General features: G+C 43.0%; 4 protein-coding genes across 7 annotated transcripts in view; 1 reads left to right on the forward strand and 3 right to left on the reverse strand.

Annotated features, from left to right (window-relative positions):
• The window catches only part of adamtsl5 (ADAMTS like 5), a 30545-nt gene extending 21527 nt beyond the window's left edge, over positions 1 to 9018 (reverse strand). The window contains exon 1 of the mRNA XM_037094546.1: positions 8383 to 9018. Coding sequence (XP_036950441.1) covers positions 8383 to 8435 — 53 coding nt within the window. The 5' untranslated portion in view covers positions 8436 to 9018. The remainder of the gene's footprint in view (positions 1 to 8382) is intronic.
• A 15331-nt stretch (positions 9019 to 24349) lies between these two features.
• On the reverse strand, positions 24350 to 63357 carry crtc3 (CREB regulated transcription coactivator 3). 3 transcript variants are annotated; one of them, XM_037095005.1, is made up of 16 exons: positions 62041 to 63357; positions 57468 to 57578; positions 55257 to 55385; positions 50817 to 50878; positions 43254 to 43316; positions 40330 to 40433; positions 36249 to 36287; positions 36076 to 36161; positions 34742 to 34791; positions 33661 to 33881; positions 31701 to 31936; positions 30857 to 30916; positions 30177 to 30383; positions 29519 to 29602; positions 28483 to 28699; positions 24350 to 27547 (listed from the first exon to the last, which is right to left on the reverse strand). In XM_037095005.1, the coding sequence occupies exons 1-16, from the start codon at positions 62170 to 62172 to the stop codon at positions 27342 to 27344; spliced, it is 2007 nt and encodes a 668-aa protein (XP_036950900.1). In that variant the 5' UTR covers positions 62173 to 63357; the 3' UTR covers positions 24350 to 27341. The 3 variants fall into 3 exon arrangements, with proteins under 3 accessions (XP_036950900.1, XP_036950902.1, XP_036950901.1); XM_037095007.1 differs by lacking the exon at positions 43254 to 43316 and having other exon boundaries at positions 62041 to 63356; XM_037095006.1 differs by lacking the exon at positions 30857 to 30916 and having other exon boundaries at positions 62041 to 63356.
• Positions 63358 to 66023: 2666 nt separating this feature from the next.
• On the reverse strand, positions 66024 to 107451 carry iqgap1 (IQ motif containing GTPase activating protein 1). The gene is made up of 38 exons (XM_037095021.1): positions 107403 to 107451; positions 107188 to 107310; positions 105888 to 105990; positions 89715 to 89871; positions 89170 to 89247; positions 88199 to 88275; positions 86942 to 87009; positions 86409 to 86522; positions 85438 to 85616; positions 84873 to 84960; positions 84632 to 84789; positions 84458 to 84542; positions 83684 to 83847; positions 82332 to 82492; positions 82120 to 82244; positions 81834 to 81997; positions 78041 to 78131; positions 77756 to 77923; positions 76717 to 76859; positions 76453 to 76623; positions 76269 to 76352; positions 75929 to 76000; positions 75563 to 75632; positions 75115 to 75479; positions 74840 to 75003; positions 74518 to 74742; positions 73381 to 73521; positions 73207 to 73291; positions 72388 to 72620; positions 72116 to 72248; positions 71887 to 71989; positions 71623 to 71758; positions 71442 to 71529; positions 70244 to 70453; positions 69961 to 70127; positions 68631 to 68753; positions 68350 to 68458; positions 66024 to 68263 (listed from the first exon to the last, which is right to left on the reverse strand). The coding sequence occupies exons 2-38, from the start codon at positions 107231 to 107233 to the stop codon at positions 68150 to 68152; spliced, it is 4962 nt and encodes a 1653-aa protein (XP_036950916.1). The 5' UTR covers positions 107234 to 107310; positions 107403 to 107451; the 3' UTR covers positions 66024 to 68149.
• On the forward strand, positions 106013 to 113176 carry cartl (cocaine- and amphetamine-regulated transcript-like). 2 transcript variants are annotated; one of them, XM_037095023.1, is made up of 5 exons: positions 106013 to 107161; positions 110220 to 110307; positions 110418 to 110794; positions 111972 to 112049; positions 112838 to 113176. In XM_037095023.1, the coding sequence occupies exons 3-5, from the start codon at positions 110657 to 110659 to the stop codon at positions 112943 to 112945; spliced, it is 324 nt and encodes a 107-aa protein (XP_036950918.1). In that variant the 5' UTR covers positions 106013 to 107161; positions 110220 to 110307; positions 110418 to 110656; the 3' UTR covers positions 112946 to 113176. The 2 variants fall into 2 exon arrangements, with proteins under 2 accessions (XP_036950918.1, XP_036950917.1); XM_037095022.1 differs by lacking the exon at positions 106013 to 107161 and adding an exon at positions 107865 to 108906.
• The last annotated feature ends 16462 nt before the right edge of the window (positions 113177 to 129638 follow it).

Raw genomic sequence — 129638 nt, forward strand, 5'->3', positions numbered from 1 at the left:
ACAAAAGTAAAGTTGTTTTTCCAAATCTAAACATGTACTTGTCTTCCCTGCAGCTGAACTCTGAGCAGGACGCACATTTCACCTGTTTTTACATCACAGATGACAAAGAAAGGCATGAAAACACGATTCTGAGGCTGCAGGTGAAACATACTGATTAAGGAACTGAACTGAAAAGACAAAAAGACAAAGACTCGACCAGCCAAACCTGTTTCTGCTGACTAAATCCTGAGTCGGGTACAGCCCCGTCACATCGTCCCGATACACTTCACACATGATTTATTTCTACGGTTTCAATGCGACACGTCACGAGACGACACAGAATCACTCACAGCTGGTTATAAAGTTCATTCACCAATATCAAGTTAGTAGCTTGTAACTGAGATGTGCACACAGTGAGACAACACGGACACACAGATGCTTTAAAACAGCGACGAGTTGATTTTTCGTCATTCTTGATGACGAGTTTCCTTTTATTATTAGTTCAAGATGGATTTGTGGTTCACTGATTCCAACCCATGTTTATAACATTCACATCTGAGTCTGACATCAGCAGTGTAAGATTAGAAAGACGAGGCTACACTGATATTATTAGTTATTATATTATATTATTATATTATTTGGCTGTGTAGGATTCTTTCCAACATGTGCGATTCAAACACTTCCTGTAGCTTCAGAGCCAAAAGTCAAGATTCATTAGAAAAAGATTGATGTAATAATTTCCACAATGATCATGATTTTACCTGATGAAATACTGCTTCACATTGTCACTGTGGTCAAACTGTTGTAGCGAGAATAGAACCCACTTTTATTAACGAGGTGGTACCGATCCGCCTCGTGAAGCGATCCAGCAGCACCATAAATAACGTTTAAACAACCACAACAACAAAACGTCACATTCTGTCACAATCTGCTGACAGAAACTCAAAGTTTCATTAAACCTCGACTGAAGTTTTACATATTACTGTAGAAACTGACATTCTGTGCAGTCTAACTTACGTAACCTACAGAGACGAAGTCGTTTCTCTCAGTTTCACTTCTCGACGTCTGGCTTCAGGTTCTGAACATGAAAAGACAGCAGCTCCGGTCGCTGACTGCCGGGCCCCCCCCTCCCTACAGGGGCCCTTACAGAGGTGAGCAGGGGTCAGTCCGCCTCCTCCTGCTCTCATTAAGACTATAGCAGCACATCAGTGAATAGCTCCGGGGCAGGGAGAGGGAAATGGCTTTAATCAATACGAGACTAGTTGTTTATTTTGACTGACATTAGTCGCTCTTGTGACCGAGGGGGGAGAGAGAACACGCCGACCCGCCCGACAGGAAACACAACGCCGAGCTGCTCTTATCATCAAACACGTGATGAGACGATCAGACGAACTTTCATCTCAGCAGAAACATCGGGAGGTTTATATGTCGTGTTTCACTTCCTGTCGAGGTGAAACGATCAACTGTTGCATGTTAGTTTCAGCCGAGTATCTTGTAAAAGAGTTTACAGATTTTGGTTAAAATTAAGCGAAACTTTAACACCCAGATAAAAAAGTAATCGTTCATCGCGCTAATTGTGAAGATTATTTTATAACATGTTGATTGTTTTCTTGATTAAAGTAAAAGTTGGTCCAAAATACGTCGATCCGCCTTTCCGAAAGCCGAAGATCCTCGTCGTCCTCAAAAGTCTTGTTTTGTCCTTAAACCCAATTAAATTCAGTTTTCTGTCACAGAGGAGGAAAGAAACCAGAAAATATTCATATTTAAGAAGCTGGAATCAGAGAATTTTGACCTAGAGAATTACTCAAACGTATTTATCAATAATCAAATATTACACAATTAATTTTGTATCGATTAATCGTTGCTAAAAATCCATTTGTATTAGCTTCTCAAATGTGAACAACTTCTGGTTTTCTTAGTTGTCTATCAAAGTAAACTGACTCTGTGGATTTTGGATTGAGAAAACAAGATTTCTGGAGACATCAGCTTTCTTTATTTACTATATCTTTATATTTTCATGGACTGAAAATTGGATTTAGTTACTTTTAATAGGGTGATTTTTAGGATGTCGTGGAGAAACACTGGAGCTGTAGTGATAAATCTATAAGTTACTAAGAGTTAAATTAATCTCCAAGTATTGTGATAGTTGATTCAGCTTCTTAAATGTGAATATCTTCTGTCAATTCTTTGAATTGTGGACACAACAAGACATTTCAGGACGACATCTTGGACTTTGGGAAACCTTGACGCTAATCTTCTAGTCGCAGCTGTGATAAACACTTTCTCATGCTTGAGAAACCCTCTTGATGAGAGTCCAAGATGGAGATCACCACCAAAATCCCACCTGACACGTGAACAAAGTGCCTTCTGCCCACATGAAAAGAGTCATCTGGGAAACAAACGTCCATCCAGCAGAGCTCAGAGAGGCTGAACGCTCCCCGCCCCGCGCTGATAATTCCTCTCTAACGACTGAACTCGCAAACCTTTGCTTGAACACACCCTGACAGACAGGTAGCTCTCTCAGTCCCACCCTGCACAAATAAACAGCAGCTCCATGCTGTTATCATTCAATTACACTGAGGTTGGAGGGTGCTGCAGGTGAGAATGTGTTCTTTGACCTCCGGGAAGGTGTGAGTCATGTCAACACAGGAGACACCTGACTGAAGATCTCTGCTCCTTCAGCTTCTTAGCGTTGGGCTGAGTGTTTCTCTACGGTGACCCACAGGCGTCCTTTACTTTTTTTTTTTTTTTTTATCATTGTCTGCACACCCACCACGTTTGGAAAAGCAATACGTCTTCCGACCAGGGGCCGGTCTTAACCTTTGACCCCGCCAGAGATTTAGCTGAGACCCACCCAGCGTTGGGGAGAGCCTGGTGGAGGGTCTGATGGTTATATGGAGCACGCTGCTGAATGAATCGACACAACCTTTAACAGATGTTCAGTGTGAGGGCTCTGCGGTCAGCTCTGACCCCTGGATCTGTGTTGACTATGAATGAGGCAGCAACAATCGAGCGCTCAGAGGCGAAGGTCAGCATGCATTAACCAAAAGAGCCTCTTTGAGCACAAGCCGACGGTCTTTGTGCCTCAGCAGCTGCTTCTCTTGAAGACGTAGTAAAACATTTCGAAAAAAAAAAGAAAGAAAGAAATGCAACACTATTGTACGTTTGGACAAAACACCCAGAGAGGACTGCGGTAAATAACTGACTGAAAGACAGACGTCAGTATCGTGATGTTGGTTTTGTTGTTGCCTAGATGTCTAGACTCTGCCTCTTGCTCAACCGTGGTCCCTTCCCTTCCCTTCCCTTCCCTTCGCTTCGCTTCAATGCACTTAACTCGCTCCTTCCACGACAGGGAGAACAAACTTCATACACCGTCATACCTCAGGGATTATGAGATTATCTTTTCACAGCCACTCTGACTGAAGCAGAGCCTCTCAGGTCATCTACAGTCGTCGTCTAACAACATGAGAAACGGGGCAGAGATGATACGTGATAAACAGCGAGTGAAAAACAAAACTTTGTGAGAAACGACTGAGCTGAATCACTTCTTCTGCCAGGCGTCAATGAACCACAGCGAACATTTTTTTCAGTATTCAGATCTTTAACTTAAAGCTGCCACAAGGAACTTCGATCCTTTGTTGATTTTGGAGCCCTCTGTGGACAAACGTGGTCGTGTTTCCAGCGTCAAAACCACAAAATAAACAGTCAAGAATAAAATCGTCTCAAGAACAATCTCCCCCTGCTTCTTTCTAACTTCATAAACCTGGTGATGACATTACCCACAAACAGTGGAGGCAAGTTATCAGATTAGATTCGCAAGACCTGAAAAACACACCTGAATGTGTAAAATTGGTGGCGTTACCCTTTAAGTAAATGTACTTAGTTACACTCCAGCCCTGCTTCACACCGAGCTGTGGACTGGGAGTGGCTGATGTTTTTTCTTTCTTTTTTTTTTTTGCTTTGTCTCCATCAGCTTCTTAATTACGTTTTAAAACACATTAATGGTTCCAGAGGCAGAAAATCCCACATCTGGATCGCCACCAAAAAAACAAATCAATTGTTCCTTGGCGCGAAGCCGAAACATTCATCAAATCTCATGGAAATTCTTTCACGAGGTTTTTAAAAAACGTCCTGCTGACAGACGCAGGAAGACAGTAACTGTGTACAAACCGCAGCCTTAATCCTTTCAAACAGTAAAGACGAGGCTTCTCGACGGGTTCGTGCAGAGACACACAAACACGCAGCAGTAAACTCTTATCTGGCTGAACCTTGTCCGTCAGTACGATCACTGTCTGACTTCATCGTTTTTATGTTCAGTACCTGGTTCGACTCCAGAAACAACGTTCAGGTGATCAGGATGTTGTAGAGGAACATGACATGTCTTCACACACAGCGATGGTTTCCAGCTTTCGCCGTGTGTTAACCTTCTGTTTGGATCTGCAGGTTTTGTATTAAAAGAGTTTATGTGGTTAATAAATCTTTGAGTGGATTACTGGCTGGAATCTGTCCAGGATGCAGACGCTCAGACAAAAAGGTAGAGCAAGAAGTGAACCTGTTCGGTACAAAAGGTTGTCGCCGGGGCAGAACATTACGGTCCGTTTCTCGCTTGTCAAAAGTTTGAACCCTCCCTAAAGAACAATTACAGCCCACAGCCGCAGCAACAGTCGGCCTTTAAACTGCAGACATTTTGATTCGTCGTCGTTGGAAAAGTACAGGTGTAATTAATTACGATAACCACGGGTCTGAGCGAGCCAGCATGAAGAACACCGGGAACCTGGAACCGAAGCAGCTGAATGGAATTCAGACATAATTCATTTAATTTTAACCTGTAGCCTCCTCCGACTGTGACATGTCCAAATCCCATTGAGAAAAAGTCAGTGTGCTACTGACTTCAGTCCCTGTTGCTCTTTGCTCCCATTCCTGGGTTTTGTGTTCTTCGGTATGAATAAATTCAGCAGCTGTGGCCTCGGTTTCAACATCTGGACCTCGGTAGGTTTCGTGTTCTGGGGTTAAGGAGAAATCTGTGGTGGGTTTACACACTGGAGGTAAGTTTAAACACCTGAAGGCTTGAACGGACATGAACTTCATCCAGCTGAATCACCAGAAAACTAGAGGCGCCAACAGCTCAATCAGGCCTGATCCAATATCAAAAATCATCAACATGTATCAGTCTAAACTTTAAAACACAGATAACTGCTGAACCATAAGCGACGCTCACCAGATGTGGAGTCTGAAGCACATTTTACTCACCAGGCACGTAAATATCTCTCCATTATTCCCTGAGAAATGAACAAAAGTGTACACAAACTGATTGAAATCTTGGTTTTAACATCAGCTCCTCTGTAGGTTTTCTATCAGGGAGGTTTGTGTGATGTTACTGAGAAATCTGTGACGGGATTACTCACTGGAAGTGAGCAGCTCAAGGCCTGAATAGACATGAAACTGTTCCAGTTGATTCATCAGCAGAAAAGATGAGTAACTGTGTCGGGAAATATCTGTCTGAATTTTATTCAGTGCTTTTCATTCGGTTGCTTTCGGACATTTCAGATGATTCATCAGAGATCGAGGGAGAAAATCAGCAAATGTGACAAAACTTAAAGTGAATAAAACGAGAAAAAAAACACAATCTCATCCATGAATGTTCAAGTAATGTTAATAGGTTTTTCATCAGCAGTTTAACGATAACGAAAACAACTTAAAAACCTCACAAACCATTCAGCGGTTTAAACACACGATATGTAATCCCTGCAGCTAAGAGATCTCTGCCAAAAAGAAATTAAAAACTTTTGGGTATCTTCATTCCTGTTTATCAACCAGACTGCAGCAGTGATCCGGAGAGGTGACGTCCACTGTCGGGTGTTTATGTTCGATAATGTGGAGGGAAAATGTATTTTACTTCATGAACGTGACGTAACGTGAGAGTTGACCTGAATCAAACACACAGACGCTAGCTTACGACTAAACCTACAGTGATGTTATCAGGCTGAAAAAACACCAGTGAACAACCAACATCGCTTAATATCAGACTTGAATCATGTTCGCGAGGTCATATTTTAGTTTAGTTAACATCTTAATGTTCATGTTCGCCAGTTTCTGCCCTCACTCTCCGATTCTCTCCCGGATGTTGAAATGCATCGTTACCTCGAGTAAACTTGTGGATTTGAGATTTGAAATAATGTAAATACATAAGTTTTTTGTCATTTTTAGACATTTTGATGCAGAATTCTTCCATATTAGATATTTAAATCAGTTCACTTTCAAATTCTGTGTCAGTTTGGAGGCATTCGGCGACTGTGGTTCATTTTATCTTCCAGAGATGAGACAATGACGCTGAAGCTCAGGGGTACCAAGAAACATCTGCAACTTTCTGTGGCTGAATGTTTTTTTCCTTTTACCTCGAACCACTTTTAATTAATCTGCTACCCAAGGTCTTTTTCATTAACTGAACCTTTTAGTTTTCTACTCTTGACGTGACTTTACTGTGGATCATGAGCTGTGTGCACATCTGGGGCCCATCACAGAAAGTGCATTTGATCGTACATCTGTAAAAAATGTACTAACTCAGTTTTTCTGACAATTAACCCAGTCTTTCTTGAAGTAATGATGTCCCTTCCTCGTGTGCTCAGAGTCCACAGAGGGGAAGAAAAGGACTGTAAATTCCTCCCCGCAGGAGAGAGTGACATCACTGCATGTAACGCCTAATTAGAGTCCTCGTTTTGAAGCTATATGCTCAGTGTACCATGGTAAGTAGATTAAATCTGTTCATGGGGCGGATGGCTCCTTCCCAAACAAACATTCCTCCAAAGAGTTATCAGAGAGACAGAAAATTCGCCCCAAGCCAAATGAGTCCGGGCCGACGGCGGTCCGCCTGACAGACGGCCGACACATTTCTCCCGACACGTCACATCGCATGCAGCCGGTGAAACGCTTAAAGTTTCTGATTCAGAAGGATAATTTCACCTAAAAATCAAGATTCAGTCGTCATCTACTGTCGAGCTCTTCAATTAGAAGATTCTGGTTTTGTGATAAGATTAATCGATCTGTCAGGGAGCGAAGCTTGATGTGTTGATGTTCTGACGGTTCTGTCACTTTGGGTCCGACTGATCATGTTTGGATGAAACCTTTAGTCTCGCCATGATGAGATGCTCTTTCCTCAGAAGAGGAGTTCTGATATGTGCAGTTACTTTCAGAAGTAGCTGGTGACTTGACACAAAATGGCTCCATACATGTTTATCTGATGTAGTCAGACTTGAGATCCCAAGTTGGTTATTTACATCTTCAACGTGCGGCTGAGGTCGTGCACCCACTTCCAAAAAGTTGTGCGCTATTGCTTTTAGTTTAGCAGCTACAGCTTTTTAAAAAAAGAGTGTAAAACTTATATTTTCAAATCATTTCAGGATCTCAGGGCTTCTGGAAACTTTGGTTACATCTGATGAGCTGTTTAGACTTTTTCTTTTTACATTTCAAATCAAGTCTCCTGCTACTTCAGTTGTTTAGATGAATCCTGCAAGTCTGTTTTGGTCCAGAAATGTTTTGTGGACTTTCTGTCTGCATGGCAGCGAGCAGGTAACGACTGAATCCACATTTCTGGGGTTGAACTTGTCCTTCAAGACAGACATTCAGAAGAATCGAGTCTTCATGTTTGTGCAGTTTAAGCAAAAAGATTCAGACGTTCCGCCGCCTGTGTTCGTGTTCTCTGCTGCAGGGACGGGGATTAGATAAAATATGAGCTGGGTATTTATAGCCGGTGACATTTAGGAGATAAAGGTAGTGCAGCAGGATGAGTGGAATGCAGAGCCAGGAGTTGCAATATATCCCAGATACTGTGTGGCAGGAGGATTACCTCACCCCGCGGGCAGGAAGTGGCCTACAGCAGGCTGGATGTGACTTCTGCCCTCAGAGCAAACATCCACAACTGCACTGCAGATTATTGAGAACTGAACTCAAGTCGAGTTTGTTTGATTAAAATGACAAATAACGGACGACACTCAGGCTCCAGGCTGCAAACATGCACCCAGAATAACTCCTGAACCATCACTTTTCTCCCCCTTCTGTGCTTGTGATGAAGTGACCCGCAGAACAAACAGCTTCCAGCCGGGTGAGAATAACTCAACTGTCCCTGGAATTTATCACCTCCCATCCTTCACTGCACTGCAACAAAATGTTCAAAGCTTCTTTTTTTGCAGCTCCCTTGCAAGCAAAATGACTCAAGGTAAATATTTAAAGCCACCACATATTTCCTCCTCACTGAAATGAAACTCTAGAGTACAAACAGTCTCCACTCTTCAAGAAGAGAAACCCCCTCAACCTGTCTGTGGAGCTGATCTCATCCCGTCCAGCCTCATAAATCACCTTAATTCAGTTCTCATGCTCCCTCCTGCAGCCGGAGACACGGTGTCTTACCTCGTCAGTACTGATGACATGGTAGATCCTTGTGGATGTGTGTTCAGGTACATCGGTCGTCAGGTGCGGTTCTGCACCCGGATCATGGTGAGAAACGTCTCGGCTCAGATGCGCAGTGCATCCCAGCCACACGGCTGTCTGACCGAACACCATCCATATCCTGCGGATCCTCCTTCCTGTTCTTCTTGGGGTTTTTTTAAAAAGGGGAAAACTTTGCATGAACTTTTTTCTTTTGTTGTTGTTGCCACTTTCAGCTGCAGAGCTCGTCCATCCGACCCGACCTCCCACTCAGAACAAATCACAGGGCGCGCAACGAAAGACGCATCTTGTGCCGGACATCAGCGGGAGAAAAGCTCCAAATACAGCTGAGAGTCAAACTCCTGCTGCACATTAATCCACACAGAGAGCAAGATAACTGTGTCCTTCCATGCAGGTGACTTCCCTCGTGTCCACACACTCGCCTCCTGTATCAGCAGGTAGCTCCGCTGCTGGTTTCCTCTGGGTTTTTTTGACCTTCCAGTCCCGACCGATGTGCGCACAGAGCCCCGGGCGCAGCGCTCCAGCCAGACTCGCCGTGTTCGGCCGTGTGAGTGCGGTGCTGCTGTGTCGGGTGTCTCCCTCTCTCTCTCTCTCTCTCTCTCTCTCTCTCTCTCTCTCTCTCTCTCTCTCTCTCTCTCCACCTGAGCGCCGCATTCCTGCCCGGAACACACGCCTCTCTCCTCCAATCACAGCCCGGCAGCACCTCCGAAGTCCGGGAGGCGACACGACGTTTCCCTGCAGACAAACCGTGAAGGTGCAGAGGAAATTAAAGTTATCAGTCCATGGAAGTAAACATACAGCTCATGAGTTAAAGGGGCATTATGTAGATTTTAGAGAAGGGAATATTTACAGTTATAATGCGGTGAAAAATACAAACGCAATTCAAAAAGCAAATGAAGAAGGTGTTCTCAGAGGGAAATAAGAAAAAACAGAGTGAAACTGTGTTGTTTGTTTGTTTATTCAGTTTATTAGAGATATGTGTTTTTTCCAAAACTAGTCGTAGTCGCCAGGTACTGTGAGTAAAATGTCCCCGAGGATCAAGAATGACTGAAAAGCGGTCGAAAAACTTTAAACTTGGCGCACAAAATCAAAAATGTTGAATTTTCCATTTTATATTTGGTTTCTTATTGTATTTTCAGACGAACAGACTGGGGATCTTTATCTGGTTTGTCGGGTTTTTATTCCCAGATGGATCAGAGCACTTTAGTCAGGATATGAAGCACCTGCACATGAATCTTCTCTTATACTTCATTTCCTCTGGATTTTATTTTTGTGAGCCCAACGCCTTCAAGTCCAAAATGCACGTCAACCATAACCCTTAAACCAAGTCTTCACCCTGAGATTAAATCATTTCCTTTATGGGGACGTTTGGGCCCCATGAGGAGGGCGAGTCCCCACGATGCGAGTCATACAAGTCAACACACACACACGGTCCTTCTTCCTCTCTCACATCCCGTCACCTTCTCCTCATCCTCACCTTCCTCCTTTCACCAGTCAGATCTTTATCTACGTGTCGGGACACCTTCCCGTGTTAATCACTCCACACCAGCTTCTCCTTTTATCTAAAATCTCCTCGTTCTCTCTGACTGTGTGTAACCGTATCCCTCCTTTGTTTCTGGCCGAGATTTACACTTGAAGCACCTCGTCCCCTTTTAGCAGGTTTTGTCTTACAGTCGGAGGACGCTTTGTGATGCGTGAGGCGCTAACATGCAGGTCGTCTCTGGTTTCCAGCAGGAGGAATGAGACGCGTTAGTGACGGGGCGACCACGCGGCCTTCGTGTGAACTCAGAGCGCCGTCTCCGCCTCGACGACTCATCTGAGCCGTGCTGCGGTTTCAACAAGCGACCTTGAACTTTCATCTGGAGCCGTAACAGACATAACAGAGGAAACAGGACGACATTAGTTTCTGCCCACAGAGCTGCAGGAGTGTCGGCGTCTGTCTCGGAGCTTTAACTGTGAGATCGACTGTCAGTAGGTAGCGGCTTGTTTTTGACGACGTGGGGTCATGTTGCTAGTGTAAATATTATGCTGAGTCGGAGCACTTAGCGGTACACAGGACGTGATGTTGCAGTCATACGAAGCCCTTCACAGATTTACAAATGTTGACTTGCAGACAAAGTGAGGCAGCAGAGTCATAAATCTACAGGCAGAGAGCAGGTCTGACACACGTGTGTGGTTTAAAGATATAATACATAAGAACTCTGTGTTAAAAGGTTAAAAAAAAACCTCAAATTTTCATTCGTTCATCTTTCATGAGAACCTCTGGGAGAAAGTCAGAGAGCGAGGGAGGAAGTCGACTCAACGTAACGTGATAAAACTGAATCATTACCTCGTCTACGAACATCTGTGCCCGAGACGCTTCAAGTAGATTTTCCTCAGCAGAGGTGACTGTTGGATCATTATGTCTGTTCAGTTCATCCCAAACAGCCAGATCATTTAATTCTGCATCAGCCGTAAACTAATCGGCATGTGTTTGAATTTCAACCTCTGACTGAACTCAGCAGAGGCTCCTCTCTCCTCTCCGTAACGTTACGTTCATGATGTAAAGTACATTTCCCCTCCAGCTCCAGTCAGCAGTTCACATTACAAAACAGAAAAAACTGCTGCAGTCAGGTTGATAAACAGGAGTGAAGACAAATCCACTTTTAAACACCGAAAGTTAAACAGTAACTCAGACCTCAGAGCAGAATCTGGGTGTTTATTCCTCCTAAAGGTCTGGCTCTGCACCTGACTCTCCAGGTAGTGACAGAAATTGTCCATCCAATCTATCCATCAAAGGTCCTATTTGAAAGAAAAATTTATTTGTGAGTCTCATATTTAAATACTGACACTTTTGGATTGTAGGTCGGCGTCAGTCGTTTTCCCAAAGTGTCAGAAACTCAGAGTCCAAAATCAACTTTAACTTGAGACCATAAGTTAACATTATAAAAGCACCTGTGAGGCGTTTAAGTGTCCTGATCTCAATATTTTCTGTGACACTTTCATGTAATCTCCTTCGTTGTTATTTGATTATTATGTAGGTCATGTGATTGCCTCCTATTTACTGTCAAGCTGCACATGTGAGGCCACATCCTGTTGTTAGCTGTCTGAAGCCCTGATGAAGAACTAACAGTCGAAATGTTGACTTTTTTTTCACGATTAGCCACTAAAATAAAGACTTTTTAACACTTCCTCCCTCGTTGGCTTGATTTTCTCATCTAACTTTTTCTTATTTCCAGTAGTGTTGTGCTGAGATTCATCACCACACGATCAGAACAGTTCTGTTTAAAGTTGACGATGAGCTCATCAGTCCTATGGGAGTGTTTGCGTCAGCAGCGAGTGGCTGCTCTCTCTGCCTGTGTATATAATGATTAGTCGAGTGCTCGGCGGCCTCCGAGCTTGTCGAGGCCTGCGGAGACATTTTCCTCCGGCCTCCCTATAGATCCTCCGTCTTTACCGAGCACACTCCACTGTTTAGAGCTCCGTGTGTGTTTACTGAGAGACGGATCGCCGAGTGTTTACAGTAATCATCACATTCATACACGTACGCTCTCTCTTTCTGTGTGTGTGTTAGTGTGTGTGTGTGTGTGTGTGTGTGCACTTGGCAGCCGACTGTGTGCTGCTCTGTAATAAGAGGCTTCTGAGCTGAGGAGGCACTTTACCACTCCACAAAGACATTAGTGGGGCGGTGTTGGAGTGGGGAGTTGGAGTGTTCGCCATCCCCTCCTCCCTCTCCTCCTCCTCCTCCTCCTCCTCCTCCTCCTCCTCCTCCTCCCCCCCCTCAACCTCCACCTCGCTTTCAGGTTTGTACTGAGCTTGGCAGCCTGCCAGCATGAATGGAGAAACCTGATGGGTGGACCAGGTTTCACACACCAGCACTGATGAAAGACTGCCGGTGGTGGTGTGAAAAGTCCTGCACATTTCAGGCAGTTTCAACGCAGCTGCAAAGTGTGTTGCTGAGGTTTAAATGTGACTATATAAAGTGTCTCCTGGTGAGGCAGAATTATATATTTTTACAGAACTTCTTGCACGACATAAACAGAACTAAACTTAGTGACGCCACACGTGGTTAACGTTGAAATCTCATCCGCAGGCTCCATCGGTCTCGCTTCAAAGTTTCCACCGTGGTTTTTTGTTGCCGTGCAGAGTCTGTTCCCGACCTTCACATTCACATACACTGCCCCCTCTGTTCATGTCTGTAGCTGCAGCTCGGAGACATGAAGTGTGAGTTTTTTTTAGGATGCAAACCCTCCAGAGGCGAGCATCATCCAAGGTGTAGCCCTCGCAAACACAGCATGCAACAAAGAAAAGTGTTAAAGGAAAGTAAATCGCCAGCCTGTGGAGCTTTTAAACAACCAATCTGCAGTAGAAGTTGACGTTTAAAATTGTGGCTCTTCTAAACTTTCCAAATTTTAGTCAAACAAGTCATTTGACACTCATAAAAATGTATCCACCACTTTACTGCATCAAGAGGTGCAAATTAGGTCAGCAGCTTCTACAGACATCATGACAGAGGTGACAAGACCGAAGAGGACGTTGACAGAAGGAGGTAGGAGGAGAAAAGTGACAGTGAGCGAGCGAGAGGCAGGAGAGTAAATATCAGCTTCACTAGGTTAAAGCCGTCAACAGAGGCAGAGCCGACCTGTTGCTGGTGAAGAGTTAGTAATATTGCTAATGTTAAGTTGTTTATTTTGCACTTTTGCACTTGCTTGATGTTTGTTTTTGTTGTGATGTAGCTGAAACTTGCATTGCCTCATAATGTTGCTTTGAGACACTGCTGATAATGACATTTCTTTTGTCATTTTCATTTAAAGATCACCAATAGTTCAGTTGTCTGTGTGTCTCACACTGAGCAACAGATAATGAAAGAGTTACACAAGATCAGTTCCAGCTGTTCAGAACAAAATGATGCAACAAGTGACTGTGGAACAAAACACAAACGTCACATTATGTTTTCAACAGTCTCTTCTTGTTGACATGTAGTTTCAATGTGATGTTTTCTGCTTGAAACTGGTCATAATGTTCTGTTACAACAGAGCCGAGAAACAACTACAACTTACGTCTGTGTCTACAGTGAGTCTGTGTCTTCTGAGCGTTTGTGAACTACGTCAATATTTCAATATTTACAATCGTTTTCAGTGATAATCTGTGATTATGTAACTGTGTTTTTGTTGCAAATCCAGAAGCAGAAGCTGACAATAACACAAAAAACTCTTAAGTGCCATTTTAGTCTTTGCATGTTTGCCCAGCAGGCTGAAACTGCGTCTGTAACAAGACAACATGCAGGTCTGGGCAGCACAGACAGGTGATTAAAACCTGGATTAGTTTCATCAAGCAGTGGAAAAAATTAAATAAAAAATACTAAATCGTCTGGAGTGGTGTGTTTCTGGATTTTGTTGTGGGAAAACTGAAATGAAATATTCTGGACATGTGGCTCAGCAGGAAAAAGATAAAAGAGGAGAAAAGAAGAAAAAGGTGTAAAAGAGGGAGAATTGTCTACATGTGCAACAAAATGGCAGCATCCCAGCATGCACCATGGGTGGTATTTGAAGTGGAGGTATATGTGCCCGCTGGATGACATGACGGGCTTTTATCCTTCAGAGGAACCTGCAGGCGCTTCCCGCTTTCATCTGGAGCTGTCGTCCGTCACCGGGGCAACACATCAGCGTGATGTTGTGACATGTTCTGGATGTGGCGCGGCTTTAATGGCTGCAGCAGAATTATGTAGTGGGCAGGCGCTCGCAGAGTCCTTGAAGGTTTGATGTATGGGGTTCATAAAGTTCGTGAAATAATGGAGGCGGAACAAAGAGAACAACAACTGTGATTTACTGCCGGCAGGAAGGTCTGAGAGAATTACACAGTCCGTAACACTCAGGTTGGAAAGCCACGAAAACAAAGCTGCCGCGACCCGAGAGTACAGTCACGCTCGACCGTCAGTCGTGAAGTCATGTGTTCTCCAAACTCATCACGATGAGAGCTATTCATTACACACAAACCACCGCGGTAATTTCACCAACTGCTTTCTCCCCATTGGAGAAAATAACACACGCGAAAAAAGCCACTTCAAACCTCCAGTAAATACCACCGGCTACATTTACTGCTGTGTTTGGATACTGTAAAACAGGCTGAACATCTGCAGAGTTTATGTACAGAAACCAAACAGTCACACGATGCTCACAGCTCGCTGGGTGAAGACACGGAGCTGGAAGAGTTACCAACACGTCTTCAGTTAAAGAAAACCTGGTAAATATTACTTTGATAAGAGTGAAAGTGAGTAAAAGACCTGGAGGGGCTCTTTGTCGTTTGGAGAAGAAATTCAAACTCAGAATCTGAGCGAATAAACGAGCTGCTCTCAGAGGAAAACAAGGTCCCAGAGCTGCGTTTGAAGCTAGAGAGGTGGCAGGGTCCGCCACATATAAACAAAGTCAAACAGGATAAACTAACGTCCGTTTGTTGATTCAGTTGTTGTCACTGAGACAGTTTCAATATTTAGTTTGTTTCAGAATAAAACTACATCGTGCTCCTTCAGGTTTCTGACATTAAATACATTTAAGAATATTTAATTGTTAACTTGAGGGTCAAAAGTACAAGTAGATTATAAATACATTCACATGTAGGTATAAAGTGTAAAGTGAGCGATCGATCAGCCTGACTGATTACTGGATCTGATATTCAGCATCAGTGTTTGTTTAAATCTGATCGACAGTAAATTAAATCATTATAAAAATGCTCTGCAGTGCAGTGAGTAATCTGCATAATAACTCGTGACTAAAGTTACGTGATGATGAGATGATGAGATGAACGTTCAGGATCAATAATTTTGCACTAAATTAAAGAAATGACACTTAGTTTAGTATAAATCACGTCGACAGTCTCGAGCCGCTGTTGTTGTTTCGTCCCTCGGGGTAATTTTCGAGGTTTTTGACACAGCAAACAGTTTTTATGATGCAAAACGTTTCTCTCTCAGAAACCTCAGAGTGGTTTGTGTTGGTGACCAGCATCAGATGTGAAACTATCCACAACAACAGAAACCAGCAGAGGTCTGTGGTGAGAGGATGTTCTGGTCTGCAGGACACGAGGACTGACAGCCTGAACTGTGAAGGAAGAAGAGGCTGAAATATTCCATGTTGTGTACGATGGAGGTGACACTGACGATAATTACTCTTGTCTGCTGGATTGTTATGTTTGAAACCAGATGAAACTACAGACCGGATAACAAAACTGTACCAGACACGTTCACATACGGTGCTGAAAGATCGCTGAAGAAGAAGGTGGAGAGGAAGAAGAAGAAGAAGAAGTAAACAAAGAAGAAGAAGAAGAAAAGAAGAAGAAAGTGAAGGAGAAAACAAGAAAACAAACAACAACAAGAAGACAAAGAAGGAAAGAAAAAACAAAAGAAGACAAAGAAGAAGAAAAGAAGAAAGTGAAGAAGAAAACCACCATCAACATTCTCAATAATTGTTATCCAACAACAATACAACTCAAAGTTCATGAGTACAGTAAATTAAATGAACCCAGACACGTTCAGCACCGGTCCTGGCTCTGCTCGCTGACTTTAGAGTGACTGTCTTCGGACCTGAATGTCCTTCAGCCACGTTTTCACTCAGACTTTAAAATGTTTGTTGCTGCAGACTGAAGCTCAGAGTCTGTCTTCACTGAGGAGCAGCTCCGTCTGAATGTTGTTGATCTGAATGCGACATGGCAGCCGCCTCCAGCAGAGGCTCTTGTTGGTCCTGGGCCCGCTCCACATGTCGGTCCAAACTGTTTCAGCAGTTACTGTCAGCAAAAATTGTTGGGGACCCAAACGCAAGACGCTCAGACAGGCGAGCAGGACGAGGAACAAAAAAGTGAGTTTCAACAACGGGACGAAATCCAGAAAATACAAACATCCAAAAAAACATGAAGTGCAAATTCTAAAAGTAATAACTCAAAATTACTCTTATTGTGTCTTACACAACCTTTTAGCTTAGATTATACAGATTTCAGCGATATGAAGCGTCTGAAGATACGCCAAGTCAGTGGACCGCTCAAAGGGTAAGAAAACAGCAGCAGCACAACATCAAGAGAAATTATTATCTCGTAGGTCAGAGCAGCATCATACTTCACTAAGTTCAACAGCATGTTGTGTTCAAAAGCCGCACATTCATTAAAAAAAAAGAAAAAATACACTTCATGAGCCAAAATTGTCCTGATTCAGTTGCTCAGTGTTTTGTGACAGTGAAACATTTATATTTGAAGACACACCGAGCTCCTAAACAGTGCGGCATGTCCCTTTAAATCCACACTGACCCGCACGCCGTCAGCGTCGGTCTAAACAAGAAGTCTGGATGAGAAACATCTGCTGCTTCTGTCCAGCCTGACGTTATCTCAGGTCCTCCTGCAGAGCGCTCAGCGTCGCAGCGTGTGCTATAAATTACAACGTACACGAGGAGATAAACACAATTTGTCTTGGACTGAAGCTGCAGACAGGTTGTGTTTATATCACTGGCACGGTAGTCTGAGTTAACACAACTCATCATCTCAGCACAAACATGCGTAAGCCACCGAAAAACACAGCTGCAGGAGAGAACCAACGTGTGTGTGTGTGTGTGTGTGTGTGTGTGTGTGTGTGTGTGTGTGTGTGTGTGTGTAAAAATAACTTGACGTTCACCAAATTAAAACTCAAACAGCGTCTTCTTGCTGTGGACAGATGTTTCCACTGAGCAGGAATGTGGTTCAACCTCACTGGCTGAGAATAACACAAGCATGTAAACAAAAGGCCAAAACCGGCGCCGACCGTGTCCAAGCCTCCGTTCACAGGACGGAACCGCAGATCAAGATGCCGCCGCTCCTCCTCCTGTTTCTGGGAACCAGGTTTTATTCGAGCCCGTTCGGCTCTGATCCCGCTCCTGTTGTGTGGGATTAAACTATTTTAGTCACAACACACAACAGCGGAGATGTGACCGAGCTGCCACATGAGCACCGGCACGCTAAAAATACAGATCACAAGCATGTATACAGCGATAAGTGAGGGGTTTGTGATCAGACGTTCCCAGTGAACTCATCAGGTGAAGGTTTTCTGGAGGAAGTCAGTCCACACTAGCTGGTTCTCAGTTCAGGGTCTGCGTCCTCTGAAGGACCTGGTCTTTGTGGTCTTTGTGGTCTTTGAAGGCGAGTCCTTCAGAGACCTTGTTAACCTCGTCAGCTGTTGTTAAATGTGACAGTTTAGCCTCTGGAGCATTTCCTGGTTGCGTCACCAGATGTTTAACCCTTACGTCACGACTTCTGCCGCCCAGGCCCGCGAGAGTGACGATCCACGCCACGCGATGTCACCATTTTCTCTCTTTCTTTTTCCTTTTTTGGGCACGCAAAGAATCTTGGGATATGTGAGGCCACGAAGGATCGTAGCGGTGCGTCCTCCAGAAACAGGGAGAAGAAGGAGCACGAGAGACAAATAACTTATTGATCCTGTTTGTCAGTTTAAAAGATCATTTTTCAATAAAGTTTAAACCTCATGTAGTTTTGTATTAAACACCAACATCAACACCAACATGGAGCCAACTGGGCTCAGAAAAGGTCATAAAAAAAGATGAAAGTCACAATAAATCTGCAGTTCTGAGGAAGCAGAGCTGGTTCTGGTTCTGGTTCTGTTCTGTGAGCTGCTGATAAACAGAAGCAGCTCTACGATGTTGAAGTCAGGAGACGACGTCACTGACGACACTGTGTCGTCTTTATAATGACGTAGTCTCACAGTCTGATGTTTCATCAGTTTGATGAGAAACATCAATTCTTTCTCTGCAGCTGAGGCGGCAGAGCGGGCCGTCCAATAGGATCGTTGGTAGCATCATGTAAAAACACAAATCTATCTGTGGCGGACACGAACACGGGAGACGGCAGTGGAGGAAATAATTATTTGTGATCACAGAAACACAAGGAACAAGAAAAAACAACAGGTGACTCGACAAAGACGGAAGTAAAAACCGGAATTCAATAAAACTAAACGAACGAGCGGACGAGGCGCAGGTGGAGAAAACATCGGGCTAACCAATGAGATGCAGGACAGCAAAGGACGCCACAAAAACCTAGAAAACATGATATGATATGAGGACAGCAAACAGACAGGAAGTGCTGCTGACTGATGGATTCTGTCTTTAACTGATATTCACACGTGTTTCTCCAGGTTTTCAAAAACATGGTGAATTACATGTTGGGATTAATGTGCCTGTTTGTGCAGCATTTAGGTCTCAAAACTGAATCACACGTGGACTTCCTGTCTTCTCCGTCTCCCACACACACACACACACACACACACACACACACACAGATAAAATTAATGCCAGAGGAGAAGCAGAGCGAGAGCGTGAAATGACTTCATCACATGTTAAAAAAAAAAAGAGTCCAGCAGTTCTGTTGTCCTGCACTGAATGAGCACTCGGTCCATCACAAAGCGCCGGCCGCTCCGTGACTTTCATTCCACGCCAGAACTTCTTTGAAATCAACCCAACGTCTAAATAAAAAAACGGGACCAAATGTTTCGAAAACACATTTTCTATCTCCTCTTTTATCGATATCACAACCACCTGAAGAAACCCGATCTGGAGACAGTTTTTCGGCTGCAGCTCACAGTTTTCTCCTCTGTGTGGTCTGGGTGGAATTAGACAGAACCGACCCGCTCAGCCACATAAACATCAGCAGAACATGTGGTGGAAACACGCAGTGAAAGTCAAGAGTGCTTCTCACTGCAGACAGTAAAAGAACAAGGACACGAGAGCAGTTAACTGCAAGCAAATGAGAAAACAAGAAAGTTATGAAAAAAAACAACAAAAAAACAACAACACAGAAATGGACTGTAGAGACGAGAGGAACTTTGTCTGGGTCAGCTGTGGTTCTGAATATGTCTGTAAATGTAAACTCACAGAACGCAGAATACACATTTACTTACATTTACTTACAGACATTAACTTGAATAATGAAAGCATGACTGTGAAAGCAGCTTACGACGACGTGTATTGATTTTTCTTGTTAGGCAGCGACCTCTAGTGGCCGGAGTAATTATTACGGCTGCAAAGGAGGAAGTCAGGTGATGTAATACAATATGAAGAGCGAGAAAAAACAGTCACCAGAATAAGTGTTAGCTAACTACGCTGCACTGATTTGTCACCACAAAGTCAGTTGAGATGGTCCCACTTCCTGTGAAAAAGGGCTGGTTTAGGTCGCTAAAAACAGCTGGAAATAATTTAATAATCAAACACACTGTGGCTTTAAATATTACTGTCAAAGTTTCCATCAAAGTTTGGGAGAAATTTTAACAGAATTTCCAGAAAACCAGCAAAAACAAAATGCTAATTAATGTTCTTCTCCAGAGCCCCGCCAAAATAAAATGAAGGCAGCGCTGCATCGGTTCTGCAAACCTCAGAAATGTTGTATTTGTTCAACACTTCAACACTACGAGTCATATCACGATCACGTTACATGTCAGGAGGAGGTGAGAACGATGCAGGTGTGACAACAACATCAGGACATTTCCCAGCAGCCTTTGTGTCATGACAACACATATAATAATACAAAACATGATCTTTTTCTTATCCTCACCACATAGCACGGCGTTGTCACTGTTTGAAGACATTTGCAGTTTGGAGAAATGTACAATGCAGGACTTATTTTGGGGGATGAACACTTGGTGGTCCTCGGTCTCACGTCAGTTTCCATTAAGACTTGGAGACGATGTAATAAAATGAAAATATGAAATGGAAACATGGATTTCGTGCTGTTTCCGATGCACTTTTTCACATTTTGCTTCTGTCGATACACCCGATTTCTCCTCCTCCACCAAGAGTATAAACGTTTTGGAGACATTGTGACTCCTTTTATTTGAAAATTGACAAGAAGAGGGTGGAAAACCATCGTGATGATCCACACATGCACTGATTTGCTAAAGCCAATAACGATTGTTCATAGTAAAATGCTGTACGAGTGAACATGATACATCTTGGAGTCGTGCTGAACGCAACTGGATCTATACGGGAAAATAACAAGAGGTTTTTACAGTGAGGAGAAAATCCTGAGATGATGAGTTAACAAGCTGCAGCAGCGAGGATGGAACAGATAGAGAGACAGAGAGCTGATGTGAGCTGCACAGGGACCAGGTTTATGTCTGAAGACCCTCAGGACTCTGTGGAGGTCAGGGTCCATGTGCAGCTGTCCCCCCTGATTCATGAGACAGAGTCATGGAGACGCTAACATGCTGCTAACACACACACACACACACACACACACACACACACACACACACACACACACACACACACACGTCATGACAGCATTTGTTCTGATGACAGAAGCAGAAGAAGAGTCTGAAAAAACAAGAGTGGAAGTGTGGAAGTGTTTTTTATGTTTGGGTTTAGAGGAAGATTATAAATGTCTGAGTTAATCTTTTGAAAGCGCCTCACAATCATCAATTTGAGACACATGAATTCATGAAGGTATCTATGAAGTTTGACTTTAAAGCTGCATTTATTCACCTGAAAACTTAGAACTCATACAGCCCTTAAAACCTGCAAATAAATATGTATTTTCTGGTTCCTTCATCTCAAAGTCAACGCCTTCAAAAAGATCTGTTGTTTAAACATGATTAAGAGATTTCTCTGCATCTGTATATACCGTACTTTGCATGTTTACGTGTGTAAAAAACAGTTAGCTGTTGCTAACAAGTGTCTGAATGAGACTACAGAAGCTGTCAGTGACATTAAATGTTCTCACAGCGAACAGAGACTCATCGACTCACTCGTCTGTCTTTACAGACTCTATTTTCTTTATTTTTTTTATTTCTGGTGTTCAACAGTAAAATAGAATTAAAGCTGCTAAGTTTATAGATAATTTACTTTCCATCTGTATATTACATCCTAAAATCCCAAACTGTGTGAACGGGTCATCGAGTCAGAATTTGTTCATCATGATCTCACATCAGAGTTAAAAACAATAAAAACCTGTTTGCTGCGACGCAGTCTCCATTAATTACTCTGAGCCAGCAGCTTCGTTCAGAGCTCCTTCAGGTTCCCACCAGCTGGACGGCACACACACACACACACACACACACACACACACACACACACACACACACACACACACACACACACACACACACACACACACACAATCCAACATCACCCTCAGTGGAATTTCAGGCTGGCATCCTGACCTGCACAGACTCACTATGTGGACCAACTCCAGCTCTCTGACTGATGACTGTGATTATCTGTGTGTGTGTGTGTGTGTGTGTGTGTGTGTGTGTGTGTGTTGTTTTGGGAACTCGCTCCCAGATTGCATTCTACATACGAAGTCTGGCTGATTTCCAGGAGCCCACACCGTCCATCTGTCAGACTATACCGTCCACACACACTCCTTCCTATACACTGTGTGTGTGTGTGTGTGTGTGTGTGTGTGTGTGTGTGTGTGTGTGTGTGTGTGTGTGTGCCTGTGTGTGTGTGTGTGTGAACGCATGGGCTGCATCTCCCTCCCGCCGGGCACCAAATGTTAGATTTATAAATCCAAAGTGATCCTGTCTCTAATGGAAGTGACCCGGGACCAAAGATCTACAAATCACGCGGTCCAATCACGTGGTACCATGAAGTGACGGTGCGTTTATGGGTTTCTCTTCTTGTTCCTCCACTGCAGCTCGTTAAGAATCACAGTTTGGAGGAAAGACAGTGAAAGAAGACATTTCTGCCCCTCATCTTTCAGTCCCACAGTCGGGTCGTCTCTGCAGGCTGGTTTACAAACCAGCGTCAAATTGTTACCATCTGACTCCAATTTGGATCTTGGCGAACAAACACAGAAAGTGTTGCTGCCGTCAATTTCAACCTGAGAGGATTTTTCTGGGGGCCTCTGATGAGCTGGAACACCAAGAAACAGCAAAACTGATACCTGGACCGGGTCTGGGACAGAACTGAAGAAAGTCCACATTTTCTTATACTACAAAACTGTAGAATATGGTCAGAAGGAGGCAGCAGATCACCAGACTGACCGACAGCTGCTGCTCTTTGCAAGCTATCCTTGGCTGTAACTAGCTACTGTTAGCTAATTAGCCCATGGTTCAGTTAGCCGTGGAGCCAGCGGACCTACAGTTTGTCTGGACCGAGGACTTTGGATCACAGGGGAGTCACCACAGGCAACTGGGCTCAGCTCAACTGGGTTTTATCAGCCTCCGACACCGACAGAGGTCAGTTTGAAGCGAGGAGACTCAGTACAGGTACAGAGGTGATTTACGGCAGCACAGACTGGAATATTTTCACATCTTGTTCTGGGAGTTGTGGATTTATTTTGACCAAATCAGAACTGTTTTGGTGAATTTTACTTCAGCTTATGTCCAGTTTGAATGAAGCGTGTTTCACTGTGAGTTGATGAGGCGATCGGGCTCGTCTTGATTTAGTAGAAGAGAGAAGCTTTAAGTCAGATGTTGCTTTTTGTTTGGTATTGAACTAGAAGCAGGATTTATTATTTATTTCTTATTATTTTCTTGACAGGTTGGTAAAAAAAAAGGTATAAAGTGACGGGACGGGCTGGAGCTCACTGGTTAGCATTCTCTGGCTAACTTCAGTGGACGCCTCTGTAAACAAAATACAGATACTTTGACAAAATGTCAACACTTTTCTTTTCTTCACGTCCATTTTTGAATGTTTCAAACTAAACTTCAGGCCATATTTTACAAATTGTTTACGTCGAGTGTGACTGAAGTGAGTTTCACGACGAGTTAAAGAGGCAATTAAGCTCGTCTTAGTTTCATAATAAACAAAAGTCTTTTCTGAACTTTTAAATCAAGGAAATGGCAAAGTAAAGATTGATGATGTGGTTCAGTCAGTGTTGGCTGAGGACGAACAACAAATTATAGAAGACATGAGGAAAAAATTATTTCATTGGAACTTAATTAGACTCTAAACTGAGTCCTGGCTCGGTTCTCTTCTTCACTGATGGTTTATAAACACGTCTTTTCTTTTTTGACTAAATTCAATTTGAACAAATAGAGAAGAAAGAATGTAAAAACACTCTCTAAATAACATTTTTCAAAACCAAACAGAGATGTTTCCTGTCATGAGGTGAGTACATCTGAACTTCATCGCTCTGCTGCCATCTACTGGCCACAACAACAACTTCATCCTGTGACGCCTCCACACAGCAGAGCCTCCAGACTTAATACACAGTATAGAGTTTTATTGTTTATATTAAATCAGAGAGATAAGCACTATAACATACGTTACAAACCTAGAACATTTTATATCTTGGGGGGCGGGGGAGAAAAAAAACAAATGACATTACAAAAAAAAAAAAGTAGTAACACTAGTGGACAAAACCATTCTTTAAATAACAGAACTGTACATTTTAAAATGCAACTAAAAAAAAAAAAGAACTGTGACGGAACAGAACAACGAGCAGTTAGTACCAAACAGAGCCAAAGCTGAAAGGGAAAGTGATTACGAGCTGATACAGGTTACTGCTGGAATATGAAAAGTTAAAACGAAGTAAGGCAGCAGAAGGCAGCAGCGAACAGGCCGGGACAGACGAACGGGACGACAACATCGTGAACACAAAGGAAAGTGGCTCCATCGCTCCCCCACAGAGCTGACCAGAGAGCAGCTACAAGTGTTTAACAGCTGTAACTGAATATACACTCTTATAAAACAACCTCACGATAAGCCCGACACCCCTCTTCATTTCATATTCCACAAATAAATCACACTGAATCTCTTTCATACGGTCCACACAGTGCAGGGCAGCCGGGGCGGCAACTTCAGACTGACAAGTAAAAAAAAAACAACAAAAAAACAAAAAAAAAAACCACAAACAAACAGTCCAACACAACTTCAGTGAAGCATTCACTATAAATGCTCTTGTTCTCTGATCAGTTAAGTTTCTGCTAACTGACACACACACACACACACACACACACACACACACACACACACACACACACACACACACACACACACACACACACACACACACACACACACTGTGGACACTGGACACATGTAATATTGTGATTTTATAGCAAATTTGATCCCCACGTTGTGAACACGGCAAAATAAACCTGCACGCCGTGTTGCACTGCATAATGTACAAGATGCACCTGTTCAACAGGTCGTTGCATAGCTGAGGGAGACATCTGCTCCACATCCTCCCAGACGCAGTATTAAAAATAACTCTTTGACGTTATTAAAACACTAGGGGGCACTCAATGCCCTGAATGGCCGAGTTATTAGATGAGTGCAAATATGATCTCTTTATAAAAACACTACTGCAGGACCACACGGTCACCTGGTTCCTCACATCATATCAAAATCAAACACCTGTTGCTGGTGCACTGAGTGAATGTGCAGTTTAGTCACAAAGTCTCACTTTTCGGGTCATTTTGATGCCGACTCACACAGAATTCAGGACTTTTCTCAGTTCATGTGATGGATTTTCTAAAATTAATGTATGAAAACACTTCTATTAAATTCACAGGACCTGAACAAACCCTACAGCTGAACTCCAAATACTTTTATAAGCTCTGATTCTATTTTTGAATTTGGCCTATCAGAGCTGAGTTAAGTCATTCTTGACAAAGTGCTTATTTTTCACTGGACTGGGTTGAAATGTGTCCTGAACATGTAAGAGACTCTAATGTGCAACATGTGCTGGTTCAAACAGAACCAGCTGCAGACAGAAACATTTATCACTCTAACCTGAACAAATTATCTTTTATTTTCCAAAACTCATATTTAACTAGTTTTCACTTTGTTGTAATGTTGATTCTGTGTAGCATTAATGTAGATCTGTCACATCTACATGTTATATATTCTTGTTTAAGATATTAAGTGCCAGAGATCCTTACAAAAAAAAAAAGGTTTTGAATTTCCCTCAAAACTATTTCATGTGTTAAAGAGAAGAGGATCACGCGCAGATGGACAGAGCTGCTACGTAATCCAAAGTTTCGTCCACTAAAATCCCTCATGTTTGTCACCAACAGGTCGAGGTTGTTGCTCAAAGTGTTTGACAACATTGTGAGAGAACGTTCTGTTACAGAGTAAAATCCTTATTGTCACCGGAAACATGCGAGTTATAGTTGAGGAGAGGAGTTTGGAGTTTTTACGTAGAGAAACTGCCGCAAGAATTAATCTCCAAAGTCTTGGATGAACATTTAACGGATTCTGATAATCTAGATGAAGCAACAAGTGTAACAACTCACTTCTCGCAAGGTCTCAAAGCCAAACTTCTCCCTAAACCAGACTCGTGTTTCTGGTTACAAACAGACCTCGTCATCACTAAAATCATGTTTTTTAAATAGCAATTTTTTACTACCTGTCACAAGCTGTAAAATTATATTCAGTGGTTTGATTGTGGCAGATATCTGTACTGTGGTTCTTTCTGGGATTTTGCAAGTTACAGCTTGTCAAGTACAATTTTAAACCTAAACCTGTAAAAACTTTTGGTGAGACTGAGAGACTCGATATACCAAAAAAGGTACAAGATCTTGGTTTATGAAAAAGTCCCATGAATTTATTCTAAAGGCGACCCAGGACATGAACCGGAACGACTTTGTGAGTCACGGAATGCCCCTTTTTCTTTGTATTGGCTTCGTTTAACTTCTTTGGGTTATCAGTTTTAAAAAAAACAAAAACAAAAACAAGTCTACACACTGTGAACCAATTAGTGCAAAAGAGATTAAGTGCAATGTTACATGATGTCCGATGTCCACATGATTACAATCTGCTCTCTGAATGAGTCTCGTTCAGGAGGGGGAGGTTTGTCACTGCACAGCTGGAACACGAGGACAGAAAGCCGGATGCAAAGAGAACATATTGAGGACTTAATCGATCCACAGTAGCACAGCGCATGCCCTTATTCACAACGAGAGTTTAAGTACAGTACAAGCGCCATTACAAGTCAGTACAAAAAGTGAAATAAAACATATGCAATGAATGTACATAGAAGTATTTTCAAAAAAATGTAAAGTTCCTTTTCTTCTTCTTTTTTTTTTAATGATTTTTTGACCCCGTCCCAGTGCCGCCAGAGGAAACCACCGGCGACTCGTCTGCGAGCGAGGAGCCGGGGGAGAATCCGAGGAAAATAAAGCATTTATTCAGTTCATCCGAGAATTTATTTCTTAGTTAGAAATTCAAAAATCTATACTCTTAAGTAATATTTACTTATTAAAATCTCATCTTTGTAAACAGTTTGCCCTTTTTGTGTCTAGTTGGAAAATACATTCTAATCAGACAAATTGAACTGTGTATATATCTATATTTATATTCTTATAGATCTGTGGCAAACATCTCAAAAATAATCTGATAGCATGTGTAGAGAAATACATTTAAAACAAAAACTCTTCATTTCTACCACGACAGTTCAAGAGCCTGAAGTGGCCGCGGCGTCTCTCTCCACCTGCCAGATGTTTCACCGCCGACACGTCTGACTGCTCCAGCTGTGATCAGTAACGTTCCCTCATTTACTGGAGAAAAGTAAATCGTGTTTTGGCATTTCTGCTGCTCCTCAGCATGGCGATGGGGTTGCTATGGTGTGTAACCATGGCGACGAGGTTGCCATGGCTTCGGGGAGGCTGTGAGCGGGAGGACTTCGGCTCCTCGCTGGATCGCCTCACGTGTCCGTCCGAGGTGCAGACGCTGATTTCAAACTGCATCGACTCACATTGAATAAAATAATAAAGTCTGAGAAACACGAGCTTGTGCGTGTGTCAGAGTAACTTTGCATGAAGCAGGTGTAAACTGTGTTTGTTCACGAGTCTCCTCCTTTAAAAGTGTTTGTGCACGACCGTGCACATGTTCTCGTCTTTCACATTGAATGAATCTTAGTGGCAGTGGATGCATGCACAGTGGCCATATAGAGATCGTTTGCATGCATATTCAGATTTGTACACTCTATACACTGCAGCTCCATGTGTGTTGAACCCGTGACGCTCTTCATGTTCAGAGTCTGTCGCTGCGGAACGTATCCTCCACAGATGGGTCCGGCAGCACCATGTCGGGATCACTGAGCATGCTCAGGCCGTCCAGGCTGAGGGGCTCGATGCGCAGCTCGTCCTCCAATGGGAAGCCTCCCTCCGAGTCAAAACATTCGGGCACCGTACACAGTGCGCTGCTGATGTCCTTTGACAGACTGGGGTTGGAGTCATCTGAGAGAGAGAAACAGACGATGGTGGGTGAACGTTTTCTCCTGCTCAGAAAACACTTCTTCTCGATATAACTCACAGTGTCGCTGCACTCATCGTTCGTCCTGACAGCTCTTTTTTAGATAAATCTGACGCTGACAGAAAAAGACACCATCAGCTGCTGCAGTCAAAAACCAAAGCTGGAGCCTGAGGCGGCTAAGTTCAAGGATGCATGTTCATCGTCTTTCTGGGAGAAATGTCAAACTGCTGCGATTGATTCCTGAGAAACACGCCGCTCTGCAGACGCTCGTCTTTGATTTGAGCCTCAGGAAAAAATCACTAACCTGACGACACACTCCTGGCTAAGATCTGCTCTCCGTGACAGTGTGAATACTGAACAATTAAGGAAATATTCTTCTCTCTTTAGAGCTGCAACGATTATATGATGAATCACTTAGTAGCTCAAAAGACAATTAAAGGTGCACGCTGTAGTTTTGGGGGAGACATTTTAATGAGATCAGGAGGATCTTTACTGACTTTTTAATGCATAAAGTAAGTATAAAACACACACTCTGTTTTCATGACTAAATAAACAAACTACATTGAAGAACAACACAATGCTTTTATGTGGCGGACCCTGCCACTTCTCTAGCTTCAAACAGTATTCTTGGATCTTATTTTCCTCTGAGAGAAGTTTGTTTATTCACTTATGGAAAAAAAAACAACTTATATCTGTGTTTGTATTAGTATCAATATTATTAATCTAAAATTAAGGGTTTGAATTTCTCTCTTTTGTTTGTTATATGATGATAGAAATCTAAGACAACACATACATGCACATAATGTCTAATCATTCTGAATTTGTTTTCTGTTGACAAACACTGACTTCCTCTCTTGCCAGGCTGCAGCTACGATGGCCCGTGACGGACACCAACACAACGGCAGACAGTTGGACTTACCTGTGAGTATGATGTTGGGCAGTCCTCCGCTGCAGTTGGAGTACAGCATGTTGGACCTCATCTGGTCCTGCAGATTGCCATGGCTGCCACCCAGGCCTGCGAGGGAAGCCTGGGAGTAGTAGAGCAAGGAGGAGGACGAGGAGGAGGAGGAAGGGTCGAAGCAAGAACCCCCCGCCGTGGAGCTCATCGCGTTTTCCAACAGATTAAACTGGTCCAACTAGCCGGCAGATGGTGGAGAGAAAATGGCAAACGACAGAAAAAATGCAAAGAATCAGTGAGAGGAGTTGTCGACGTGTTCGACCCCGGCAGCTCGATGTCTTCACATGTTTTCTCATAACATCTACAGTGCATAGAAAACCTTATTAACACCACAACTGATGGCACATTCTGTCCAGCTCTGCTGTCTGACGAGAAACTGAATTACTGGTTATCTTGTCGGCCAGAATTCACGAGAATCCATTCATAAGATTTTAATTTATCCTGCTCACAAACTCCCGGAGAGAACATGATGTCATTTTCAGTGTACTGATGTCACACAGATGTTTCTACTTCTGTGTAACAGCGGGGCGGCTGTAGCTCAGAGGGGAGGTTGCTGGTTTGAATCCCGGCTCGTTTCCGCCATTAGCGTATCAATGTGTGTGTGAATGGGGGAATCTGACAAGTGCTGTCAAGTGTTTTGAGCCGTCAGTAGACTGGAAACACACTACATGTGAGTGTCGATCACTGACGGTTTGGTTGGTTCACTGCAGAATTACTACAGACGATATTGAACTTTCTTTCTAGTATATATGTTCCAGGCACCAGGGCTGGTAGAGGCAACAGATAATTCATCCCGAAAACATGAGACGTGACGGTTCACAGAATCCTGCCGGAGAATTCTGTAACACTATGTCGTCAATGGAGTCACATACACCGATACGGCACGATTAGAAAGCAGCGTTTGTTTCTGCATCACTGTTTCCAAGAATCTCAGTGTGTGTGTGTGTGTGTGTGTGTGTGTGTGTGTGTGTGTGTGTGTGTGTGTGTGTGTGTGTACCTGATAAGGAAGTGTCTTGCTCTGGCGATTGGAGAACTGTGGCTCCATGAAGGGGTCGTTGAAGAGTGCCGCCATGTTGTTGTTCTGTCAGGGAAGAAAAGAGTCGTGCAGCAATACTTTGTCGTCGAGTTTGGGAAAATCATGTTCCAACAGTTCTGATAACCTATTGACTGAATATCTTTAGGTTCGGTCTGTTTATTGGAAACATCATTTTTGATAATGTGATGGACATTTGTCACAGTTTATAGACTAGCAAATGTTGACATGATGTCCACCATGAATGTAATCTACCGGTCCCATCGCGATATGAATGTCTTGATTTTTGGAGGTAACACAGAGCTTGATATTCATCGCGCAGCAAAACATCTACAGAGTATTTTTAAACTGTTGTGGAACAAGAAAAACAAGTTCCACAGTGAATGTGATTACCCAACTTGTGTTGAGTTAATACAATTTTAGTGTTGCATCTAATCTTCCGCACTAATTTCTGCCCTGCAGGGAGATTAAAACAAGTTGTGATAATCAACGGAGCACCACAAACACTGGTGCTTAAAGTATGATGCGTGTGTGCTCTCTACAAACACACACACACACACACACACACACACACACACACACACACACACACACACACAAAGTCGCCGTTCACGGCACTCACTTGGCTCGCGTTGAAGTCCATCTGGATGTTCTGAAGGGGGGAAACAGGCTGTTGCTGCTGCTGCTGCTGCTGCTGCTGTTGCTGTTGTTGCGGCTGCTGCTGCTGTTGGCGCTGTCGGCTCGGGTCCACTGCATGCTGGGACTGCTGGTAGAGCGGATAGGGTGGGGGCGGCTCTCTTGGCATGTTGCTGGTATCCAAAGCAACTCCCTACACAGGACAAAGGAGCCAGCAGGAGTCACTACAGACTGACTACAACTTGAAAACAGACTTGGGACTTGAAATGAATTCACTCTGATTGTTGTGTCATTACTCAACAACATTCTCCCCATCAAAGCTCGGCCAGAAACAACCGCACCAGTGTTTTGGGATTTTTTTTTTGCAATAGGAGGAATTTTTTCTTGGCGGTTGGACCTAGTTTTACATCACTGTACACTTCCGATTGTTGAAGATGTTTTTTTTTAGATTTAGCTCCAGTTTCAGTCATTTTGACAGCAGTGGTTCTTACTTCACGGGCTGCAGAGAAACTGCAGATGTCAGAGGCTCCAAACAACAACAGTTCAACCAGGGTGTCCACACACAATTCAATTTTAATGTTAAATAAAAAGGAACATATCACCAAAGTCGGGTGCAGTTTCGTAGTCCACAAAACATTTATTGAGCTTCACAGAAAAAACATTCACCATTAAATGGCTCCATCCAGTTTGTCTGGCGTAGTTCAAGTCTCCGGAAGCCCCAAGATCCTGAATTGATTTGAACAAACATTATTTGTACTCTTTTTAAAGCTTCACTGTGGCTGATGAGATAAAGAAGCGTTAGCACACACACCCTGTTCTGATGCACAAGTTCGTCTGTGCTTTAAGGGTGAAGATAAAATATTCTCTGATCAACATATGATCTCGAGGCATCCAAAGGTTTGGATTGCGCCAGATAAAAGGCAGCTGAATGGAGGAAGTTCTTTCAGTTGCCTCTTATTTTTTACAATTTTAAACGAGTCTCCTGCTACTTCAGTTGTTTCTGCAACACTGTTTGTCTGTGGAGCTCCAGAAATGTTTTGTGGACCACAAAACTTCCTTTTTTGAGATGTAAATTTAAGACCGACTTTTGGACAAATTGTGTTTTTCTTATTGAAGCATTGAGGCTAAGTGTGAAGGTAGGTTGTATTTATGTGAAAGGGCGAGTTGTATGTATGATTATGGTAGTTAGACTGAGGTGGGCTCATCTACATTTTGCCAACAGGTGAAGTCAGACAGTTTTATGTTCAGTGGTAGGTTTCAGGATTTATGACATCAGAAATGTGACTTTCATGCAGCAGAGCTTTGATCATTTGACAAAAATACAATTAAATAAATTAAAAGATGGATAAATAAAATTACATGATGTGTTAAAGACCTAGCATATTCAACAATAATGACTTTTAAGGCCTAATATAGCAAATATGTGTTGGTGTGCTCCACTAGTTTATTGTTAATCCACTGCATTACAACAGAGACAATCCCTTCAAGCTGTGGTGTGAGGTGTGTGTACCTGTGTGATGGGGGACAGTGAGGGAGACATGGTCGGAGACAGCTGTTTGGCCAGACCCCGGCGCTGCTCGGTGCCAGGAGACAGGGTGAGGGGGCTGATGGGAGCGGGCCGCCGCCGGGGGGAGTTGTTGGACATGCGCAGGGACGAGTTGATGGAGGGATTGCTGAGCGACGACTGCAGCTGGCAGTTGTTGAGGGACGCCTGGATTGAGGGGTTGCTCAGAGAGGAGGAGAGACCTGCAGGTACAGAATCAGAGTGTAAATGTACATTAGAATGAAGGTAATGAGGAAGCAGATATGGGCCATTAGAAACCAAGAAGATCATGCAGAAGTTATGATGTCACATGTACTCAATTTTCCAGCATGCTCTCCAGCCCCCCGACCCAAAACACTGGACTTTTTGTGTGACTGGGGAGGGACGGAGGGCAGAGACGGGGGAAAGAAAAGAGCTGATTGTAGCGAGCCAGAACAGGGTCAGAGTTCCTCTGTCACTTTGGTGCTCGGCCAAGCTGAGCTGTGTTCAACATGAGAGCCCAACCACGCATACACTCACAAAACAGTGAAAGGAAAGACTGAGTGGGAGCAGCGGTGGGTGTGATCAGATCAGGCAGCAGAGTTCAGGGTGAGGAAGAGGGAGACAGAGACATCATTCAAAGAGTTTTCCTTAAAGTGCAGTTGGCTGGCAGAGAAAGAGACGTGGAACCTGCTCAAAACACCAGAGCAGTGGTTCCTAACTTTGAGTCGGAAGTCGTCACACTAGTATTATTATTATTACACCTACAGACGACAATTAGATTCCCAGCAGGTGACGAATCACTTCAGCTTACGCACACAGATTTTTTTATTCTTGACAGTCACGAGGGCCACGTGTTGAATGACTAAATAAATTCAGATAATGCACTGAATGACAGGTAGACTGTGATTAGGGACGTGTTGCTAGGCGACATATTTTTAAATCCACCAAAATCCTCCAGGACTTGATTTAAACCTGGGTCAGGTTTGGTCACGTTAATTAACGGGGTGCAGTTTCTTTTAGTGGAAATATAAATCAAAAACAAGTAAATATGGTAAGAAAAACAACAAGTGTTCGGTGATAATATGTGACGGACGTGTCTGTGTTGGGTCTGTATGTTGTGTTAAGTGCTGGGGTTTGTTATTTACATGACAAAGCTTTAAATGTGTTTCTTCGCAGGTGGCAAACATTCATGTGGGACTGTGAGGGAAACACTCGGTGCTTCAGCTTACATTAACTGTGTCAAGTCGGGTTCAGACGTAAAAAGCAAAAGGGCCCCGAGTTCAAAATAAAGTGTGTTAACCAACAACACTTTTACAAAGTGTTCCTGAGCCCACGTAGTAATGTCCTTGATGAGGTGAAACACTAAATATGTTGTGTTTGCATTGTTGTTACTGGATGAACAAATAATCACATTCTGTTGATTTTTATCTTTTACGCCGTGTCACAACTGTTTTGAATACATCGTGTGAATCTGGTGACAACTCTGTAGGCGTTTAATACAAGATATTAAGTGCAGTTTTTGCCAAAATGGAACAGAGGCGTGAAAGCTTCATCACAATTACTTGAAGCTCAATGAGCTTGTGGAGGACGACTGCTGGATGTCTCTGAACATGTAAGTTCACTGAAAGAAAACATGCTCTGCTGATAAATGTGATTCTGACTAAATACAAAGAAGCTACAAATTGCAAAACGTGGATGCTTCACACACATTCAGCTCCACACACAGAGGACTGACTCAGTCACCAGTTTCAAGACGGACACTAAAGATCAGTGTCAGCAAATTGTGCAACCACATATGAAATATGGTCAAAATTTCCCCTTTTGGGGTTATGGTGTCAAGTAATGGCAGGATGAGAAACTAACAATCCAGGTGTCAAAAACTTGGGAACAACGCAGACATACAGGCAGAGACCGGACACACACACCAACACAAAGCTCCACCCACCCTGCGAGTTGCCAATGCCGAGGTGCATCATGGCTGCCGGCAGGTTTCCGGTGCTGCTGCCCCCGCTGAGGTTGGGGTAACCTCCATTGTCCTCAGGGTCCAGCGGGGTTGAGAGCGGTGAGGGGAAGTGCAGGTTGCTGAGGTCTGGCAGGGAGCCGCCGGTATTTAACAAGCCCTGGTAGTGGGACAGACCAGGGTTCTGCTCCGGAGACGGAAATATACTGCAGGAGAGGTGCAAACAAAACATTTGACCCAGCAGGAATCACACTGGTGCTCAGAGTGCATTTGGATGAATATAAATATTGTTCATAATTCAAGGTAGAATTATTAAATGTGCATTTCAATTTGATGAGACATTTGTTTGACTCCCATCCACTTGTTCTACCCTCTTCTTCTTTCCGCCCACTCTCCATTTCCTCTATTATTTCTCTAATTTCCATTTCTGCTGATACGCTGCCTCAACAACAGCGACAGTGACTCATTGTTGTCTGTTCCCACACAAATACACACAAACTGGGACAACAACACAAAACAATGAACAAAACGCTTGCCTCCACAAAAACAGACAAACAGTGTGTCGGTTTCGTGATGCTGGCTGCACGGGTCAAAATATTTTGTCTGTCTGCTCATCGATCATTTATTTATACACTAGACAGGAGAACAGCTTTCTAAGAATCTCTCTGAAGGCTTTCTGTACGATACTCTGCAGCCTGGTCTGTATCATCTACTGACAACAACTGCTTGTAAAAATGAAGACATCCGTTTGCTTCTAAATCATGAAATGACACCGGAGGTCGTTTGCAGTGAGAAGACAATAGTCTTTACAAACTGTTGTTTAACAATGTCAGTGGAGTCTGATTGTACCGACTGCGTTCCTCTTATTTCAAAAGAGTTTGACGTGTAAAGAGGAACACAGACATCCTGTTTGACGTGGTGGGAATGTGTGGTATTTCATTTCCAGGACTCCATTGTTTCTGTTCACCAGCTGAAACCACTACAAACATCACATTAATGAAAAAGAAAAAGGAAAAGTGTATTTTACAGAGCAAAATCTGGACCCTGTGTCACTGTCTTCACTTACTTGATTCCAGGCACTTCACATGATTTGGGCCTTGATGCCAGAGACTGGACCTGCAACAGTAGCACAAACACCACCGTCACTTATCTCAACCAGATAATAACAGTCCAACACTGAAAGCTGAGTGTGAGATCCGAGTTTCTCATCATTGACAAAGAAACCTTTTTCTAAATGTGTACCGTCATGTCATGTCATGTTCGAGCTCCAATCTGCTAGTATTGGCACTGACACTGGTGTCAGATTGGTGAGTCACTCAATGTAATGAGCTGAAAATCCCCTGAAATCTGCTGCAAAGTGGAAAGTTTCAAATAAGCTAAAATATGTCTCCTTTCAGGATTAGCTGAACGGAAAATGGACGGAAATATCCTGATCCAGAAGGAACAAAAATGAGCATCTGGTCTGAAAAATTCTGTAGCGTTTCCAACTAATCAAAAAATCAAGCAGATTTTAAGCAATATTTTGGAATGATGCAAGACAGAAAATAAGTGAATTAGGAACGCTTTCATTAACTGATGTGAAAGTGAATCCACTCGGCTAAGCAAAGCGTAGAAGTGGCAGTGAGGGCTACGTTTGGCTGGCCTGTAATAACATCGCAACAGAGTGGAGAAAGCAGAGACGAATCCAGCTGTTTGCCACTGCCAAGAAATGTAAAAAAAAAAAAAAAAAGAAACGAAGAAACAAAAGCAGTCGCCTCGACAATCTACGAGAAAGACAGTTGAAAGGTTTCTTTTTAAAATTGGTTAAGCTGCGATTATTCTTACATGTCAATTAATTTTGGTATTAATATGTGGGAAGACTTCCTTTCTTGAAGTGGAAACAGCTGATCAGTCATGTGAGTTAAGTGGAGAATTGCTTCCATTAACCTTTTCTAATGTGATACTTTAAAAATGTGCATGTAACATAGTCACAGAAGACGACTGCAACAGAGAGACTGAGACATTTCAGAGTGTTTTTTGTGTTTTCTCATCTAGTTTGACGTCCTCTAGGATTACTGCCTTGATGCTTTGGATGCTGCTGTTCTTGTTTATATTCTGGATCACAGAAATGTGTCTCACGCTCACCTGCCTGATCACCCATTCACAGTCACACAGGAAGGACTGGTTTGACGTGTAGACTGGCATGTCAGAAATGTAAGGTGTCACGATCACCTAATCTGACATTATGACTCTTCTCAAAGTCATAATCCTGTCTTTACAGTCATTACTTTGGGGTCTTCGTCATCACAGAGCAGTGAGCACGATAATCTGCCTCCATATTGAGTTACCATCTGTCAAACATCCCAGAAAGTTTCAACCAGGCATTAACGTAAGAAGTAATAAAGTGAGCAACACTCTCACCTTCTTTGCCTCCCACAGCTGCTTGGGAAGAGGCTTCCCGACACCTATTAGACTCTCATCAGTGGGCAGGGGGGGGAAGGAGAAGACTGCAGGGAAGAAAAGTGCACTTTTAATGAAACATGTTCTGCAGTAATGCAAGTTATCTTCTCATAAAAAAGGAAAGTAGAACTCACTGTTTCCGGAGCCGTCCACCTCTGCCTCATTTACACTAGCTGCATGCCAGCCTCCACGAGAAACAAACAAACAATAAAAGGACGAGGGGAGGGATGATGGAGAAATAAAGAAAGACATAAAAGCAAAAGCAGAGGAACATTAGAGGATATTCAATATTACCCAGCTGTTTGAATTATCCCGCGTGTCTGGCACAATAATCAGTCCCTCTGACAGGAACAGGCCCTTTGGAATACAGACTGCAATTACTGCGCACTTTCATAAACACAACAGCCTGGCATCTGGCATCATGTTATTAGTCACACAGATGAAGAGAGGAGGAAGAAGCTGGGTGGGGGGGGCACACAGACTGGAATAAAGAGAGTGGCATTGTTTTTCTCCAACCACAAAGGGTCTCTTTCTCTTCCTCCTCACTGGAGACCCGATGCCAGATCCACATGCCTTTGTCTTTCCCTCCTTTTAACTTTTGTCTATTCCGTGTCAAACACTTGTGTTTTGCGACAACACTTCCAGATCACTCTGTAACTTATTAGGAAAGTATGTTTTGTTTCTCTTGATGTCTCCATCAAGTCTCCATCGCTCAAGCTCAAAGCGATCTCCTCTTACGTTGGCCTTTGATCCGTAGCCCACCCATTCCTTCTCCTTCCATGCTCTCAGTGTCTCTGAGGCCCATTCATTTGGAGAGGCAGCCTTTCGGCTGCTGGAACAGATGGGACAATGAGGCGATACAACAGTCTGGCATCATTACATTTCCCCTTCTGAGGTGTCTAGTCGCTGTTGCTCGCAGAGGCGCAACTGGGACGGAAACAGGACAACTGGGATGGAAAATGGCTGGCTTGTGTCCCGGGCTGGATCACTTACATTCAATATGGGTGTTGGAAATGCTCAGGATTCAGAAGAAAAATCACCGCCTGCTTCTACAGCACAGCAGTAATCAGAGGCTTTTCAGCTGCAGGGTTAACATTAGATTTCTTATGACTGGTGTTGCTCCTTTTCCATTGACAACAATTGGCAGAGATCACAACAAATAGACTGTAGCTCAGCTCCCCTTGCTCCAAGTGTTTCCACCTCAGCGGTGTGACTCATAGCTGTAATTCTTAGTTAGAGGCTTCTTTAATCAGCCGGGCCTTAACACCACTCAAAACCCGCTGAAACCTTTAGCAGTGTCAACGAGGCCCCGAGGCTTCACAGCTCTCTGCGCTCCTGCGATGGCAGCAGTGAGGCGATGAGGCTGAAGGAAGGACATAGAGCCTGTGCAGTTATGTGCAGTATGTGCTGCTGGACTATATACGGCAGACTATGCAGGAAGGCTTTACTGTGTGTATACTATGTGATCCTCCAAAGGCAGCTCACTTCACCTTTGGGGACATAAATCCATCTCTTTACAAACCAGTTAAAATACTTTGTTGGTTCTGCTGCTGGTTGAAACGAATTGTTTATTTATCAATTTCTCAGTCGACAGAAAACTATTAAGATCAAGCCTGGTAACTTTATTTATTTGTCAAGTCATTACTAAATGAATATTCTCTGATTCAAACTTCTGGAACTGTAATATTAAATGGTTTTCTCACAGCTGCAGGGTGCCACTGCTTTGGCTGCACATGGTAAAACATATTTCAAGCGTGACATCAGCACTTTGTACTGTAATGTTTATGTTTAACGTAATTGACATTTATCTGCTGTTAACAATCATCGACATGTGTTAAGACATTAAATTGGATTGTGTTATTGGCTGCACCTAAACGAAGCCCTGTTCTTTACTCTCCTGTGACAGTGGACAGAACACATCTGGGTTGTCAACTGCTGATCAGTTAAAACGACATTTTAAACTCTGGGGCTCTGGGAACTTGTGACTAGAAACTAATCTTTAACTGCTCCATTAAATTCATCACAGACTGATTTGATAATCGATCAACTGGTCTGAGTTATTTCAGAAGGAAAAAAGGTTGACATTTTCTGATTCCAGCCTCCTAAATATGAATATTTTCAGTTTCTTTCCTCCTCTGTGACAGCGAACTGAATATCTTTGGGTTGTGGGCAAAACAAGACATCTGAGGACACCATCTTGGGCTGTAGGAAACACTGATAAACATTTTTTTCACCCTTTTCTTACATTTTCTAGACTAAACAACAAATCTAATGTTTGAGAAAATAATCAGCTGATAAACAGACAATGATAATAACAGTTAGCTGCAGAGGACATGGGTATAACAAACAGGGGGGCATCATAAACATGAAATGCCTGATATCAGCTATTTTTGTAAGCAACACACACACAGACGCACGCACACGCGCCAACATTTCCAACTGGGTCGAAGGTGAGCCATTTAAAGCACGACACACAGCAATTCATACATCTACACTGGTTTGATTCTGTTTGTATGTGAAACTCGAACTTGGCCAAGATCTTAAGGCAATATCCTGTTTAACTTGTTGGCTAAACACTGAGAGTAGTAATGCCGTGCAGGAGCACTTCTCTCATCCACGCCACACTTCATCAGCGCTGAGATCAGACAAACACCATCAGAAACACACTGGCCGCTCAGATGGAAACAGCTCAGGAGAGACGCGAGGGAAGGGATGGAGGGTGTGACAGAAGAGGGAGGAACATGAATTCTCTGGATCGCTTCCAAATCAGCACCAAAAACTTATAAACAGATCGTTTCAAACCGACGATGGCCTGACGGTGATTTGTGTCACTGAGCTCAGCGCAGCTTATGAGGCTGAAGAGCAGCTGGCTGGTTGGACTGTGTTCTGTTAATAAATGACCAGAGGAACAGAAACACAAACATCATAAACTAGCATGATTACTACGACATGGGCCCAGTTCAGGAGCGGCCTGCACACTGCATGTCACTGACACAGTATCTAGTTTAAAAACAACTCACGAAGCTGCACCTCTGCAGCACAGTGTAACGCGCTGGATGGGAGTTACAGCTGATGTCTCAGTACACAAGTGGATCTTAATTAGTCTCGGTGGGCCGTTTCTTGCCCTTGTTGGTGGTGCACAAATATTCCACCTGCTTTTCCTCTGCTAACATACTGAACCCTGTCAGCAACACACAAGATCTGGTTAGTTGTAGTTTGGCTGAACACATCTGGAGACGTTGTGTTGGACGGCAACTACGGATCATTTTCATTGTCAGTTAATCTGTCTATCGTTTGCCTGTTTAATCAATCAGTTGTAAGTAAAATGGTGAAAAATGTCGACGATCAGCATTTTCTTTTTATACACAACCCAAAGATATTAGGTTAACTTTTTATTATGTTATGAGACTACAGACTATATATCTTGTTAGATTTTGGAAACTGTTATACGGTGATATGACAAAAGTGTTGTCTTTTCCTGGTTTTAAAAGCGGTATTACAGTGAAGTGACGTCCTCTTCTGAAGTCATTATATCCTATTGTTGCAATATTGATATTGTAATAGGGTAAAAAACATTATATTTGATTTTGTCACCCAGTCCTAACATTCATAGCGCTTTTGTGAATATTTCAAAATATCCAGGTATATATTGCGATATGGCCAAAAGATTATTTTAAGGCCATACTGCCAGGCACATAAGACAAGCTGAACTCAGATGTCAGATGTCAGATGTCAAAACGCTGTAAAGACGCTCTCACACTGAGCTGAAATTATACTAGTGAGGAAATATTAGTTAAATTACATAAAAATATTGTATTTCTCTCTTTCAGTTTGGTCTGGTTGTCCAGTTTCTGGGGTGAATGTGTTTAAATTTGACCAACTCTGAATCGGTCACAGCTGATCGTGATAAAACGGGCAGGTTCCAGGTAACTGGAGGATCCATCGGTGCAAATAAATCTAAACACAGATGAAGTTTAAAAAGACAAAACGGGTCAAATGATGGCGCTGAGGCACAAACTTCCAGAAGTTGGCACGTTGTTAAATACAATGAGGGGAGAGAAAAAGATTTTAAGCATATACACAAATAAAGATCAGTGTCTCTGACGGCATCTCGTGTTCTCAGTGTGTGTGTGTGTGTGTGTGTGTGTGTGTGTGTGTGTGTGTGTGTGTGTGTGTGTGTGTGTGTGTGTGTGTGTGTGTGTGCGTTACTCTCACCGTTACGCTGGGGGGGACCTCGACCCATCTGCATGTTCATGCCAAAGGGGTCCTGAGGGTTCGGGTTCATAGCGCTCGTATGCAGAGCTGAGTCTGAGTTGGTTCTGTGTAGGAGGAAGAGGAGGAGGAGGAAGAGGAAAATTATGCTAAGTGTTCCAGCACCTTGGACAGAGGCAGAGGATTTCTCAGGGCCGTGAGGTCAGTGAGTCACTCTGCTTCCTGCTCTGCCTCCACACAAGCTGCATTCATCTGAAATCTCACACTGACCTTACTCATACACATCCCCACAGCACCGCACTCAATACTTCTGATTAAACACAGTTTGACTGAGCGATCAAATAAAGATCACCTTAAAGCGCTTTACAGAAATACTGATCACTATATCTAATTATGCTGATAGAGGGAAATGCAGAGAAACTGACTACTCTGTGAAATCTGTAAGATCAACTGTCTTTCAGGCTTTCTGAAAACATTTACATGTGAGAGATGAATCTGAAATCAGATCATTCTTATGTCCTTTCACTTGTGCCAGTCTCTCAAACACACACACACACACACACACAAAAAGACACACACGGGCCAACCCACACAACCCCCGAGTCCTGTATCACTCCAGCTGCGAGCCTTCTCTAGTGCTTTCCATTAAGCCTCAATGGCTTCTTTCATGCGTCATTGCTGCTTCCCATCTAGTGGATTGTAGCAAAGTGTAGTAATAACACTTAAAGTTGATTCATCTGAATTTATATCTTTCTTCAAGCTGCCAGGTTTTTTCTGTCAATTCATTTCAACAAGAATTGGTCTGGAATAAAAAAACACACTCATATGTTACGTCAAGATTAGATAGCAAAGCTTTTTAAAGTGAAACTCTCGCCAAAAAGCAACCGAGGCTTTATTTGTGATTGAATACGAGTCAAACGTTTGTGTAAAAGCATAATTATAACGCAAGAGGCACTTTTAAGATTTACCGTAGTTTCGTTTTCGGGCAAGCTAATTTTCAATGGAGCGCTGGGGCACTTTTACAATAGCATCAAAATCTCTATTTTTAAAACACTAAGAAGGCTCTTAAAGTTTGCTCTTTGCTCGTAGTATCACCAGGGTCTCTACACATGATCATCAGCATTGAGAATATTGTTTGGGTACACAGAGTTTACTAAAAACAAGGTTTTTGAACTACTGACGTTAGCAGCTGTATCTTCATGGAAGACAGAGAGTGTCGATTCCTGAGTGCGACCTAACAGGAAGGAGAGTAATGCTGGACGGCTCCTCAAGCCTTCCTGTCAGGTTGCGCTGAAGATACAGCTGCTAACGTGAGTAGTTCAAAAACTTTCTTTTTAGTAAACTCTGTGTACACAAACAATATTCTCAATGCTGGTGATCATGTGTAGAAACCCTGGTGATACTTTTAGTGCAAGATGTTATGGTGACTGACACAACAGTGTCACATAAATAAGAAATGTGCTGGTCATCACGATTCTCAGCAGCCAGATTTGGGGCCCGTGTCCACACAGCAAAGGAGCGCTGGTTGAAGCGGCGAGTTAAAAAACACTGCACGTCAATTTTGACTGACATCTGCTCACGTTATGATAACAGACGGTTGACCACACAGTTCATAACAGATTACAGCACGCAGGGTGATAAAAGCACAACATGCAGCATCAACATTCAGAGTATGGACAGTCTGCCCATACAAATGGATTTTGCCGTCTGTATAATGCAAGTTTACCTATGATGAAGCTCAGGATAGACAGACAAGTCCCGGCTGATTTAATATTTGATAACTTGCATGAAAAAGTGCAGATTTTTATTTTTTGCCAACTCAAAGCACACGGAGCGGCCGCACAGAAAAGGCAGAGCACTCTTTGAAAAAGACTCTGGGCGCAGCACATTTTCTCTAGGTGGCTAAATGTGCTGGACAAAAATGAAAAAAGATTCTGGCTGAAATATGTTGTGTGGACACGGGCCCTCACACCAATGACTTTCAACCTTTGGTAACCCCTGGAAATGATCTTCCTCGGCCTCAGGTTGAGAACCAGTGACCGAAACAGCTTCCATAATTATTTAAAGCTGTATCTTAAATTCTAAACCACAGCAGGCAGCACAGTGTCGTAGCAACTATTCAAGTTCAAGTTCCTTTTTTAGTACCCAGAGGTAGATTTTGTTGGTGGTAGCGGAGTCCTCATGCACACATATGGGAAAACATAAAGACATAATCACACATCATCCAGCTCAGGACAGTGGAACTATTCGATAAGCTATTCTGAATAAATCTGCAAGGTTTTAAATCAACATGTACTTTTCTTCAATATACACATTAACAACACAATAAGTTTTAAAGAGGGTTCAATGAAATAAATGTCATTTCGACCTATAAAAAGAACGTTTTCATGCATCATATAATCTCAGTGTCATAGTCATAGTGTATGCTTTATGTTATATCGTCTAGTATTTAAATGACAAAATGCGTTTTGTGGAAAAAGTTTTAAAAAATTGTGTTGTATTTTAAAAAGGCTGAAAGAAAGAAATTGTGCATAAGAAAGCCTTGTGTTAGACTGTGAAGGAACCATGAGTCCTAGAGCTGGGTTAGTAAGAGAGAAAGTATTAATTAATGTTTCAGAAAGTCCAAACTGGAGAGATGAGTGGAAAACTACAAGAAAAAAAGATTAATAGATCAACAATAACAAGCTTCAGCTGAGATTTTGTGGCTCTCTATCTCAGTGCTTCAAAGGAAGAAAGGAGGGGATTACTGAGATGTTACAAATCAGGCGGAGATTTACAAAGGATAGAAACCAGGACGAGAGATTGCAAAAAGACAAAGAGCAGAATTGTTGGCCTCTATGTGAGCGAGGGATAAAGCGGTAAAGACAGACTGAGTGAAAGAGGCTGAGAGAGAGAGAGAGAGAGAGAGAAGGGGGGTCAAGGGTCACCTGTTGAGTTGTGATATTAATCTAAACCCAGGCCGTTTTTCCTCTGTCCATGGCTGCTGTTCCCTTCAAAGAGAGACAGAGGGGAAAAGAATGATAGACACATTTACTGGGTGAGAGCAGAGACCCCTGGTACTGCCTCAAAAGTTGGGAAGGAGAGAAGACACCTTGGTAAAAAAAAAAAAAAATATGATGAGTCAGTGTGTTCAAGGAAGAAAGACCCTGGAAAAAACTCAGATACAGCACAATACTTTGGAGGAAAATGAAACGACAGAAACAAATCAAAAGCAGAGGATGGAAAAACTGGACACAAACAAAGACTGGAGTGCTAACGAGAAAAATGACTCGAAGGCAGATTTATAAACCTGCAGCTGAGAGCAGTTACAGTACAAGCTGTTCCCTCATATCCAACTGGGAGAGAAAAATGGTGCAACACCACCGGCTCTCTGGAGAATGGCCGGCCAGAGAGGGAAACGACATAAACAACTTGATGTGAAGGGTCATTGTCGAGGCCTGAAACGGTGGAGTGGGAACAGTGACTGAGTGGATTTTTCTGAAGCGTTCAGCAAAAAGGAGGTCTTGACTCTTCCTCGAGAGTATGTAGAAGGAATCACTTCTTCTAACTAATCTACTTCTAGTCTTCTGAAAATACAAAATGGTACACAAAAGAACCCAAATGTCCTGTTGGATTGGACCATCTTTCTTTTCAGCCATGTGGGTGGTCATGTTCTCTGTATGCTTGCTGACAACAATATATCACCAATAAATATGTTTTTCAATTTCAGTTTGTTACAATCTTGAGTCTTATTTCATAGTTTTGGTTTCTAAACCACCATAAGGAGGTAAAAATGAGAGTGAGTGCATGTTTTTCTTGTACCGTATATTTCATTTCTCAGATCTCAGCAATCAACCTTCTGAGCACAAGGTAAAATTAGTCCTCCCACTCTCTGTGCCTTTGAGTACGTATCATGTTGCCTTTAATTACCCAACAGGTACATGCAGTTGTCTCTCATTTCCTTTTGCCCTTGTGGCCCAGGAACAGTAATTGTATCTTGCCTTGTAACCTGATGCACCAATGGTTTGTCACACAGAACCATCTGTGAGGGGAGCTGCTAAAACTGTTTGGAAAAAAGGACAAATAATGGCAGATGATTGGTTAAACCATCTGTCTATCACCGTCTATCACTGGTTAAATTCACCCAAAGCAGCTAAGCTAACCTCTTCAGGAGCTGTTGTTTGCAAACATACAACTTACTGGTTGTGAAATCTAAAAACACATGTAGCTGCCAGAAGTTCCTTAAAAGACGCTCATTGGTCAGAACATCTGAGGTTCAGACACAAGCACAAACTTGAAGAATGTCAAGATGAATTTGCGAGATCATGTGATCACCCCAAACCAAATGTATTGCAAGGTAACTTTCCTCGCACCCCAGAAAACTAATCAGTAGTCCTATGTTACCTGAGCCCAGGTCAGACTTGTCAGTTAGTCTGTGGATCATTATAAATATGCTTAGACAGTAACGACCCAGGTAAGTATAACATCAGCTGCTGTAACTAGCTGGACACTAGTCATACAGCAGGTGAGCATCTCTGACATGCCAGCGTCCCTTCATGCACTGCCACTAGCAGAGGAGTGTAAAAACAAAAGCTACAAACCACAACACCTGGTTTAGCCAGCATGCTCATCACTGGGTGTAATAGTTTATATAAAATTTATCTTTAGAGATATGATGTAGGCTGTGGAATGCAGATGAGCTCCGGCGCTCCACCAAGCCAACAACAAATATCGAGACTGACAAAGTAACATCTTCATTTTGTTTGTTACTGCCTGTTACTGAGTTTTCCTGCTGGATTCTCTCATGTTGAGAAACAAGGCTCTGCTACTTTAATCATTCCACAGCAGTGCAGCATTAAGGATGAATCACAGACAGGCTGATGGTCAACTGGGGTAAACCAGCCGAATATTATGCAAGGATGGTCGTTTATGTGCAGCTTAGTACATCTAATGCTGACCGATGCTTTTGATCAGTATGAAACAGCCAGACGCAATTTTAGAGTGAGGGAAAAAAAGAAAATCGATGTTGACAAGCAGAAACACTGGCCTCTTTTAAAAGGGGTGCAGCAATTAGACCACCTAGATGGAGTACACACCCCCTGAGAATCATCACCCCACATCTGCCAAAGTGGACATTTTAAGATCTCTCCTCTCTGTCTTCAACAGAAAAATCTCCAGGGAGCTTGGACTGGGATTTCATCCCGAGAGAGGCTGGTACAGGAATAGCAGGCCAAAGATGGGTGAATGCAAGAGGAGGAGGGCGTGGGACTGGATCTGACCCTGAAACAGATGGTCTCCGAAGGGACGCATCCAGGGCTGTACTCAGGTCTGATGCCTCAGGACCCAGGAAACCCTCGACCAAGAAATCCTCTTCTCGGACACCAGCGTACAGTAATATTCTTTGGCACATTTCTGGACAGCCACTATACTTTGAATAAACTTAACAGAACAGATGGTGAATAAAAAAAAGGAAATAAAATCTTGACCCCAACTCACTACAGATGGTCAACGTTGAGAAATCACTACTTGGAAAAAAAAAAAAAATGGCCTCACGAAATCCAAAGAGATGATAAAATCTGCTGGACAGACTGCTGGTCATAGATCAGATGGAGGCTGTGTGAACGGCTCTGTTCCCCAGCATTTCTGTCATGCCGGACAATCCCTTAGCACTGGCCACTGCTTCCAAGTCTCGATCTAAAAGAGGCTGGGAAGCTTGGCATGAATCATCTTAATATAAACATGCTGCAGTAAAAGTATAATGTCTTCCAAAATATGCATGCAGCACATCTCTCTCTCCCCTTACATTAAGTGGTATAGGGAAAAAAATAAATACAATTAACTTGAGTATCATAATTCTTCTCTTTACGAATCCCTAAATTGATTTGTTGACCACTGAACTGATTTTAGAGAACAAGTTCTTAAGCTTGGTGCTAATGCATAATAGGCATTAACATCAACATGCTAACAGAAATTAGCATCACACTGATGATATCGAATCGGGAGAAAAGCAGCGCTTGTTCTGAGTCGTCGGTGCTCGAGAGGCTGGGTGTACAGCAGATAGCTGCTCACTGCTGTGGTAGTTAAAGCACTGAAACAGTTAAAGAGCTCTGCGGCTCATCTCCCTCGCTGACTGGCGGTAATGCAGTGCAGATGTGGTTGGCGTTATAAACACTTACCGCCCCACTCTCCCCTGAGACGGACAAGCAGAGGATCTGCCTCTCACAACAACAAAACAAGAGCCTAAGACCATTAACATGGATGGATATTAAGATGAGGCGCTGATTTGTTCTCAAACAAGATGAAAACGGTTTCAGTGTTTCTTTAATCGCAGTGTATTTTGGACAGTCTCTTGTAAAGAGTGTGACAAAAGAAAATTTCCTCCAAAGGGATTTCCCAACTGGATGAAGAGCCTGGCTAGACTTCAGTTCAGGCTTTGATTTCACATTTCCCTTCCAACAGTGTGTTATGTCTCTACTTAAAATTGATTGTGTAAAAGCAACCTTATGCGCTGTTAACTCATTTAGCCACATATGAAACTGGAGCACTGGAAACATCTGTCTTGAATATGACCCTGACAAGTGGTGCAGTTTTGTTCCTGGGTCCAAGATGCCAGTAAAATGTTAGATGGCAACTTAACAATTACAATTAGCACAAACAAGACAGTTGAATTGAGGGATTCTGCAGATTACTCCAGCGGTCCACTCAGGGATTGGGAATTATGCAGCTATCATACTTTAAATTTTAACAGACAAAATACATCATTAACTTTTCAGAGCTGCAACAATTAGCTGATCACTCTAAAGCAAATGAGTTGCCACCCAATTTTTTTTTTCTTCCAAGAAATAATGTCACATGTCTGCTGGTTCAAGCTGTTTAAATGTAAAGATCTGCTGCACTTTTTTGTCTTTTATGACGGTAATTGAAGAGTCTTTGGGTTTTGGACTGTTGGTTGGACAAAAGATGCTATCTGAAGACGTCAGTTTGGTTTCCAACAAATTTAAAACAGCTTCTCATTTCAATTGTGAAAATAAACAGCAGATGAATCGTTTGTACGAGAATATGCACCAACATCCTGTTTTGAAAGTAGAGAGCTGGTGTGCTATCACAGAGTATGATGGTGAGTCACTGTCCAGTTCTTTAGTGGAATCCTGGATTGTTTTTCTACGTGACCTTCCTCTTTAAATGATGACTAGTTGCTACTAGTAGTCTTGTTTTGTCTGTAAGAGCTCTCCAGTCTGATTTTCAGCGGATGAGGAGAGTATCTGCTGCAGGTTTATATAGTTACACCTCAATGAAGGCATTTTCTAACCTATTTCTTCTATGTAATATTCATCTCCATCCTCTTTTGTCATTCTACACCTTCACATGGTCTGTGAAAACCAGAGTCTGTAAATCAACCAGGAACCATAAAAGTCTAATTCACTCGTGACATCCTGCCAGATCTCGATAGGCAAAGTTTCCGGAGGGTTTACTTGCCAGATTTTTTATAGCAGGAGTACAGAGAGCTACTAGAAATAAGAGCGAGTAGCCAGGAGCACCATTGTTTGTCTTGGCATGAAAGATCGAAATCAAATCAGAACATTGTTTTAAAAGTGAGCTGGGCACACCCCAAACTAAACTATGGCCAATACAGCAACACTAAAAAGCAACTTAAAAGACATAAATGTAAAACTTGTGTTAGGGTTCAGTGGATGTGTGTATTTAAAGCAGATGGATTTTGGTGTTCTGCTGGTTTTTGGACACGGTCAGTTAAGGCCAGTAAATTAAGGGGAAACTTCTAGATCTCAGCAGTGGATTTTGGCCCATTTCAGCGATACAGGCAGAGGGGGAAGTTTATCCCTGTTACACACTGTGACAACAATCTGCTGCAGGTTGGAGCAGGAGGCTCGGCTTGGCCTGCAGAGACTTGACAAACCTGATGCCAGTCGCAGACAGGATTTAAAACAGCAGAGCAGGGAGAGATGAGCATGAAGTGGAGATGAATAGAGTATCACAAGGTGGCATGAAAATAGTTTAGTTCAACTGAAGAGGGAGATCGTGCAACAATCAAAAACAGACTGATGGCAATCAATGAAAATGTAGTCACAAAAGAGTTCTGGTCCACAAACAAACAGGTTTACGCCATTTTTCTATGATACTGTGCCTGTTTACCAATCTTACAGCTCTGGCTAGATGATGACAAACCATCTGTTTCAAGTTGGCCTGATAATGTTTGGCAACTTCTCCCACTGGAAAGGCTCACACATGTTCCCAGAAGAGACCTGTATGGGTTTTTTCTCTGTCTGGCGTCCTGTTAGAGATTTAATTGGAGATGACTTTGCTGAAAAAATGTTAAGAGGTTTTGCAACTTTGAGATTGAAGTGATCCCCGAAGCAGAAAGTCCATATGTTCATTAACATCTCATTGTTATCATAGTTATAATATATGATGTTGATTTATATTTCTGTTCTGTTGCCTTGTTTTGTTTTGGTCATCTGATTGATTGTTGGCTGTTTCTGGGTCTTTTATTTTGTAATATGCCTTCCTTTTTGAAGGCAACTTAATGTTCAAAAAAGTAATTATATTAATAAATAAAAATGGCTGTCACACTTTCTGGTCAGTGTGGATCCTAGCTGTAGGTCTGCAAAACTCAAGTTTTGTGCACATTGTTTCTTTTAACGTTTTCATGAAGTGAACAACACTAGTTTGGTTTAGGGACAAAAGCACTTGGATAATTTTAGGAAATGATGATGCTTTTGGGTTAATATGATCACATTTGCTCGATCCTTTGTGGATCTGAGATTACCATCTAGATAAGACCCATTTTTTTCATACTTCAGCTTAATTTCAGACGATGTTCAGCCGTCCATTTACTTCATTTACATGGACCCTAACATAAATCTATAAGATCAGATCAAGTCGGGTGGTATAAACCTTTGTTAATCTGTTTAATAGAAAAATACTAGCACCAAGTAAACATGTTAACGTTTAATCAGTTGGATTGGAACTGATATATTAATTGGTACATGTTCACCTCATGTGGGCCTAAAATTAGGTGACATTGCTTCTTTGATTCTTCGAGGGACAGAAACGTTTTGTTAAAATAACAGAACTGGTTTTTGTCTGATAAGTTTTTAAGATACCCAACACAAAAAGAGGTTGTAAGGATTGTTGGACATATTGAGGGTTGGAAAAGCCCAGAATGACTTGTTTAAAGGAGTGTTTGATGAGATGAATGAAGCCGGAAACCACAGAACCAGAAATACAAATACTGCTTCCAGGACATGACGCAAGTCCATTTCGTACATTGTATAAACACACGGCTCAGATGAATGAATGAATGAATGAATGAATGAATGAATGAATGAATGAATGAATGACATTTTTCTCAATCAACCTGGGAAAAACTTGTTCTGTCAAAAACTGGCAGATTAGAGGCTTTACAGCAGGCAGTTCTATCTAAAGTTCTATCGTGATTAAATGCTTTGCGGCATTTAAACCAACATCTTAACACATGACCATATTTAATCTTATCAGAACGATTGGATTAAAGAAATGTTGTCCTTGTAACCACAGATACTGAGAAACAAAGTAGCACTGCGTAAATCAAACGTGTGTGTCTGCATTCAGCGGTTTGTGCCACATGGCTCTCCCACAAACACACCCACTGTGAGAACACTGATGTCTGGTTGCTCCGTGAAGACGTTTGTCAGCCAACCTGTTTTGTGCTGTCAACAATGACAAGAGGGCGTGGGCCTTATTCACTTCTACAGTACAAGCTGTTATAGTAGGCTCAACACGGAGCCTGGCCAATGTCTGTGCCGGCGCTGTACACGAAGACGAGGCAGGGTGGTTGGCGGTGGGCCAAGCTAGCATACAAAACACAAGTATGGAGACAGAGCAAGAGTGAAAGAGAGTGAGTGGGGAGGAGCTTGGCTGAGCTTTTTATCACAAGGCCATAATTCACTCCCTTGTAAACACTGAGGAAAAGCTGCTGGCCGATACACTTACTGTTCTACGTGGGCACAACCAGAGCTGGAAAAAAGGGATCTTGTAGCTCACATCAAGGCCAGCTGGTGTAGCAACGTTTTCCAGCAGGTACTGCTATTGACTTTCTGCTAAGTTGGAGATTCTGCGCCACAGGGCAGAGGTGCTGTGACAACATAAAATCTTTAAACAGTAGGACAAGTGCTGTCGGGCATGACCTTTAAAGCAAAAGGCTATCTGTCAAACACCTTTAGGGAGACGCAGCCTTCCCAGGGCTAACACAGCAACAGCATCCTGAAACTTGAAGCATTCGTGCAGGTCTACAACTCAACCCCTCACCCACAGATTATATACATTTCTGATTTGCGTTTGATAGAGATGGCTGGAGGCTAGATACAGAAAGGCAATACGAGTTGGCACAGAGAGGCCTGATACAGGAAACAGCCTGGCAAGAGGAAACAGTTCCTGTTGTAAAATAATCTAGTTAGAGGAAGAAGAGAAGACAATAACTATTCTGTCAGCAGCTCAACAGATGTGCTACTCACCTTCTCCAGTTGTTGTCCAGAGGTGGGGACAGGTACACAGCTCCATACGGAGAGCTCTCTATGTAGGATTTTAGTTAAGGAAATTATTGTTGTAAACACAGAAACATCACTGACAGCAAGTTCATTTTAAAGATTACATGTGTACATTCCCATGTTCTTAGATTGAACCACTCATGAAGGACGATAAATAGAACACAATGAATTTCCAATTGGACTTAAACTCCAAAGTATGAAGGAGCCTTCTTCAGCCTGACATTATACATGAAAATGGCAGAAGAGTGAAAGAGTTATAACTACGGCTGTACAGTATCTCATTTCCACACTGACATCGCAATGAGAGCATGTGCAATAGTCACATCACATGCAGTGTCATCTAAGGCAAATGAACGTGTCATCTTGCACATTTTTTTTATGCTTGATACAAATGGGAAACTCCGTTCCCATTTTCCATGACTAATCTACGAGAGAGGTCTTTCTGATATTACATAATTGAATCCTACTCAAGAGTTATTGGACACAGAGGAAGTTTGTTGCCTGTGAGTGACATACATGCCACCAATCACACTTATTCTTAATCAACTTATCAAACAAAGCAGGGCTTATCATTTGATAAGATGCACTCCTCCATAAATTCACTCCAGTCATTCTAGAATGATTAATTCTTTCCAAATTGAACCACTTAAGTTATCTGGTAAAAATTCCAGTATTCATAATGCAGAAAACCAAAATATCGCAATTTCAGTTTTTTTTCCAATACCATGCAGCCTTAGGTATGACTGGATGACACATGAACATGCTCAAGGAGAAAAGAAAGTATTCACATTGCGGGCACATTCTCATCGAGTCTAACTGCGGTTGAAGACAAGTGTGAACAACAGAGCTGCCTCTTTCAAACACTTAATGAAACAAAGACAGCATTATTTCATTTACAACTGGGAGCTAAGGCAGAGTTTCTGGCATTGTCTCTAACGGGGGGCAGGACTTCAGGAGGGTGGCGTTTTATCTTTTAGTGTTTTAAAGTCAAGCTCTTGTGCTCGACTCTCCTGTCTGACAGACTGTTAAATATGTTGACCAATCACCAAAATAAAGCCCAGATCTGGTGCCCCACAAGGCCAACCACTGCTCTACACTGCATTCAGGCCTTGGACGAATTATTATCAGGAGTGAGACAGATTTACAGAGACTGGAGTCCTGCTAGCACTCATTACCCCTGACACACAACATGGGATAAACCCATTTTCATATATACACACACAATACAACTAAGTGGAAAAGACACTATTTCGGCTTCTTTGGATACAGAGGAAGGAAGCAAACAAACAAACTTGCCAACCTGGTTACTTGACTGGTTCATGCACTCGTACATACACACTGTAATGGTGGGCTCAACTCAAAACAGAAGCGTGCTTCAGTCGAGTGTCTAGAAGCGGTGCCACAATTCTCCACATAGAAAATTTTAGTAGATACTCATGTTAAACGTTTTTTTTCTCTAAGCAACGACATCTAAAGATAGGACTATTTTACTACTATGGCTTTGCTTCAGCCTGGTGGCTTTTTACAGGTTAAGTTAAAACAATGACTGTGACATTGGGTCACATGTCCAAAATCGGCCTCAACATCTTTAACCAATTAGAGCCACAAACCACTTTTCCATTTCAACCATGAGTGGATAAGCCACAGACATCACCTCTCATCCAAGAGGCTTCCTCAATTCATGAACGGAAGAAGCGGGAGATGAAATGCAACATTTACTGGCTGAATGTTATCAATAACACCTATGAACATTCACCAAACAACACGTAATTATTTCAATCCAAACTTTTCAAATTTGAACTTATTCCGTGTGGGGTATATCTGCCAAACCAGGATTTTTAGTTGTTCAAGTAATTACTCAGTTTATAGCATGGAACCAGTGCATCTGGCAATAGAAAAAGTTGAAGACCACATGATATCCCACATGACCTAGAATTTAGACCTCGTCAGGTCTTGTTTAGGACCTTGTTTTTTCTGTGTCAGATTTTGCTACGATGACTTCTGACCTCTTTCTTTAACACAAAGCCTGCTCAGACAAATGCAGTTTTCTCAAAGAACAAAAAGATGTCAGCAGAATAAACGTCTGTCTTCACTGCTCATCGTTCCCTCTGCTGGGGTTTTATAACAGCCAAGAACACTTGGAGATGGATAGTTTAGTCTATTTTGGCCAAAACAACACCAACGATCTCTTTCACCAGTGACCTTTATATCATTTTGACCAAACAATCTCTATGTATACAGGGCACATATATGCACAGTATGTATAAGTGTGGAACCAACACCACCCACCTCACACAAAAGGTCCAGCTGCTTCTTTTTTTTATACTAACAAGCAGACTTTTACAGTGCCTCCACCCTGCCTGTATGTATACATTACCCAACCCCTCTCAAAGTATATTTAGAGTTCTGCTATACTGGTTGAAGTTTTTTCAATTCAAACAACCCACGAAATGTATGTCTCAACCATCTGTTGTCCCCACCAGACTGTACACAAACTGTAGAAACAACCAAGTTCATCAAAGATGTCACAGTTTACTGACAATGAAAGGAAAAAAATACACGTGGGTTTGTGGAATGTTTTCCGCAACATACATCACACATACTGAGCCTAACCGTTAACATTATGCATCTGTTCCGATAGTTATCCGTGGAAATATACACTGGTATGACATCACACGCTGGGACACAGGACAAATTCCCTTCCAGCTATCACACACCACAGTGACAGGTCACTGAATCATCTCCATCCCGAGGTAGGAAATAAACATATCCGCTTACTAAAATGCTATGAGGTGGGGGCGTACTGATGGATCAGACGGCTAAGTGGTGTTTCATGTAAATGAAACATATTTGGTGTGAAGACAGATAAGGAAATGTAATCCCTGTCCTCCTTACTACAAAGGAGCTCACCAACTAGATATCATTTACAAAAATCATTTTAAAACAAAAGACCAACTGGTTAGAATGGAGAAGAGGCACTGCACTGTAGTAAGAAGACAGTCAATTGAACTATAAATAATAATAATAATAAAATGAAATCTTAATAATTGTAACTGATATATCTGTGAATACTGGCCGATGATATTGATATCAGTGCTCTAATTTAATTTCAAACAATAAAGATTAGGGTTGAGATGTAAAATATCCCGATATATCATCAAATGATAAATCAACACTGGAATTTTTTTTTTTTTTACTCCTCCATGTCGTTATCAGCTTCACCCCCAAAACTCCAGCATGGCTCAGGCTCTAATAGGGACCGGGGGCTGCAGTGATTATTAATACAATGATATGAAATTTGGCAACTGCTTATCTGCTGTATACATTTTTTCTGTAGAAGTTTATAACAAACTTCAGGTCTTCCACGACATAATCCTTTTTAAATCATAATAACAGCGTTTGTTCAACCTAAAAACCCTGCGATGCCGTAACATTGCCTGAGATGGTTACAGCACCATGAAAATCTCATATCACTGCAGCCCTAACAGGGACTAAACACAGTGGTCTTATTCAAGTTTTGTAGAGCTGGTCTTTCTGCTCTCCACATCAAACACGTAATGATTCCCAAGGGGCTGAAGTGCTGTAATTATGGTTCATTTTCAGAACAGCATTTCAAGATTACACACAACGATCCAGCTGTTAATAATTCTGGTCTAAATTCAACCACTGTTGTCTCTCTTCAGAACCACATAAGATACCAACACAGCAGTAATGAATTCCGACACACACTTGCACATGTGATAGCTGACTGGTAATAACATTCATGGTGATTGGCTGCGCAGTGTAAATGGGGACAGTTTATATAACACACACACACGGCTTATGAAATTGAACGAATAAATTATGTGACCATGGAATTTGTAACCAAAACAGCAGCAGAATCAAGCAGAAATATAAATTTGATTTTTCTGCTTGTTCTCGCTCCATCACTGAGGAAACTGTGGGGACAAAAGACTTTGAAGAATGCAGCTAAAAGTTGAAGTGCAAACACCGACTCCTCTGTTCCTCAGCCTGTGGACTGCCACCATTAAAAGAATTAAGACTCTTCTGCAGCTTCGCCATGAAAATCACACCTTCTGCTGTGGACACACGGATGCCTGTGTGTGTGCATTCAGAGTATGCCGAGAATCTCCTACTGTCAATGTCCATTGGGCGTAAGTAAAGCGCAGTGTCTCTGCGTCACATTTCAAATTAGCATAATGACTAATTCTGTTCCTGAGGCTACAAAACAGCTGCCTACACTGGTAAGTGTCGTCACGCTTCAAACCACACCATAAACACAAACTGCCATAAAAAAAACAACAACGACAACAAAGAAGACCGACCACCTGGAAGCCATAACGTTTCCACGTCACTGATTACCCTTTCAGATCTCCTACTGTCAGTGATTTAGGCTTGGAAGGATATCTGCCGTCCGTGCTTGTCGATGGGTCGGCGATGGGGGGAGTTGATGCGGTTTCGATCCCTGTGGACCCTCTCGACCAGCCCGTGGTGGCGGGTTCCTCTGACAGAGTCCAAACCTGATGGAAAGCCGCCCTGAGAAAGAGACATCAGACACATGATTTCAGTGTTTCTTCTTCAAATTATCAAAACAGTTTCTGTGAGTTTCAGTGAGGTTTGGTAAGCTCAGAGCTTGCTGGATCTCCATATTCATTCAATTTAATTAGGGTTAAAAAACAGGTTATCATTTGGTGGAATCTAGACGCGATTTAGTTTGTTGAGTTTTGTTCCCTGGAGAGAAGGTGAATGGATCCTCTCCGTGTGGGGATTGATTTCTGGACCTGGCCACAGTGTTGAAATCGCAATTACTGCTCCACCTCAAAGGGCCATTCTTCCAAATAACAAGGGTACTTTCACCTGGACCCTCTGTGTCCCAGCACTGCCCGGTCCTTGGAGAGCTGACACAGATACCGGCCCGGTGCCGCAGAGAAGCACTCCTAGATAAAATACTGCATTGCTTGAAGGAGTACCGAGAACTACGGCACTGATCTTTTATTCCTTTATTTTTTTTTTCAGTCAGCAGCTGAATTATTTAACACACCCGGCAGAAGCTTGTTTGCACTTCAGAACGTCCACTTCAGTGTTTTGATCATTTTGCAGTCATACTACCAGTAGTTCACAAACTGGAGGAAAGCTGCATCGACCATTTGAATGGTTTTCAACGAGTAAATTAACTGGCAACTATTTTGATCAATTAATAGATTTGGGGTCATTTTTTAGAAGGGAAAAAAAAGACCAAATTCCTCGATTTTAACTTCTTTATTCTGACATTTTCTGGCTTCTTTCCTCCTTTACGACAAGAAACTGAACTTGAGGATGACATTTTAGACTTTAGGAAACACTGATCGACTTTTTTTTTTTTTTTTTTAACATTGTCTGACATTGTCTGATCGAAAAATCATTATTGTTAATTTTCCTACATTTTGGAAAATCTTTGACCACGTTTATCATAATCCGTGACATTTGTATAATGTTTTCCATACAATTTTTTAAGCTTAGCAAATAAGACGGATAAATTAATATATAATATAATATATGTACATATAAGCATGTTGTATTGGGGCCTGGGAGGGTCTAGCCATAACAAAACATCTCCTTAGAGAAGGTGTTGTGGTCTAAAATATTGTGGAAGCCACTGAAGTAGACAACATTAGACCTGCGGGTTACTGTGGTCAGGCCTTGAAAACCTCAGAATGAGAACAGGACCTTGAGTTTTGTAGATACTAGTCCCAGGGGGCAGGGTTCGGAAGAAAACATTCATGTTTAGTTTGACATGGACCGTTCATTCGCTTAAGGGGAGCATTTGAGTCCAGTCACACAAAATAAACTGCACTGATTTCCAGCACCAGTACGTCTGCAAGGCTGAGATCAGACCCACACTAGCAGCACTGTGTGGAAGAAATGCTGGCAAAAGTAGCTCATCCTGGCTTTACTTTTACTGCATGCCTCGATAAAGTCAAGACAACCGGACGCCCCTTAGATACTGTTGCTAGGTCGCACAATCTTGACACTGAAAAACATGGCGACGCTGGTCCAGTTTAGCCAGCTGCAGCAGTGTTTAATAGACAGTTTCTGGGACCGAGGCAATACAGCTTCAATAGAGTCGACAGCGAGTACTACAGTACATGATGGAAGGATACGCTCATGTTAAGCTTTATGAACATGACAAAACGATGAGGCCAAGTCAAGGAAAACAAGAGAATCCACACATGCTTGGTACCACACTCTCTTGTCGTAGAGGCCATGCATGACAAGATTTTCAGTCAACATCACTCATTATGGTCTGGATACTGTGTGTCCCCTTCATCTCTTCTTGGGACTAATAAAGTAATCTATATATTTATTCCTGATAACCAACGTGGTGCAGTGAACTCACTGCGTCTATGTCAGATGAAAATATGCAGATGCAAAATATTTTTACACCTTCTGTCCGACACATCAAAAGAAACCATTGACACTGAGTGGACGAGTGACATGACAAACAGTATTCAATGTACAGTACTGTTCATTGCAAAAACCCTGGAATAAGCAATCCTGATTAACCTTAAAAGCTGGGGGGTTTTTTTCCAGACAAAGATCACAGCAAATTCTGAATTTAATGGAAAAGTTGAATCCCACCTGAAATTCAGTGCTGGTGTTGCCGATCTGATTGACGTTAGGCAGAGAGCCTCCGTAGTACGGCGCCCGTGTCTGAGACAAACGAAGCTGCTGGATCTTCTGAAACTGCACCTGTCAGTTGAAAGAGGGGACAAAAACAAATACACAACTGTCAGAAATAATAAATTCTGCACATGTGGAGGAAATGTAGCCTCAAGATGACAATTACAATCTTCTTTCCCGCTGCTGTCATTAGAAATAAATGCAGAGATCAGAGACACAGATTTACTGTTTCATCATACTGTTTGTTTTTCCACTTTCAGTGCTCTTAAAGATCCAATTTGAATTTTTAATCCCATGCCTTTTTTTCAAAAGCATGTGCTGCAAACCATGGATGTCGATTTCACATGTTGTAAAGTCGTTTCGTTGCACAAGCAGCTACTCCAGTGTCGAAACAGCAACCGTCACACATTACCACTACTGACAGAATACATTTTTAGGCCTGTGTGCCAAACAACCCAATGAATCAAATACTCTTATCATCTAATGGAGCACAGGATGCAGGATAAAAATGCAGCAGACCTAGATACAACTTAAGGAGACACATTCTAGGAAATAGGCAGCCTGGCATCCAAAAGAGGCACCCTACCAGACGAGATGCCACAACGATTAGTTCGCAGAAAACAGAAGGCAGCTTGTTCTGCCAAGGTGAGGAAAACAGATCCAATCGTCAACTGTGATCAGGAATAGGCAAATCAATGGGGCAATTCTTCCTTAGACTGCCGAAAGGGCAAAATTTGAATCTCAAAGACTGACCTTGTTAGATTTTATCAGTGGATTTACAGAGAACGGAGAGATTGTGACTGTGACAAGAAATCAGGACTGGGCTGGAAATTGTAAATCGAAATGATCAAATCCTCTGGTGCAATATTTGTCAGATGTATGTAGCAGATATGATGCTATCAACCAGCAACAAATGTTTGTATAAGGTGTTTCAGGATGTCATCTTTCCATTTTATAGTCCAAGAAACTCATCAAGTTGTTGAGAAATGAATCGAGGGATTAATGGACAATAAAATGAAACATTAGTTGCAGCCCGAGTAATAAAAATTTGAAGTCTGCACCCAAACTGCTTTGAAAGGAGAAACACATTACAGTTTCATATCCAGCACCCAAAATGTCAGTTTAATTCTGTGTGAACTGCGGCCAGCGAACGTCAGATTACAACTGTGCCAGCTGTCCGAAGCAGAGGGACATAATGACAAACATATTACTGACATTACTGTGATTAACTCGGACGTCCCACCAGGAACATTTCATTTTCCATCCAGGACGAATAAAAAAAAACAAAAAAACATTTAAATATCCAGAAAATAAATCCTCATTTAAACCTCTTACTCCAGTGTTGGCGTTAGGTGTTACATAACGTCCAGCAGACTGTACACATATATGATTCATTCAGCTGAGAGACGGCTGCAGTCTGTCTGTGCACTGTGGCACCATGTACACTTGCTCAGAGCCCCTCGGGGGGGTTTGTATTAAGTCCTTTGGTCAAAATCTAGAAGCAGCTACTTCTAATTCCAGCTGTTCCTGCATCCAGCCGGTGTCGGGCCGGCTGACTGGGCTTTTCTGTCTCACAGGAGGTCAGCAACAGTTCATACCTTATGGCAAACTTTATTCAGTGTCGCCTCAAACCACATCCTCTTTGACCAGCCATTCAGGACTCTCCCGCTCATAGAAAGAGCACATTGTAAACCAATGGTATGAGAATAATGTGAAAAGAGCCTTTATATCCTCTAAAGGGTCACTATATTTATCACTCACAATGTGGATTATGTGGATTGTACCATATATCCCTAACATTTTCAAGACATGGATGAAAAAATATGTAATAAAAATGGCATCGCTTATTCCATTACATTCATTTGATAACTTTGGTTACTGGTTACTTTGCAGAATACCTGCTGCATTCAAGCTATTTCTACTTTTAAGAGCACATTTGAATATAATTTATTAATAAATTAGATAATCAGCCGACCCATATTATACAGCTTATATATACATACAGTACATGTAAACATGTCTCTAAATACTAGTACTTGTGACATTTAAGTACATTTAATATGAGATTATGAAAGACTATAACAATATTTTTTACACGATACCTTTACTTTCACTCACTATGTGTTATTGGTACAGTTTTAAAACTCTGGTCACAACATACTGTAACAAAAGGTTTAACTGTGGTGCAGCAGAGACGCCTCAACCTACCAATCATATTTCCCAGACATAGAGAACATGTTGTTTTGTTCGGATAGCAGCCAAAAAAAATAAAAAAAATAAAAATCACATCACAACCACTTTTAGATTATTTTTTCCAGGTGAAAATGAAAAGCACAAATTACCATACCCACTAAAATCATGACTCATCTGTGAGAATATTTATATGATTTAAAAAAAAAAAAAAAAAAAAGGACATTCTGCACATCGTTCAGCTGATTGTCTATTGTGAAACTATCAACCTACCTACAGCATTAACTGACACCTGAGGAGGCATCTGGAATTAGAGATGCTCAAATGTTTTTAAGAAATAAACTGGTTACACTGGACATTGTAAATACAAGTCTGACCTAGGATCAGCCCAGTGAGGAGTTATTAATAACAAACTAGATATTTGGTACTAATATTTAGAGCCCTGTTGATACACTGAATGGCTGAACTGTAAGCTGATATTGGCTGATCACAGATATATTGATACTGGTGGACGTCTCGCATGATATGAAATGTTATGAAAACTCTTATTTTTGAAATACAGAAAATAGAAAATGAGGGTAATTGGGGTAATTCATAATTATTAAATTCACAGAGAAGTTTACTGTTCCAGTTTAACATCCTGCCTCTGTTCTCTGCGTCACAAGTATTTGATGGCTGAACCCTCAGCTGATATTAATGCGCTCTATTTTTTTTATTATTATCAATTAATCTGATCTGACCATCACATGATCACATTGCTCATGAGCAGCAAACACCACAGAATTCATTTTTAGCCCCTATGGCCTGGAAAAAAACAAAAAACAAAAACACCATCAAAATAACAGCAGGTTATTTTTCCATAAAAGAAAACAAAAAACAAAAAAAAAAGAAAAGCAGTACGACTTGTCCTTTTTCTGTTAGCATGTAAAGTTCAACTAACAAAATGACTGTTAATGGAGGAGTTAACACAACATTAATCACCAGCTGTTTGGTTAAATGATTATTCATTTGAGTCATTTATCAAGAAGAATAATTCAAACGTTTTCTGGTCGCAGCCTCTTCAATGGGAGGATTTGGTAACGCTGGACAATACATCGATGTTGCATCATTATCGTATTATTAGACTACATATTGAAAAAAGTCAGCATTACAGTGGAGTGATGTCATTATCTGGACTTCCCAGACTGCTCTACTTGGTCTAAACTATTCCTTTACGCATTCAGCCATCATGTCCATGTAACTGATGATTATTTTTAACAAATAATCTCACTGTCATCCCCACAATTTTTCTACAGTATCAGTCGAGGTATTTGGTCAATAATATGCCGATATCTGATTTTGTTTTGCTGTTAAAATGCCAAAATATAGAAGACATATATTGTGTATTACAATATAAATGTAAATATTGTGACATTTTGCTTGTTTGTACGGCCTTACAGCACAGCTTTGGTACTCGGTCCTATAAGTAGAACGATAAAATCTTGTCATGTTGGAATCTGATGGCCAGATTTCACTGTTTTCTTATATTCTAAAGTCTAAACAAGTCATCGGTTCATCAGAAAAACATCCCCAGATTGATTCATACTGATTAGAAGATTGTCAGCTGTTTTTGTTTAGTTTCTAGCTGACAAACTGAAATAATAACTGGGGCAGAACTCTTTCACGCCTAAACACAGATTCATTCAGGTGTATGTTATGATCCACCTGAAACAGAAACATAAAGCACGTGTGGATTCATTTTGCTCTGGGGGGACGTCTGAGCATCAGTTCTGCGAATGATTATGAGCACTGACCCGGCACAATAATGAGAGTAGATGCTTGTAGTGTCCTGGGTGCACCTCAGGTGTGAACCCATGGGAACTGATCCAACATGAGAGGAAGACGAGGATGTAAACAGCAGGTCTGCAGACATGCATGCTGCAACACTGCCCCAGTCTGAGCAGCGCCAGGGAGCTTTCTTTCTTTCTTTCTTTCTTTTTTTGGCGGGTGGCTGAACTGCAGAGGAGCCACTTTCCCATTTCCTGTTGCACTGCTGATTGAAACGAAAACAGACGACAGGTCTCTGGAGTGTGTGTGTGTGTGTGTGTGTGTCATTGCAACCCCACCAAACTGTTTTCGTTTCGTCTTCACGCTGACAGACGTGGGCTGGCCACTGTTCAGTGAATGCAACAAGAGGAGAAACAAGAAGTTCTGGTTGAATACCAGAAATCTCAGTCAGCAGATGAAGCAGCTCAGACACCCAGCAGGCAGCTCGCTACAGAGGCGCTTTGTCACGTAATAACCACTGATAATTATGTACATAAAAAGAAGAAGATTAGCTTACGAAATGTTGTGTATTTACCCTTGAGACAGTCAGGTCTGTCATCAGCTGTTCGAAGGCCCGCGTCTCCTCTGCTTGCTTCTGGTTGTGCAGCGCGATCTTCTCGCTGAACTTCCTGGGGTTTGAGCCACCTGTGCCCGGGGAGCCGGACATCGTGCGGGCCGCAGTATTCACAACTTCAGCGACTTGGAAAAAGTAGAAGACGGTGCTGGAGGAGGAGGAGGAGGAGGGGGGCTCTACTTTTCAAAGTCTCCCAGTGAGCGTTGCCGTGAACCCGTCAGCGTTTCAAAAACCACAGCACACATTATTGGGTTAGCCGAAGTCAGTTCAAGAGAAGTACAACTCCGTGCTTAGCTAGCAGCTAACGTGAGCTAAGCTAACGTTTTAAAGCTGCCCGTGAATAAAAGTTGACTTCTTGTGCCTGGAGAGCAGATTAATCACAGCGTGTGTGTGTACTTTATCTGTCTGTAAGTCAACTCAGATGACTTTCAAAAAGTATGCTGTGTTGATTACAAGGAGTTAATGCCAAAATATAACTTCATATTGACACATTTCCAGCGAACCACTTGTTTGAATCTAACGTTAACATAACGTTAGCTGTCATTGCTAACGAGGTGAACGGAGAGCCGAGCAACAGCTGCAGCTAGCCGAGTTAGCTAAGCTGCTGTCAGTGCCATCCCGACGATTCTGACAAACGCACTTTGCCAACCTGTGGACACTCGAACAACAACTTAACACACACACGTTTTAAAGCAACCCCGAGCCCAAAATACTGAGCGCCGGTGCTAAGAGAAAGTTGTTAGCCTCGTTAGCTCAGTCTCGCTAGGAACGTTAGCAAAGCTCCCGAGCAGTTGGGCAAAGGTTTGCTCGGTAAATTGTATTTCAACAAGTGTCCGCTGGGTCTTGTCCGGACTTCAATGAATTTCGACTTTATGTTGTCCCCTCTTCCTCCTCCTCCAAAAGAAAAAAAAAGGGGGCAACAAGCAAGCCTCAATATTCACAAAGTGATGCAGGGAGCGTAAAATCCACAAATTTATCACTTAAAATGATCTGACAGCGCTCCGGAGTCGAGTCTTGTGTTAATCCACGGACAGCTGAGAGATTTCAGACAAACTCCAACCCGACGGCTCCATGAAGATAAACAAAAACCGCGGCGACAGAAAAGCTTCCTTCCCTCGCCTCCGCTCAGCCACGATTCTTCTCACTGACTGCCTGCTTTGCAAATGTTTTTCAGCTCATTAGCCGTCGGCTGACAGGGCTTGTAACCGCAACTCAGATCCGCTGGCTTGTTATCCTCACACTGCTGCGAGAAAAACATTACCTCGTTAAACAGCGTCAGTACCGCCGGCGTCCACAGGGCGGCGACAGCCTGCACACAGCAGCCTGCCGAGTGATGATTTAATATAATATAATATAATATAATATAATATAATATAATATAATATAATATAATATAATATAATATAATATAATATAATATGTATGCATTTGGTTTCATTTTCACAGAAGCAGTTGTCAGGAAATGACATCAGGATGGATAGAAGACAGAAGAAGAAGAAGATAAGGAACACATATGTCCAAATTTGACTTAAATGTATTAAACTTATTTCTTTGCTAAAAAAAAATAACTTATTCATATGGGTATAACTTTATAATGACCATCAATAATAAATGGAAAAATGTTATGATGTGCGCATGCGTTCCAGTCGCTCCTACTTACTTTAACTTTGTTTTCAGCTTTTTCCACTGTTTTCATTCATTTTATTGTCTACTTTACTTTTTTTATTTATATCCTTATCTTTATCTCTTGTTTCCATTCATGCTGTATTTCTATTTCTACTTTGCACGGAGCATCTGGAACAAAAACAATTTTACCCCATGGATTAATAAAGTATTCTGATTCGATTCTGATTAGTTGTGTAATTTCACTGTTAAAGAGGTCAGATTGGGTTTCGGGGGGTTTTGCCTTTCCGTTATTTTGTTATAAAGCATTTCTTTGTGCATGTAAAATAAGTCCATGCTAAAGGGAGCCACTCTCTCCCACAGAAAACACCTGGTTTGGACCTGAACCTTACTTCCGTCACTTACGTGCATCACTATGTAACAGACGTTATATAAATATATATTTTCATGTATTTGTTATAGAATATATAAACTCCAGTCAGTCAGCAGACATACAGTTGCTCCTCCTGGTGTTATTTTAGATCACACTACTTTGCTCAGTGTGACCTGCTCTACTCTGCCTCTGATTGGCTACATCCTGTCTGTTCAGTAAAGGCACATCTGCAACTCTCATCCAAGACTGAACAGAGGTGAGATGTCTCACTCTGTAGCTAAAATGGAGAATTCAAAACACAGCGTGTAAAGAGAAGCTGCAGCGATGCACCATATGAGAAAAACAATGTGTTTTTATGAAAAATAAAGTATGTAGATATATTGTACTAGAACCCCTAAATACAAGCATGAACCTGACACCTTTAATAAACAGTGAGAGGTTGAGAGAAAAATGAAGCAGTTGTAAAGGTTAAAAGCACCAGTTGTAACTCTCTAATGGCATCAAAATAATGTTTTTAAATGAACTAGCCACTATTAATTAACCACTTACAAAGTATTATAAACATTAACAGCAACTTTCCAATAAACAGTTGCTAAAAAATGGTTTGTAGAAACGTGTCATTGGTTGTTCACAGTGAAATAACACTTACTAAGTTAAATGACCTATAAAATAGAATGTTTTATGGTATATAATAGTTTATTTTAGGACATACTTCAGTGTCCTGTATTGTAGCTCCAGCTTTTGGAGCACTGTGTAGTTCTGGGGAAGGAATTTTAATCAGAAGAGGAAGAATTTACTGACACATTTATTATGTCTGAACAAAGTAGATAACTGTTCGCTCAATATGCCGACGGGCAGGTTCAGGATCTGTCATCAGCAGTGGCGTAAATATTTTCATGACTGTGCAATTGTGTAGTTGTAGCAGTTTTAATAGCCTATTCCTACTGTTTATATTGTTCTGACTGCTTTTCCTACTTATTATTTTATGTTCTCTACTTATTTATTATTGAAGTATTTAACTGATTGACTCTATTTTTGCTCTCTGCTCGACTCCTGCAATAATGCAAATGTTCCCATCGTGGGACCAATAAAAGAATCACGTTATCTCATCTTATCTTACAGACAAACTCTCTTTGTGTCCACGACTGAACAAACAAACAGATCTTAAATGAAGATACAATTTCAAAGAGGGCTGAAGCCACGCCCCTTCCAGTTTCCATCATGGGACCTTACTGGGGGAAAAAACCCTTTGTATGGAAGTGAATGAAGAGTGAACGTCCACCAAAGACCCCAAACTGAGACCCTGCAGAGCCCATCCTGGATATCAGCAGCTCACAGAACTGAACCAGAACCAGCTCTCATGTCACAGAACGATGTAGTTCACTGAGCGCTTTAACACAAAACTACATGATGTTTTACTTTAATCACAACAAACTGAGACTTAATTGACTTAGAAAATGATCTTTTAAATTGAGAAACATCATAAACTACTCAACATTATTAGGGATATTTTTGTGTCTCATTTTATTGTTTATTCTCTAACATATCTGAATTTTTATCTTGTGTTTTGTGAATATTTGTGCATTGTATTGCTATTATACTAAAAAACACAAGTATTACCCAACAAAGACATTTTAAAAGTATTAATCATGCAGCAGTATACCTCTTGTGACCACTGTATTTTTTACTTATATGCTTAAGAAACTTACTTCTGTTCAGTAGTTGAATCAATAACCATGCTTAGTATTTGTGAAAGTGACATGTGCTAAAAATGATGTATATTCTTCACTATCTGGGGCAAAAGTGCATTAAATACACTTTTTTCATGACATATATTGTCACACACGTTACAAGTTTCAAAGCTGGCTAAATGTCACTTATCTATAGCTCTTAAATAAATGTAGTGGAGTGAAATTGTACAAGTTTGTAAGAAGTACTTGAGTCAGTGTGCACGTTGCCTCTGTAGAGCTTTATTCTAAAACAGGTCAAATACATTTGATGGACTGTGAGAAGGAAAGTACTGTACAGAGAGCTCGGCCTCCTCCACGGCAACTTTAACACGAGGCAGGAAATCAACATCTGGTTCAATAACGGTCTGCATTCAATCTCAATTAAAGGCTTCTTATAATAAGTCAAATCTCTGATACAATAAACACGTAACTAAAGATTGGATGGTGTAGAGTGACATCTACTGGACTCACACGTATAGTTACTGTAATACTGCACAACCTCAGGCTCGCTCACATGATCCGTCACTACAGCACAACGGCGACTGACAACAGAAAATATAAATAAGGGAAACTATGTTTTTTTTCAACAAGACATTAAAAAAAAAAAAAGAAATCTCTGTGTTCCATATCCAGCCAACACTTTCGGATCCCATCCTATGTTTTACAGATTAAAACAAACACGTTTAACTAAACTGATTTCATAAGGTGACAAAAATCTGTGTTTCAGCATTTAGATAAACTTCCCTTGAGAGATAAAAAGAAATGTAATTTCCAGTAAGTCGTCTGAGAAAGCCAACGAATGAGCACATCTGCACAGCTGTGTGAGCCGCCGGTGCAGGAGTGCAAAGTGTCTCAGAGCCAAGAAGCAGAAAAGCACAGCAGGTCAGTTCAGGGCTGCAGTCATGACCCGCCCGGTCCGGTTCGGTCCAGTCCGAGACAAACCCACACCCTGACCGGTCGACACTGGATCTGATGTGATTTGTCATGATCATGCAACAAATTCTAAATGATTATTTTAAATTAAAAACCTCAAGTTTTGAGTTCAACAGCTCAATATGAGCATGACAAGTTTTTTTTTTGTTCCAAATACTGTTAAATACCAGGTGTGAAAGATATTTGCATAGATATAAGAATATTTGTGTGAGTTTAGGATGAGGCGAGGTGGGTCAGATCCAAAGAGCTCATTCACATCCAACCAACTGAGAACTATTCTAAAGGAACATTTCACACAAAAATGAAAATTCAGTCATCATCTCTTCCCTCCTCATGCTGATATAAAGTCATGTGAGGTGTCGTAGTCGACAAAACATTTCTGGAGCTTAACAGTAAAACAGAGATGCAGCGTTCTGCTAAACAACTGAAGCAGCTGGAGACACAACAACCTAAAATATAAAATGGTCTGTGGTTATAGTCTCTAGCTGCTCTGAGATGTCTCTGAAAAAGACATTTATTACAGCCAAACTCATCATGCATTGTAGAGCCGTTAAGTTAAAGCATTAGCACGCACCCTGTCTGAAGTGGGTGCACAAGCTTGACCACGCTTAAAATGTGTAACTAACATCTTAAAAACAATTTGGGATCTCGAGGCTTGGCTAACTCCGGACAAGGTGTATGGAACCATTATGTTATTTAGCAGCTGCAGCTCTGTTTTGCTGAGAAGCTCCAGAAATGTTTTGTTGACAAAAAAAACTTCACCCGACTTCACTCGATCAGCACAGAGGGGAGGGGACACAATGACTTAATCTTACTTTTTTTTTTTTTTTAGTCATCCTTTAACTACAGTGTTTTCAAAATAAAACATGGTGAGGAAGGAGAGCGGAGTGTACTTTAAGTTTTTCTTTCCAAATCATCCGAAGCGTCGTCTCATGTACTACAGCCCTGCTGAGAAGTTACGCTAGCACTTTGGCCTTAATCAGTCAGGTGAGCAACTAAACTTACAGCTAAGAAAAGACACATAACATGATCTCTTTACATAAAACATAATTTTTTTTTTTTATAATAAATCAAAGCCCATGCACGAGATATTCATAATATTTAAAGCAAAAACGTACAAATCTTAAACCTCTGACCTAGCTTCGGTTACAGACAGTAAGAAAGAGACTCCGGCGAGCTTCTGTGGTGTGCTGGCTCCAGTCGCACGATGGAGCGATCCATTAAGAGTAAAGCACATACGGTGATCCACATAATAAAAAATAATGCACATAAATTTGCATAAGGCACGTAAGAGAAGTGCAGTAAGGAATGTAAGACAGGCTGGTTCAGGTCAGGGCCTTCTGCCACCCTCAGAGAGGGTTTTGTGGTTTAAATCAGTGTCTTTAGCCCTTTTATCCTTTTCTCTTTTTTTCTATTTTCCGTAAAATTTCTTGTTGAGCAGGAAAATGAGCAGGTTGACGTTGATGGTGGCCCTGTCGAACAGCTTCATCACCGCCACGCCTTCATACTGCAGCTGGAGGAGATCCTGAGAGACGATCAGACACGAGGAGTTAATCCCAGCGTACAGTCTTTTCAAAATGTGCCAAACAAGATATAAAAAGGAAACAATACCTGGTATTCTAACTGTAATGTCTCCAAGTGCACGCCCATTAACTTGGCCTTCACGTCGAAAACTCCAACGGCCTCTGACGGAGAAATCTCAAAAATAACATTCTTGAACCTGTGAGGAGTGAAAACGAGGGAAGACTCAGATTAATGTGGACATTTAGTAAAAGACAACATTCCTACTAAGGATGATTATTGCAATAATATCAACACACATTATGCGACACACATCTCAGTATTTTTGACCTTCCTGTTGTGGTTCTGAGCGACATAAAGCAGAAACTCACTGGTTTGGCTGCAGGTCCTCTATGGCGATCAGCACGCCCTTCTCGTGGAGGCGGGAGGCGGTGTACTTCTGTGAAACCTGTTTACTCTTCTTGGTCTTGTTGTCGCCTGGTTTCTTTGACAGCCTGAGTGGAGAGACAATGACACGTGTACAGTACAAGACGACAGTCTCACTATTTCACACCTGAGCTGCATCACTCACCCTTTCATATCATTCTTAGAAATACTTTGTGGTGAGATTTTCAGACGTACTCTTGGAGAAGAAGCTTCGTTCTGATTCATTAACACGTTTGGGAAACGATCATCAGAGGACAGTCGGAGGCTTTTCAAGACAGATTTGACCCTAATTGCATTTGTACGGCTCCTTCTCGCTGCCATTAGAAGAGTTTGTCTTTCTGTTTTTTCCTGGTCTGTCACGTTCGATATCATTGAAGCGCCAGGAAACAGGAAACAGGAAGCAGCGTGGAGGCCACTCACAATGTTACGCTGGTCACTCTTTTTCTTTTTTTGATCTTTTACTTGAGTTTGTCTTTCAAACTCAACGCAGATGGAGCAACGTCCAAGTGCTGCTTTGAACGGAGACGGACGGACAAAACATCCTGGCGAGCGTGTCCACGGTGTCGTGTTTCCATCACAGCCGTAACAATCGGAATCTTTGACCTGGAAATGAAGTCTGATTGTTCCCATTACCGGTGAGGACAAAAGACAGATGTTCGTGGGGTTTAGTGTGAAATCAACAATCATTTCACCTCTGACCGACAAACGCCTCACAACTAAAGGGGAGGTGGACTTCTGCTGTGTTGTGGTTTTGGATCCTGGTTCTAATTTTTTTATCTAAGCAGGCAGCAGCTGTGCTTAATTGCATTCTGCACTCCAGGAGTAAAACAGGCTCTAATTAAAGTCCAAATTCAAAACCAGCAGGAGTTTGAGGATCAACATGGTGACCCAGTCCTGTGGCACAATCTAGAAACGTGCTCCAAACAGATTATTTAAGACCAGTTTTCAGTTCTTTGCCTCTTTCTGGTGTCTTCACAGGGAGGGATCCTTCAGGTTCCTACCGCGGTCCAGACATTTACACCTGGGATGTAAACACTCTGCAGACCCTCCAGTGTATGTAAGGCTTCTGTCTGCAGTCTAATCATATATACATGTGGGCTGTTTCGCCTGTAAACAGGAATCCTACACGACTCTCCTCTAAAAGTCGACATAAACCTGCTGACAAAAACTGAATGAAGTCTGATATAAGTTGAGCTACACAACAGAACATGTGTTGGTGGTGACTGTTATGAGAGAAAAGATCAAATATAAAGTGATAAATTAAGAGTCACTCACTTGCCCTTGCTGGCCAGGTTGTCCATGCACGTCTTGATATACTGATTGTAAGAATCAATCTGAACGTTATAAAAATTGGTCTTTGAATTCAGCGCAGTGTTCGTCTGCTGAAGTCGGACCAGCTCAGCTTTCCGGCGCTGACGATACCGCCGCTGATTTCTGATGTCCTGTAACACACACACACACACACACACACACACATATCATGTTAGAACAAATCACTGAGGAGGCTGCTGTTTCATCTGTCCACATCCAGAAATCATCTGTTTGTTTGTTTCTCTACCTTGGCGATGTCGTTGATCAGGTCCTGGTAGCGGTTCTGCGGGTCAACCTTCCCCAGCTCCGCCAGCCTCTGCAGGTTGCTCTTGATCTTGTCCTTCTTGCCCTGCAGCGTCAGGCTGTCGTCCACCACCGGTTTGACCTGCTTCATCTTCTCTGGAGTTTTGGCGTCTCTGATGGCTCTCCTCTGCATGGCGCGCTGGTATTCTGCTTCCTGTCATCCAGGGAAACAAGGCTCAGTCTAACCACATTTCTATATAAAGAGCTTGATGATCGGAGTTTATCTGATCGACGCATCATCATCACCACCATCCTGTTGCTGCTGTTGACCACAGAATCATTTCCTGGGTGTATTCATGCTCATGTTTCAGTGTTTAATCTCTGCATATTCTGTTTGTGTTGTGTTAAAACAAATTAATCACCTTGAACCCTGAATATTTCTGTCACATGTTTGATAACTGCACCTGATGGATCATTACAAAAAAATCCAGAAGTATATCAGCGGATATATCGATATCATCAGTATCAGTATCTGCTCAAAAAAAATGTAATCTGGGGGTTTGGCTCTCGTACTTAAAGTTTCAGTGAGTAAAAATTGGCATCCTACTGAATTCATACCCAAAACAAACCGGGGGCAATGGTAGCAAATAGTAGCTATCAATAGCTAGTTAGCTCAGTTAGCCGTGCAGCTAGCTGCCAGGACTACACGCTCGGATTACAGGGAGTGTGTCTGTGTTTACGCCACGAGCACAGAAGCTGGACTGGTACGGGCTGTGGCTATCATGTTAGCATGCTAACTCCAGTAGATATCTCTGCAAATAATACAAAGAGTCATAGTTTGGCTATTTCTTTATACTGCCTGACATTTGTGCAACATGTGCTGATGTTCCCCATGTCACAGCTGCTTCTGTTGGAAAGAGGATGTTGTCATAGAGGAGGCGGGTGCATGTTGTCATCTTTTTAAAATTCAGTTAGCACTTAACTGATTAATCTGACAGGAAGTGGAACACCTTCTTCCTGTTTTGTGCCTTGAAGCTGATAAAAAACAGCGAGTCCCTGGCTGACGGTCGTGTGGTGACGATCTGGCTTGTTTACCGTACTTAAGGCGTTAAATTATAAATGTTAAGGTGCATAAACGTAACAGCAGCACCTGTGAGCAGTGTGCTGACGTAGTTTTGTTGACCCTTCGTCTTATTTCTGACCTGTTCGGTGCTCGCAGTGGAGTCCAGGATCTCAGTGAGAGTCTCCCCAGGCTGGAACCGGATCACATCCACGATGAGCCTCTTGGTGCTGGAAAGACAAAAAAAAACAAACAAACCTGTGAATCTTCTGAAAACAAATCATATCTTTTTAATCAGCCTGAAATCTATAGTGTGAACTCACTTGAGCAGGAGAGTCCTGGCGTCCATCTCTGCATTGGCCTCACCGGGGACGTCAAATTTGTTGGCGAGTGTGAGAGAAACTTCGGTTTTGCCCATCAGCTCCTTGTTGGGGTCGTCGGGAGGAAGAGGATTTTCACCTGAATGAGACCAAGAGCCAATCAGATGAAGGAACAGACATGGATAATATGCTGTGCGGTTTCTGTTAATATTCTTGTATTGACATTTCTTGCGACCACAGTGATAGAAGATCTTCCACTCCGCTCACCAATGAGAGACTCGACGGTGGGAACCTCGCCCAGGTCCTCCAGCAGCTCGTGGATCGGGTCGTTGTGCTCCGGTGCGATGGCGTCCTGATGGTCCAGCAGCAGCTAAAAGGACAAAAGTAATGTTTGTTAGTCATGTGAGACGAAAACCTCCAGATAACATAACAACTCCAGCGTGCAGCCGAAACGATTTAAGATGGAAGCAGCAAGCATAACGCGGTCCGGACTCACTGTGTGAGTGTTGATTATCTCTCCGATGGAGATGTATATGACGGGTTTGGTGACGGTGACCAGGTCGGAGTACTGATCCACGTTGAACTTATCTTCAAGTGAGGGAACGTCACACGCTGCCAGGAAGAATCGCCTGTGATGGAGGAAGATGAAGTTAAACAACGAACACAAACGAGAGGAAAAAGGAAAGAAACATCATCCTCCAGTAACTGAGTGCTGCTTAATGTCTTAATGTCTGACACTCCTTTTAAAAATCTAAGCTAAAATCTCACCTGAACTTCTGATAGGAGGCACTGAGATATTCATTGATGGGATTGAGGTGGGCGTTGTCTCCCAGAAACATCTTATTGGAGGCGGCGTGCTGCAGCATCTTGGCGACGGAGCCCAGGTTTCGCCGCTGTTCGGTGGTCAGCTGGCCGCCCGCCGACACCTCGATGATGTCAAAGGCGTCGGGGGCCACGATGGCCGGGTTCATGTAGCGGTAATACAAGAGGTTCCCCACAATCTGAAACAAAGACAACCTCAGTTACAGTTATCACGATCAGACATAATTTTATTCTGGAAGTCTCACTTTGGTTGTATTCAAAGGTGCTGAAATCCTGATATATGCAGGACTACAGACATTAATGTAAGATTATTTTAATTTAACTGAAACGATCTACGACTACTTTTGTTATACAAAAAACTACATCTTCAGTTTAGGTTTAAGGGTGTCATGGGTGCTACATCAGAATGAAGGAAAGCTGTTGAACGTGTTAGCACACACAGCTCGAGCAGGAAAAAAAGGAGGAGAGCCAGAAGTGATGCACGACTCGCCTTAATGTCAGCAGACAGAGAGGGAGGACACCTCCACCCCGACAGAGAGGCTGCAGCTGGATGTCAAGGTGGAAAGAGCAGAAAAAAAAGTGGAAAGATTCATGTGAGAAACAGTGACAGGAGAGTCAGGAGGAAGACGAGAGGAAAGAAAATGCTTTCATTGAAGTGGCCAGTGAAGAGGAGCTATGGGCGTCTAAAGGATCAGTTCACACAGTTTCAACCGTTTTCCAGTTTTCTATCACAAAAATTGTGGAGCAAATATTAAAGATACAAACCTTGAGCAACTCATCCTCGGTAGCGTCTGGGAACTTCTCGTGCAGGGTGTCCTTCAGCACCTTGGAGATGAAACGCATCCCGTATCTGACAGACAGAGAGAGACGGACGAGTTTAGACAGAGGAAATAAACGACTCGTCCACGCAGACAGCGACTCTGTGAGCGAGCGACGTACGGGATTTTGTCCACTGAGACGATGATGGCCGACAGGAACTTGTCGGTGATGGTCTTCATGTTCTTGATGGAGGCTTCCAGTCTCGTCCTCACCTCCTCGTGGGCCATAGCCTGCTCCGGAGTCACGTCATACGGCAGCTTACTGTTCAGGACGCGACAGAAAGAGAAGAAGAACATGAGGCACACCGACGCTGATCACAACCTCAGAACGCCAGTCAGGTGCTCTCAGAGAAGGAGCGTCAGTCGCTTCAATGGATTTAGACTTCATGTAAGCACAAACATGTTGTATTCATTAGAGTCCTTTAAACTATTAAAACCTGGGCGCCCATTAATAATGATCGCTAAAACCTGAGGCATCATTTGAAAACACCTCCTACAACCTTTATTTCTCAGCAGATAGATGCATGAAATAAAAGATATTTGGGAGCTTCAAACTTTAAGACTTTAATAATAAAGTTTGTTGCCTAACTCTGTGTGCTTCCGTTCACTTCAGAGCTTTTTACTGAAGTCACTCCAACAACAATCTGCAAAGGCGGAAGGCAATAATATCTTGATAAGATATGAGCGTTAGTCAAACAGTTTCATGTCCAAAAAAGATTTGAAAATATGAAAAACAAACTCCAGGAATTCAATATAAGATAATACGCTAGAGTTTTTAAGTGAACATTTTGTCTGAGGCCAATTCAACAAAAAAAACAAAAACTTCCAGATTTACTCTCTCTTTTGAGTATTTATACAACTGTAGTAAATATCTATATTAAGAGTTGAAAACACGCTAATAATAGTTTTTACTTTTTATATATCGGTATCTAGTACAGTTGAAAGCACTGATGCAGGTTGGAGGTGGTTTTGTGCATGTAAATACTCGACAGTAAAGAGAGTCTGAATCTGAAGATTGTTCCAGTGAAATAATTCGCCCAGCTGGTCTGTTTCATGACCTACAACCTGGATTCCCAAAAAGTTTGGACACCGTGTAAAATTACATCACACGATAATTTGCTGATCCTTTCTACTCAACTGAAAATAGTGAAATAAGACTAATACACGATGACTTCTGTAAAAGTATATCTTGTTAATCTTTTGTCTTCTGTCATGATCAGGTGTGAAAGGTGCCTCCTGTACGATCACATCAGCTCACCTGGCCTCTCCGGTCTGCGTCTCCATCTGGTTGACCCAGCTCTTGTAGATGTCCACCGGGTCCGTCTTGATGTTTAGCGATTTGTCATCCATGATCTCCTTGACGACCGGAGCCAGGATCTGCCGCAGTGCGTTCTGCCCTCGCGCACCTCGGTGGAAGCTCACCACCATCTTGATGACTGTCGGGTTCCCGGTGACGATCTCCTTCATCTGGTCCACCTTCGACCTGCAGACGATTGTTAAAGGCAACATGTTACTGTGAGTTCACGAACCGGGCCTCATTTAAACGATTATTAAATGAGTTTTAGCGTCTTGTTTCTCACTTGATTTCCTCCTGCAGGGCAGTTTTGAAGAGCTTGGCCAGCAGGTACTCCTCTCTCTGGTTGGAGGCGTAGTTGTACAGGGTGAAGATCACAGAGTCCATGAACTTGGTGGATTTATTCTGGGGCATCTGGAAGATCAGCTTGGCGAGATACGTGGGGTTGGTCTGAAAGGAACAACACCGGCATCTTCAATTATAAGACTGAACATTTGTCGCTGTTCAAGATGTTGAGCTGTGTGTGAATGTTAGCTGTGAACAGGCTCACAGATCTGTTACCTGTAGCAGGTAAAAGAGATACTGGTAGGCCTCCAGTTTGACCCTCTTCTCCTTGCTGAGGGCCTTCAGGCCTCCCCTCTGTTTGTTCATCATCATCATGTCGGACAGCTGGCCCTTGTTCTTCTTGGTCAGCTTCTTGCTGTGGGACACCACCTCCTGCAGCGTGATCTTGTTCTTCACCAGCAGGCCGATCTTGATGTCCATCAGGTTCAGGTCGTTCTCCAGCTGCTGGTTGGAGCGGATGTTGGTGATCACCTCCTCGCGGAGCCGCATCAGCTCCAGCTCCTCCTGGAAGTCCTGGTCGCTGTGGTCCAGCAGGTGGACGAACTTCCTCACAACCGCCATCGGAGGATCGTCAGCGTTGACTACGTGAAGAAGGACGTTTTTAGAGTTACGCCAACACCAAAAACTGGAGATGAATTCAGAGCAGAGCTGGGATTGTACTCACTGAGCGTCTTGTAGTCGTCTCTGGCCTTGTTGGCTCTGATGAAAGCTTGAATCTTCACCACTTCATTGATCTGCAATATAAAAACAGCAATCACTTGGGTGATCAATAGTCTTCATTAGACCGCAGGAATCCACTGTGAGTCAGAGTGGAGATGACTACACACATGTCAGAGTGTTAAATGAGCCATCTGCCTCGCTCAAACCCCGCAGGACGAGGAGGAAATGTCAGCGGATGCGTCAGGGGAAATTTATGCAGAGTGATTTAAAGCCTCATTAGATGACAGTGTGATCTGTTTACTCTTAAATCCTAATGACTCTGACGGAACATTTACAATGACTCATGTTGGTTCGTTGAGTGAACACTCACGTGGTCTTGGAAGTACTTCAGACGATCCTTGTACTTCTTACGAGCTTGGTGCATCCGAACCATCGACTGGATCTGAGAAGGACAGAAAACAAATCTGATGAGAACAAAATACAGACAAGTTCTCATGAGGTCTCTGTTCCTCTTATTTCAGTATATAATAAAAAATATTCACACATCTCTTATCTTTTCAATATCTGGATTTTGTGCAGTGTTATATGTCTGCAAGTAAAATAAAATCACAGAACAAGTCTCTGATACGTCGACCTTTTTTCAAAATAAATCAGTGCAGAGGTAAAAAAAAAAAAAAAAAAAAAAAGGAATCAGCATGAACTAGTTTTACCTTGACAGCCTCGTCACTGTGGTCCTTCAGATACTGTTTACGGTCTTTGAACTTCCTCCTCTGTTTGTAACCTTTCCAGTGAGCCTGAGAACAAAATTGATTAAGAATCAATAAAATACTAAAAGTTCTGCTGCAGACTGAAGTTTCTACATTCAAACTCAGGCGGTGTTTGTCCGTCTCTCACCTGTATGCAGGTCACAGCCGGGTCTTGGGATGTCAGGAAGTCCATCCTCTCCTTCTGGCCTTTTCTCACCAGGTAGCCACGGCAACGAGCCTGCAGCTTGGCGATTAGCGTCTCATTGGCCAGCCACAGCTGCTCTCGGTTGTAGGCCGTGGTTACCCCGGAGACCACCGACTGATGGGAGGAATAAAACGAGTTAAACATGGTGTTTTTTTTAAAAAAAAAAAAGCTCTGTTCACGCGGCGCTGCACGGGGACGGAGGCCTACCTGGATGTCCTCCTTGTTGAGCTGGGTGTTGTTCTGGACGAAGCCCTCGGGCTCCACCCAGGTGCCCTCCTTGGTATTCAGGTTGAAGTAGTAGTTGTGTCCTCCCTTCACCCAGTGTTTCACCCACTCACTGCCATTATCACCTGGACAGACAGCGTTAGAGAGAGCAAGTGAGCAAGATGGAGGCTCAACTCGGGCCAGTAACTAGAGAGAAGCATCAGGTGGAGCCCTTCATCGCTCGGAATATGATTTTTAATTGTCGGACGATTTTATGTTTTTTATTCCTGAGAAAGCTGATCATTGTTGTTTGAAAAGCTGCAGGAACTAAATGTGGATAGCAGCGTGACTACAGCTGCACAGCATGCTAAAACAACAGACTGAAGATCTGAAGACCAGAGTGACTCAGCAGCACTACAGTATTCATCTTGATGCCATTTTTACTGTGATTTAAATATTGTCATATTTCAATCATACTTCAATTAACTGTGCAGCCCTGAGAGTAACCTTAAGATCCTACATGAAGCTCATTTTGAGGTGCATACTTATTGAGTGTCTATTATGCTGTAATGTTCAAAAAACATGCACATTTTCTCACTGTTCACTGCTGCAGCACCTTTATTCACCTTCTGTCTGAATGCCTTAGTGCCTGTCTCTTTAAGGCCCTCTCCCCCAAAAAGCCCAGGTCTGCTCTGATTGGTCAGCTCACACAAGCCTGAGTAGGCACTGCAAACATCAGCACTGTGCGTATGTTTGCAGCCACGGCCCTGCTGGGCGCTGATGGCACAGTTTCTGAACACAGACTGTGTGCGTTTCTCATCAGATCGAGTGTTTTGATAGTTTCACTGTATTTATGTCGCAACTAAACCCGATTAATAATGAAAGATATCATGAAAATCTCACTATGGGACATTTTAAACGCACTTAAAATCACTGAAAGAGGCATCAGTCCTCCACGTTTCATCAGACATGCACATTATTGACAGTAACTGTGATAAAAAGATTAACCCTTCCTTTTATTCATCCCTATTTTTGTCCTCACCTTCTGCCTTCTTCTCCGCTTGGGTCTTGCTCAGGTCGTCCTGGTAGGTCTGAGCACACTCGGAGGTGACACCGTACAGTCCAGCTCCGGGGCTACGCAGAGCTGCCAGGGTCTGAGCCGGATCTCCCTGGTCCACAGCCTCATTGATGGCCTGGATGGACTGTGAGACTGTGGACACAAACACAAATCAGCCTTCGCTCCAACATCACAGCTGGAAGGGCTGGTAGACAACATTCTGCAGTCTTTAGATTAAATATGTGAAGTGAAATGAGTGTGTGGTCTTACACTGCAGGGCCTCCTTCGTGTCCTGGTTAGCCCTCAGAATGGCATCCTGGATCTCATCCAGCCACAGCACAGCAGACGGGTCCTGGGTCTCCTGGAAGAGCACAAGAAAACATGTTCAGAAACTATCAGTCCACAGCATCTGTGTTTCCTCTTCACGTCGAAGCTGCACTGTTTGTATGTAACTTCCACTGAGCGACATCACTGGAGGCAGTTCATCAGGTTACATGCACATGCAGTCGTCCTGCCCAAGACCTTTAAACACAGTTCACTGTGTCAAATTAGCAGCGTTGCTTTTTAATTCCCATGAAAAGCTGCAGTCAAACAGACATGTTGTCACACCAGCTCCTCCTGCTCCACTGGAACAGGAAAATACCACAAAAAGACCTAAAGACGTCAGAAACGTCACCAACAGATGTGTTTCTAGCAGTGTGGATTCCACCGGTTCACCACTCAGACCTCAATACTGCATCCAACCCTGTAATATCACAGACTGTAGTTACACCCAACTACATCCAGATGGCGCACTCTGCCTCTGTAGCAAACGTGCTGCAGCTGCTTTGAAGAGCCCGGTAAAACAGGCGGCTGTTTGGTTTCACCTCCTCCTCCTCCTCCTCCTCCTCCTCCTCCTCGCTGTGCTCCGCCCCTTCTCGTCGTGCGAGGAGGTGTGTGTGTGTGTGTGTGTGTGTGTGTGAAAGAGGTGGGCGGGTTACACTGATACCTGATCTTGCAGATTGCTTATGCATGGGGAGGGGAGGTGTCTGTCAGCGAACATCTGCAGCAGCAGCAGCATGCAGCAGCAGCAGCGGTCGAACGAGCTCCATCTTTATAGTAAACAGAGCCGTACCTGTGCGAGCGCTGATTACTGTTTGTACGTTTGCACATGGCGCTCTAATTGCTATTTGTGGGCGGTGAGTCACGGCAGCTGGCAGGAGGCGCTAGACAGGGTGTGGTGCCAGAGTGGGCACAGGACTGGAGGAGGGTGTAGCTCCGAGTCGTTGACGCTACAGGCACATCATGGAAACAGAGGAAGTGGAAGCTGAGGGGGTTGGGCAATAATTCTCCTATACTTCTCTTCTGCATAACACCCGTATTATTTTTTTTTTAAACCAAAGACACTATGAGCTCATTCACATCTTCAGCCACAAAAGTGTGTGAACATTTTAAAAAAACATGCAGAACAAAGTAGAGCTGCAATGATCAGTCAACTACTGACCACCTACAACACAGAGTTTAACTTGTTATGGGTCTCAGTTTGATACTGATGCCTCTGGACCTTAACAAGACCATCAGTGAGAAAAATCAGCTATTTCTGTGCAATTAAAATGATTATTTGCAGGGTCAGATGATGACGTGTCGAGGTCAGACAAGTGTTTAAATTTAAACAGGAGCTGAGGATGAATTGAGGAAAGATAACGGCAAAAAAACAAAGCGTACTTGTTGAAGTTAAGCTTGTTAAAAGGTGTGTGTTATATAAATATGGACAACAGGCAGCAAAAACAAACTCATTATGGAGAAGTTTGTAGAGAAGGCAGAGGAGGACATGAAGTCCGGCTCCAGATGGTAGATTTGATATCATAGTAAAATCAGGACGTCTTGTCCTGCTTTGGGAAACACACAGCTGCGTTTTCTGACATTGTTCAGAACCGAACAATTAATCACCTAATCAACAATGTCGTTATTTGCCGCCCACACGAATAGACCAAGACTTTCGCAGTCCCTGTCGTGATTGTCCGGGTTACAAAGTGAAGCGATAACCATCTGAAGACGCAAACTGTAGAGGACTATATTGAGCTTGTTAGTCAGTAGAGTCTGGGCAGGACTTCCTGCTGTTTATCTAGCCACAGCCCTCAGCCCACAGCCAAAGCCAACTTCTGCCTGACTGTCTCTCTGACTAACTGCTCTAATACTGCAGAGTTAATGAGGCGGCACCAAGAAGCCAAGTCTTGCAAATTGGGCCGCGGGCGAAAAAACCCAGGCTTTGTTGTCCCCTCTCTTCTGCGAACTCCCCTGACCTGAGATCACCTGGAAACACCCCTGTGACGGTCGGACGGCATCTCAGCCCTGCTGCTCTGTCTACACCTCATCAGCACCGACCCCTCTGAAAACCCAACAGGAAGCTCACACTGCTCTCATCATCATCATCATCATCATCATCATCATCATCATCATCATCATCATCACGGCCACCAATCAACAAGCAGAGACCCGTGTGTGTGTGTGCGTGTGTGTGTGTGTGTGCCCATCGGTCTGCCTCATTTAATACAGTGGTCAGCTTTCTGCCCTTTTATGGAAGCGAGCGGCTCGGGCCCGGCTTGTTATTTCCCTTGCTGTGAAATCGACAGGAAAATAGTTTAGCTTTTTTTTTTTTTTTTCCCTCTCCTCTCCTTTTTTATTTTTTTCTGGGTCCTGCTGTGAAAGTGCGACAGGTTCCCACATGATGTATTCAAGGGGTTTACATGTAACTGATGCCTGTTGACATTTGAAACAGTGTGGGCAGCGGCCAGGCATTGTCCGGCCGTGATAAGAGACTTCCTTTATCTGTATTTACACAGAATAAAAACAGGCTCAGGACTGAAATGGATACGCTGAGGGGCCGCTCTATTTACAGACGTTGTTCTAATGAAATCAGCAGCGAACGCTTGACTAAATACGTTTATTAGGAGATTTCACCTCCTCTTCACCTTCGTGCTCTGACCTAAAAACACAACCAGCTCCTGCAGTCTGAACCTCACCACCTCCTCCTCCTCCTCCTCCTCCTCCTCCTCCTCCTCCTCCTCCTCCTCCTCCTCCTCCTCCTCCTCCTCCGTCGGCCTTCGCTTCTCCCACAACTGGAAAACCGCCCAAACATGGTCGTCTTCCTTTCACATCACATGCAAACTGTGCTGCACTGACACACACACGTACAAGAGCTGCATTCATCAGCCCGCCTCACTCAAGCATCGATAACAAAAGGCAAATGAGTCAGAGAGTTTTGATGAACGGCTTTCAAGAAAGACGGCGCTTCTGTTCAAGGTGCGTCCCACCGCTGGATGCATGTGTGAAAACAGAGAAATGTAAAAACTGAGGAGCCAGAGAGAGTCAGGAGGGGCAGACAGGTCACAGATACAACAGGAAGTGAGTGGGGGGATATGATCACACATGACATCAGCAGTCTGGTGCTGTCATGTGGTGCTCAGAGGTCTGAGTCACATGGAGCCATCTGCAACCACACAGTAATACATCTACTGAACATTTCTGCGTTACACTGACTTAACACATGCATTTTCAGAATCAATACCAAATGCTTAAATTGGGGAAAATCCTCCCAAGTTCCAGAATTCAGGAGCCACTCATGGACCAAAACTCTCATCCAGCAGCTTCCTCCCTGAATAAAATCAAATATTGACCCAACAGCTGCACATTTCTGACCCCTCACAGTTTGTTTAAGCAGGAAACTGGCCTCATTCTGCACCTACTATAACAACTACAGTGAGAGAAACTACATTCAATAGGACCATTAAACGTGTAATTTGCATGAAATGGCCAGAAATCAAAAGGCAGCATGAAGGCTTTTCCGCTGATCAATTCAATGTATCGCTGTAGCGACTAGCTGCTGTTAGCACGTAGCTCAGTTAGCCGTGGAGCTCAGCAGTCTGGATGTAGCTGTAAGCCAGATGCTGTTTGCATGCCGTGTTTGCATAATGTTCCCCTGAGTACCAGATATACATGAAAACACAAACCAGGGAAAGACCAGGACATCCATTTTCTACATGCAGCTCCATGCAGCAGCTCTGGCATTATGTGTGTCTCTTACATGAGCCTTCTCCCTGCGGGCCTCCAGCAGTATGTCATGGTAGTGCTGAGCCACCGACGGGTCCACGTCTGTGAGCTTGGCGGAGGAGTTCTGGAGCATGGCCAGGGTCTTGGTGGGGTCGCCTTCATCCAGGGCCTCGTTGATCAGGCCGATGGCGGCAATACCTGCAAGCACAAAAGCAGATGTATAGATGGGTGACATGGGTACAATAATATCTGTGATAGTTTAACTCTTTTTGTTGGATAAAGTATCTGGGTGTGAACAGATACGAGCGTCAGTCTCTTACGTTCATGCTCCTCCTGCACAGTCAGGTTGACCTGGTCGATACAGGCCTGAATGTCGTTCCAGGTCAGGTAGTCGCTGCCCTCCTCTCTGGCTGCTGCCTTCAGACGCATCAGTTCATCCATGTACCTGAGAAACAGACCGGCACGTTACACACACACCAACAACCCGCCTCGGTCCAAAAACCTCACACATCACGAGGCGTCGCGTCCTCACCTCTGTGCATATTCATCCTCCACATTGCTGAGGCCAGTGACGGAGCTGGACAGCTGCTTCCAGAGGGCGGCTCGGTCTCCGACGTCCAGCGCCTCGTTCATCAGCACCACGGCCGACAGCATCTCCACGGCAACAAGCAGCTCTGGGTGGGACAGCGAGCCCTGCAGTGAACACGCCACAAATTGACCTCATATGTCAAGCTGCCAAACATTGTGTTCACGGTGTCTTGATTTGTGATCCGATAGTCAAATCGGATGAAACATGGCCCGACATCAAACTGTGATGAAAGGCAGCTTTGCCTGATAACAGCTGCAGGCTTTTAAAGATGGTTGGAAACGTTACTGTATGTCTTTCACGCAGACTGACAATAAGCTAAGCAGCTAAAAATTATTCACATTACTGACTCATCTGTTTATAAGAAGCCCATCAACAGCTTCTAGTGCAGCAGGTAATGTCTTCATATTGCTTGTTTTGTCAGATCCAACAAAAGATTATTTAATTTACAGCGATATAAATCTGGCAATTCTTCAATTACTTTTTAAAGTACACCAGAGCTGCTTTGGTGTTTGTGCTTAATAAAGAACAACTGACTGATAACAAGTGAACTTAATCTATTTAATCACAATCATGATCCTCAATCTGAACTGAAACTGCCACCGCTGCCCTGCAGACTACAGTCAGACTTGAAGGAGTTCATGAATCTCTCCACCATTAAAACACAGTGTTGCATTCAAGTCACAAGCTCCTCATCTTCCACAGCATTAGTTATTATAACTCCTGTTGCACCCGAGGAAGAGCCAGGTGAAGTCAGCCATCCAATCAGCACAGCCATCTAGTTGGCAACACGACTCTACTGGTTTGTTAGCAGCAGATCGATGAGGTTGTGAAGTTCAGAAACAGAAGTATGAGGAGATTCAACAACTCTGCCATCGAGATCAGACTGTTCATCCCTCGAGAGTAAATAAATGTCCCCGTAGAGCTGCAGCTAACAATTATTTCCACTCCTGACTCATGAGTTTAGTCTAGAAGATGTCATGAAATAGGAGACAAAGAAAACAAAAAGTTGCCGAGGCCTCGTGTTCTCTCAAATGTCCTCTGTTTGGTGCTCGTGCCTATAAAGAATAATTCACTGATAATCCGAAGGCGAGGAGAGTAAAAACTTGGTGCTTTTAATATGTGCGTTATCACTTGTGTCTCATCAGGTCATGAATCTATTTCCACACCACACCTGCGGTACAGTTAGCTGTACAGTCGCTGGTGTGTTTCAGGTCAACTGCTTCTGTAGTTTGGCCTCAGAAACCACATGATCACGTTACTGTGTGTATTTGTGTGTGCTTGTTGTGAGTGTGTACCTCCGGGCTTTGCTGCTGCAGGCTGACCAGCTCTCTCTGGTACAGGTCTGCAGCACTGGGGTACACCTCGGGCAGCTGAGCGTCGGGGTTCATCAGCTCCTCCACCGTCTTCTCTGGAACGCCCTCCCTGATGGCAGCGTTGATGCGCTCCACTGCCTTCAGCACTGCACACAGGACATTAAACGTCACGCGTGAAACACAAGGAACTGAGAAATTGTAAGAAAAATGTTGGAAAAGGTCCCAAATTATGCTCAAATTCAGGTTCATGCATTCATCGTCACATGCTTCAACAATCCAGGCAATCCCAGGCTGATTACAAAATATAAAGAGAAGTTAGCGAGGTCGTCACACTGGTCGCTGTGTTGCTAGTCACAATACTGAACGCTCAGCAGCCTCAACTGATTGATTATTTCCTCAGACGAGCCAAACAGAGTTAAGCTTGTAATATTAAAACTTGTTGTATCACTAAACATCTCCTCTAGCACAGCGCTGCTCCTGCTAGAGTCACGCTGACTGCAATACAGAACTCCCATAAGGAAAACTGCTAATTTAAGGGCAGAAAGCAATCATCCAAATTGAATGATAAGCTTTATATATTTGATGTATAAAACTTGGAATTAATCTTGCTCAGGGTTTCTTCCTTCCTTTGCTGAAAGGTGATTTTAATTTGATTTAAAATTGTGACACAAAGGAACAGTTTCTGTATGTTTAAACTTTCTTTATAATCAATATACTCTCGCTTTCTAACGTATGTGACATGTAAAATGTGCGTACTCTTCTGGTAGCCTGCCGCGATCTCATTGGCCACGTCGACGCCGCTCTGCAGCTCATCCTTCGTCAGAACTTCTCCTGGAGACAGCTGATGAAGGAGGAAAGAAGTTGAAATGAACTCACGGGAGAAAAACTTTAAATTTTTTCCTGACAACATCGTACGGCTCGGTTTCCCACCTGCTCTTTATTCTCTCGGTCGGCCTGCAGCTGTTTGAGGTACCAGCCTTTGTTCTGGGCCTGCAGGTTCTGGACGCCCATGGCTTTCAGGGCCTCATACAGTTTATCCTCATCGCCGCTCAGCAGCGCCTGCTCCGCTGCACTCAAGGCGTTGCTCACTGTGGGAGGGAGGTTGACATTTAACTTCTGTTGTCCCGTGGAAACCGAGACGAATTAACACATCGGTGTTCATGTGACTCACCGTTGACCTTGTTGACGTTGCCCTGGATTTCTGCCTGCGTGAGGAGCTCGTCGTAGATGTCTCTCTCCGCATCGGCATTCTCCATTTGCTTTTGGAGCAGAGCGACAAAAAATATAGTGAACAAAAACTAACTTTAACCCTGAATATCATCACAGGCTTCCTACAGGACTCCACAGAAAATCAGATCTCTCTACAGGGTACTTTTGCTGTCTTGCGCTCTCTCTCGGCAAAACATATTTCAAGTCACCCAGTGACCCAACACACATCCTACATGGATCCCTCACTGAATCTGTGAGAAGAGGATGGAGTGATTTTGTTCCTGTCACCTTTCTTTACTGTAGTCATTTCTGTCGCCTCAGTGGTTTGAGCGGTCTCAGCATTTTACTGTCTGATGCCAAAATGTTCTTCTGCTTCAGGCCGTATGTCCAATTATTTTACTAATGAAAAAGTGGACAATTTGTAATTATATGGGCCTTTTATGGTCTCTTAAGGATAACATGCCCCAGGACACCATATACACCATCCACCCATCCGTCTGTGAACCCTTGGTGCTGAGACTTCGTACCCGTTTGCGTGAGTTGGCCACCTTCTCTCCTTTGGCCTGGTAAAGTGTGTCGTGGTACTGACGAGCGCTGTTTGCATCCAGGTTGACCAGCATGGCGTTGGGGTTCTGCATGGCGGCCATCGTGCCCTCCGGGATGCCGTGGTCGATGGCGTCGTTGATGGCGATCACAGCAGCGTGTACTGAGGACGGAGGAGAGGAAGGTGAGCCGTTAGCTTGCTGGAAGGCTTGTTGTATTTACCTTCAGCCAGAGCTAAGCTAGCTGCTTCCCTCTTTTGTGTAGTCCTAATGCTAAGCTAACCGTCTCCTGGCTATAGCTTTATATTTAATGAGAACATTACTGATCATCGACCAATATCTAATCACGTGGAATGAAATAAGATTCAGTTAGATGCAATTAAATGCGTAATGTGCAGCATTGAATGGCAGCTCCAGAATAAAGGGGCAAAGTGTTAATGCTGCTAACTACTGTTTACTCTTCCACTGTAGCGACAGGCTGCTGTTATCAATTAGCTCAGTTAGCCATGAAGCTAAATGCCCCTATTAGCTGTCAAAGTGTGTTTCTCAATGAGACAGTGAAGAGAAACTTTCAGACGAGCGTACGAATGTATTTTCCTGTTTAATGAGGAGAGAAGATGTAAAACACATTTTCTTTCTCAACATTTTGATCTTGTTTACTTATTAAACTTTCATGCGAACTTGCTGCTGTCGCGTCTTGAGGTATTATGACACAGGATGTTAATTTTATTAACATTTGTGAAACAAGGTGACGTCTATATTACAAGAACATCGACTCATCAGAACTGGAGCTGTGTCAATAAATGATCTGACCAATCAAAATCTGCGCTGACGTGGGGAGACTCCAGTATGTTCTGATCCATTTCATTATGAAAGCATGAGTCGACTGAACTACAGTACGTAACGAGCTCAGATCAGATCCCGCCCCCTCCCCGTGACATCCGAGCCCCTCTCACATGCAGCCTCGTCCACGGACAGCTCATTGGCCAGGATCCCGCCAATCTTGCTGAAGGCGGGCATCTGGATGCCATACTTCTCCAGCTCACTCTTCATGTTGTTGATCTCCTCCTCTGGGGGAGAAGACAGAGCAGAAGGAACAGATCAACAGGCGGAGGTGTAAAAACAAAAAGAGAGGGGGAGAGGGGAGCAGACGGGGGGCTGGGTGAGGGAGGTGAGAGTCTACGGAGACAGACTGTTCCTGGCTCGTGTGTTAATCACATTTCTGACTCTGGCTGCTGGACAGAGTGCCGAGCGGGAGCTGACAGGAAAAGCTCTCACAGTTACTAATGAGTTTAACATTTCCAGCAGCTCCTCCATGAAAAAACAAAGCTCCTCCTCTCGGGGTGTAGACACATACAACACATCTAAACTCCACGTTAACTTTCACAACATGGGGACGTTTGTAGCACTCTGGATTTAAGATAACATGACTGGGCTGACAGGGACAGATGAGGAAACCAGATGCACAGACTCGTGTTCACACTCTTACCAGTGAAATCCACTTTTCCGTACAGGTCCTGGATCTGAGGGGCCAGGCCGAGCTTGAACAGGTAGAGACTGTAACAGCAGGCAGAGATACAGTAAGTAAAAGCCTCATGAGAGAGGAGGTGACACAGGAGCAGGAGAAAAGACATCTGAGGACGTCATCCTGAGCGCTGGGAATCACTGATCCACATCTTTCACTGTGTTTTTTTTTTTTTTTTTACATGTTGTAGACCAAACAACCAGGCTCTTGGATAGCCACCAGTGATGTCACTCAGTGGCTAAGGTGCATTGTGGGAAATGTAGGTGTCAGGTGTTGAAAAAGAAGAAGAATGTGTGGAATTGAAAAGGTGATATCTTTGTTTCTGCTGTGTATCCGTCCACAGTGAGTCCAGTAGTGCTATAGGACTGCTTTCAAAACCTGGCAACTACATTACCCACAATGCAGCTGAGCTTACTGGATGAAGTTTATCAACATGGGCCGGAAAATACAGCAGTGCTCAACAAGACTTGTACACTTTATTGTGAAGAATTGGTGGAGTTAACTGACAGTATGTTATACATGTGATATGTGGAGAAGCTCCAGTCTGGTTCTCAACAGCAGAGTCTGAATCCCAAAAATCATGTGAAATATGTTTTTTCTTGTGCTCATGTTGCTCCACAGCTGTCCAAGAGAAACCACCTGCTGCAGTAAAGTCCAGTTTTTAGAGATTAAATCCAGTGAATCAGCCTGTGGAGATACAGTAGCCTCCCACCACCACAACAACAGCAACAACCAGACACCATGTTGTTTGTGTCATGTGGTTTTTAAGAATCAGTGAGCGTGCTACTGTGGCATCGGGGTGTTTCTGGTTTGTGTCTGGACGAGTCACACAGCTCGCTTGTGTGTATGTATGTGGGCACACACACACAAACACACTAACACCATGTGTGTGTCTGCACCTTTACTACCCGAGGTGGAATGCTCTATCAAAAACAAACCGCTTCGTACCTCGTACCACTGAATGCCTCTCTGCTGAAAAACACCCACCTCATAAAAATGTCACAGATGTGAAACATGCTCAGTCTGCAGGGAGCACGCAGCCAGTCAGGTGAGTCGTGAGCACTCAGGATCCAGTAAATGAGGAATTCATTTTAAGCATTATGTCTGTCTGTTGCCCCTGATAAAGTGTTTTAAACACTCTAAACAAATCAGCAGAGGAATGTAACCAGCGGTGTGATTGTACAGCCGGACAGACACAGAAAACAAAAGCAGACACAGTACCTGAGTGCGTGTATACAGTAGATGCAGCGTGGCATGTTCTTTCTGTCATATATGTCTGTGGTTTCAGGGTAGAAGATCTGAAACACAGACAGGAACAATGAGTCAACAAGAGCACTTTCGGCAGGTCGGTGACGGCGTGTCGGCGTGTAGCAGCACGTGTGCAGGAGTGAATCAGGATATTAGAGCTTACACAATGTACATGTGCATTCACACGCCCCGGCATTGTCTGAGCGCTGCAACCGAAGTGGAACTTTTGCAGGCAGTGACTTCTATTTTCTGCTGCAGCTGCCAACTGGTGGGATTTTGGGGCCGATACTCAATAGTTTCATGCCATCACGACGACAAATATTCAGAGTTTGCCCGGAGCTGACATGGTGGAAAGTTCTCAGAAAAGCTCTTTTGCTATAATAGGCCTCTGTTTATTTCTTTTAGACTGTGTAGTCACTTAAAGGAGCCTTTCGGTGTCCTGTTTTACAAAACAGTTTACAGATCCAGACGCCCCTCTCCTCTCCAGTGAGCCCCTGGCTTCAGCTAATTGCATCATAGTATGAAAATCAAATTTGTTTCAGCAAATCTATAATAAAGTGGAAAAAAAAGCAGCAACTTAACAGCAATTTTTACATTAAAATAAACGACTAAATCTTATAATTTAATCAAATTCAAGCTTCTGTGTTGTTGTACATGCCACTAGCCCCGGAGCTGTTTACCCAGACAGGCCTGGGCTAGCTGGTTAGCATGCTAAACATTGCAACACAATATAAAAACTGTTATTCCTCCACATTCAGTGGAAAATCTGGGTGAAGTCTCGACTTGTTTTCAACCAAATTCACTCCAACTTCGTTCATAGGTACATTTGTATAAGACAGATATCAGTGGTGTGTGTGTGTGTGTGTGTGTGTGTGTGTGTGTGTGTGTGTGCGTGTGTGTGTGTGTGTGTGTGTGTGTGTGAGAGAGATACAGGCCATGCTCACCTTTGGCAGTCCCTTCTCTGACATGGCGTTGAGCCACTGGATGACGTTGTCTGTGTGTCTGAAATGGAGACCAGTGGCCTGAAACAGAGGAACAACAAACATGTGCTTCAGTCTCGACTCAAAGACTCAAATCTGCCTCTTTCACACCGACAGCAGCGACACACTGACGCCCAGCTCAACTCAACAACTTCATGCTACAACACAAAGCAGGGAAACACACGAGGACCGTGTGGCTGAAACGATGAGACGAACAGGTTCTTCTTTTTAGCGGCTCCGTTAACGGCAGAAAATGTGTTTGTGGTTAAATGACACGTCCATCTTTAGCTTCACAGTTCTTCAGTGATGATGACGGTTTGACTTCATTTATTTGTCACTTCCTGCTTTACAAACGTTATAAAAATGGGGATGGTAGAGACAACTGAGGAAAATAAATCACACCCACCACTGTTCGGTCTTCTGCACTATATTTACTGACCACATAAGTTGCCAGTTACATTGCAGATTGCATGATGCTGATGTGTGAGTGCAGAATAAAAAGTTTTCACCTTGTAACGCGTCTGCTCGCGGTCGTAGATCTTCTTGAGGGAGACGGTGCGCGGGGCGAAGAAGTTTCCCAGTTTGGCCAGATAGACGCCGTTCCTGAGCCCCTCCTCCAGCTCCGTGGTGGGAGGCAGCTCCTCGTCCAGACAGGCCTCCATCCATCTGCAAGGAGAGGAGAGCGGATGCACGTCACAAACCACACAAAGCATGCATACGGAGGAAGCATGCATCCATACTGAAGTATACAAATCGGATCACATAAACGCTGTGAGCCACACGACAGAAATTCAAAAGGATTCATGGCAGCAGAAAACAGAAAGCTGTGTTCAACAGCTGATGAAGACACAGGCACCTTTTTATAGTGCTAACATTAAAACATTACCACACAAATACTTGTGCACACACGTGTAGAGTGTAGCCACATCAGTAATATAAATGTTAAAGCAGTGTGGCTTTAGGAAACTGAAACAGACTGACGGGTGACTGTTCAGTAGTGACTACAACATGATGACATGAGAACACAAAGTTCAAAAACTGCATCTCGCGTCGCACTGCCATCACGCCGACCAAATCCCTCGTCAGGAAGACAGACATACGAATACCTGGCACAGTACTAAACCCCAACCATTCTGTGCTTGTTCCCACCACAAAACATCAAACCATCGAACATTATCATGGCTGCGTTTTCAAGTGAACCCCGTGTTCTTCAGACTGGACATGGCCACTCGTGGTGCTTTCTAAGCTAACGTCAGCTCGTGGTACTTCACTGCTTGACTTCAGTTCAATTTTAGTCATTATATGCCAACAAAGGGGAAGACAGCATTGAAATATGTCAAAATTTGGGACTGTCTTGCACAAATCAGCACTAAGAATGTAACCTGAGCTACGTGGCTAGTTGGCTCCAAAGACATGAGCGTACTGGTCATCAAAAGAATCATAGCACACTGAAATTTGCACATTTTCATCGACCTCAGGTAAAGTTAATTCAGGAGCATCTTGTGTATTAGACTCAGAGAGGATGTCTGAACTCACGACAGTCAGAACCAAAAGGAATAAAAAAAACTATGAGAAATGTAGGAAAGTGAACCTGTTTAGATATTCTACAGTATATAAGGAGCCTTAAGGGAACATTCCAACCTCACAACAACAGCATCCTGGTAAAAGATAAACACACGATCAGACGTGACGTGTGGATTGCGGTGCAGCGCCTCTCGACTTCTTGTGAATTATTCTGCACCAACAAAACTCGTCCGTCTCTGCAGCTCCGGGACAACAAACACCTTGAGCAGCGCGGCTTGTGGTAACCTCTCCTCCTGAACACCAGGTTCCCAGCATTCCTCATGTGTGACATTTCATTTCTTTTAGCTCATGATGTGGAGTCACATTCCTGCAGGGCGCCCGCGTCAGCTCCGGGCCACAGAGGACACATGCTGAGCTCTGGACTGGATTCCACCTCCTCATGTCATCGCCGTCCAGTAACCACGGACGAGGACGGTCCAGTTTGGTTCCTTTAACTTAATCGCAGCAGGAAACGAATCACGCTGGTTTCTCCTGTCACTCGTTAGATATCCATCTCATTTATCATCAGCAGGAGGAGTCGCAGCGTTCTCCTCAGCGAGCCCTCATTGATCCAATCTGCATCGCTTATTTCCACTTCACTAACTGATTTCAGAGACAAAAACGTAAAGCTCTCAGTCACAGGTCATACAGGAACAAATCCCAGGTTGCAGAGAACAGTGCCGGGTGTTTTGCTCGTGTGGAGGCCGGTAAGGTAACAGCTGATCACTCTTTATGAGCCGTTAGTGACCAGGTGAGGTTTTTTTTGTAGATCTACTGTCAGAAGATTACTTTTTACATCTAACATTTAATATCAGATACTTTAAGACTTTCACTTTACTTTTAATTAAGCTGCACAGATTTTAACAGATGGATCAGAGGGCAACTTTGGAGGAAAAGTTCAGGAAATCTACTTTAACTTCCTTTTCTTCCCTCTTCAGCTTTACTAATATCACATGTGGCACTTTTCTCGTTCCATTTCATTACTGGGGAAAGATCAAAAAATGTATTTTATTCTACTGAAGCCTGATGTTTTGTGCCTGAATTGACTGAACTTTCCTGTGAATAAACAGCGTCACAGTTTCTCCTCTCTCTGCAGCGTCCGCCCGGTTTTATTACGGCCTCCAAATATCAGCTCTGATTATGAAAACCTTGAGTTTATCGCTGGCTGTGAGGAATTTCACAGAGTGAGAGCGAGAGGAGGGAGGTCAAACACAAACAGCCTCCCTCTTTTCATCTGCTGAGAAAACACTCCCACTCTCCTCTAACTACGGTCTTTGTCAGGCAACAACAAGGTGAACAGTATCCTGGGCAAGATTAAAAGATTCCTTTCCTCCCACAGACACACACACACACACACACACACACACACACACACACACAACCTTCACTAACTGAATTCAATCAAATCCAAACTAATCTCACATCTACACCCGCGTCCTGACCGAGCCTCATTCTCAGGGATTCTTGCTCAGACATTTCGTCCTCGTACAAAATACACTCAGACCCACACTTTGCAGTGGACGGGCCAACTCACAGCCAGCTGAAACAACTCCCCTCCCAGGAAGTCGTGACATGGGGTCTCCAGACAGGCCCGCTATTGAGGCCGAGGTGGCCGACCCGTGGCCCCGGGGCCTGGGCCTGCCAGGCAGGAACAAGCCCCTCCTTTCACTCCACACTGGAGCAGTGAAAGGCTCCATAAAGACTCCTAACTAATGGCTCCTTTATCAGAGCTACACACCCTTTCCAGGCCAGCACAAACACAGACACACCCTCCACTTAACCAGTGAGAACATCAGCTATGAATGAGATTTTAAAATGTCAAGCTGAATTTCAACAACGGCCAAAATAAACGTCAAGCTGTGACTGTGACACCAGCAGACGTGTCGACAAATTAAAAAATATGAGCCACAAATATGAAAACATTGTCTGGAATTTTTAGAGTTAGACAAGCTAATCAAACAACACGTCAGAGGAGCTGAGCTACCTGAAGGCTAATGCTACATTCATGTCATACCAGGCAGATCAACATAAAGAGCAGCACAACTACAGGGAGAAGTCAAATGTCTGCAAACATCCAAATTAAATCTAATATCATCTTTAAAATAATCAAACTAGGCTGTAGGCATACACTGTTGGAATTTGTGTATTTTCAATTTACAAAATCTGGTTTTAAAAGAGATAGTTATTTAGCATAACTAGCTAGCTACACGCTAAAAATGTTTGCATCAGAATACTGACAGCAGACTTTTATTATCGCAGTGATCGTTTTGGGTGATAAAATATTAATTATAATAGAATCAATGAAACCAATAATAAAGGAACTGCTTGTGTCACACAGTTTGTTTGTATCTGCTTGAATTTGTTAATGAGCTGCTACAAATATGTGACACAGAGATGCAGCTGATCTAATTAGCAAACGGTGCTAATGGGGGTTTAACATTCTTGTTATGAAGTTGTGACAATGAGGCATTTTCCCCCATTCAGCCCATAATCCTGATGAGGAAGTTTTTATTATCAGTCTGGTCAGAAAACACTTGGACTGAGGTGAAATCGTCTGCTGTGTGTTTCCATGTTGTGGAAACACAGAGGATGGTTATCTCCTCCCTCCTGAGATCCTGTGAGTGGACAGGAAGCTGCAGTCAGTGCCGAGTTCGGAGGTCAGTCTCATAGGAAGAGCTCTGCTACTGACCACCGTCTGTCCAGGAAGACACGGACACCTCGCCGGCAGGACCGTCTCCGGACGCTCTCGAGGTACATCCTCCTCCTCCACAGCGCCGCCGCGGCTGCTGCAGCTTCTGCTCCGGCTTCACTGAGAGGACGGCGGAGATTGTTTCTCTGCAGGGGGTCTGTTAATAACGCTCAGCGTGTGGCAATGAAGAAACTTTGGACTTCAGTTACAAACTTCCTCTTTCCCAGGAACCACTCTGAGCCTTCCACTGCAGTTAATGTTTAATAACTTCTGGGCAATAACATCAGGATTACCCCGACTGACCACAAGCCTCGTTACTGACACGCTGGGAGGTTTTGTTATCTCGCCCCTCTCTGGGAGCGGCCTGATGGGTTTCATTGCTGCATTGTTTGTAAGAAGACAATGATCGTTTGTGTCTAGAGTGTGATGTGTCAAAGATCTGTGTCTGTGATATGACAGAAAGAGAACTACAGATCATTTTAATATCATCAGATCATTGCAGATCAAAAGCTTTCAATATGTCCTACATAATTAAATGTACTGGTACAATATGATCATGAAAATGTTAAAGGAACGGTCACATAAGTGTTAAAAAACTTTCACTTTTCGATTAAATGTGGCCAGATTTTAGTCTGCGTGTCTTTTGACATGAACATGATCAACTGGAAACAATGTCCTGAATGCAGAAACTGTCACGTCAGCATGTTCTTCACCACATTAAGTGCATAACTGGGATTACACACCCAGATTTCTGCTCAGTCAAGCAACTTTTAATTCAGGCGTCAACACTCGGTCTGATTTCATTCTGTTCCCTGATTGTTCCGTCAGAGAACTTCACAGAAACCAGACGGAGGCGTTTCAGTGTCAACTTATCTGACTGGGTCGCTGAGTTTACAGAGAAAAACATACACGCTTTAATTACTGAAGTGTTTGAGATTTAAAAACCTTAAAGGAGACATATTCTGCTCACTTTCAGGTCAAAAATTAGGTTTCTTTTATTGTCCAGTGCTGCAGCTCTGTGTCTTTAAGGCTCCGCCTCCTGAACATGCAGGCTGCTCTGATTGGTCAGCTCACACACGCCTGACCCAGCACTATTCACCGCATCTCCTGTCAGCTCTGTTGTGATCTCAGCGTTCAGTTAGCTTCACTTCTAGCGTGAATATGAGCATAAATTATGCAAATGTGTCAAAGAAGTCACAGAATTAAAGGCGGGACAACTGACGAGGCGTTTCAGGAGCAGCGTGTTCTCTGTCAGACACAAAGAGCAGCTGATCACCAAACACTTCCTGTCGTCTCACAATAAAAACCTCCAGAAAAAGATACCAATCAGCTGCTGCTTGTCTCTTTAGTACGACGGCAGAGATCTGAACAAACGTTAAATGACGTGCTGATCAGTGCCATTATTTGGACATGAGATATGAGTCGCATCAATTCATAACAAGCACGTTGCCTCGATGCTTCGATATGTTAGAAAAGACTATGATAGTATGTCAGCTCATTCATTGAGCTTTGGGAGACTGTGATGAGTCTCGTTAGCTCGTTAGCTGGGTTTTAAACACTGCTGGAAGTTTGTCTCGTCCACGTTTGTCTTTATTTCACTGCCTCTCTGTCAGATCAGTCAGAACTGTCAGGTAAGCAGCTTCACAACCACAACTCACGACCGCGAGCTGAGGAAAACCCCCTGATGTAACGTTCTTAATAATGAACCTCTGCCCAAATACACATGAAACAGACCTTACAAGGACAAACATTATGCTAATTTTAGACCACAGATTGACTGAAGTGTGATGGACTGTCGGGGGGAAAAAAGGTTCAGTGACGACAAACAGTAGAAACAATTAGCCTGCGACTTCCAACAATGTCCCGTTCTCAGTTGTCCCTGACGTTATAAATACATCTGCGCCTGGAAAAGGAAAGAGGGGGAAGTGCAGCGTGTTTACAGAACAGCTGGAGAGGCAGATAACATGTGGACGCTCCACTGCAGCACACACACACACACACACACACACACAGTTTTCTGATTAAAGACGTATTTTTAAGGAAAGTGTCGGTGGGGTGAAGATGATCTCTAATCGTGGGAATCAATAAATCACTCCTCGGCGTACAGCAGGTGTTTCATGAACTGTTGCACTGTTGAGGACAGGCTGGGAGAAAACATGGGAGTATAATGACAAGAGGGAAACACACACACACACAAAAAGATGAGTGGGTGCCAAGTTGTCCATTACATGCTTTGCTGCAACACTGGAATCTGTGCACCAACTGACCTCGTCCTCTCAGCACTCAAACGACCCGACAGCAGCTGGACTGACACTGTGTCACTGTGTGAAATCCAGACTCAGCGTGTGAGAGCGATTCTCTTCTCAGCCGCAGCGAACTTCACAGCTCGTAACACTGAGCGCTTTGTGTGCGCTAACGAGAGAAAAACTACGATATCATCTCACGTCTGGACCGCAAACTGAGCGCTCGCTGCATCGCTGAGTTAAAGCTGAAACAAGTGGCTGATTATCGATCAGAGGACTGAGAGAAACACGTCTGCCGATCAATTAAAACGTTTAAGTCAGTCTTGTGGGCAGACGAGATAAATCTGCGGGGTTGTGATGATGATGACAAGACGCACACAAACACACACACAATGTCGTGTTTCCGTCACTTTTAAGAAGTCAAAAAAATATTGATGGAAACACTCGAGTAAAAGTAGAAGTACCTCGAAACTGTACTTTCTTCAAAATCTTCAAAATGTCAGAAATGATTAATAGGTTCTTAACAATTATTTGATTAGTCTGCATCAGTTGATTAACCGATCAATCACTGCAGCTCTGCTGTTAGTGGCTGTGACCTTTGACCCTCCTTCATCCGTCACGTCTGACCCGTGGCCTCAGAGACGCCACCGACCACAGTCCAGGTAATCTGAGTGCAAATACCAGCTGAGGGCTGACGTACCTACAGAAAACCCTGCAGCCGTCAGGTGATGGAGGTGATGGAGGTGATGGAGGTGATGGAGGTGACAGTGAGTCAGATGAAACTGCTGTGTCAGCTCGGCTCTCTACGACTGAGAGATTTCATCACCATGCAGGATTCACAGACCGTTCCCTGACTGTGACGGATATCCAAACCTGAGCAGTAACTCGTAGTGTCGAGTTTCACAGACGGCCAGGTGAGAGGCAGCGGAGGAGGAGGAGGAGGAGGGGCGGCGCTCCTGCAGGGCCCTCAGCACCACTGATCCCTCTCTCTTTCATTCCCACATTCCCCGCTGCTGACTTCCCGCCTGTGACTCAGGCCTATTTCCTAATCTCCCCCTCGGCTCTCAGCAGGTAACATTTACACAGCAGCTGAAACTCGGCGCTCAGAGCGGAGACGTGGACCTCAGATGACGCTGATTTAAACAGGCGGTCCACGAGATTACAGTTTCTCTGTGAGAGAGTGTTTATGGACAAGAATCAACTCTTTATATTCATTCTGGTGCTGCGGCTCTGAGGACGACATCTGTCCGACGATCCCGACAAACACTGAGCAAGTTCTCATTAAATGTATTTAACAGTCACGATTAACTTCCCACTGTTTCACTGTCGCCTCGCAGACGCTCCATGGCTGCACCTGATTGGACCAACGCCACAACTTTCTTACATCGTGAAGATGATTCACTCGGACATTTTTGTCGAGGATAAGGCTCAGAAATGCATTTCCTCATTCTGTCTTCATTTTAACTAGACAAAGGTTTGTATACATAGTTTTCCTGGAGTTACATGATGCGTTAAGTCCCGCCAGATGTCCCTCCCTACTTTGTATAATGCAGCCTAGACCGCCACTTTATGCAAAAGAGGAGCATGCAACGCAACGCCATACCTCTGGGAACGCCACGCACCAGAAGGCTGCGAACACGGACGATGAATAGGAGGCATCCTGTGAACACATCGTGTTACACTTCATGATCTGATAACTAACAACCAGGCTCCTGTTGTCCTCTATGCGATCGAGCTAAATCTGTTAGCATGACAAACATTAGCATGCAAATAAACCAACATTTACACGTCAACCTGATATGCTAACGTTACAACTGAGCTGAGTGTAAACAAGGATGACTCAGCTTCACATTTATTCACAATCTTAGAAAGATCTTTCAATATTTAGTTTAGGTAAGTTGTAAACTATTCACACAATTGACAACTATTTGTATAATCCATTGATCTTTCTCTCTCCAAACTGTCTGACTCCAGCTTCTTAACTGTGAACGTTTTCTTTCCTCCTCTGTCGCAGTAAACTGGAGACGTCTGAGACCATTTTCTGACATGTTGTAGACCAAACAACTAATTAATAGACAAAATAATTACTCATCAGTGCAGTTCTAGAGGAAATCAAACAAACTAAGATGAAAATAGGCGCAGGAGGTTTCCTGAACTGAACAAACAGTAGAAGAAGTTGTTTACAGGGTGCTGGTTCAGTCCGCACAGTCCCAGGATCAGCCGCCTCAGGACAGATCGTATCAACGCCATGAAAAGGCTCCAACACATCACTCTTGTGCCATTGTTCTGTGCAGAGTAACACAATGCCGGGGTCTGACATTACATAATGTTCATTGCAGCAGCGGCTATACACAAGAGTGTTTGGAAACTGTTCGAAAACAGGAAATTACAGGCAGAAGGCCAAAGCTGGAGGAGGAACTGGGCAGGACTCTCAGCGACGGGTGAAACTGAGAAGACTGAGCTCCTGTAAAGGTGTAAGAGCCTCATCGCACTCTGAACACTGCTGTGATTAAACTCCCTCATTTTGCAATCTCTTAAAAAATGATATATTTCACAACCAGATAGAAAAAGTGCACAAAACACAGTCCTGGATGTGACGGGAACGTTTCCAAAGTGATGGATGTTTTTCTCTGGAGATTATCGTTATTATAGCGAGCGTCAGAAAACAGACAGGAGGCGCAGACGGAGGAGTGTAATCTCACACACTGATACGACAACACTCGACTCTGCACGGCGGATCAGAGATAAAACACAGATTATCTTTCTGTTTGCTGTGATGGATTATCTCGCTCGTCCTTTTTCAAACAAACAGCCCCTCTTGGAGGGGAAGATTAAAATACAGAGACGCTGCACAATCCAGAGAGCTCTCACACTTAAGAAAAAAAAAAAGAAAGAAAGAAAGAAAGGTGACGTAAGAAGCAGCATGGTGTGTTGAAACTTCAGTAGTCATGTCACAACTTCATAAATGGTGATAAATCTGCAGTTTGTCCGACTCCCAGCTTTATACGTTTGCTCATGATGACTTGACAAACTTTGCACACTTCTCTGTTCTGTACTGATCCATATCAACTTATTACTGCCCTCCAGAATCCTGCGGTCCTGCTGGTGTTTCCTCCAAGGTGAAAGGACCACATGTTGCAGAGTTCCTGCTGAATACTGGCACCTCAGTTCCACAGTATTCAACCCGACCCAGAAATGAAAATTAGGTCATAGTCTCCTCCCTCCATTCTGGTTCAAAGTCAGGTGAAGCTTCGTGGTTCACACAGCAAAACAGAGTTTCCCCTAAACAACTGAAGGAGAAAATAAAACAAAAAAAACGAACATGAAATGGCTCCATACAGCTCGTCTGGTCTGTTTCTCCAGAGGCCCAAATTAGTTTGAAGACACATTATTTACACCCTTTTTTTAAAGCCAAACCTTCACTGAGCTTAAAGCGCCTGAAGTGGATTTCATTCATCCACTTGTGTTTTCTGTTTTAAACAACCATAAAAGGAATTCTATTTACAGGTTCGACGCGTGGTTGAGCTTGTTCACCCACGTTTAGCTGAAGATTTCATCTTTAAAAAAGGGTGAATAACATCTTTACATATCAATTCGGGGATCTCTGGGCTTCCAGAGAATCAGACAGACTTGTTTTCCAGATACTTCAGGTGTTCAGCTGCAAATCTGCTTTGCTGTGAAGCTCCAGAAATGTTTTGTGGACGACGAGACCTCACGTGACTTTCCATCAGCACGAGGAGGAGGAGACCAAGAAAGGATTTTCATTTTGGGGTGATTTAATCCACTGAAGGCAAGTGGAAAAATAAATAAATAAAGGCTAAATTTAACCCCATGAATAAAGCAATTCCAAATGTGTTCCTCCCTGAAACTGTCTGCGATGTGACCCAATAAAAAAAAAAATGCCTCTGTGACGGTTTTTTTAATTCAAACATCTGTCATTTCTCTCAAGAAGTATTTGATTGTGAGTTATGACAGAAGTGTTGCTGTTGGACCGGGCTCTTACACAAACACACACAAACACACACACAGTTACTATGACCTCATATGAATGGACTGCACGTCAGTCAGCGAGGAGGAAACCTGCCCGCCAACAGGTGAACTGTTCACTACGCTCAGCACTGACAGGTCACCTTTAGATTTTAAGGTCGCGATTCCATTTGTTGTTTTTTTTTTGTTTTTTTTTTTATTTGTTGCTATAAAGTTTCAGAAAGAGTCGCGGCACATTTTGGTTATTTGGTCTAAAACGTTTTCGAGACCGGTCGTTTTCAGAAGTGCATAATTTAATCCTCAAATCCTTCAAACTCTCGTGACATTTCACATTTAAAAAGGAACCCTGTCATTTCGCAAATTTACACAAAACACTAATTAGACACCAATTTAACTCTAAACGCTGTGTGTGTGTGTGTGTGTGTGCTGTAAATAGACCTGGATGGGAGCCGCTCTCTAAACACTGCTCTGTATTTACTCTCGCCGCGGTGACGGAGGGACGACGAGCAGCAGCGACCGACAGCGAGGAGCCGCGATGGTGAACGAGGAGGATTCAAAGAGCAGTTCAGGTGGAGGGACGATGAAACTGCAGGCTGACACACTGATGCTCGTGTCCTGCTGGTTTAACATTTAGCTCTCGCTGTAAAGCCGTCATTACGCTGGTTATCTCTCACTGTCTGAACAAGAACTGCTGCAGAGGTACGCACACAGAAGCTGCACTGGAATCAGTTTCTAAACTGTGACATTCCTTTGTGTGTCAATATTTCTATTTATTAAATTTGTTTAATACTTGTTGTTGTCATGCTGCTTTTATGTTTTGGTGACTTAAAGACAATTTTAAAGTAAGTATAAAAACCTGACATGATGTTTTGTCAGACCAATTTTATGCAACTAACTGTAAGGAATTAAAGGAAAAGTTCACCCAGAAATGTAAATCCACTCATCATCATCATCACCTTCTTCTTCCTCCATGCTGATGGAGACTCAGGTGAAGTCTCGTCGTCCACAGAACATTTCTGGAGCTTCACTGCAAAATAGTGTTGCAGCGTTCTGCTAAACAACAGAAGTAACTGGAGACTTGATTTAAAATGTGAAAAACAAAGAAGACAAACATAAAGTTGAAGTTTGTTTAACATTTTAAAACATGTCCGTTACCTCAGGTGTGTAAGAGAATGCACTGCTGGGTGAACTGTTCCTTTAATCAAATATCATCTACTGGGTCAGGTTTTTAAAGTTGAGGTCGTCGTCCCAATCAATGAAACTCTTTCACCAGGTAATTACAAAGTGAATCACTGAGATCCTGAAAATATGACGACACTCACTGGAACCAGTAGGTCCAGTAAGGCAGCAACATGAGACACACGAGCTCCAACAATCCAACAGGCTGTCAACAAATCGCTCGTTTTAACCCGATTAGCATTTGAAAGTGAAAGTGAGCACACCCAACATAACTGTGACGATCCTCCACAGATCAGAGCCGTCCTGCAAGTTCAACCAAGACGGGGCTCTGAAACAGACGACGGGGTGATCGACTGTCACTCGTCTTTATTTTCTTTCTTCTCCCTCACAAGCTGATGGATATCTGATAACATGTAACGGTTCAATATCAACCTGAAATATGAATCTGTCTCTCTTCCCCCCCCAAAATACAAATCAAACGCTCCTCCTCCACTTTCACTCGGTCTTCACCGTGCCGTCAAATCCGTGTGGAATCTGGTTCACCTGCAGAATCCAGATCTGTCAGCTACGCCCCAAACTAACCACGTCACCGGCTGAAAACATCTGCTGAGCAAGTGATTTACAACCGGCTTCGCTTCACTGCACGCAGAGAGGCAGCAACAGGAAGCGAGCGAGAGACGAGTGTGGACGGCGTACGACGGCGGCCTGACTTCAGACGCTGCTGTGTGTCGTTTATCATCAGCGGATCTACGGCGAAACCACCTGAAACTGATGTGATGAGGAGGGAATGTGCACCAATCAATAAAGTATACGACTGAAAGCACGTCCGACTACATTCCCAGAAAGACTGAAGCATGAGAGTGAAAGCTGAGCGTAAAGAGAGAGTCCAGTTTATAGACACACCGAGAACGAGCTTAAGGTGCAAGTAAAAAACGTGTGTTCTTTCAGACGAGAACCAAAAAAATGGCAAAAAAAAAAGATATTTAGGTTTACTGTAGTTCAGATTTCTGTTCAGAATAATTAAGCAAATGAGAACATATCAATTAGAAAGCAACAAAGCAGAATAATTGGGGAGGTTTCATGGTCAGAAATTGAAGGAAGCTGGGACACGGTAACCACCAACTGGTGCTCACAACACACTTAGCTGCCGTTAGCAAGTAGCTCAATTAGCCGTGGAGCTAAGTGGACCTGTGGTCACCGCGGGCAAGAGGGCTCAACTGGTCTTAGCTACCAGCCAGTGAACACTGGTGGACGGCAGACTGGGACTGAACACACGTCTGAGACTGACTGAAGAGACGGGACGCAGTACGGAGGTGATTTACAGCAGATATGAGACCGAGAGTGAGTCAATCTGCCTCCTATTTGTTTGAGCAAATATAAATAACTTTATTGACAATTTACTCAAAGTGTCTCCACTTCAGCAGCACTTACATACACAAATGGCTCGTTTGCATATTTAAACAAACAATTTCAGAAACCTTGTGATGCAAAAAGTAATTTTCCTAATGTGAGTATTCAACCGGAGAAGTTTCATGCTGATATCTACAAGTTAAAAATTATTATTCTTATCTAAAAAAAAGACACTTGTCAGGTAAAAATGTCCCAAAATTTGCAGCTTTGAGCTTCTTCAATGAGAGAATTTGATTCTGTCTTTGAACAACCAGCAATTCAAACAATTTAACAGGCCAAACAAATTATCTTGTAATCTAAAAAGATAAGGAGCAGATTAATGGGTAAAGAAGTGAGAGTTGTAGCTCTGCAGTCGAGCACAAGCTTCGGTCTGAGCGGTCGGTATCGATGAACAGGTGACGAGCATTCAAATGTGGCGTGATAACGAGCACAGCAGGTCGCCTCAGACTCCTTCTCTGCATTCAACATGAAAATAAGAGTGATAACACGTAGTTTGCATCTCTTGACTGAGAGAGTGAGTCCAGTGAGGCAATGACAGCCGAGGTGTTATAACAGTGACACAATGCATTCCTGCAGCCGTCGTGTCGAGGCCCTCAGGTCGGCTCTCACACCCTGCAGTGCACCTGTCACACACATTCCCATCATACCTCTCTGCATCAGAAAAATACTCTCCCAGCATTCCCTGCAGGCTCAGGTATTCCCCACATGGAGCTCAGCCGACCTGAAACTCTGGCCTGATGGAGGAGCAGCACACACACACACACACACACACACACACACCTGCCGTGGGAGCTCATCAGCCAATCAGGAGGCTCACAGTGTGGAGGTGCAGCAGGTGAGAGGACAGGAACCGCTGCAGCGATGCCAGCAAATATTTAACAAGAGCGCCTGATGTAGATCGTGATAATATTCCACAGTTCAACGCAACGGTGGATTTCTGCGCTGACACGTCTGGTGACTAATCGAGGGTGTTTGCATCTCAGATCCTACAGCTGCCTTGGAAACAAATCCAGGATCAATTACAGGGATTAGCAGCATTTACTCATTTGTGCATCTGAAGAAAAAGAGACGGAGATCGGCAGGAGTTCAAACACCTCACATGATTAAACCGACGGCACTTTCAAAGTTCGGACTGGGAACATAATAAAGCAGCAGCCATGTTGAAGATTTCATTTAAAAGAATATTTCGCCCACAAACAATCATTAACTCATCATGTTTCATGGTCAACACAACACACACACACACACACACACACACACACACACACACACACACACACACACACAACACTTCTGGAGCTTCACAGTCGCAGCGTTCTCCTAAACAACTGACCTTCCATCAACATTAGGTGAACTGTTCCTTTAATATCTTGCAGCTCTGACGGGCAGATAAGATGAAGCTTTAATTAACCGCAAGCATCACAAAAATATAATCATATCGAATAACAGCAAGAAGAAACACTGTCTCAGGTACACACCACTCATGAGCTGAGAGATGCTAACTCATTAGCCATTAGCTTGCCAGTAAATATAACAATAGTAATTTCAGACAGAGATGAAGATATTCTACGTGTCCCGTCACACTGGGATCAGTTAAAGGCCATTTTTGGTCATGGAGCTCATCGAAAGCTGCACACAAACTCTTCCTCACATGCAAATGTCTTGGGTGGGGAAACCCTGAACACTACGTGACACCAGTGATGTGGTGCGTTTAGAAAAAGCCAAGTCACGTATACGAAGAACCCAAACTTTTATATTAATCCTCACAAGGGCATGAACACAAACAGCAGCCACAACACGGGCAGTTTGTCTGGAGGAAGTTAACGTTTCGTACTTATTTTGTTGGTTACACAAGATTTACACACACAGTACGGATGGTCAGGCGGAGGATAAACGGGCCGGACGCGAATCATTCCAGGAATTTCCTGAACATCACAGATGGACGATAAGAAATATTTAAAAAAAAAAAAAAAAAAAAAAAGAAACAGCAGAGCAGGTGAAAGATGGAGGACAACAATCACACAACCACTCAGCTATTCTGTTTCTGTTTTTTTTTTTGTTTTTTTCTACATCAGGGCGCACAACCACGCGACACCGGAACCTGTTGCTATGACAACCGTGGGTTTCTGTGGCAACAGTGGGAGATACTCAAATCAACAGGGACTGAGTCACTTCCTGTCTCGCACAATCCTTCCTCTTTTGAATCTGCGAGCCCGCAACGGGGGGTCGACGCCAGAGTCACTGAAGGCAATCTCACACAGATAGAAGAGTGTGTGTGTGTGTGTGTGTGTGTGTGTGTGTGTGTGTCCTCCACTACTTCTTCGTACACTTACAGACTCGCATGACTGCAGAAGTTTGGCCGAAAGCATTTTCTAAATATAAAAGTCGTGTTGTAGAATTATTTTCCTCCATGAACGATCTCAGAAAATCTAATTACATCATCACAGATGTCGTTATACATCGCGAGGATGTTGATGTTATATCGTCTTGTCCAGGTGAAAAATCTCTCTCTCGTCAATCTTTCAGTGTGTCATTTATTTTTTAAGCCTCACATTTATTGTTTACTCCATTTTAAAACAGCAGATCTCCAGAGTTTCTAAGATGTCAAACCGTGCAGCTGCGTGGGCGTCTTTTAAAAATGTTTCCACCAGCACGAATACCTGAGTTTGAATTATTGAATATTATTCTAAAATCAACCTTCATCCATTTGCAAACCGATCCAACGTTCTCGGATGATGACTGCAGATGTGCACAGACAGGACGGGAGGATCAATCTGTCACAAACTGAAAGTAAGAATCGAGTGTGTGACCAGATTTGGATTATCTGTCACAGTTGATACCATAAAAAAAAGTTGAGGTTTGACAACAAGCCCGACCAGAGAGAGAGAGCTTCAGTCGCTTCACCTCATCATCCACTGATCTGCCTTTTATTTTCACACCACTTTAACGTAGATTCTCTTCATTTATCTCCAGCGACGTCTTCAACTTGCTCCTTCTGTCCAGCCGAGAGTTTAAGATTCGTCATTTACTCTCGAAGAAATGCAGCAAATCCTCACATTTAAGAAGATTCAATGATTAACCGATCGTCAGAACTGATCGAGATTCATTTTGATGATCCAACAAATTAATCATTGCAGCTCTACAGCACAATTATCAATGTGAGGATCTGTCACCATCTTTTTAAAAAACCTGTGCCACAGCTCGAGATGAGCGATCAGTCGATCTGACAGCTGAGCCACAGAGAATTAATCAGCAACAATTCTGATAATCCATCGACAGATTAACACATGAATCAGGCAAAAATATTATGAAATGATTCTCAGTTCAAGCTTCTTAGTTCTTGAATATTTCCGTCTTTTCGTTCTCTTCTGGTAGTAAAACTGATTATCTTTAGAAAAGAAGCTATTTGAAGACTTCTCCTTTGTTTTCAGGAAGTCGTTGTTAGAAGCTGTTTTCTAACATTTCGTGGCCAAAGAAAAATAATCTGCGGATTAACTGACACTGAAATCATCAGCTGCAGCCGCTGGATGTTCACTGAATGAGCGCCGAGCTCCACAGAGGCCTGCAGAGGTTCGGTCAGCTCGCAGGTGAACCGGCCTCGCAGTTCTTACCTTTTGGCCTCCTCCAGGTGACACAGGTACTCGTAGGCCATGTTCTGCTGCCGCCGCTCATCCATCTCCTCGGCTGTGAGCCGCTCGACGCCATCCAGAACCGCTGGAGCCCAAAAAAAACACACACAAAGAATTAGACTTTTATTCTAAGAGCAGAGAGATGAACGGATGAACGCTGAATTATTCTGTACATCCAGCTGTTTGTTAACTTCCTCCTGGTTGCACAAGGAGAGGAAAGTTTCCATCCCGCTCCCCCGGCCTCTCCAAACGTCCCAACACTGAGGTGTTTTACAAAGGAAACTGCCTCATTTATGAGTCATCTGTGTGGCCCGTTAACACATGAGCTCATTATGGCTCTGGGCTGTATGATGTGGGCATGCTTTTGTCTGTCAACAGCACACTTGTTCATACGCTGCAAACAAAAAACAATGCAGGGGAGTTGACGGGGCGATTCCCACGAGAGCGGAGGGAGAGTGGAGCCGTGATTCTGCCTGCAGAGCAAAGTTTCCCCCCGAAGAGGGTTTTTCTTTCCCCCAATTATGGAGCGAGGAGCGAGGGGGGGATGGGGGACCAGAGGGCGCGGGATACAAAGAGGCCCCATTTCAGGCTCCTGTCAGATCTGAGGTGGGACCGTTGATCACAGGCCACTTCATCAACAGGTAAAGCCTGATCTCAACAAAAACTGAGACTGAAGGAGCCGCGAGAGGCTCCAGTTTCTGCCTGATTCATGAAAATATATCAGCAAAGCAAAACCACCTTCTGGTTCCATAACTGATGGATTACAAGAGTTTAAACATGTGTTGTGCAAAGTCCACATGAACCATGGAGACATTTACTTCAAACTCTGATCCTAAACACTGCAGAAGCTCCATGTGAGTCATCCAGGGGCGGTGGTTCAGGTCTCAGGTCTCAGATCTCAAACTTACAAACTCGTCACAGTGTGTCCTGTTCTAACACGTCTCACAAGTCACCATATGGACAGGATGAGCTGACATGAGCGCAGAGAATAAAGCGCAGAGAGCGCAGAGAGCGCAGGCCTCCTCCCTCCGCTCTCTGCGCTAAACTACTAGAACAACGCGGAAGTCATAATTAAGCTGTAAGCATGCTGTCACAAATAAGAGCCCCAGCAGGCTGAGAGCGCTTTCTACAAATCTACTCAGACTTTTTTTTCTGAAGTTCGGGGGCGTCTTGCAGGAGCAGGATCTGAGCCGAGCTGAGGTCCCGGAGCTGCCCAGGAGCCTCTGAGCAGAGAGGAAACCCCCCGGCAGCTCCAGGTGAGCAGAGAAAAGTCTCAACTTACAGCCATATCTCGGCCGGAGCCCGTCTGTGTCGTCTGAAGTTGACATCCTCTGCTGAGAAAACGCGTCTCTCGGAGAAAACTTTACGCGCGGTCCGGACGGGTTGGTTCCAGAACTTTCCGGAGCTGTGAAAAAAAAAAAACCCACAGTCAGAATCGAAGCAACCCGGGGCAGGACCTTCCGGCCCTCTTCTTCCTCCTCTGCAGTCTGAACTCACACTTTTTCTTCTTCTTCAGAACTCACTGATGTCACTGGGTGTGTTCTTCCTAATCCTGAAGTATGTTGAGGAAACAGCTCGGCCGCAGCGCCCCCTGCTGCCCACCGAGGGCCGGGGGGGGGCCAACCTGAGGCCCGGGGACCTGCAGAGGGACGCTGAGCGCTCATGTGGTCAGGATGTAATGTCCTGTTCAAAAACTTATTAGAAGAAGAAGAAGAAATACTTTATTAAGGAGCAAGATATTTTTTATCAGAAGAGAAAACTGAATAAACAAACACAGTTCATACTGCTTTACCTTGTTTACATGTGGCGGACCCCGCCACCTTTCTACCTCCACACAGTGTTTCATCTGAGAACAGCTTGTTTATTCACTGATGGAGAGAAATAAACATGTCTGAGTTAGTATTATCGCCTCATTTATAGAATAAATAATAAAATTCTGTGTTTGATTTTCAGAACTAAATATGTCGTGTTTCCACCACATCTGCCCGCCTGGCTCCGCCCACCACAGCTGGACCAGCGACGCTCCTGCAACCACGAAGAATCACCGCTAACAAAGTGGCTCCAGCTAATTCAGATAGAAACACGTTTCATGTTTTCCTGTGACTTCCTCACACTAAACTCCTCCCCTGTTATTCAGTCATTTAACAGCTTTCATTATGAAGCAGCAGCATCACAGGAGACGTCGAGCTGAACACACTGACTCAGAAACAGGTTTTGCTTTGTTCTAGTTAATGAACAGAACCTTCACACATGCATTAATGTGTGCAGAGACGTCAGAGCGAGCGGCCTGCAGCTGTATGAGGCGAGTTTAAAGGTTTGCTGCCTTGTTCTGAACCTTTAACTGGAGGTGGACCAGCCACACTGTGTTACAGAGTAGACAGTGTCGCATCTAGACCAGTTTTAATTGGGGGGGGGGGGCAATAAGACAAATCCTTCATTCAGACAAGCGATAAATGGGACTTAAAACAATGTTTACAATTTCAACATTTTTAATTGGGTAGTAAACTGCTGAGACACTTTATTTCTGCCTTTCAGTACAAAATCATTGCAAGAAATCTGTCATTTTATTATTGATGCAGACTCTTTGTCCACAAGGGGGTCCAGACTGAGTGGTACAAGGCCACTGGCCCCTGTTGGCCCCTGTTGGCCCCTGTTGGCCCCCCAGAACAGCCACTGAGACTTGAGCCACTGTCGCCTCTGATCGGTGTCCCGTGAGCCTCGTCAGCAGCTTTCATACAGTTGTTTCTCTTTTGCAAGACCACAAAAACTGGAACTACGACCACAGTTCTGAAAACTTTAACATTCACCCACGAGACGTTTCCTCATCTTACATGTGGATTCATGATGTCAGATCAGACGGAGGACGACTTCTTCCTGCAGTCTTTGCTTTTCTTAAACTCTTTAAATCATCATAATATGGGATTTAAAATATGATCCTGCAGGAAACAGACACGTGTGCAGTAGCCGGGTCAGAACTACAAAATAAAAAGGAAGTACTCTGGTATGTTTGTGTCACTCTCACAGCGGCGATGAGCTTTTCTTTGTGCTGCATTTAAAGACAGATGTTAGCAATTATCACGGCGGCTCGGACGATCAGTCAAGTCTGCGGCGGTTTAAACTCTCGCTGTACCCGACGGCAAAGACGTGAGCCAACAAAATCAATTTCACTTCACAGAGGCGAGTTTATGAGCTTGTTTACTGTCACGTGAGGTCATTTATATGTCAGTGACTAAACACAGCGATACTTTAATATCTTTAATATAATCTGAAGACAAACCGCAGTTCATGTTTTTATTGGTGGTTTTACTTCACAGGAAAACTGACAGCAGCATTTTATATTAGGATCCTTTAACTAAACAGGAGTTAATAGATAATAAGACCTTTAAAACTCCTCACGGACGTATTTACGTGGCAGGGTCCGCCACATATAAACAAAGTAAAACATTATAAACTGTTTTGTCCTTTCAGGTCAGTTTGTTTATTCAGTCATGAAAACAAAAAGAATTTGATTATTTAATTTGGTTAGATTTAAACAACTTGATCTTCCTAAAATGTCTCCCCCAAAACTGCAGATTGCTCCTTTAATATCAGCCTGGTGAATTTCTTAAAACTGTTTAAAAGAACATTACAAACATATTTATTGAGTTTAACTTACATATAGTTTACTACGCTTTATTAAGATTCATTCATACTTTATATTATGTATTTATTAGCCAGTAGAAGCAGAGAAGAAATCCTTATGATAAACACTTTATTATCCACTTATTTATTTTCTTTTTATTGGTTTTTCACTTTTATAAACACAAACATTATAAAAACAAACATATTATATGCTTATTAATAGTTTTATAAGATATTATTTTAATTGGATTTAACCTTTAGTTCAATCACAGAAGACTGAACTGAACCTGAGCCACTGCAAAGTGCTTATAAATGTCTTTAATGTAACAATAAACATGTTCATGATTCTGTTATTAACACTTCTGTAGTCAAAACAATCTTAATAAGCATTTAATAACCTGTTACAAGAGTAACTGTCTTTCTATAAATTGGAAAATGACCAAATTAAAATAAAATAAAAATGAAATGAAATAGAATTTAAAAGACAAGCAAATAAAAATGAAATAAAATGAAATAAAATAAAACAAAGATGGAATAGAATAGAATAGAATACAAATAAAATAAAATAAACATTACTCTCTTTATGTTCGTTGTTTTCTCCACTTGAAGTTGTTTCCTGCTCGTAATAATTTGTTCAGAATCAAAATTCAAATTAAATAATAATGTTAGTTTAAGTTCTGATGCTCTGATCAGGTTCAGGCACACGGACCACCTGGTCGGAGTCAGAACAACGTGCTGGTCTGGATCAAACACCTGTAGTGACGGAGGGAAAAGTCTCCAGGTGAGTCACTGGGACCTTGTTGGTTGTAGTAACTTTTACTTTCTGTGTGCACTTTCCTGTTCTGACTCTTTATAAGTTGTTTTTATTCATATATTCTATATCATCTATAGAAACTGGGAGTGAGTCCTGCAGCCTGACGTCCCCGCACACAGCCGTCACCCTCCCGCATGTTCCCTCCCGCAGCGGCCCGGTCTCCTCCCGGGCGGGGCTTCATGAGTCCATATAAGAGCGGAGGAGGTCCGGTGGGTGGAGGGAGAATCTCCTGTGGACCTGCTGCGACCCTCTGCTCCTCCACTCCTGACCTGCTGCCTCCTCCTCCTCCTCCTCCACCTCCTCCTCCTCCAGCACCATGGATAGCTCCGGGCTGCTCCGCGGGCTGCTGCTCGTCGGCCTGCTGTGCGTCCTGTGTGACGGACAGACGTCCCAGGAAGTGTCCGCGGAGGACTTTGGAGCGGACAAACCGGAACCAGCTGCAGACAGAGACCTGGTCAGTACCTGTCAGTCTGTTATCCATCAGTATCTGTGTTCAGGGGTCTTCACTTAAACTTTGGAAACACTGAACATCTTTGTTCTGCAGGATGAATAAAGGTTTCATTCTTAGTAACATCTGTTTTGTTCTTGGTTTGTGTTTGTGTTTGTGTTTGTGTTTGTGTTTGTGTTTGTGTTTGTGTGGAGACATGTGCATCCTTTTCCTGTTGCAAGATGATTTTAAACGTCTGAGGTCATAAAAAAAAAATACACAGAATTTCAGTAATAAACGTGAATCATCTTTCATCTTTCAAATGGATTTTATTTAATAAACACATGTCTCATATCTTTATTTTATTTAGTTTATCCTAAAAGAAACACAAACAAATTGGAAAGAAAAACATTTTTGTGAAACAGATTTGACATTAAACTAACTTTAGTTTGTTTGGTCTTTAAAATCTCGTCACGTCTGAAGTTTTCCTGAAAATGTCATCGTGTTAAAGAGGCGTCAGAATTTATTCACCCAACTTTCAACACAAATCAACCTCCTGACCGCTGCACAGCCGATCCCTGCTCCAACCTGCAGAACGCCATACTGTAGGGATGCACGATACGTATCGATGTGATGAATTATCGGACCGATATCGGTACATTTATCATCGGCTACGTATCAGAATCGGGGAAATCTAGCTGCAAAATAGGGCCGCGGTCAAATTGCTTTTATTAACTTAACAAGTGCGGATAACAAGAAGAAGAGGAAGAAGAAGAAGAAGAAGAAGAAGAAGAAGAAGAAGAAGAAGAAGATGGTTCTGCTGTGTGGACCTTCAGAGAGGAGAGAAAACAGAGCAGATCTTATCATCTTTACTCAGTGAGCCTCTCCTAACCTCAGCTGATAACAAACGACAGCTCAGCAACTTCAAAATGAAAAATCAGAGTTATCTCATCAGCAGCAGCCATGAAAAGCTGTCAGTCATCAGTTTGAACTTCTAGTGGAGACATTTTCTTCATATTCCATTCATATGACGGAGAATATTAAGAGAATCTCCATTGATTATCAAATTGTATTTTAACCTGGACAGTTTGTATCTGCCATCTCAGATGTTTTATCAGTTATTTTTCAAACAGCTTGTGAAGATCCGGTGGTTCTGACTGCAGGTGTTCCTCCTCTCATTCACACTCTTCTCTTCTCTGAGCAGGTGGAGGCGTTGGAGGCTCTGCTGGGCAGGATGCACAGTCGGACCGGCTCCACCGAGAAGAGAGGAAGCATCCAGCTGGTGAATTTGACTTTATTCTCTCTGATTTATAAAGTAGATGTACTCAACAGATATAAATATATCACTCTTATGCTGCAGGGCTGCTTAATCTGCATCATGATTTATTTGTTTACAACATTTTGTCTTGATAATGTGAATCTGTAAAGTAACTGGGAATTAAACGATCAAATAAATAGAATGTTTCGCTCTGAAATGTAAAGTACATGTAGCTAAATGTACCTAGTTACATTCCACCACGGCCCTGTAGTGAAATAAATGTGTAACAGAGTGATTAACACTCGTTCACGTGTGTTCTCTCCATCACTCCTCTGCTAATTAATTAAACCAGTTAGCAGAGAAACCTGCCAGTAATTAAAAGATAACAAGAAAATGCCAACAACAGTCTTTTACTCTGTTTAATTACAGACTAATCAAGATTGCTGCTCAACGCTAATTAGCTGAAAAGCTACATAAAAAAAACCCTTTAATTCCCCCTGTTCCCTGTGAAACTGAGAAAATAACACAGGATCAGCTTGTGAGCAGGATTTAATTATTTCACTGAGAGATGCTGGAGTGATTAAATCTCACCCTCGTTCATCTCGTGTCACTTAAATCAGAAGAATTAAAAGTCAACGAGGACGATCAATCAAAGCTAATGAGTCGGTGGAAAGGCCCGTGGTCGTGTTCTCTTCATGCATTTCTGTGTTTTTCTAATGGATTCCTCTCAGCGATGAAGTTTCAGTCTTTTCACAGCCTCATTAAAAGAAAAGTATGTGACCGTCTGTGATGAACTGTTTATCTGCCCTCAGTGTGGGATGGGCGACCGCTGCGCCATGAAGTTCGGGCCTCGCATCGGGAAGCTGTGCGACTGCGGCCGAGGAGCCAACTGCAACTCCTACCTGCTGAAGTGCATCTGAGGAGCTTTTTTATCCTTTTTCACAATCACAGCGTCACTTCTGCAGGACAGCCGACATCCTTCACGAAGGCTCAGCAGCTTCCACAGACTGTCACAGACCGACGCCACGCCTCCGATTTCATTATTTATATCTGTTATGCATCGTTGCCTGAGGATGAGCATGGGGTTTTTTTGTATTTCTGACCATTTACTGTTGTTGCATGTTAATGTTTCATGTTCAATAAAGACATTTATCAACTTATATCTATCTTGGTTTTTTCTCAGAGTTCATTATTTATTTATAGGAGCTTCTTCATCCATGTTGCTGATATTTCTGCTCAGTTTCAGGGATGATACAAGATCTTTGCAGCTGTTAATTCACACGAATAAATCCTGGTGTCAACACACACTTCCATCTGTTCGCTGGAATTTTATTTTACCTTCTTGTCGTCTGTCAGTCTCCTCTTTTATAATAATGGCTTCGAATAAAATGATCCATAAAACCACTAAAAGGTACGACATACTAACTCATACACCAAACAAATAGTAGCAGCATGTCACCAGAGTAGCTAACTGCTGCTAACTGTATCTATTTATGACTGTAGCCACAGCTAGCCGTGCAGTTAGCCAGAGAGTCGGTGCTATCGCTACCACTGGACCTTTTCACTGAGGTTTTCAGGCCTGGTGCTAGCTGGTTAGCATGCTAGCTTAAGTAGATACCCATATTACTTTAACATCCTGTAAAAACGGATGTTAAAGGATGTCAAACATCGTGTGACAGCTGCTTTACTCCCCCATTCAACACTAATAACTCACTAATAACAAAGCAGTTTTCTACACAGTTCACCGGTGAAGAGTGTTTTTTCATTGTGAACAGGGTGTGTCGACTTCACGCGCCGTCATGTGTGATGTGTTATGCAAAGGTTGTTTGTGTTGTATTTGTTTGTACAGCGCTGAAGCCTGAATACATGAAGTGTACTCGGCTGGATGGACAATACTTTGCAGGTGAGAGCTTTTCACAGTGACTGAAGACTTATCAGTAATAATTTCATATAATATCTTTTCTCTCAACACAAAGTCACTGTTCAGGTTCACCTGCCTGCTCTTCTTCTGTTCTTCTGTGGACACGAACAATCATTTCTGACTGAAAGCAGGCATGTGGCTGATAACTGTGACAATCAAAAAATGAATTATTGATATCTTGTTAATAATCCAGCGCCTCTTAAATCGATTCTGTTTCTTTTTGTTCTCGCTCTGTTATAGTAGGTGGTGGTAACGCTCTCTTATCACTGACTGCCAACCACCATACAACAGAAAAAGAAGAAGAACAAGCTGCAGAAACATTCAGGAGACATGTGGCACTCGCTTTCTTTTTTATTTTGGCTGAATGTCAGAATCCCTCGGCTGTTTGTCTTAACTGAACCCCTTAATGCACCGAACGCCACAAGCTCCCAGAAAGAGCGCCGGGCAATTTTATAGTGTCCAAACTGTGGAGTTACATCGTCGAGTGATGTACTGAGGCCAAAAAAGAAAACTTTTCCCATAACCTTCTATTGTGAAATTAGCTGCTTTGAAAAGGTGCATATGTTTATTTTTTGAGCATCACAAACACCAGTGAGTACTCGTTTGACTTTTATTCTGGAAAATCTAGAAGAGCCACAAGATTAGATATTATAGTCACAGCATGAGACCAAACCAGAGAGAGACTGTGCTGTAAAACACAAAAACAACAAGCTAAAAGATGCTGAGAGTCTTGCAGAGATGGTGATTAAATCCATGCTCTGAAATCTGCTGCTGCACCAAACTAATGTCATAGTTTCTATTTTGCTTTTGATAGTTGATGGAAAAGCTTCAGCTGAATCGCTGCTGTCGTGTGTGTTATCAGATCCAAACATAATACGGACGAGTTCACCTACAACACATACAAACAAGTCTCTGTCAGCAGGAGAGCAAAACATCTCCGGACGATGAAAATCTTTTGTTTCAGAAACCTTTTTTTTTTTTTTACAAACCGACCTTTCTTTAAGTTTTGACTCCTGCCTCCGTCAGAGTCTGCAGGCTCCCTGCTGCTGCTCACATGTACCCACCTCTTGTATTAAATATAGTTTCAGTCACAGTGTTTGTCGCCGCTGACTGTGACAAATGAAAGCAAAGCATCCAGCTGTGACAAAAGCCACGCTTTATAATAAAAACAAGAAAGAGCAAGTCCAGCGTGCCGGTGGATGTGGCCTGCAGCCAGCTGATACATGCTTTTCATTTTCTCCCGGGAGTCCTCAGAACCATAAAAGGCTGAAGAGCTCATTTAAAGTTCGTTTGGCTGCTTTTGGCTTTGAGGAGCAGATAGGAGACGAACAGCAGCGTAATGTTTCTGTCGTCCGACGCCTGCAGCAATTTAGGATGTAATAAAAACAAGTCAATAGTGAATGAAAAGTGTCTCCATTGTTCAGTTCTGCTTCACCGGAGCTTGTTTGTTTTTTTGCCTGTTGCAGAAAAGAAGGTTTCATAAACAACAATATTCGTCACGCTGATGATGAACACTTTACGTCTCTGACTCAGTCAGTATGTGAGAGTCTGTCACGATGTTGGGATTCTGTTCTTTGTTTCGTCAGGTTCATCCTCATGTTTCATGTTTGTCTTATATTCAGTTGATTGTCCTGATGAGCGTCACCTGTCAGACTCCTGTTTGTTTGTTCATCGTGTTTCATCTGCATCTCAGTTCCCGGCGCTTTGTTTGGTTTGGTTTTGGGTTTTTTTGATCCGCTTTTTTAAACGATTGCCTTTTGTTCCACTATTTTCACTCTCTGCAGTTGGGTCGTGTTTTGCTGTGTGTTCAATAATACGTCAGCACACTCTCACAACGCTTTGCCTCCATCTTTTCTTCAAGCATCTTCCCTTTGCATTTCTGGTAGTATGAGCCAGAAGGATCCTGCTTTTCTGCCAGAACTCTTGAGGGTATTGAGCTGATAAATGGTCCCTTTATTTCTTATGAATTCATCTTTTCATTAGCAAGAGGAATAATGTATTTCACTTCTTCCAGAGGGTTCATAATTTCACTTTAATGTGGGAACTGTGTAAATATTTGATGAGCACTGAAAACCTTTGCACCTCTTTCAGCACGCTATTAGAAACATCTCATACACAGTCATACGTTTTTATTTCTGACCACTCGTTCCTGTTTCATTTCAGTCTTTGGACTCCACGTGCAGACTCACCTGAGCTCACCTGAGCTCACCTGAGCTCACCTGAGCTCTCTGCCTTTGTTGATCCCGACCTGCTGGAAGCCACAAAGTGCTCCTGTGTTTGTACAAACAGCCACACAGAGCAGAGAGCTCCGTGTGACGGCTCAGACGGGATCTTGTTTCCTGAATACGCCCTGGTTAAGGACAGTGTACCAAACTAGATCATGAGAATAAAAGAAAGGCAGCTAGTCGCATGTGAAGAACACAAACGACTGAAATCATGTTTGTCCCTGCAGACCATTAACATGATTCCTGTAAAGTCACAGATCAGGAGCCAACAGTAGATGTGCGTGAATATTGATCACTGACGGTTTCCTTTGCTGCAGACAGACAGTAAACTTTAATGTTTCCCTGGAGACAGATGAGATGTGAGAGCAATTACTGTAAGAGCGCTCGCTTTACTTTGTCCTGCTGTTTAATGTGACGAGCGGCAGCCTCACGCAGCTCGGAGTCGCTCAGCGAGCGCCCAGAGGTGACGTTTGAAGAGTCAGCTGTTAACCTTTAACCCTGTGATGAAATGGATCTGTGTGAGTGATGCTCTCTGCCGCTGCCCTCCAGTCTGACTGGATTACTTTACGTATTGATTAGAGATTTGCTAAAACCCCCAAATGAGCTGCACGCTCACGTTAACAGCATGATTACGAACTGCTTACCTGATGAAGATGAAGATGATGATGAGGGATAAAAATGAGCTTCAAAGACAAAGACTGTGTTTGATTATGTCCGAGGCATCAGATACATTATGGTACAGAGCTTTACGTTTAATATAACTCATCTAAACAAGACGTAGATCTTTGTTTAATTGCTTTTAACTGAAGCAATTTCAAGTCTTTGAACTGCATTGTGACTTTTATTCTACAGTCTTATTTCTTGTTTACTTGTTTTAATGTTTTGTTTTTTTTTTAATGTTTTCACTTGTTTTTGAATGCAATTTTTATGTCTCTTAATGTAATTTGTGTGCAGCTGTAAAGCACTTTGAGTTTCCTTGTGTCTGAAATGTGCTGGAGCTGGACTGTGTGTTCGTCCGGAGGAAACAGAGATCTGCTCTGTATCAGCTGTGATATCAAACAGTTTCCAAGTTGTTTTGTAAGTGTCTCTTTTACTGGGAACCTTTCAACATGTTATAATAATGTTGTTGTATAGAAATGTTTTTGTGTTCTGGTTTTGTGGTTTCTCCCTCGGCGTCACCTGGGCTGCACCACCTTCATTATCCCTGTTCACAGTGTTTCTCCACCTCACACATCATCTTAGTTTACTTTATATTTTAATCCAGTCTTCAGGTCGGTCATCTGTTCTGTTCCCCTGATCCTGCCGTCGCCTGTTTATTCGCACTTCCTTGTTTCCTCCATCGATCTTCCCGCCTGCCTTCGACTACATCTGGCTCCACCTTCTCTGTCATGTTATCACCTTAAAAAACATTAAATGGCGACTCACACTTCGGGCAGTCAGCACGAGAGCAGCGTGATCATTCATCTGGAGTCGTGTCAGCCTGATGGATGTAAACTCAGTGTCGGCCTCCATCGTCTCCTCGGGGAAATATCTGGATCTTTAGCTGCTTGATGCTCCGCTACGTTCAGCAGCTAGACACTGACTGCGCCCGACGTCTCTGCAGAGAAAAGAAAACTCATCTCCTGGCAAATGGAAGCTGTGGAAGATTGTTAATATAAAGATGTTGATGAGTTGCTTAAATGCTTAAACTATTTCTAGAAAGCTAGTGATCACGTGTGGGCCGCCATTATAGATGATAATACACTTTATTTGACAGCAGAGTTTGCAAAGTGCTTCGATAAAACAGGCAGACGCAGAAAACTCAGGAAGACGATATCACAGAATATAAACAACAACAGCCGAGCTGAACACGAGGTTAAAACAAGAAGACAGAACAGAACATGTCAAAAAAACACAAGTCGATATGAGTCATCACAAGCAAAAGGAACAAAAGTGATGAGAGCAAAAGAAAGAGAAGAAAAGTAATCCAGAAATAGAAATAAATAAAAGAATAAAATCAATCAGAAGACGACAGCAGAGGAATTAAAAGCAGAAAATAGACGCTGAACGATGGAAAGATGGAAAATCAGTTGAAAAAAAAGCAATTTTACAAAAGTTTGTTATAAGAAGAGATTTAAAACAAGTGGCTGATCGATCTGGTCGCAGTTTTGAGCTTCGACTTTGGATCTGAGGCTGCGAACTGACTCAAACAGGGTCAGAGAATCTAATTCTTATTCATTCTAATTCCTGATATATGAATCTAACTTCACTGTGACTGAAACGTTTGTGCAAAGCTGAACTGTGAAAATGTGATTACAGGGTTTATAAACTGTGCTGTTTAATTACACGAAGGTAATTACTGCACGCTGTGATAAGGTTCTGTTAATGTCATACATGGATCAGTAACGCACCAGAACACTGGACTCATTATTTCACTCAACACGTTTTCATCCATACTGTTGATTTCTCTCCCTGGTGAGTGAAGCTGCTCGATACTGGACGTGAAGGTTTGTACGTTACGTATCGACAACACTGAGGGTTTGATCAAGTTTTATGGCTTTTGTTGCTCAACAGCTGGATGATGAAGAAGAAAATGACAAATTACAAATTCGCGGACAGAGAAAAATCAAATAAATGAAAAGAGAAAGAGAAAATCGCGCTTAAATTGTCACAATAGAAGAGATTTCATGTAAATATAGGTATTTTTCCAACCACAGTTTCATCTACAAACTGTTCTTTGATTACAGCATCTTATATGTTTGTGTCACCTGTGAATGAAAATATAAATCAAATGATTTATGCAGATAAATCGGAAATAATCAGAATGATCTTTATATTTAAAGCATTTGAGAACTGATGTGACAAAGAGCTTCACACAACACAGGACATTTCAATCATGAAAAGAAGTTACTGCCTGAACACTTGGAAGTTTAATGAAGACGACGTTTGGATCTTCATCAGGTCCGACGGGTGTGACTGATCATCCAAACTCACAACATTCAAACACACCTCCATGTTTTTCTCCTTCTTCTCCTGTTTTCCTGATAGTCTCACACAGATGTGATGTGGAATATAACCAGCATCTACAGGAAAAAAAATTAACAATTGTAAAAACAAAAATCACGTAAAATTAAACATTCAACTGTTTATGAAACAATCATAATTTAATACTGACGAAGAGAGAAGGTTGGCCATTTCTACTTATTATATTTATTTCTAAACGCCTGTCACAAGTTCAGATTCAGACTTATCAGAGTCGGATAAATCATAAAATAAGAACTATTTTGTGTGCTGAGGATGAAATGTGGAGATTCACCGTCTTCATATTAAACTTTCAGAGATGGAAACAGAAACGTAACCTCGTCACTTTGCATCCTGCAAACAGCTTTGTTCAAAAAAAGGACTTAATATTAAAAATATGCTGCCTTTTTCTTTCACTTGCTTTCAAAACAAATGCAGTCAGATCAAGATCAGTGGACGCAGTACCGCTTTTATCCACAGGGGGCACCGGAATTTAAAATATAAAAGCTCCTTGTAGTTGCTTTAAATTTGGGATTTTTGGATCATGTGTCTTCTAATCCAGAGAACAAATCGCATCATTGCTTCAGACGCTCCGAAGTGTTTCTGCCTGGATGTGATAATAAACTGAATCTGTTTACATTTTTTTAATTTGCCATAAAATCTCACCTACTTCTGCATTTCTTCAGCTGAATGCGAGAATCAGCTGAAACCTCGTGAAACACTCCTGCGTTTATAAATCCCATTAATGCTGCAGACAACTCACAGCGACTCCATTCAGACTCTGCGAGCTGTAAAAGCTTATGAAAGGATCCATCACGCATATCTCTGGGCCAGACGTGTAATTGGGTTCTGCATTTTCGATATGAATGTTTCGAGCATTGAGCAAACACAGCGGCGTGAAATCCATTAAAACTGAGATGTAATTCAGATGTGACTCAAGGCAGCAAACCTTCATTCTCATTTTTCAGGTCTTTACGAACACATTTTGTGTGTGTGTGTGTGTGTGTGTGTTTATGAATGGCTACACACAACACATCAGCGCTGTGAACATGACTGGATATGTAATTATTACAAGTGCAGAGCTCAGATTGTTAATATTTTTTTGGGAGGGATGATAAAAAAAAAAAAACCTGCAGGGAAGAAAAACCCAATCTGTGTCGGCCACCGGCATCACTGGTGTTAATGAGATTCCTCCAGACTGGGTTTCTACAGAACAAAGTCGCAGGAACAGAACATTAAATGTCTGTCTGGACCCGCTGAAGATGGAGAGTGGAGTCAAAAGTTCATCTTAAATTCAAAATCTCATGTGAAAGAAAGAAGCAGATGGAGATGATCAGTCTGCTGTAAACCTGTAAATGACAATTTGTCCAACAGCTGTGGAAATATTTCAGTTTGGAGCAGCCAAACACACACAATCATAATGTGAACACAACCATTTAAAAATCGCACAATGACACATGAGTCATTAATAGCTCCTTCACTCTGACACAGGTGTGTCTGCCAGGTCTGACTAACTGAACCTGTGCTCAGGTTGAAGTGTGACAGAAAGAAGCTGTGAATTTTCTGTGGCAGCCTGGAACAACTTGACCCTTTACAGACTTTGTCTCTGACAGTCGGCACAACATGTTCTCTGTTCATCACATGAGGGACAGTCGACCTTTTTCAATTCAAGATACAAGATGCTTTATCGTCATATACACATATTCTGCACAAGGCAATGAAATTCTTTATTTGCAAGTTTCCCTTCACACAAAAATATAAAATATACTTAAAAGAAAACAGATAAATGACGAGCATGTTAGCATGTGCAGTGTTCATATGCAGCAGAAAGCACTGAAAGACAATTTCAAGACACATTTACTGAAGTTGAATGTCGTCACAGTTTATCTGTGTGTGTCCAGACGTTTGATGTTTCACACGTGATAAACTGCCTCCATTCTTCTTCACAAACAAATGAAAATATAATATTTTTTCTGTTTCTGTTCTGAATCATCCCTCCAGATGATCTGGCTTCTCGCTCTCACGCTTGTCTGTCCTCTCCCTGCTCTGTCACTGAAGCTGAGTTTACTTGCTGTTTACGAAGCGTTTCTGCTGACAGATGTTGAGCCGACTGATTCCCTGCCGTTCTCTCTCGCTTATCTGCAAACAAATTAAACAAATTAAAGAAAGTAGGAACCAGATTAGATGAAATCTAACTGTGATGATTTTGCACAATGCCTCCACCTCCCCCTCCATCCTGTGCTGCTGCGGCTGCTTCCAGAAGATGGCGCTGCTTCGTCAGTAATGCCCACTGACGCCTGCGTTAGCTCCTGTTGACTGGAGGCTCTGATCCTCCTGGTTTCCAGTTGAATCATCTAATCCAACCTGGCAAAGGACAGACAATCAGCAGGACTGTGTGAAGCGCCTGAAGCCACCGTGTGACGCGACTCTTCTCAGAACGCTTCAACAACCAGCTCGTGGCACAAACGTCTCAAACCTTTTGCTGCAGAACATAAATCATAAATCATTCATAAATATCTGCTCTGTGATCGTCGACACTCACCTCTGTGCTGCAGAACTGGTTTGGATTGATGTTTTCAGTCAGTCTAAGATAGAATTTATCGGCTTCTTCCACAATATGAACCACAATTATGGTTTTAAGAAGCGAAAGAACACGGAAAATGATTTTTCTTTTACTACTTTAAGGTCTTGTACAGGGTCGTACTGCCTCTTTTTCTCTTTCTGACGATATTAAGTTCTTGAGGAAGGTCCATTCAGCTTTCAGTCATATCACAGGTCCTTCATCAGACGGAGTTCGTCCAGTTGTCACAAAACTGCAGATGTTCCCATTATTTCTTTGGCGCATCGTCCATTAAAAAGACAGACATGTGAACATCTACTGTGTTCTACGACAGCTGAGTGAAATCCATCTAGATGAAGGCCACTCAACGTGATTGAAAGCTCCTGGTTCAAAGGTCAAGACAAAAACTGTGAACCCTCAGAAGTCTGGCATTTATGTGACAGCCCGTTATGAAAACCTCTCCTTCCTGTATCTGTCAGAGTGAAGCTGCTCTTTAATGTCACATGACGTGTTAATGATGAAGTAAAGTGACAAGCGAGCGCCTCCAAAATTAAAGAAATTGCAGTGTTCACCTTGACATTTTAGAAAAGTGTTCTGCGTATGAAGGCGGCGTCGATCATCACTTCATGCAGTCTGAACATTAAAATGTCAGTTTTAACATGTTTCACTGAATGTGAGCGTTAATCGTTGGATTGGTGGAGCTCCATGGTGTGTTTTATAAATGTAACACGGACGGACACTTTTTCTTTCCTCTGTTTCCTCTCGTGTCAGTTCCAGTCCGACGTGAGCGATGATTTATCAGTGAGATTAGAGCTGGTCACTCCTGACCTTTGGGCCCTGGTGTAATTCCCTTCCTGAGACATTACTCAGGTTTGATTGTCAAACAGAAGGACATTAAGTTGGAAAGAGAGAAAACCCTCAGTTGACTAATGTGAGTCATTACAACAACTCTAATGACAGCTGCTCTCCGCCATTAATTATGCAGGAACGTTAATTAGTTTTGGACGCTTGTTGGACGCCGGCTCTTTCTGCTTTTATGCGTCGGTGGAACAAATGGTTGGATGTTAAAGCCTCGACACGTTTATCGGTTTGTTTGTCACCTGAACACATCGGCAGGTCGGGATGTTTCTGTAGTTTTATGTTCTCCTGTAAGAGTTTTATGATCCTCCTACGAAGACAAACTGAGGACAGCTGACCTGCGTTAGTTAGCTAGTAAGTATGTAGACACCCAAACACAACACGTCATGTGAGCTGAGACCTTCTCTCTCATGCTGTAGGTCTTAATCTACAGCTGTGGATTTCAGTCTTTCCACCAGATGCTGCAGAGAAGAAAATGTAATTGTTACTCGTCAGGAAATAAAAGCATAAAGCCTTTAGTGGCTCCAGAGGAAGCTGCATGTATTCTGACAGATACCTCCAGTGATGTCACTCAGTGGCTGGGTTGCATTGTGGGTAAAGTAGGTGCAGACCTGAAACTAGTGACTGAGACCATAAACTCATCAGGAAACTGTTCACTTGATTGATGAATCGCGTGAGAAGTGGAGCCATTTTCTCATAAGCTTACATGCAGTAAGACTTACAACTGAAACCGGTGGAGTTGCCCCCTGCTGGCCGTTAGAAAGACTGCAGGCTTAAAGCACTTTTGCATTGGCTTCGCTTTTCAGATCTGGAAGCTTTAGACATATTTTTTGACAATAAAATATAATTAAAAAGTAAACTTGGAGCCATATTGTGTTTTTTACATACAGTATGTGGGAGTTTGCCTCTTTTGTTTGGAGACAGATGCTCAAACCTGGTTGCAAAGTCTCCCGTCTTTGCAAAAGTTTCTTTTTTGAGGAATTTGACCAACAGCACGACCATGTGAATGATGAGGTCACAGCCGGCCGACGCGCTCAGGTGTGTCACGCCGCGGGAAGTCATTGAATCAAAGATGCCACAAAGAAAAAGGAAACACAAAAACACACGAAAATCATCCAATAGTTGAATCAAATCGTGTGTTAGTTTCTGAAGAATGACAGAAATCAGTGACCTGTGCTGCTTTTCATCAGAGGGAATGTGAGACAGAGACCAAATATTGGTGCCGGTGCTCCTGAAGCGAGATCAGTGTGTGTTTGGACTCATGAGCTGCAGAATCATCCATTAAGAACATAATTCACACCGGGCCGGATGCTACGAGGATATTTATACTCTAAAGAAGCAGCGACACAACACTCCAGCATCCTCAGCATCCTTCACACGTCTGATACGTAACACGTCTAATACTGCCGGTGGTCCGGAGGAGGGATGTGATCAGACTGATTCTCTCTCTCTGACATTTACACAAACAATGCTTTTGTGATCATCACGTCAATAATAAACGTGGAGAAATAAAGTCCAGCCACAGGTTTACCTGCATGTAATCTTTTCTGTCTCGGATGAGCAGCAGATATTTCAGGATAATTACCTGAGTGTCAGAATGAGAATCCTGCAGTCAGCTGTTTTCCTGACAGTTGTTACCTGATGACAGAAGGTGTCCTGCCTCTCCTGAGCGCTGAGCTCAACTTGTATTTCAGCTGAGGATTTTCTAAAATGACAAAGTGCCTCTCGTCCGTCTGTGATCTGAGCTCGGGGAAACATGTTAAAATGTGCTGACGCTCACGTCGGAATTCTAATAATGGAAACACTCAGACAGACTTGGACAGAAGTTAACTTTTTTTCCACTTATGCTGTTAGCTTGTTGGTCTGGTCTAAATGGCTCTTTTAAAAGGTGTTTCTGCTCATAATGATCCTGAGAGGACAAGCTGCTAACATGGATTCATCATCACGGTGCCTCAGAGAAGCGCCGGGCAGGGCTGGAGGTCAGGAGGGGAGCCTGGGGACCTGCACTCCAGGAAACTCTCCACATTTTCTCCTCCGAGGTGTTTCAAAATGTGTCTGCGGGTCGCTGGAGGAAATCTGTGACGCACCACGAAGCATCACTGGAAGCAAAGATTGAGAAGTGGAGGTCGGGGCGGTGGCTGGTTCTGTCATTCATCGAGCAACGTTCTCGCTTTATTAACCGCAGCTGCAACTCTAACTTCACCTCAGAGGAAATCCAGAACATGTTGTTTGTTAATGACCTCTAAAACTCATGAAAGAGTTTCAGATTTAATGTCTTCAGTCACATGACAACACTAAGCTTAAAGCTCCAAAACGACCTCGTTAGGTTCGGGGAAATATTGTTCTTTTCAACCAAACTGTCAGATTAAATGTTTGCTAAGAACAGTTTTCAAAACCACAGAGAAGTTAAAACTCGGAGAGCTTTTCCTGACCAGAATGGGAACACTGTGCAGACTGTGAAGCTCCTTGAGGCCATGAGACTTCTGATTTCAGGCTGTATGAAAAAAACTGACCTGTCCTGAATTTAACACCAGGCTGAAAAAGTTGTTCTTTTACGAGAGGGCAAGAAAATTACACAATAAAATAATTTTATCTTGACCAGGATTTGAAAGTTTCACCTTGATTGCCTCCTGACTTTCTGGTGACTCCGCTGCCCTGTTTTTGTTTTGTTTTTTTACTTTTGTCGCCCCTCAGACAACCCGAGTCTGAGAGGAGGTCAGAAAAAAACTCTTTTCCAATCTGTCCTCCAAATTGAACACCAGAATGTGTTGTTTGTGTTTGTTGCTGGACGGTCGGGAGGAAACGGGAAGCGAGCGGTGGACTCCTGAGTCAGAGTTCAATGTTTCTGTGGTTTATTAAACCGACCTGTGCTCCTCAACTCACAGGAGGTTTGTCAATCTATTTCTCCCTTTTTGTCCACAACATACAGGGGTCGTAACACCCAAGTCTACAGCTGCTCGTTGTCATTAAAAAAAAAAAAAATGCTGAAATGATTGCTGTTTTTGTCCCAGATTGCTGTTCATGTATGTAAAACACAAAATCCTCGATTTTAATCTGCTCCATCTCTGCGCTCTCTTGTATCTTTTCCTTCTGAACTGTCTAATTTCTTCCTTCTGAAATTGAGATTTGAAGCACTTGGAGTAGCCGCACAAAAAAAGGCAGACTGTCTGAAAAAGACCACGTTTTGGCTTAAATATACCTGATTTTGTCGCACAATCACAGCTGGAAAACGCTGATTTCACCTCTACAAAAGTTGAAACCCTGGCTCAGCAGCTGTCGACCTGAGCTGTGACACATCCTCTCCTCATGCCTCTCTACCATCGTATGTAATTTGAATGCGACTCATACGGTAGAAATGTTATCATTCTTTGCATGACGTGTGCAAATACGAACGTACTCGTGGTTTTCAGAAGTGTAAAATGGCAGCATATTATTCTGATGGCTGCTCTGATGTGACGGCTCCGATGATGACGTTTCCTAAAAAAATCAAACAGTCTGTTAAAAAACTGTGAAATGAACGCAGGATCTGAAATTCAGATTCCGAGTGTTGTCAGGAGATTATATGGCACACACCGGGAGCCACATTATCATATTTTTCATGTTTGGATATTAACATTTAGACATGGAAAAGAGGAAAAGTTGTTGGAATGACTGTACGGGGAAAAACTTCAGTAATTTGTTAAAGGACAGGCACGTGTAGGAGAAAATATTTATAATTATACCAACATTTGTTGTCCTTGAAAAACACGTTTCTCCACCGTCAGTGAAACATCCTCATTTTGCTCTCTGGACGTGAAACAAAACGCTTGACAGAATTACATTAATTAAAATAAGCAGCTCTTGAACGTAGCTTCGCCACCCAGCGATCGACTGATTGCCTCCATTGATTCGGGAGTGAAGTCGTCGGGCTGCTTATTAGTCTTCTTGTCATTATCAAGTGTGTTTCTACCGCTGCTGAATCACTTTGAGCAGGTAAAAGTCAACAACCAGAACAAGAGGAAACAAAGATTTCAGCTGATACAACTTCAGTGTAACAAACTCGTCTGTTGCTCCTTCCCAGCAGCCTTTTGGTCGGATGGTTGCGGATGTGAGTAAATCCTCTGAGCAAAAACATATCTGAGAGATTCAGCTCATTCAAACATCCCTGAGGACGCTGAAAAGACTTTTCTTACAGAACCAGGGGGAAAGTTTATGTGGCGTAGTTGTCAGACGTCTTTTGAACGCTACATGTTGATGTACAAGTGACGTCCTACTTACAATTTGATGTTAGACGTCTTCTCAGCTTCAGTTACAAACGTTAAAGTTTTTATGATGGACAAATTCAAAAGCTCCGGGATGGATTTGAACCCTCAGCCTCAACTTCAGTCGTCTGTATGCGGTTCACACTGATAAGCTTTAAATCCCATGTTTTGGTCGTCCATCCTCGGAGCATGAACCTACATGATAAGGGTGGAAGTTGAACTGAGGTCTTCTGTTTCTGTTTTTGCAGTTTTTCATTCTTAAAAACTCACCAGAAAGCAGCAAACAGAAGTCTCTGACCCCACTTTGCCCTTTTATTCAGTAAATGTTCTTATTTGTTAATGTACAACAAAAGTTTTCTTTCCCGCGTCAGTCTTTCTCCTTCTTCTGTGTTGAACATGATAAAGATGTCTCAGTCTGTTCCACTGTTTCCAGCCTGTTTGGCTCTTCTTTTCCATGTGACCTCCCTTGTCACTTCGAGTTGCCACGTTGTGGCTGTGAAAAGCCGGGAATAGTTCAGACGTTATTGATTTTTTTTTTTTCTCCCCCCATCTTGAGTGGCAAGCAGTGACTTTGTATCTCCGTCTGACAATGACAGAAACTTCAGACTGGAATTGATTGCGGCCCCAGTAGAGCTCAGGTACATGATGATGCAACAGAGATTTAATCATTCATCTAGTTGTTATGTAACGCAACGTTTAATGCGCCTGTTGTCTAACAAGTTGTTTGTGCAGGTAGACGCTGATCCTGAATCAGCTTCAGGTGAAACATCTGCAAACGCTTCAGACTGTAGAGAGAGAACGAAACGATCGTGGTGATGATGAACAGAGCCCGATGTGAAGTCAATATATTTATATTTTTAAGATTTCCAGTTCGTAAACCAAAAAGCATGAAACTTGTCACATGTTAGGGGTTTGAACCAACAAACGTTGGTCATCTTTATAAACATGACAGACATTCATGGTCCAAAGAGGATGAACCAGGCGACCTCCTGACTTTACCTTTACCCCGAGATTTCACCAGATACATGTCTGCTGCGTTACAGCTCCACCACGCCAGTGGAGCAGATAGGTTTCACTCTAGTCTGTTGCTGTGTCTCAGTTCAGGGTCGGCCTCCTCTGAAGGACCTGGTCTTTGTGGTCTTTGTGGTCTTTGAAGGCGAGTCCTTCAGAGACCTTGTTAGCCTGGTCAGCCGTTGTTAAATGTGACGGTCTAGTCTTTGGAGCATTTCCTGGATGCGTCACCAGATGTTTTACCCTTTACGTCACAATTTCTGTTGCCCAGGCCCTCAAAAGTGACGATCTACGCCACGCGATGTCGCCATTTTCTCTCTTTCTTTTCTTTTTTTTTCAGGCACGCAAACAATCTTGGGATATGTGAGGCCACGAAGGGTCGTAGCGGTGCGTCCTCCAGAAACAGGGAGAAGAAGGAGCCTGGAGGAGCCTTCAGACTTCAAATGCTCCTCTGAAGGATGCAGACCTGAACTGAGACACAGTCAGTCTGTTAACTTCCAGCAGGTCCACTGGTGTCAAGTCTCATTTAATAAAGTATGGCTTCCATTTTGTGTAAAATGGACAAAGAATAGAAAGAAACAAAGAGAACTGCCTGGAAAAAAAGAATGGAGTCGTGTAAACGTGTGGTGATGTACAGAGGAGGACGTGGATCTCTGAGTCTGAGCGTCATTAGCTCAGTCTGCAGGGACGTGGCTAAGGTGCCTTTGAGCAAGGCACTGAACCCCTGGCATTCATATGGGGCAGCATGTGTATGTGAATGGAGTAACAGAGAGAAACAACTGAAGTGAGCAGAAGTGCTCCTTCAGCGATTGTGATGCAGCTTTAAAGATGCTGTTTGTGAGAGAAGCTGATTTTCTTTTTCCCAACTCGTCAAATAATGTTGTAATGTTGGAGGACGAGTTGGCCTGGAAAAAAGTTACGAACTCAACTTCTCTCACAAACAGCCTCTGAGTGAGGCATCGTTCTCGAAGCTTGTTGATTAATTTTCTGTTAACTGACTCATTGATTAATCAGTTACGGTGCAGCCACACAAATCTGCACATCTGTTAAAATCAGTGTTCTCTGTGCAAAGGAGCAGATTGTGTGTGTATGCGTATTTCCTTGTTGTGTGTCTTTGTGTATTTCTGTGTCAGTATGCATGTGTGTGTGAATCTGCACGTGTCTTTGCATATGTGAACCACACACACACACACACACACACACACACACACGTGCAGAGAAGCAGCAGAGATGAGGGAAGCTCTTATCATTGCTGCAAAACAAAACTGTCACCGGACTGTTTCCCTACACTGCAATTACAGACCAGAGAACAGAGCGCAGTATTTAAGGACAAATGTGCGCCGTGTAGGCAGACAGAAGCAGAAAAGGTCCCGAACCCACAACCCTTAATTACCTCACAGTGACGCACAGAGGCGCCCCTGAAGGATGCTGCGCTGACAGAGTGAACTCGTCCAAGTGTATGTTATTTACCGATCCAGTGAGCTGCAGCTTTGTCCTGAAGGTTCAAAAGGAAAGGGCGGAGCAAGGTACTTTCCCTCATGAATAGTTTATTATTCAGCGTGTGTCTTTTATTATCTCTCCTTTTCTTCCTATTCTGTTCTTCAGTATTCCTTTCTGTCAGTTCATTAAAGTTCAAATATTTATCCGGAGCGAGGGAAGATCAAAGCTGCTCCATCATCCCTGTTAATACGCTTGAAATGCTCTGCGACATGACAGACAGTTTAAAACCGGACTGCCCACGCCTCGAACATCCTGCGTCTTCAGTGTGCCGGGCAGCCTTCAAGGAGCTTAGCATTA

Source organism: Acanthopagrus latus, chromosome 4 (assembly GCF_904848185.1).
Source record: "Acanthopagrus latus isolate v.2019 chromosome 4, fAcaLat1.1, whole genome shotgun sequence".
Taxonomy (NCBI): domain Eukaryota; kingdom Metazoa; phylum Chordata; class Actinopteri; order Spariformes; family Sparidae; genus Acanthopagrus; species Acanthopagrus latus.

Coding starts and splice junctions, on each gene's coding strand:
- crtc3 (XM_037095005.1), bottom strand. CDS start 62,172: ATGTCCGGCTCCCCGGGCACAGGTGGCTCAAACCCCAGGAAGTTCAGC. Junction 36,288..40,329: donor AGGTCCCCCCCAGCGTAACG/GTGAGAGTAACG, acceptor GCTGGCATGCAG/CTAGTGTAAATGAGGCAGAG. Junction 31,937..33,660: donor CGGCATTGGCAACTCGCAGG/GTGGGTGGAGCT, acceptor CTGTACCTGCAG/GTCTCTCCTCCTCTCTGAGC.
- iqgap1 (XM_037095021.1), bottom strand. CDS start 107,233: ATGTCAACTTCAGACGACACAGACGGGCTCCGGCCGAGATATGGCT. Junction 71,759..71,886: donor CACCGTCGAGTCTCTCATTG/GTGAGCGGAGTG, acceptor GGTCTCATTCAG/GTGAAAATCCTCTTCCTCCC. Junction 70,128..70,243: donor TGATCAACGACATCGCCAAG/GTAGAGAAACAA, acceptor TGTGTGTTACAG/GACATCAGAAATCAGCGGCG.
- cartl (XM_037095023.1), top strand. CDS start 110,657: ATGGATAGCTCCGGGCTGCTCCGCGGGCTGCTGCTCGTCGGCCTGCTG. Junction 110,795..111,971: donor CAGCTGCAGACAGAGACCTG/GTCAGTACCTGT, acceptor TTCTCTGAGCAG/GTGGAGGCGTTGGAGGCTCT. Junction 112,050..112,837: donor AGAGAGGAAGCATCCAGCTG/GTGAATTTGACT, acceptor ATCTGCCCTCAG/TGTGGGATGGGCGACCGCTG.